Below are 106,810 nucleotides of genomic sequence, written 5' to 3'. Positions count from 1 at the left end.
GATTGAGCGAGATAGCAGGTCAGCCACCATGTTTTCCCGGCCTGGCGTGAACTGTAGACGGTAGTTGTACTGCTGCAGGCTGTCGGCCCAACGGTGGAGGCGGAGTGCCTTGTGGCCAGTGCCTGACATGGCCAGGAGGACAGTGAGGGCCTGGTGGTCCGTCCTCAGTGTGAATGAGCGGTCGTACAGATACATGTGCCAGCGCTCACATGCCCAGAGGCACGCTAGGGCCTCTCGCTCCCCAACCGAGTACCTCTGTTCCGTGGGGCTGAGAGCCCATGAAGCAAAGGCGATCGGCCTCTCAAAACCCCCTTGCAGCTGGGACATCACTGCACCAATGGCTGTGGCGGAGGCGTCGCATGTGACGAGGGTGGGGCTGGCCAGGTCGAAGAATGCCAGGACTGGCCGTGAGATGAGCTTGGACTTCAGGAGGCGTACAGCGTCTGAGCAGGCAGACGTCCAGAGCCAGGGCTCGCCGTGTTTCAGCAGCTTTCGCAGTGGCGCGGTTGTGGCCGAGTACTGTGGCAGGAAGCGGAGGAAATACGCTGTCATGCCCAGGAAGGAGGCCACTTGGGTGGCTGAGGTGGGCTCTGGGACATGCTGGATGGCTTCTGTGTTCGAGTGGAGCGGGTACATGCTGTCAGCCGAGAGGCGGAACCCTACAAACTCGATGCACGGGGTGGCGAAGACACACTTCTCGCCATTGAGTGTGAGGTGGTGCTTGGCCATCACACTGAACACTGTGGAGGCGCTCGTCGTGGCTCTTGATGGTGGCCCCGTGAACCACAATGTAATCAAGATAGATGACCGCACCGAGCTTAGGCCAAAAGCCATGCGTTTGTAGCGGAAGACCCCTTTGTGGGTGATAAATGCGGTGAGGTTGCGGCTCTCTGGGTGTAGTGGCACCTGGAGGTAGCCCTGGCGGAGGTCTAGTTTAGAGAAAACGGTCAACCCGTGGAACTGAGCAGTGAGCTCCTCTGTCGTTGGCAGGGGGTACTTGTCAGGGATGATGGCCTTGTTTACCGCTCTCAGGTCCACGCAGATTCGCAGCCCCCTGACTTCTTCTGCGCCACCACCAAGTTGGAAATCCAGAGCGATGCGTTCACCTGCTCAATGATGTCGCCATCAAGCATGTTCTGTAGCTCAGTGGAGATGTTATCGTGGAGAGCCAGGGGGGAACGGCGGAGGGGCTGACTGACAGGTGTCAGTTTTGGGTCGAGCAGGGGCTGGTGAGCAAAACCCTGGAGGCAGCCCACACCACTGAACAGCGCAGGCCACTGTTGCTGCCAGGGGATGGCAACGGTGTGAATCTCTGAGCCAGCGGTGTCCAACAGGGTGAAACCAAGGCCGTTGAAGAGGTCGAGGCCGAGGAGGTTGGCCCCATGGCGTGCGACATTGAACCAGAGGCCTGTACTACAAACGTAGTTCAACACATCCAGTTAAACTTCTCGCTAGCTCGCTCAAGTAAACGAGACAACCGCAATCACGGATAAACGGTACCACGAAGGTGGTTATCAACTTGTTAACTCGACCCAGCTGATCTAATCTAGCTATGAGCGCGTGCACATATAAAGAGGCGGTGTTTGCCGGTATGGCCAATCGCAAACATGGAGCGATCTAGAGCCGCCGACTTCACACAAGAGGAGCAGACGCTCATCATTCAGAAATATGAAGACTGCAAACATATTATTCTGGCCAAGAGTAACACGGTTGCTGCAACTAAAGCAAGGAAGGAAAGCTGGCAAAAAAATGCTGACTGTTTGAATGTGTAAGTTAATAGGCTTATCAATATTAAATGTAATTAATATAGATGTTTGGTCAATAGCCATATAACTTGCTACATGCCCCATGATGAACGCACTATGCTGGCCTAGATGTGAAGTTTGCATGCCTTAAAGGACAATGCTCGTTTTTGACAACCTGGACCTTATTTACGACATATTATAAGACGTTTGACTCACCGAGATCACTTTGGTGTAGTTCGGAGGCATGTAGAAGAAATTTAAAATCCAGCGCGAGCATATAGTATATCCATGTAATGTCGGTGGTCGGGGCACTTAGAATGCAGTTTCTAAAAATCTATTTTCTGCCGCGAAACGGTTGTTTTCATCAATCTGTCTTCATGAATCGCTAGTTGTGCTTACATAGAGCATAGGCCTGTGGTGGGTTTTCACATGCCTCTGTAATATGATCTTTAGAAACGTCTTTCGAAACGAAATAGCTTCCTCACTTGCTCCAGCACGCATGCGCACAGCGTGCTGGAGCAACGATTGCATGCTGTGCGAGGAAGCTATTTCGTTTCGAAAGACGTTTCTAAAGATCATATTATAGATATGATCATATTATAGATCATATTACAGATCATGCCTCTGTAATATGATCTTTAGAAACGTCTTTTGAAACGAAATAGCTTCCTCGCACAGCGCGCAATCGTTGCTCCAGCACGCTGTGCGCATGCGTGCGGCAGCAAGTGAGGAAGCTAGTTTCGAAAGACGTTTCTAAAGATCATATTACAGAGGCATGTGAAAACCCACCACAGGCCTTTGCTCTAGGTAAGCACAACAAGCGATTCATGAAGACAGATTGATGAAAACAACCGTTTCGCGGCAGAAAATAGATTTTTAGAAACTGCATTCTAAGTGCCCCGACCACCGACATTACATGGATATACTGGGTCGCGCTGGATTTTAAATTTCTTCTACATGCCTCCGAACTACACCAAAGTGATCTCGGTGAGTCAAACGTCTTATAATATGTCGTAAATAAGGTCCAGGTTGTCAAAAACGAGCATTGTCCTTTAACATGAATGAGTTGCATAGATGTAACGTTAGGACTATTCTTATATATACCTTCAGTGCAAACCCTGGCAATGGAAAACGTTCATGGGAGCAAGTGAAGAACAAACATAAAAACATAATCCAAACTGGTAAGTAGCCTCGGCATAGGCCTACTTGAATTTCTCCAATAAACAGCCTACATGGTTGTAATGTTTGATACAAAAATTACTGTTTTAGGATGATGTTCTGTAGTGTACAAAGGCGTATAGAACAATTACAATTCCTTTTAAATTGCTCGTAGCCAATAGGAAGAAAAATGAGTCCAGAAAGACTGGAGGAGGCCCTGCTCCAAAGGACTACACCCCTGCTGAGGAGCTGGCCCTCTCCAACAACGAGGGTCGCCCTGTGATGGACGGGGTGAAGGGGGGGGGGTCTCCTCCGACCCTGGTGCCCGTTGCAGCTCCCAACAGTATGTACAGGGTAGGTATTTCAATTACTCAATAATAAAATACAGGGTTGCTAATAAAACAAATCACAATTTCATTGCAAACTTTTATTAATAATAGTAACTGTGCGATTAAGTAGTAAAATGCATTAACTTTCTCTACAGTCCATGGGGATACTCTGGTGTTGCTGCCACCACCCACACACACAGCACAGTCCCATACAGAGGTAACAGTGGAGGCAACCTGTCAGAGCTTACACTGGCATGTAATCTGTGGTCACGTATGTTTTAAATACACCATTGACATATTTTCTTCCCATCAGTTGGAGTCAGTAGACGACGCTACAGTGTCTGTATGCTCAGAGAGGGCATTGGAGGCTCTGACACAGATGGTGAGTGTGGACATTTGTCTGGAACTGAGTTGCATTGGGATGGGACACAATTGGTTCTAGTGCTCCCTATCTATAGATGACTCAATTGCTTCCATCGCTATGATGTTCCTTCTCCAGGAAAAGGCCATTTACCCATTACCTGAGCCCATAGCCTCCACATCTAGGGCCTCCACTTCTAGGCCCTATTATCATAGGCCGCTGAGGCGATCACAAGGGGTAAAGTATGAAGCCTAATTCAAACAGGGTAGTCAAATGTTGCAGTTACATCTTAAGTGAGCCTGGCCAAGGGACTGCTCTTGTTAAACCAAGTGTATGTGTGTTTCAGGTTGGAGCAGACAATGTGAGGGCCCTGTACAAGAGGCAGTTGGAGGTAGACATACACCTGAAAGAGGCTGACATCCTCCTAAAAGAGAAGCAGTGGCTGAAAGTGAGCCTGGAGATTAAGAAACTGAGGCTGGAGGTGGAGAAACTGGAGTATGAAAAGAAGGTATATCAGTAAGAACGTAATTTATTTCCCGGCATGGATAACAATTCAACTAACATGTCTCTCTCTTTGTTCCTAGCAACGAGAGGACAACTGATTTACATTTCAATAAAGAGTTGTTACTTCACAAAAGGCCTCCTGTTCAATGTTCATGCAAAAAATTGCTGGGTGATGGCCTCTCTCACAGCCCTGCCAGTAGGGTAATCCAAAGTGATGGGGTCCACGACATCAGGGGGTTGCATGGTGACCGGTGGGGCTCTCTCCTTCCTAATGCCAGCTATGTTGTGGAGTATAACACATGCCGACACAATTTGGCAGGCTCTCTCTGGGGCCACCCTGAGCCCGCGCAGGCAGCTGAAGCGGGCTTTCAGAACCCCAAATGCCATCTCTATCCTGACCCTCGTCTTGGTAAGGGCCACATTGAATGTGTTTTGTGGCCCTGGCTCTGGGTTAGGATAGGGTGTCATCAAGAAGGGCATGGGTATGATGGTTTCTTTTTTGATATGATGTGATGATGTATAGTTGTTCTGTACTGCTCCTGTTGACACTAATTTGGTTGTACATGTGCTTTTCTCATAATGACATTGAATTGAATTTGGAAGGTGGGGGTGATATTTATTGATATTATTGTGAATATTTCCATATGTGCCATGAAGGAATTAACTTTCATCAGCTCCTGCAACAATCATATCAAGGAATGAGTAGGCCAAATACTGAAGTGTCTTTACTTGCACATTGATGCTGTGAAATGACTTGCGGTTCACATAATCCCCCTCATTCTCTCCAAGGGCGGCGGAGATTGGGATATGTGTGCAGTCTATAGCACTGATCACTCTGGGGAAACCTATGCAAAGAGTGGGCAGCATTGGCTACAACAGTAAACGTCATATTGGTTTAAAGTAGGCTATATCAAGTAGGTTCTTACCTGCCATTTCATAAAAGCCCTCTTTTATGGACTGCATGGGCAAGTGGCCTGGGAAGGTCACAAACGCGTCAAGCAGCTTGGTAAGGGCAACGACCACCTTGCGTATTGCGCGACAGACCGTGTTCTTACTCAGGTTTTCTGCATCGCCGACAGCATACATGTAGCTACCTGTAGCAAGAAACCGCAAAGCAATACAGTCTGTGGGACTGTTAGCGCATGACTTCGCCGTGTCACTGTAGCTACATGTGGCTCAAGCAGCTGACAGATATAAATGATCCCTTCTGCCAAAAATCAGTATCTTTCATATAAATAGTCATCCGAAAACTCTAATGGGTTTTGTCGGTCCTTAAATACTCTCGCCTTCCTTAGAGACCCTCTAACTATTCGCACACCGAGCTCCACGGGATCCTCTAAGAAAAGACAAGCCATTTTTCGCATGTATTGACTGGTTGACTACCGGTGTTTTTATAGCGTCGAGCCGTAATCTGGAACTTAACCTGCCACCGAGCAGGTTAGCTCGCCAGCATAAGTTACCATGGCGATATAACGCGGTGAAAAGAGATCCACCTTCGTGATACGGATAAACCAACCTGAACTTGAACCTGAAGTTATCGCGCTAATGCTGTAATCCAGCTTTGTAGTACAGGGCTCTGAAGACTGGCAGTGTCTTCTCTCCATACCTCACAGGCAGCTGGAGGGAGCCCACAATGTCAATCTCAGAGTTGCCATAGCCACGCAGGGTGGTGGTAGGCAGCCCCAGTGGCACGTGGGAGAAAAACTGTGAGTAAGTCGTCAAGTTCAGTAAGGACACTGTGGCTCCAGTGTCTAGGAGGGGCAGAGTGACATCACCAACCATCAGCGAACACGTTTTAAATGGCACTCGTCCTGAGTTTACATTGTGGATTATTGTGGTCGGTGTTACGACCCAGCTGTACCTCGTCTCAGTCTAGGGTTGAGGAGCTGTAACACGAAATGTAACACACCAAACAAATTGAAGAATGGGACACCACACAAGGACTGAAACGCAGAATAATATTTATTGCTACATGCAAAGTTGTTTTCGGGCATGGGCAAATACGATAAGAAAAGGTCACCAAGGGAATAAGAGAATTACGAGCGGTGCCAAATCAAAGAACTAATAAAGATAAATTGACCCCCTAACTAGTGATGCTAATAATATATACAACCTAAGCTAATAAATACAGTGGTGGCACGCGCCCCTAACCTGGTGTATTTAACATAGGTAAGCCTACGGGAGAGATGTAGACCCCGAGGTATCTTATAACAAAAGATATAACTGACAATTGACTAAACTAAACACTAACAAGAATAGAATACCCTAAACAATAGCAACTAAACTATGAGTCGACAAATCAAGCTAAACGATCAAACAAAATAATGGGTCGATTGACAATGGGGAGACAGGGGAAGGCTTAAATAAAGGCGGACTGTCTCCGGATTGGTCAGGAACAGAAGGATAGGCACGGGGATGATTGAATGATTGGCTCAGGGATGATTGACAGCAGACGGTGGGATGGAACCTGAGAGTAGAGTGACAGGGGGAGGGAGAACACAGAAGGAACACAAAACAGGAACACAGGGAGGAAGGCTTGTGGACGTAACAGTCGGTGGCTGGGAGACTCTGGCTGCGTTCCGAATCGCATACTTCTACTTCTTACTACCAGTACCTACTACAGCTGCCCTCAGAAAGTACGTACTTTGCAAGCAGTAGGCATCCAATTGGGACATACTACCTTGTCATAACATTGCGCCTTGAAATTTGCCCACATCCGTCGCTGTCCATAACGCGACATTCGTCTACAGCTGTCAACTCGCGCATGTGACGCACATTTCCGCTGCGCAAAGGATTGTGGGTCAGAATAGCCAGAAAAGCCTGCTGGCGTGCATACTGCAAAATACGACCGGATGTAGTAGGTCATCCTGGTATTTTTGCCATACTGCATGTGGCATACTATGTATTGGGACATACTACATTCTGTTTTGGCATACTATATAGTAGGGTAGTAGGCGATTCGGAACGCAGCCTCTAGCTGGGGCAGACCTACAGACTTTGTGGAAGTGATTTAGCTTTCCGCAGTTGGAGCAGGTTTTACCACGGGCAGGGCAGGTCTGAGCTCTTGAATTGTGTGTAGAAGAGCCACAATTCCCACACGGCTGCTGTGAGCAGTCACGTGACTGAGAGGCTAGTAATATGCTCTCCCCGCTGCTGTCTGCACTCAGGTGGAGGAGGGGCGCCTGTGAGCTGAGCATGCCCTGTAGCACCCGATAATGTAATAATCAACCGATAATGTAATAACGCCTGATAATGTAATAAAAGTTTGACTTAAGTCAATTGAAAATGTAATAAAACCTGATAATGTAATTACTTAACCAATAATGTAATAAAATGTCCTGACTGATAATGTAATACCATTTTTCTGATAATGTAATACCTTATTAAATTATTGGTCAAGTTATTACATTATCAGGTGGGTCTTTTTTTTTCAAAACTGGTAATGTAATACTTTACTGATAATGTAATAATTTAAAAAGTGAATGAATAATACTGTTAGGGTACTTTGTGGTATACTTTGGCGTACGCTGTGGTACTTGTGGTATACTTTGGTGTGTCTCATGATACTTTGCAGTATACTTTGGGGTTCTTTGAGGTACTTTGTGGTATACTTTGGGGTACTCTGTGGTATACTTTGCAGTACTTTGCAGTACTTTGTGGTATACTTTGGGGTACACAGCAATACTTTGCAGTACTCTGCAGTATACTTTGGGGTACTTTGAGGTACTCTGCGGAATACTTTGAGGTACTTTGTGGTGTGCTTTGGAGTACTTTGCGGTACTTAGTGGTATACTTTGGGGTACTTTGTAGTACTTTGCAGTACTTTGCAGTACTTTGTGGTATACTTTGGGGTACACAGCAATACTTTGCAGTACTCTGCAGTATACTTTGGGGTACTTTGAGGTACTTTGCGGTACTCTGCGGAATACTTTGAGGTACTTTGTGGTGTGCTTTGGAGTACTTTGCGGTACTTAGTGGTATACTTTGGGGTACTTTGTAGTACTTTGCAGTACTTTGTGGTATACTTTGGGGTACACAGCAATACTTTGCAGTACTCTGCAGTATACTTTGGGGTACTTTGAGGTACTTTGCAGTACTCTGCGGAATACTTTGAGGTACTTTGTGGTGTGCTTTGGAGTACTTTGCGGTACTTAGTGGTATACTTTGGGGTACTTTGTAGTACTTTGCAGTACTTTGTGGTATACTTTGGGGTACACAGCAATACTTTGCAGTACTCTGCAGTATACTTTGGGGTACTTTGAGATACTTTGCGGTACTCTGCGGAATACTTTGAGGTACTTTGTGGTGTGCTTTGGAGTACTTTGTGGTACTTGTGGTATACTTTGGGGTACTCTGTGGTATACTTTGCAGTACTTTGCAGTACTTTGTGGTATACTTTGTGGTACACAGCAAATATTTTGCAGTACTCTGCAGTATACTTTGGGGTACTTTGAGGTACTTTGATATTTTGCAGTAGTTTGCAGTAAATGTTGGGGTACTTTGCAGTACTTTGCGGTACTTTGCGGAATACTTTGAGGTACTTTGTGGTCTGCTTTGGAGTACTTTGCGGTACTCTGCAGTACTTTGCAGTAAGCTTTGGGTACTTTGCGTTATACTTTGGAGTACTTTGAAGTACTTTGTGGTATACATTGAGGTACTTACCCATACTTTGCAGTAATGGCTGGTAATTTGTGGTATACAGAGGTACTTTTCAGTATGCTTTGGGGTACTTTGTGGTACTTTGCTGTATACTTTGGGGTACTTTGCTGTATACTTTGGAGTACTTTGCGCTATACTTTGGAGTACTTTGTGGTATACTTTGGAGTACTTTGAGATACTTAGTGATTAGTAGGGCCCTTCAAAAAGGGGTTCAGTATTTTATCTTAGCCTATATAGTAGGAGACAGGAACTGATTTAATTCTATGAATTGAAAGCAAAGTGTATGAGGCAAATTATGTGAGGCTGCTGTCCATCGACTATATTTCAGATTGCAATACCATAACTCCCCATACTCATCTCCAAACGCAGGATGGAGATTGGAGATTAAACCCTTCCTGCACAGGTGGATCCTCAACTTCCTGACGGGCAGACCTCAGGGGGCGAGAGTGGGCATCATCTTCTCTCACCCTAAACACTGGAGAAAGTCACCCTCTCACCTTCAACACTGGGCTGTTTCATATCCTCTGTACAAACACGACTGCATAGTTACCTACAATTCAAGCTCAATTATCAATGACACAGCTGCGGTAGGCCTGATCTCCAACAATAATGAGAAGGCCTACTTGGAGGAGGTGGCATGCCAAACTAAATGTTGTCAGGACAACAACCTCCACCTGAACGTCAGTAAGATAATGGAGATGCTAGTGGACTACAGCAGGAAGCAGGAAGATGAAAGTGATTCTAGTGGACTAGCAGGAAGCAGGAGCGGCCAATTGCCTGAACAGCAGTAGAACCCCTGTGGAGACAGTGTATTTACAAGTACAGTATATTGATGTACAGATCACCAGACATGGACAACAAACATTCCTGTATATGCATGATTGAGAGGGTGTCTGACTGAGAACATCAACACTACCAACATGCTATGGAAGCAACACCATGCAGGGAAAGTCACTGTAGAGAGTGTTTGGTCAGCAGAACATATCTCCCACACCTCCAGGACATCACACGGCGCTGCAGGACCAAGGTCAGGAGAATGTTGAAACATCCCAGCCACCCGGACAACAGCCTCTTCTCTCTGCTCAGGTACTGCCTACTGAAGAAGATCAACTCGCAGAGGCTCAGAAGAAGCTTCTACCTTCAGACCATCCACACCCGGAATGAGTACACTCTGCTCATCTCTGTCCTTAACTCAGTACTATACTCTGCACAACAGCACTGTATATTTATACCTGCTAGATTATAAAAATCTACATTCTGTAAATAAACGTGAATATACATACATTTACTCTCTCTAGATCCATATGTATACTTCTCTATTTAGGTGAACTGTCCAATTTCATATGTCATCTCAGCTCATTTTATTTCATTCCATTAATAAATATTTTATATTTTGGACTTGGTTTACATATTTATATGTTTGGTGGGTATAGTACGTTTCTCCTTTTTACTTTGCCTAGTGTACATATTTAGCAGCTAGTGGAAACATCACTGCTCATTGTCTGGGTATGTTGCATGTTACCGATAAAACTTTGACTTGAATATGCTATGTTTACTCCTTCACCCTCTAAGTTCCCTAGATCATACAACATATTTTTATGCAATATTCGATGCATACTCTCTACTTTTCTTTGACTTTGTGGATGATAAGGGGAAATTTCATTGATCTTTACTTTAAGCTACTGCATGAGTTCCCTCAGCACCTTGGTCATTTTGGATTACTGTATGAGGACCATGTTTAATATAAATGTGGTTGTTTGTTTGGCTATTTCATTGCTACCTTTCCCTGTCAGCTGCTTAAGCCAGAAATATCTACTGAAGATGTCTGGCACCATTAGAATATATCTTTATGTGGCTTTGCCATACCATACTTTCCATCTATTCATATCTACAAGATCAATCTGGTGTCTGGTCTGGACATCCTTGATTAGCTTCAGGATGGGCTTGTCCACAAATCTGGCCTGAAGGTGCTGGTACTGTCTGGATTTATAGAGTAGGCCTACCTTAAATTCTGTCCTCACTAATTCTGTCCTCATTAATGTAATGCCTGTGTAGGCTAGTGCAATTATGATTTTTAAAACATCTATGGCTATCCGAAAAACTGGAATAACATGATAAAAAGTTTGTATAAACAAACGGGCAATGTGGCACTGAATGTCAGTTATTGTGTGCACCTCATTGGTTTTCCCCATAAACACATCTTCAGACCTCACTTCCATCCATTTGTCTCATGTGCTCTGGAGAGGTAGGTGACATGTGAGGATAAAGGGTAGTTCATGCTAATAAGAAGTTGGTATGGTATTGCAATCTGAAATATAGTCAATGGATAGCAGCTCTTAACTATAGTTGATGAACAGCAGCCTCACATAATTTGCCTCATACACTTTGCTTTCAATTCATATTATTAAATCTATGTCTTAAATTAAATCCTGTCTCCTACTATATAGGTTAAGATAAAATACTGAACCCCTTTTTGAAGGGCCCTACTAATCACCAAGTACCTCAAAGTACTCCAAAGTATACCACAAAGTACCTCAAAGTACTCCAAAGTATACCACAAAGTATCGCAAAGTACTCCAAAGTAAAGCGCAAAGTACTGCAAAATATTGCAAAATACCAAAGTACCCCGAAGTATACAGCAAAGTACCCCAAAGTATACAGCAAAGTAGTACCTCAATGTATACCACAAAGTACCCCAAAGTATACTGCAAAGTACCCAAAGTTTACTGCAAAGTACTGCAAAGTATTACAAAGTACCCCAAAGTATACCACTAAGTACCGCAAAGTACTCCAAAGCACACCACAAAGTACCTCAAAGTATTCCGCAGAGTACCGCAAAGTACCTCAAAGTACCCCAAAGTATACTGAAGAGTACTGCAAAGTATTGCTGTGTACCCCAAGTATACCACAAAGTACTGCAAAGTACTACAAAGTACCCCAAAGTATACCACTTAGTACCGCAAAGTACTCCAAAGCACACCACAAAGTACCTCAAAGTATTCCGCGGAGTACTGCAAAGTACCTCAAAGTACCCCAAAGTATACCACAAAGTACTGCAAAGTACTACAAAGTACCCCAAAGTATACCACTAAGTACCGCAAAGTACTCCAAAGCACACCACAAAGTACCTCAAAGTATTCCGCAGAGTACCTCAAAGTACCCCAAAGTATACTGCAGAGTACTGCAAAGTATTGCTGTGTACCCCAAAGTATACCACAAAGTACTGCAAAGTACTGAAAAGTATACCACAGAGTACCCCAAAGTATACCACAAAGTACCTCAAAGCACCCCAAAGTATACTGCAATGTATCATGAGACACCAAAGTATACCACAAGTACCACAAAGTACGCTAAAGTATACCACAAAGTACCCTAACAGTATTATTCATTCACTTTTTAAATTATTACATTATCAGTCAAGTATTACATTACCAGTTTTGAAAAAAAAAAGACCCACCTGATAATGTAATAACTTGACCAATAATGTAATAAGGTATTACATTATCAGAAAAATGGTATTACATTATCAGTCAGGACATTTTATTACATTATTGGTTAAGTTATTACATTATCAGGTTTTATTACATTTTCGATGGACTTAAGTCAAACTTTTATTACATTATCAGGCGTTATTACATTATCGGTTGATTATTACATTATCGGGTGCTACATGCCCGCTGCCTGTGCTTGTGCGTTGGGACTGGGAGAGGCAGACAAACTAGCTGCACATTCCAATGCAGATTCAACCTGGGCTGCTATGTTAAGAGCTCCTGCTAATGTCAGCCCATCGTTTTCCAGCAACAGTCTTTCCCTAATCTTGTCACAGTTAGTGTGCAATATGAGTTGGTCTCTTATCATTTCATCTTGTAACGCCCCAAATTTGCATGAGATAGCCAAGCCCCGTAGATCAGCGACATATTGCATCACTGACTCACCCCGACTGTTGGTGCCTCCGTCAGAATATGACCCGACGGAGAAGAGCACTTTGTGGAGTTGCGAACTGGTTTGTCAGTACTGAACTGGTTTGTCAGTACTGAACTGAACTACAGTAGGACCCCACTCATCCGAACTTCAGAGATCCGAACCTCCCGGTCTACCGGACAGGCTTAAAAAACTTCTTTCTTTTTTTTGCCTGCTATCTGGTTACTGGTGGGATTTTCATTACAGTACTGTACCCTACTGTGAATAAAAACAGAACTGTATGTAGACCAACATGTTGCCTGTAGGCTGTAGCCTACTGTCACGTTTCATTTCTTCTAATGTCGAGCATAACGAGTCTGCTGCGCGAGAGCTGCATTCTTTGGTAGCCAGAAAGCATCGAGTCATTTTTCGTTCCCAGTTAATGGACTTCAGGAACACAGACGTGTTGTGGGCATGTAGATTAGCATACTAGACCTACTGTATTTGTTAAATAATAGCCTACAGCCTAGGCCACGTTAGCCTACATCGGTTGTTTTAGAGACTTTCTTTTAGGCTACAATAGCCTAAGACACGACAACTTGTCTGTCATTTCATTTATTTATTTATTGATTATCATTTGCTCTAATTGTTCTAATGTTGGGTTGTTTTTAGGCTATAGGCTACCATGTTGTTCTGCGAATACAGTAGCCTATCGATGCAGCGTACGCCTCATTTGAGAATAAAGTACTGTATTTGATCAAAGCTGGCACTCAAGTGGAAATTCGGTTATTTTATTATAGGCTACTGTAGGTCTATTATAGGCTAGGCTATATGAGTTTAGTTGGCTATTTGATTGCAATTTTGATGCATTTTCACAAGTAATTAAGGGTATTTATTGGTCTATTATGAGTATATGAAACAAGTATACCACTTATTGAATTTGGTGCATTTTAACATAAGTTTAAGTCATCCGGACATTTCAGAGATACGAACGACCTTCGGTCCCGTTGGGTTCGGATAAGTGGGGTCCTACTGTACTACTATCCTGACACTGTCTTTATTGACAAAGTCACTCTTGAATAAGTCACCCGGTGCCTTTGGTCGCCCTAGCCTTCAGTCGCGTACCGGAGGGAGCTGTCGCCATCTAGGGCAGCAGTGTTTAAGGCCTGTTGCTGCTGATTGCTAATCGTCTGCCAGGAGAGTAGGCCACTCCCTCAGGGCACTCAACAGGGCAACTATGGCCCTTTCTGTATCCAGTCCCTCCCCACTCGCACTCAGTCACCGAGTGCACTCAGTTTTGTAGTCCCCTCACAGCTGAATGTAGTTCCCTGCTTTAGGGTGTAGGGTATAAAAACCTTAGAGACGCACTCCGCTCACTCCAGCGGAAACAGGAAACACAAACCACAATGGTTTCCATGGTTTCGCGTCAACAGCACTTTGCAGCGGTAAAGGCATCTTTCGTATCTTCCTTGTTACAGCTTATGAGGATTGTCCTAAGTGGAAATATCCAAATGACAATATGGCCAAGGCATTAAATTATATTTATACATATTTTTAAGAACTCTTACCTATTAATTTCACCTTTAACCTAATTCATTATTATTAGGCTATTAGGCCTATTGTCAAAAAAAGTAATTGTCATTTTTCCGCCGCAGCTGCTTCAGCACGATTATTTGTAATAGTGTATTCTTTGTTTGTATTTTTGTTTTTATTTGCATCAAAACAAAGCAGGCCTGATTTTGTTTGTCTTGATTTAAAACAAGCCCATTTTATGCTCATTTCATCTTCAGTGTTATGAAGCACTTTAGGCTGGAATTCTTGTGTTGAAAGTTGCTATAGCCTACAGTTTATTAAAACAAGCCCATAAAAACTGCACAAGCTGGCCGTATGAACCTGTGTTTTTCCTCTTGTCATTTTCTGCAAATAATGTCTGACATTCAAAATTTTCGAGAAGAGTAGTATATAGAAAGTGCACTTACTCAAAAACATCTATAAATAGTAAACCATACATAGTAAACCTCCGTGTGAACGCGGAGTGCATAGGGCGAGGGAAGAGAAACTGGATTCGGAAAGGGCCCTTGTGTTTCCACAAAACAAAAAACAGAACGCAAGCTCTCGAGTCATGTTTGAGCTTGCGTTCACAACGTAGCTTGAGTAGTTTACGTCGACTATGAATTAAGCCTAACTCTCACTAGTCAATAGAATTGACTAACAAAGCAGCTTCACAACGACACTGACGACTTAGCACTACCTATTAGAGTAAGAAAATTATACCTAGTAGATTCTAGTTCAGTCTGTAGATCCAAGTCCCTTCCAGAAGTTAAAAGCAATCATTTCGGAATAACATGTAACCATTATCAGGTGGTGTGGGTATATCTTCCCTTTCCTCTCTGCGTGGTATTTTAAAGTTGTTTGACAACGACGTTTGCTTATCATGTTTCGTGACGCAGGCAGCTCACGTTGACGGAGCCTACAGTAGCAGCACCGATCATATGAATGATTATTATTAACACTTAAAATCAAACAAAACGTGTAGTCTTGTTTCTTTTAATTTTATTACAGTTTATTGAATACATTTAAACTTATTTTCATGTTGTTTCTACTTCCCTCATTCAAATGTTTGGCTACAGCACTTTTGATTGGGTGGGCCAGCTGTCCAAACATAGCCCTTTTCCACCAAGAAGGAACCGGTTCGGTGCCGGTTTGCGAACCTAATTTTGAACGGTTCCGAGCATTTCGACCAAAAAGAAATGAGTTCGGGAACCCAAAAGTTGGTTCCGAACCGGCACCAAAAAATAGTAGGTTTTTCAGCGCGAACCATGACGATATCACGGGCGTTGTCTATAGATCGGCTGTAAACAACTGTGCTTTACTCCATGATAAGATTGGTAATCGACCGTTTCAGCTATGTGTAAATGTGTGCCAGGAAGGCTCCCAAGTGTGAATATCTCTATGCTAAGTGCCAACTATCTGAATTAGCCATCGAACTGGCTTTATACAAATTATAATTGACAATCCCTAAAACAATAGTGTGATGACGACCTACTATATTTGAAGTAGACTATGCAAGACACTTTTGTGACACACCACCTAAACAACTTTACACATGCCTATATCTCTAGGCTGCTGACGTATAACAGTTCTGCTCAAAACTGGTCGAAACGCGGGCCCGTTCCCTAGATAGAACCAAGGTTCCAAGAATTCTGAACCGAACCGGTTCACGAACCAGAGTTACTTTGGTGGAAAAGGGCTACCAGTGGCCTCGCCACTGCTTCCATCATATTCTAAGTCATCTTCTATATCCTCAAAATCTGATAAATATTCAGCCATATTGCACACAATATTCCAGGCACCAACAAGCCGATCGTAGTGTAGAGAATGTGAGCCGTGAGTGTAACCTACAGACGGAGAATAGCGAGTCTGCGCGCTGCTCTGCGCATGGGTGCTGGAGCAAGTGGGGAAGCTTTATTTAGTTTCTAAAGATCATATTAGAGAGGCATGTGAAAACCACAATAAGCCCTCGCTCTATGGAAGCACAACTAGCGATTCATAAAGATAGATTGATGAAAACAACCGTTTCGCGGCAGAAAATAAATTATTTTAGAAGCTGCATTTTCGGTGCCCCGTCCGCCACCATTATATGGATATACTTGGCTCGCACTGGATTTTAAATTTCTTCTACAGGCCTCCGAATTACACCAAAGTTATCTTGCTGAGTCAAACGTCTTATAATATGCCGTAAATAAGGTCCAGGTTGTCGAAAAAGAGCCTTCTCCTTTAACATTGTAGGCCAGGTAAAATGATTCTAGCTTACGGAAGTCAAGACCAAATCAAATCAAGACCTGGAGCGGTGGGCTAATACGTAGCCTAGTAGGCTAGTAGCCTAAACACTGATTAGTGAAGTAGGGGAGTAGGCTATTGAGTGCTGTGCCCTAAGGGGGTGTATTTTATTGTCCTTGGCCATTGTTGTCATATAATGGCTCTGTAGTTTATTTAGTGTGTCCCTAAAAGCTTGGTTGTTTCGGCCTAAATATTGCCCTCTTATTTGCTCGCTCTCAAATTATTGGCCTTTGTTGATGTGTTAAAAATAAACATCAGTAGCCCAGGCTACTATAGTTTTCCTGTATGTTTTAACATATAAATGCCAATGCTCAGCGCCTTTCTGGTGCTGTGAAACCCATCGGGGCATGCTCTGAAAGCTCACCCCCCAAAAAATTGTGTGCGCTGCGTGTGCGTGCTTCATTGGTCCTGGCTTACCCGGTTCTAGGACCCACGAGATGCCACTGACCCCTACGTGCATAGTTTCTCTCCCTATCTGCGTGTGTGTGTACGGGGTGTGCAGGGGGTTGGGGGGCATTGGGAGTAATAACCAGTGGCGGCTGGTGACTCAAAAAACTGAGGAGGACAGGAGGAAGAGAGGCGAACTGCCCATGGACGCCGGGGGGCACTTTCCCTCAGTCAGTTATTATTTGAAATATCAGCTTTAAAATGTGGATTTACAGTCAATTTTAGCATATGAAAAACTGAATAACACTTTCTTTAACTACATGCAGCATTTATTTATCATATTCATGATAAAATATTACAAAACAACAATAAAACATTGTAAGCAATAGTTGTAATGGATTGTACTCTTCTCTAAAGAGAGAAAAGAATTGATATTGGTGAGTTGCTGGCGAGGTTAGGTGATATATGAAAAATGTTTTTGATTAGGGGACACTGAGGTGTGCTGGCTCTCAAACAGTTTGTTGGCAAATTGATTTGACAACTGGACAATGGAATACGTTGCACAGCAAATGCAGTATCCAACAGTTCGCTCATGGCTAGCTAGCAATGATACAACTATGGGATTAGCTCATTTGGCTTGCTGTCAAAGCTGGCACTCTTATGTTGCTATAGCCTACAATTATCAGAACAGATCCGGTGTTGCGACCCAGTCTCTAGAAATGTTTTGTACGAGTTGCCGACAGTTTGCGCCTCCAGCCAATCTGTGCGCCTGCCTATGCGTAGCCTGACGTGCACCTCGTAGCTAACCGGCTATAGCCAGCCTATGGAGGACCAAACCTGTCAAAAAAATAAAATAAAAATGACTCGACAAATGACCAATAAATAAATGAATTAATAAATATGCACACAAATAAATAAATGAATGAATAAATGCATGCAGTAATGTGTAAATAAATACATTAAATTTGATATAAATGTATAAAATTATATATTTATTTATTGTTTGATTCATTATTTCTTGCATTTATTTCCATATTCATTTATTTATGTATTTATTTCCACATTCTTTTCCACATGTATTTATTCTTTGTTTACTCTCTTCTTATATGATAATTAGAGGGCTGTCCATCATGGTGATCCCTTACTCCCATTGGTTAATCAGTATCAGAGTGCATAGATCAACTGTGTATGCCTGCCGTGGATCGGTTGCATAGCAACTACAACGCAACTTGAAGCTGCCGACGAGTTTGCCAATCTTCCGAACTGATGGTAACATTAATGTGAGGTTATACATTATAACGCTATGAAATCAATTATTTAAAATAGCCTGCATTTTCATCAGAAAACAATTTAACAGGTGTCTGGCCGTTTTAGCTAGCACTACCTAGCTACGTTTGTTAAAGTTAGCTTACGCTAGCCAGCTAGTAGCGTTAGCTAGCTAGCTAATGTTAGCAAGCTAGCTAGATACGTTTTTAGGTAAGTTATATAACTAGCCTGCCATTTTGGCTTTAATGGTTAATATTAGACTACAGTAGCTTGCTAGTTAATGAGCATGGCCGAAATAGCTAGCCTGAACTACAGACATTCGGTAATGATACATTTGATCCCATTGTATCGCATTGCATCAGTGTCCTCTGTGTTTGTGCATGCGGGAGAATTACATTTGTGTATTGAGGTAAAACTCGTAACCATATCATCAACAACCCCAGTCCTGCTGACACTCTTATATTAACATGCACACACATGTACAATCTAAGGTGTCTCCTTGTACTGCAGCCTGGACAGTCTCTTCCTTAGAATGCTGTCTCATTGATGATAAACACACTAAATGTCTACAGGCTCCTGCCTCCTCTAGATCACACATAAGCAGACAGTACACATGCACAGAGGATGTCCAACATGCACCCTGACTCTCTCACTCTCTTCCTTTCCAGAATCCCCATAACAAGTGTGTGACAGACACCCAGATAGGCCGGGCCAAGTTCTGCAACAGGGAGTGCTATGCCTTCGTAGTGTACTCCTTGTATGTATAACAGTATAGCACTGTCACAGGTTATACAGTAATAGGTTTACCGTATGTGTGCTGTACTTGTATTGGATGTTTTTGACATGAATATAGGTCCTTCAGCATCCATTTTGAATGTGTAATACAAATATTATCCTACAGATGTGGGAAGTTAGAAATGTCACATGCTGCAGCATTTCACCTCGCGGTATTTGGCAGGGAAATCCCGTTGGAAATCTCGTGGGATTTCAGACGGGTGTTATTTCGTTTTAGTGATGCACCACCGCCAGGTGGCGTCTTTGAGTAGATTTAGCAGGCTGGGCTCAGTGTTTTTCTCCTATAGTCTACGAATGAAGCATCATTACGTTTCACATTCTTTAATTTAAATGCTCTGTTGTAAAGCACTTTGAGCTGAATTTATCTGTATGAAAGGTGCTATACAAATAACGTTTAATTGTTATTATTACCTTGTTCTCAAACACATGTTTTCTCCATCTGGATGTAATTTAATTATTACGAACACCTATATCTAGGCCTACAGTAGCCTATCTATCTCGGTAACTGACGTCGGGTCAAGACGTGGTGGCTGTTTGGTCAAATGCGCAAAATAACAGTATTGTAAATATATTTGTTAGTAAAGATGTGGTGAACGTGGGGGTTTTGCGTTTTGTTTCTGTAACGCATTCAACTGGTAGGCTACTCGTAAACCCCGGAAGTAAATTTGAAGACGGGGCACCAGCTAATGTAGCCAAGTCTGAGCGCAGTAAGCTATATGGCTTCAGCACGATACAAAGAAAAAATAAGCTTGATCGACTTGTGGATCCATACAAAATTGACATAGTCGCCATGAGTAAAGATCACTCATTGCCAATCATATCCGGACATTAACTATCTTGTGCATAGATAGCGGCAGGTTTGACAGTGAGTGCCTTCACATGCACAATATACACAATATTTTGTTATTTGAATGATCTTGAATATGTGACAGCGGCTGGTGATTTGGTCCGCAACTCGGCAAACCCCGAAATGCGCTAGAGGGCAAAATAAATCAAAAAAGGTTTTTTTTCGTTTTTTGTTTTTTTTTGTATTACCAAAGTTGAAGTTGTGAAGAACCCACTTACTATAACAGACAACAGTTTTAGGTTCACGAAATACGTATAATTAGTCTGCAAACTAAGCTCGTTTTTAGCTGATTTCGAGCCGGGCTTGGGGGCGGGCAGATCGATTAGCATGATTTGGTTTCATTGGCTATTGCTTCCGGGTTCTCCGCCCCCACCCTTCACCAACACGCCGGCTTTGTTTACATTCAGTTCCAAGTTAAACCATGGATGCTACAGCTTTTGCTAAAGAGAAGACGGGGATGGCATCCAGGACATGGAAAGTTTTAAGAGCAGCTAAAACTCCAGCAGAGCAGGACTCGTTCGTACACGGAGTTTTATTCTTGATGACCTGTGATACAGAGATGACTGTTTCAGCAAAGCAAGTTGCTACCAAGCGCAGAGTTGCGTCGAACGAGGTACCAGATTCACACCACCGCCAAGCATTCTACTTTGCTTTGGGGTAAGCTGATCTTTATACTATCTGTGCTGTTTACATTACATTAACGTTAGTCGTTTAGCAGAAGCTCCTTTCTAAACAAGTGACTGAGTCTAGCTAGCATAACAAAGGCTAGCTAGCTAACGTTAGCTAACATGCTAGTTAGCTGAGCTAGCCCTTTGTTCCTAAACTAGCCAGCTAGTCTATTTAATCAACACATTCTGGTACTATTTTATCTATATGGAGTGCCAGTACTGTGGGCAATAGTTTAATGTACTTTCTTCCTTCTATTCTATTGCAGTTTTGATGCTGAGAGACCTGGCATGGTTGTGGCCAGAGAACACCGTGATGCACCGGCAGTCGAGTTTCAGCTGCTGCGCAAGCCTGATGTCCTGCCCCCCAGAGAAGGTCTTCTTGTGCAAGCCCCACCCGGACTGGACATGGCCAGACAGACGTATCTCTTTGACAAGATCAGAGAGTTCTGTTCTGATGAGGGACGAGACGTCACATGTCCCCCGCCAAACTCCACAGCAGCTCAGAACAAGACTGTCCGCTTGTAGATTCACTGCAGATCATCAGGACGGACAGCACTGCTGGAGAAAGGCCACAGCCTTTCCTGTTTTCCTGTTTGTATACTGAAGCGTTGCTTGTTCTCTTGCACAGACTTGCCCACACTTGCACAGACTGCATTGTTAGAATATTGAATACTGAGCTGAGTACTGTTGTTATTACCTTGAGTATTGAGCTGGGGACTGTTATTACTTTGTTGTACACTTGATCACAATGAACACTATGCACCTTGTCTATAAAACAGACAACTGACTGTACACTTTAACACTTAGACTGTTGCCTTTTTTTGTACACTTTACTACTTATGCTTGTACTTTATATCATGTATGTGACAATAAAGAACGTTAAATTTGAACTTCATCTTATATTGTTCTTAACTGCATTCACAACACAAGATTAATACTGACTCAAAGAGTGTGGGGTCATCAGTGAGAGAGCACCCCACTTGGCAGCCACTCTCAGGTAGAGGTCTTCTCGGGTCTAAAATGTGGACCCGAAACCTAGATGGACCCGAGACATTTGTTCCGAGATCCGACTAAATCTGATCATTTTTTAAAATATGTATACCGGACCCGATTTTGTCCGAGAGCAGGAGTAGGACAGAGACCCGAGACCCGAGTCGGATCGGGTATTTTACAGATCCGACAGGCAGTAGTAGAAAGTAGCAGTACCATTAATCACTTAGGCTGTCACGGCTGTTGGCTTGCATGCTGTTGCATCACAGTTTGATGGAATTGCGATTTCCTCTCAATCTTGACAGGATCAATCGCTGTTTTGTCAGGCTGTGATGTGGCAGCATGGAAATGAAACGGCCGTAAATAAATAAGGCTACACAAAGCTGCCACTAGGTTTGACCTCTTTATATTCATTTTCTTTCAGCTTATTATTCACAAGGTAGGCTACTGGTGGTGGCTGCCGTATCTCCGCTCGCGTCGCGCCCGCGGTCTCACTGAATTCGCGTCATGCGTTTCTCTCGGGTATTACGCATAATGACACAGACCCGAGACCCGAGGTAATAGAATCGGATCCACCCGAACCCAATTGACCATAATAAAAGCGTGGAAATGTGGACCCGGACCCGTACGGGTCTCGGGTCCAGTTCGGGTCCTCTCGGATTTACCCGACCCGTGAAGACCTCTACTCTCAGGTAATACCCCAAGTTGACAGCCACTCTGACAGATAATGACAGATCGTCCAGTGGGGGAGTGGCTGGGGGAGGGGTTACCAGGCTATTGTTCACGCCCATTACCTGGCAGTCAGAGGTGTGAAAATGTTGGAGAACTTTGGAGGGAGATTTCTCAGCTAAAGTTGATTTGGCAGTACTAGCATTCAAATAAGCATATCTTCTTCAAATATGTTCAGATTTCAATGTATGAGACCTCATTTGAAAGCTTACAATCTGCACTTTCATAATCTGTAAAAAACTGAAAAATGAAAATGCCTAGTTGAGGACCAAATTACCAGCGGCGGTCACATATATATATATTCAAGATCATTCAAATAAGAAAATATCGTGTATGTTTTTATTTATTTATACCGGCCGCCAGCCGTTCCATGAACGGCTATAGGGAATGCGCAGTTTCGCGCTGGCTACAGCCTATTATATGCACAGTTTCGCGCTATGTAGGCTATTATAAATAAGTATTATTCATTGGGGGAGCTTGGACTCGCTGGGGACTGGTGGAGAGACGCAGAGCCTCCCCAGACGCGACATCTCCAGTTGGTCCACAGAAGAATACCCCCACCAAAATACCTGCATGGTGAAGACAAGCTGCAGCAAGAACAGAACTGTCTACCAATGCATGAAGTGCACCTAGCTGTCTGTGAGAGGCTATAGCAGAGGATATGTGCGAAGTGTATTTGAGCTGCCGCCTCAACCGTGCGTAAGAGCAGAGCGCATCAACTCGTGTATAGCTACAACTAGTAGCCCATAGCCATTAAAACGGCTTATTGTTTTATTCATATATCAACTAGATAATTCGATAATAATGAGTAGCCTAGTAGGCTATAAAAGGAATTCAATAGGGCCTTATAAGCCTTAAGTTGTAGCCTAGGCTACAGTACAATCACAAGACGCATAGGCCTAGCCTATCGTAAAAAGCGTTGCGTTCTCATAGGCCTATATTAACTTAGATAATTATTAATTATGCTCAGGTCATAATGTCCGTTGAAAATAATTCCCTCTAAGCAGAATTTGAATTGTATTTAAATAGGCTAAAATAAAATTTCCACATATTCTGATTCCTTCTAGGCCTATATAAAAAAACATTTTTTAATGTGTAGCCTAGGCTATAGGCTTCTGCGATGAACAAAACAACCACAATGTAGCCTGCTTAGCGAGCGAGAGCCTATACCAGAGAGCTATAGCCTAACAATAATGTAATATATCTAGACTACATGCATTGTGGTATTTCTTTATATAGCCCAGCCTGCAATTGTTTCTCAATAAACAGTTATGTCATCCTCTGAGTCCGAATGTAGGCTAATAGACCGGCAGCTCTAATGAGACATGGTTGTAAAAATGATGTTTTAGTGATGAAAAGGGTAAAACTGAAAAACATGGAGTCATTGCATTGATCGATGCAGTCCGTTCAAATAGGCATCAAAAGATAAAGTAGGCCCATTTAAAATGACCAATTACATCTTCAAATCCCTTCTAATCTTGGCCTTTGATAGGGTTTTTTTTCCCGCCCTACTGCCAATTATATCCGAACATTAACTATCTTGTGCATACAGAGCACAAACAATGAAACAATGAAACGAATAGATGTCTGTGGCATTCGCTACCAGCAAACACTGAAAATACAGGTCCTCAATTTATTTAGATTAGACTAGCCTATCCAACTGGACCACTCCAATGAATGTTGAACGTAGCCTACTTTTATTCTTTAGGTTTTACAGAATCGGCCTACAATGTCCACACATGCATTCGCCATCTGACTAGCTCGTCACTCGCCAGCGAACCTGGACTAGACTATTGTAACCCCCCCCCAAATTCTTTTATATTCAAATAAACTGGATGAACCGGTTTCCTAGCCCTGGATCGTGGGGAGGGGGGTAGCCTGCGTTAGCGGGTGCTTTGCCATGACCGGCCATTGAATTAGCTAGTTTGATTGATAGATGGATGGATGGATTTAACGTCCAAAGTAGATTGTGCAAGTATTGTATAGGCCCATGTGTAAGAGATGAATGGTTGTAACCATGAACTCAGCCAGAGGTAGGCCCAACTGTAGATTATCAGCATTATCACCAGTCTCAATTTATGTTTTCCTCTAGGCTACGTGTTGCCATTCATTTAAACCACCATCTCATCTAGACTACTTCTGTTGCTGCATTTTTACATTTATGCTTTCATGATTTTAGAGCGCAATAAACATTTTCCAGGATTCCAATAAGTCCATCCATTCATCCAACTTTGTGCTGAGCGCAGCGCAGGCTGGTAGCCTACTGTCAAGGCTCACGACTGATGCACTCCCTTAACACGTCTCGCAACTTCCCAGACCATTAAGAGAATTTCAATATGAAAGACCTTGGGATTCCAAGAGTCAAGGCCGTTTCAGACGGGGAGCGACATTCCGCCTGCGTTCTCGCTCGGATCAGCGGGGGACGCACGCGTCCTGCGCGCAGCGGGGAAAGCTGACTCTAATTCAGCTCGTCGCGGGCGGGCGTGTGCAGCCTAGTTCCATATGAGAACACTCCTCGGTCCAATTCCGTATAGTAGATCAGCCTGTGTACTTTCAACGAATGTATTATTAGACATAATATCATAATAATATATATAGCCTTCAACGACCTCCTGAGCTGCCTGCCTGATGGTCTCAGGGCTAAAGAGACCGCGCGTCGTTTTCCTCACCCTAACTATTGGCATGCTATCAATGAAAGAAAATACATTGTAAATAAACATGGTTTTAGGCTATTGTTTTTATGTAGGCCTATAGGTTAAGCTATTTGTGTTCATAAGGTAACGTCATTGTAAACGAAAGTAGCCTATAGCCTATAATCCAATTGACTGGAACCAGGGGGGTTGACAAAAGTTAAGAGGCAAAATAATTTGTCTCGACTGCATTCTGCAAACTAAAACAAGTGAACACAATTTGACAATCGAAAAATGCTTATGAGACCATTATTTTACTTATATGGGGCAAAAGTGGTTTCTCTTCCTGCTTCTGCCTAAGCCCTCCACAATACCACAACACAACGGTGTCATGTTTTACCGAAGGAGAAGTGAAGAAGACGGTAGCTAGCAGTAGCTAAAGCAGTTAGCTAATGTTAAGATTATTCCTCTAGCTGCTTTGCTGCTAATGCGAGTTCGTCTCCGTTCCTGCCCTAGAAACAGAAGTTGAACTAATAGCATCAAAATCAAAATAGCTACAGGAATCATCGTTGTTAAGTTATCTATCTGCTTTTTAGCCACCGACAGCTACCGTTAATATTATGGAAGCTGCTGTCGTGAGCTAACTTGCTATCACGGTCTTATCGTGCAGCTTCACAGCCTGCTATTAGCAGACAGCACTAAAGTTGACAAAATCACACTTGCACATCATTAGAATTCCAACCATTTATATGGGATTTATCATTCAACTAAACATGGAACCTGAATACTACCTGATATTTCAACCTGCTGCCATCAGTGATCGGCGCGTCTGCTTGTTTGAGTCATGAATATCTTACGCAGTTCCATTCCATGTAGTGTCCCAAAACTGTTAAATCATTCCCCATGTAGTTCACTATGAGTCGCACTCAATACATCCATGGTAATAGGGAATAGGGAGTGAGTGAACCATTTCAAACACATCTCTGGTCATCTCCGTTAGCCATCTTACTCGTCCTGATGCCATGTTCCATATGAGAACACTCAGTTAGCCTAATGTAATAAACTTCTACTTGTCCCGACAGTTAACAGATATAGACCCGGCGACAGTTACAGAGATATAAACTATAAATAGATAGGCTTTGTTCGTAATAATTAAATTACAACCAGACAGAGAACAAGGAGTTTGAGAACGGTAGGCTCATCTAATGTGCGAGATGAGCTACAGCAATGGGTCAATGAGTGGTATTACTGCGCCCCTATGGGCAGGCGAGCGGTGGTGCGGAATGCCGTAAAGCGCCTGTTAGAATACCGCGGGTCAAGTTACATTCTTATGTTCCCACATCTGTAAGTGTCTCCACGTTTTAATGCAACTTTGAGACAATAAACAATACATATTTATTGCTGATCACTGTCCTATCCTTTAATTGTATTTTTTTGCTATATTGGGGGATATTCATGGAATGTTCCCAAAACATGACCAACCTTCTACATGAAGGTAACCAAACATGTACTGCTAGACCAAAAAATAATTCCCTAAGATCTGGGGGTGATATTTTGGCTGCTCGTACCTCAAAACAACGTCTGCTACATAGGCAGTATTGGTTAGACTCCTTAGAGACCGAGTTTTACAGTCACAGAGATTTTGGTCATCCAGTAGCCTAATATCCAGTAGCCTAATATTCAGTTCTCTCCCTGCTTTACTGGTGTCATACACCTTACACAGACAGGTTATTGTGAATTTACCCTGGCCAGGGCCCCGTACTACAAAGCTCGTTCAACATATCCAGGATAACTTTTCGCTAGCTCGCTCGAGTAAACCTGGACAACCGCAATCACGGATAAACGGTACTACGACGGTGGCTATCAACTCGTTAAGTCGACCCAGCTGGTCCAATCTAGCTCCGAGCGCGTTCACGGTAAAGGGGGAGGTATTTGCTCGAAATGACCAATCGCATACCTTAGTATGGGTATTCGGACATGGCCATGGACAAGGCAAACAATACGCATAACCAAGTTCCGTCATTGGGCTATGCCTATTCTTATGTAAAGCAATTGTAGCCTATATCAATATATCTTACAGCTGCAACCCCTAGACTGGCAGTAGACGCTTAAATAAAGCAAATGTAGGCTATAGTTTTTAATAGTTTCAGGTTGGAGTAGACAATGTGAAGTCTCAAGAGGAACTAGAGATAAAACAGGCTATTAAAATGTAAAAAGTGAAGCTCGAGGTGGAGAAGTAGGCTCTAAGCCTACGGGGAAAAAGTAGCCTATTTCATCGTCATATCGTATAACGTCATTGATTGTCAGGCATTGGTACCAATGCACGTGCTATCACAATTCAATTAAAATGTATCCTACTTATCTTTGTTCCTAGGAACGGGAGGCTATGAGAGGCGCTCATATTTTCAAGTGTCAGATAAACATGAAACTTAACTTACCTAAGCAAAAGGGTCTACTTTTAACAAATGCTGGGTTTTGGCGCTACCATTAAATAACTGATTTAGACGCGTTCTGTCCGAGTGAAATTATTTTTCCGAGGTAGTCTTCTTCTGTGGTGGTGGCGGTGCTTTGAAGCTTCAAAGTGTATTAACACTTTGTATTCTGTGTATTAACGCACCGAAATGTGTGACCATCGGATTTTGTGACCTGTGGTCACACATTTCGGTGATCACAGATGTCGGTGTATTAACATGCAGAAATCAGTGACCACCGGATCTGGTCACTGATGGTCACAGAATTCCGCATAACACCTGGTTGAATCAGGGCGACGCGAAACCTCCGGTTGAAAATACGTCGGTTGCTCTGGGAAGAGGGGCCAGCAGCTGATGACACAGTGGAAGTTTGAAGTGCTAACAGTAACTATAGTAACAGTACTCCTATATGCTAAAATGGATATCGTAATAGCAACACTATAGCTTACAATTAGAATCAGAATCAGTTTGTATTATTAAAATCAGTTTTTATTTATTTTTATATTATAGGCAAGGATCTTAACTCTGGTCGGGTAAGACTGACTTAAAGGGCAATGCTCGTTTTTGACAACCTGGACCTTATTTACGACATATTATAAGAAGTTTGACTCACCGAGATCACTTTGGTGTAGTTCGGAGGCCTGTAGAAGAAATTTAAAATCCAGCGCAAGCCAGTATATCCATGTAATGACGGCGATCGGGGCACCGAGAATGCAGTTTCTCAAAATCTATTTTCGGCCGCTAAACGGTTGTTTTCATCAATCAGATTGAATGAATCGACAGTTGAGATTCCTCAACGCGAGCCATTGTTGTGGTTTTCAAATACGCGCAGACTGGCTATTCTCCGGCTCACATTCTCTGCGCTACGATCGGATTGTTGCTGACGAATGACGACGACAATATTCTCGGCACCAACAACGATCGTAGCGCAGAGAATGTGAGCCGGAGAATAGCCATTCTGCGCGCTGGCCTGTGCGCATGCGTGCTGGAGCAAGTGGGGAAAGGCGTGTAAAGATCATATTACAGAGGCTAAAGACCCCGTATTTGAAAACCACAACAATGGCTCGCGTTGAGGAATCTCAACTGTCGATTCATTCAATCTGATTGATGAAAACAACCGTTTAGCGGCCGAAAATGGATTTTGAGAAACTGCATTCTCGGTGCCCCGATCACCGTCATTACATGGATATACTGGCTCGCGCTGGATTTTAAATTTCTTCTACAGGCCTCCGAACTACACAAAAGTGATCTCGGTGAGTCAAACTTCTTATAATATGTCGTAAATAAGGTCCAGGTTGTCAAAAACGAGCATTGCCCTTTAATCTACCATGCCTGGGCTTGGCTAGGCTAATGCCTGGATATGAAAACCACGCCCCCCCTAATAAGCATATAAGGAGCGAGCAAACAAAGAATAAATGTCGAAATAAATGTGGAAAAGAATGGAAATAAATACATTCATAATAAATAATAAATTAATTAACAATAAATAAATGAATATTGAAATAAATACAAGAAATAATAAATCAAACAATAAATAAATATATACTTTTATACATTTATATCAAATGTAATGTATTTATTTGCACATTACTACATTCATTTTTTTTTTTTGTGCATATTTATTCATTCATTTATTTATTGGTCATTTGTTGAGTTATTTATTTATTTATTTTTAATTTTGACAGGTTTGGTCCTCCATACCAGCCAATGGAACTGTCGTGTTCAGACGGCTCTAGCTCAAAAAGTATTTATGTCAGCTTAGATATTTAGATGGCTAGAATCAAGACAAATAGACGAACACACAAAAAGTCTCCAATGGCACAGGGAAGAGAAACACAAACATCAACGCCGACTCAATCGGCCTTCACTGTGGTAAATCTGGAATGTGATTGGACTAACAAAATGTAATTCTCAATCCTGTTCAGACAGGACCGGAGGACTAGCCTCCCTTGCGCAAATTTTTCTGCGTTTTGGCCAATCACAAATTAGCATGAAAAAAATGCATTACATTGATTTAATGCCGCTTTCCAGATAGGATTTTGAGCCCGTAAGTTACGACTTCAAGTCACGACTCGCGACTTTATAGCGTTCCAGGCAAACTGTCTGAGTGCGTGGCATTCTGGATAAATGTAAACAAGCCAATATGGCAAAAGCTTGAGATTTGGCACACTGTCAGAGCTGGCAAGCTAAACATTATATGCCTAATTTCGCTATGCTAAGAAATCGTACGTTACATAATTTGATTTACTGACATCATCGACTTTTCGCCGTTTGCATGGTCAAGTTCAGGTTTACCTTAACGTTAGCTAGCTAGCACTTGCCATCTCTTGTCAACATATTTGGGCATCATTACATACACACAGCAGATTGTAGTGCATAATTGTTTGTATTATTTTGATTACAACGTACAAATTGATTTTACGTTGCCCTGTAGTTATCTTTGTCGCCGTACCCATGTGGGCTGCCATCTTGTTTAGAGGGCTGTGTGACGTCAGAGAGCGCAACTGGGAGTACATCGATCTGGTACGAGTTCACGGGTGGGAAGTTACGGGTTTGACTGCCATTCCAGTGCATTTTCACGTGTAGAAGGTTGGAAAAACACGGGTTACGGGTTGCCTGGAATGCGCCATAATATAAAAGAACCCCCATAGATATCTATGGAAGGTCCAGCTGCATGTTATAGATGTCCCTGTTGGAGCTTTAGAATTTCAATAATGGGTTTTTATCCATAGGGAAAACCTGATGTATGAACAAAATTTAGGTAATATTAAATATTAATTATTAATAAATAAATGCATATATTTATATTTTAATCCCTCTCTTCTCTCCAAAAACTGAGGAGGACTGTCCTCCCCTGCCTCAAGGGACAAGCCTCTGTAAATGAAAATCTTACTTGGTTTAGTTTAGATTTCAAAGAACACGCTGAGTGGTCGGTCAAGCTGGTTTTAAACAAAGGCAATAGTTTTATTCTGTTACGATACTGCAGAGTCGGACTCTACACAGGAAGTGAATCCAGGCAGAGTTAAGATACTGAGAAAGGGGGAACTCTATATAGGGGGTACAGGGGATGTGTGACGCTACAGACCAACTGGTCTGAATAAACAAGATTACTTCTGTGGGAATGGAGTTAACTTCTGGTTTTCACAAATGTTGTAAAACAATAAACTCAGAGAACTTCAGGAACATCAATCAAGTAGGAAAACAGAAAAACTATTTTTGGAGTGAACACATGGGTGATGACTTGAAAATACTTTAACAATTCCCCAGTCTTGTGGGTAAAACATCCACAACAATAATATAAATGAAAGAATCAACCATGTGGAATCAAATTATAAAATATAAAAACAGTTATTTTTGGAGTGAACACATGGGTGATGACTTGAAAATACTTTAACACCTCCTCTGGTAATAACAATTTCGGAGAAGACCCTGTGCAAGACCCCACGGTACGCTACTGGATTATAGACAGACAGTCCTCATTACAATAGGAGTAGGACACTTCAAATCCTATAGTAATTCATTTTTGTATGGGATGTGATGCACCACTCGCTCTATGCCTAAATGTGGTTTATTTTTGGTGATTAGACTGACTGTGACTGGCACAGCTTTAGGTGGTGATGTAGGAATGAGCTTAATGTATTGATGCTTTTTTTTGCGTGGCTGTAAGCCAGCGCACCTAGTATAGCGTTCGTCCGGTTATCACTCCCTTCCTCCGTTACTGGGGACAATGTTGGCCTGCATTTCTCTGTTGGCACCACAAGAGGCAGTAGTCCCAGCACACCAAAATCAAGAAGGACACCAAAATCAACCCGCTGATCTCCACTGCACAAGTAGAGTAGTGGTGGGAGCATTGGACTCCCACCCTGGAGACTGGGGTTGAAGACCCGGTGGGGATGACTTTATGGGACTATACCCCAAACCTCCACATGTTCATCCTTTCACTCCAACATTTACCCCTTGCCTTATAGATCAGATCCTGTCCCAACCCATATGTGACAGCCGCTGGTGATTTGGTCCGCAACTCGGCAAACCCTGAGCTAGGGGGCAATTTTTTTTTTTTTTTCTTTTTTGGGGGGGGTATTACGAAAGTTGAAGTTGTGAAGAACCCACTTACTATAACAGACAACAGTTTTAGGTTCACGAAATACGTATAATTAGTCTGCAAACTAAGCTTGTTTTTAGCTGATTTCCAGCCGGGCTTGGGGGTGGGCATATCGATTAGCATCGATTAGCATGTTTTGGTTTCATTGGCTATTGCTTCCGGGTTCTCCGCCACCCACCCTTCCCATAAGAACAACACGCCGGCTTTGTTTACATTCAGTCCCAAATTTACCATGGATGCTACAGCTTTTCCTAAAGCTCTGAACAAAGATCTGGTCAACACCGCTCGACGCATCGACAATGGAGAACTTATGGATTCGTACCTAAAGGACTACATGGATGTCGACGATGGTACAAACTCGGAATGTGGTAACGTTAGCGATAGTGAAGATGAGGACAATGTTTCTGATCTCGAGCGGGAACTCGACGAAGATGGAGAAGAGGGGGATGGCACCCAGGACATTGAAAGAGTTTTAAGAGCAGTCGATATTGTAACCGTGAACACCGACGGTGAAGCAGAAGAAATGGACAGGATCAAAAACTTTGATTGCAAGTGCCAAGTGAGACGAAAGGAGAATTCTGCTGTGGCTCCTACCTCTTGCCTTTGCAAAGTGAACCCTGAATTGGTTTACCGGTCAAGACTGAACATGGCAGCTAAAACTCCAGCAGAGCAGGAGTCGTTCGTACATAACGTAAAGCTTCTGTTTTCTGCCTTTCTTTTCGCCATTTTTAAGAAGGGGTAACAGTTGTAGTATGAGATTGCTATGACTACTGTCACAGAAGAGAGGGCGTTTCTGGGTCTTGATTGACGCGCCAAAACAACAGCAGAGCATTATGGGATTTGTAGTATTAGCGGTGAATGCGCTGTATAATAGTGGCGGGCCAGCTCTAGTAGTCATTTGGTATTGCCTCGCGGGCCAAATATAATTACACTGCGGGCCAAATTTGGCCCGCGGGCCAGAGTTTGACACCCCTGGTGTAAGCCATCTTTATACTATCTGTGCTGTTTACATTACATTAACGTTAGTCGTTTAGCAGTAGCTCCTTTCTAAACAAGTGACTGAGTCTAGCTAGCATAACAAAGGCTAGCTAGTACTAACTAACAAAGGCTAGCTAGCTAACGTTAGCTAACATGCTAGTTAGCTGAGCTGTCCCTTCGTTCCTCAACTAGCCAGCAAGCCAGCTACCTAGCACAGGGACATGGCTAGCTAGTGAGCTATCCCTTTATTCCTAAACTAGCCAGCGAGGCAGCTAATATCTAGCCAACTGCCTAGCACAGCCAGCTGCCTAGCACAGGGACATGGCTAGCTAGTGAGCTATCCCTTTGTTCCTAAACTAGCCAGCGAGGCAGCTAATATCTAGCCAGCTGCCTAGCACAGGGACATGGCTAGCTAGTGAGCTATCCCTTTGTTCCTAAACTAGCCACTGAGGCAGCTAATATCTAGCCAGCTGCCTAGCACAGGGACATGGCTAGCTAGTGAGCTAGCCCTTTGTTCCTAAACTAGCGAGGCAGCTAATATCTAGCCAGCTGCCTAGCACAGGGACATGGCTAGCTAGTGAGCTATCCCTTTGTTCCTAAACTAGACATCGAGGCAGCTAATATCTAGCCACTCTGACACTCTGTCTGCCATTGCTGGAGTCGTCAGGGACAGCTCTCCTGTGAAACAAGTCAACATCCCCCAGCTTGTTGGACTGGAAGACGGCACCGTGCTTGTTGAAAGCTACAACTGGCAAGAGCTTCTGAAACCCTACTTCCGGGCACTGCCACAGATTACGAGTTACCAGCACCTAAGGTAATTATCATGCATTCGCTAGTCTATTTAATCAACACATTGTGGTACTATTTTATCTATATGGCGTGCCAGTACTGTGGACAATAGTTTAATGTACTTTCTTCCTTCTATTCTATTGCAGTTTTGATGCTGAGAGACCTGGCATGGTTGTGGCCAGAGAACACTGTGATGCACCAGCAGTCGAGTTTCAGCTGCTGCGCGAGCCTGATGTCCTGCCCCCCAGAGAAGGTCTTCTTGTGCAAGCCCCACCCGGACTGGACATGGCCAGACAGACATATCTCTTTGAGAAGATCAGAGAGTTCTGTTCTGATGAGGGAAGAGACGTCACATGTCCCCCGCCAAACTCCACAGCAGCTCAGAACAAGACTGTCCACTTGTAGATTCACTGCAGATCATCAGGCGGACAGCACTGCAGGAGAAAGGCCACAGCCTTTTTCTGTTTGTATACTGAAGCATTGCTTGTTCTCTTGCACAGACTTGCCCACACTTGCACAGACTGCATTGTCAGAATATTGAATACTGAGCCGAGTACTGTTGTTATTACCTTGAGTATTGAGCTGGGGACTGTTATTACTTTGTTGTACACTTGATCAATGAACACTATGCACCTTGTCTATACAATAGACAACTGACTGTACACTTTAACACTTAGACTGTTGCCTTTTTTTGTACACTTTACTACTTATGCTTGTACTTTATATCATGTATGTGACAATAAAGAACGTAAAATTTTAACTTCAATTTATATTGTGTTGTAAATGCAGTTGAGAACAAGATTAATACTGACTCAAAGAGTGTGGGGTCATTAGTGAAAGAGCACCCCACTTGGCAGCCACTCTCAGTTAATACCCCAAGTTGACAGCCACTCTGACAGATAATGACAGATCGTCCAGTGGGGGAGTGGCTGGTGGTGGGGTTACAAGGCTATTGTTCACGCCCATTATCTGGCAGTCAGAGGTGTGAAAATGTTGGAGAACTTTGGAGGAGGATTTCTCAGCTAAGTTGATTTGGCAGTACTAGCATTCAAATAAGCATATCTTCTTCAACTATGTTCAGATTTCAATGTATGAGACCTCATTTGAAAGCTTACAATCTGCACTTTCATAATCAAAAAACTGAAAAATGACCTTTGCCTAGTTGAGGACCAAATTACCAGCGGCTGTCACATATTCTAACCCCAACCCACACTAGGGACTGGAAGAAGGATACCAAAACCCACCCACTGATCTCCACTGCACAAGTAGAGTTGTGGTGGACTCCCACCCAGGAGACCGGGTTCCCGGTGGGGATTACTTTATGTTATCATCAGTGTAACTGCTTTAGCCACTGACCGCTACCATTAATGTTATGGAAGCTGCTGCTAGTGGTTGTGAGCACATGAGCTAACTGGCTATTCCGCGCTTATTGTGCTGGATTAGCATTGGAAGCATTGGAACTGATGTGTCCAAGCAACAAGACCTATCTTAATTTATCAGACATTATTTCATGTCATTTCAATTCACAGCTATTTCAGTGGCATGACTAGCTTCCGTCCTCCCAGTCCTGAACAGAAACAAGTCAGCCTGGCACCTAAGCCAGGCTGGATCTGGCCTGGTTTCCCCAACTTCCTTCAACAAAATTTCAGTGCCTGAATACCATGGATGTATTAATAGAACTGGATACAGCAACTCCATTCACTGACCGCTATCACAAATGAAGCCCTATTGAACCGCGCCATCTTGGCAAATTTGTAGTCATTTGACTATTTCCGGTGACTTTTGTACTTGCGCAGTTGTGCTTTTCTGGCTTTTCAGTGACTTTTGTACTTGCGCAGTTGTGCTTTTCTGGCCTACGCGCGTGCACAAACAAGTTCACGAAATGCAGACGCATGTTCCCGGCTCTCCCTGCTTTGATTTAGCAATGAAAACCGGCTTGCATATTAACCTGTTTTTGTCAAATATATCCATTGGAGACATTGTTTTTTTATCCAGGCATCTTAGTTTTAACAGGTTAATTATAGCTGAACATGTTTTGTTTGCTAGTAGATGGTATTCATTCCGTTCGCGATAACGTTATTGCAGCCAGGATAAATTCCTCCAGGGAGCCAGTGACAGGCGAGTGGAAAAGCTTCACTCCCCGCTAGCAGGAGCCTTGGCCTCTGCTACCGCATCTCGGATAACCTGCTGAGTTCGTGGCTGCTATTTCACATTCGCCCTTGATCAATCCCAATACCGATCCATGGTAATAATGAATCAATCTTTCAGATCGGCAGTGCTGCATGCATTTTACAACATTATTGTTAGCTTTATTAACATAACCTACATTTATCTCTCTAACCTTAGGCTATCCATCTTACACCAGTCGGCCATTCGATATAGAAGCTAGAAACGGTCAACGCCAACGTTGACTGAAAACACCCAAACTTAACCATGTAGGCTAATTATTGTGGATTGTTGAATGGCAGTGTATCGTTTAATCTTTATGCCTACATATCAACTCCTTTCCATTGTATGTTAATAAATTCCTGTTATTCTAAAAAATATCCCGTTTCTGTCCATTTCTGGAAAAGGCTAATAATTGATGTCAAATGATCACACCAGTTTATCACCATATCCCACTACCATTTCAACTATGCACCGGAACCCAACCTATATCTGAACCATGGATTACCATGGATCGGTATTGGGATTGATCAAGGGCGAATGTGAAATAGCAGCCACAACCTCAGCGGGTTATCCGAGATGCGGTAGCAGCGGCCAAAGCTCCTGCTGGCGGGGATTGAAGCTTTTCAACTCGCCTGTCACTGGCTCCCTGGAGGAATTCAGCCTGGCTGCAATAAAGTTATCGCGAACAGAATGAATACTATCTACTAGCAAACACAACATGTTCAGCTATAATTAACCTGTTAAAACTAAGATGCCTGGATAAAAAATAATGTCTCCAATGGATATATTTGACAAAAACAGGTTAATATGCAAGCCGGTTTTCATTTCATTGCATTTCACATAAACGTGAACTTGTTTGTGGACGCGCGTAGGACAGAAAAGCACAACTGCGCAAGTTCAAAAGTCACCGGAAATAGCCAAATGACTACAAATTTAGCCAAGATGGCGCGGTTCATAGGGGTCAAGCCCCCAGGATTCGAAATCTAAAGTGAAGGCCTATTGAACCGCGCCATCTTGGCTAGATTTGTAGTCATTTGGCTATTTCCGGTGACTTTTGTACTTGCGCAGTTGAGCTTCTCTGGCCGACGCGCGTCCACGAAAAAGTTCACCTTTATGTGAAATGTAGACGCATGTTCTCGGCTCTCCCCGCTTTGATTTAGCAATGAAAACCGGCTTCCATATTAAACTGTTTTTGTCAAATATATCCATTGGAGAAATTATTTTTTCATCCAGGCATCTTAGTTTTAACAGGTTAAATATAACTGAACATGTTTTGTTTGCTAGTAGATGGTATTCATTCCGTTCGCGATAACGTTATTGCAGCCAGGCTAAATTCCTCCAGGGAGCCAGTGACCGGCGAGTTGAAGAGCTTCACTCCCGCCAGCAGGAGCTTTGGCCGCTGCTACCGCATCTCGGATAACCCGCTGAGTTCGTGGCTACTATTTCACACTCGCCCTTGATCAATCCCAATACCGATCCATGGTAATAATGAATCAATCGTTCAGATCGGCAGTGCTGCATGCATGTTACAACATCATTGTTAGCTTTATTAACATAACCATAGCCTACATTTATCTCTCTAACGTTAGGCTATCCATCTTACACCAGTCGGCCATTCGATAGCTAGAAGCGGTCAACGCCAACGTTGACTGAAAACACCCAAACTCAGTGTATCGTTTCATCTTTATGCCTACACATCAACTCCTTTCCATTGTATGTGAATAAATTCCTGTTATTCTAAAAATATCCCATTTCTGTCCATTCCTGGAAAAGGCTAATAATTGCTGTCAAATGATCACTCCAGTTTATCACCGTATCCCACTACCATTTCAACTATGCACAAGAGGTTGTCTTGTGGTAATTTTCATAAAAAAATGATTAGCCTGATCAGTTTGTTGTATGTATTAAGCCCTTTTTGAGCGGTGTGCTTTGACTACTCTCCTTTTTTGTGGTCATTTTCATTAACACATTTGATTAAACATCCGCACTGGCCTATGAACGGCTAAAGATTCCCCAGGCAGAACTGGTTGATGCTGCTAGGGAAAGGGATGTCTGGGGCTCCCTGCTGGAACTGCTGCCTCCGCGACCCGACCCCGGATAAGCGGATGACGATGGATGGTATTAAAAGACTTTAGCCGGGACCCCGTTGATGTTAGAATTAATAGGCTACCTTTATTTGTGGTACTTGAACTTGTGTCTGCGTTTCTGGCTTGCCATCATGGATGTATTGTTCATAGGCTATGTTTATCGGATGAGATGCAGTTGTCCGGGCAGGTCAGCTAATGTGATTTACGAATGGAAATACATGCTTGGGAATATTTAGACATTTCAAACTTCCTCTGTTAAGGTGGTGCTGGGGACAGCGCAGACGGCCTGCATGGCAGTAAATTATCAAAAATTAGGCAAAATCTATCTATGAAAATAACCTCAGATTGAAACATATTTTGTGGTGAATAAGGCGATGTAGGCTTAATGTGTATTTATACGGAGATAAGATTCGATTGATCAAGGGCGAATGTGAAATAGCAGCCACGAACTCAGCGGGTTATCCGAGATGCGGTAGCAGCGGCCAAAGCTCCTGCTGGCGGGGAGTGAAGCTCTTCAACTCGCCGGTCACTGGCTCCCTGGAGGAATTTAGCCTGGCTGCAATAACGTTAACGCGAACGGAATGAATACCATCTACTAGCAAACAAAACATGTTCAGTTATATTTAACCTGTTAAAACTAAGATGCCTGGATGAAAAAATAATTTCTCCAATGGATATATTTGACAAAAACAGGTTAATATGCAAGCCGGTTTTCATTGCTAAATCAAAGCGGGGAGAGCCGAGAGAGCCGGGAACGTGCGTCTACATTTCACATAAAGGTGAACTTTTTCGTGGACGCGCGTCGGACAGAAAAGCTCAACTGCGCAAGTACAAAAGTCACCGGAAGGCCAGAAAAGCACAACTGCGCAAGTACAAAAGTCACCGGAAATAGTCAAATGACTACAAATTTGCCAAGATGGCGCGGTTCGATAGGGCTTCATTGTTGATAGCGGTCAGTGAATGGAGTGGCTGTATCATGGATGTATTAATAGAACTGGATACAGCCACTCCATTCACTGGCCGCTATCAACAATGAAGCCCTATTGAACCGCGCCATCTTGGCAAATTTGTAGTCATTTGACTATTTCCGGTGACTTTTGACTTGTGCAGTTGTGCTTTTCTGGCCTTCCGGTGACTTTTGACTTGCGCAGTTGAGCTTCTCTGGCCGACGCGCGTCCACGAAAAAGTTCACATTTATCTGAAATGTAGACGCACGTTCTCGGCTCTCCCCGCTTTGATTTAGCAATGAAAACCGTCTTGCATATTAACCTGTTTTTGTCAAATATATCAATTGGAGAAATTATTTTGTCATCCAGGCATCTTAGTTTTAACAGGTTAAATATAACTGAACATGTTTCGTTTGCTAGTAGATGGTATTCATTCCGTTCGCGATAACGTTATTGCAGCCAGGCTAAATTCCTCCAGGGAGCCAGTGACCGGCGAGTTGAAGAGCTTCACTCCCCGCCAGCAGGAGCATTGGCCGCGGCTACCGCATCTCGGATAACCCGCTGAGTTCCTGGCTGCTATTTCACACTCGCCCTTGATCAATCCCAATACCGATCCATGGTAATAATGAATCAATCGTTCAGATCAGATCGGCAGTGCTGCATGCATGTTACAACATCATTGTTAGCTTTATTAACATAACCATAGCCTACATTTATCTCTCTAACGTTAGGCTATCCATCTTACACCAGTCGGCCATTCGATAGCTGGAAGCGGTCAACGCCAACGTTGACTGAAAACACCCAAACTCAGTGTATCGTTTCATCTTCATGCTACACATCAACTCCTTTACATTGTATGTGAATAAATTCCTGTTATTCTAAAAATATCCCATTTCTGTCCATTCCTGGAAAAGGCTAATAATTGCTCTCAAATGATCACTCCAGTTTATCACCGTATCCCACTACCATTTCAACTATGCACAGGAGATTGTCTTGTGGTCATTTTCATTAAAAATGATTAGCCTGATCAGTTTGTTGTATGTATTAAGCCCCTTTTGAGCGGTATGCTTGTATTAATAGCTTATATCTTGCCATACTCACCAACCTTGGGACCTCAGAAATAGGGAGCATTTCCAAACCAAATTGCGGGGGGGGGGGCATTAAAAGCATTACAAATTAGACATTAAAAGCATTAAAACGAAATGTGAAACATTATATATATATATATATATATATATGTGTGTGTATGGAGCAATTGTTTTTAATGTCCGACTTTTGTCTGTGCTGTTCAGTAAATGTGCATCTGTCCTAATTTATTGTAGCCTATCTACTACACAACCTAGTTCAAATTTATGAATCTCCCGCGGCGTGATCATTTCCAAACCAAATTGCGGGGGGGGGGGGGGGGGGGGCATTAAAAGCATTACAAATTAGACATTAAAAGCATTAAATCGAAATGTGAAACAGCATGACAACATACATATTCCTTGATTATTTGTATGCTGTGTTGTCCCGTCTGAGTTTGTCCTGTTCGTGATTGGTCTCGTGTTCCCACTCGATAGGCTTGCACCTTGACGTTGGTGAGTGGGCTTTAAACCAAGACGGGCTGTATGTGTATGTGTGTATGTATGTGGTTTGTGTGTCATATTCTATTATTGAAATGTAATAACAGAAACAGTGTGCCTCCTCTTATCCTCACAGCTCAAGCCATTTTTAGGAGACCAGTTCACACCTCAACCAGACCTGCTGCTGTTTAGGACCTGCTTTAAGCCCTTTTTTGTGGTGTCCGTTTTCTGTGTTCTGTGTCAAGTAAGCCAACCCACCTTCAATGCAGTGTAGCCTCCACATTTGAATGGTTACAGCAGTCTTGTCGTCTACAAGCAACAGTCTCTGGCTTTGCATGGCAATTTATGTAGTATCATCCGAGTTCTACAAATGCTGTACTTTTTTGTACTGTAAGTAACCCCTCAATTATTCAATTTTACTGGGGAGCAGTGACCATAGCCTACTTGCCAACCCTCCTGACTTCCGCGGGAGATTCATAAATTTGAACTAGGTTGTGTAGTAGATAGATAGGCTACAATAAATTAGGACAGATGCACATTTACTGAACAGCACAGACAAAAGTCGGACATTAAAAACAATTGCTCCATACACACATATATATATATATATAATGTTTCACATTTCGTTTTAATGCTTTTAATGTCTAATTTGTAATGCTTTTAATGCCCCCCCCCCCCCCCCCCCCCCCGCAATTTGGTTTGGAAATGCTCCCTATTTCTGAGGTCCCAAGGTTGGTGAGTATGGCAAGCTATAAGCTATTAATACAAGCATACCGCTCAAAAAGGGCTTAATACATACAACAAACTGATCAGGCTAATCATTTTTTAATGAAAATGACCACAAGACAACCTCCTGTGCATAGTTGAAATGGTAGTGGGATACGGTGATAAACTGGAGTGATCATTTGACAGCAATTATTAGCCTTTTCCAGGAATGGACAGAAATGGGATATTTTTAGAATAACAGGAATTTATTCACATACAATGTAAAGGAGTTGATGTGTAGCATGAAGATGAAACGATACACTGAGTTTGGGTGTTTTCAGTCAACGTTGGCGTTCACCGCTTCAATTTATCGAATGACCGACTGGTGTAAGATGGATAGCCTAACGTTAGAGAGATAAATGTAGGCTATGGTTATGTTAATAAAGGTAACAATGATGTTGTAACATGCATGCAGCACTTCCGATCTGATCTGAACGATTGATTCATTGTTACCATGGATCGGTATTGGGATTGATCAAGGGCGAGTGTGAAATAGCAGCCACGAACTCAGCGGGTTATCCGAGATGCGGTAGCCGCGGCCAAAGCTCCTGCTGGCGGGGAGTGAAGCTCTTCAACTCGCCTGTCACTGGCTCCCTGGAGGAATTTAGCCTGGCTGCAATAACGTTATCGCGAACGGAATGAATACCATCTACTAGCAAACAAAACATGTTCAATTATATTTAACCTGTTAAAACTAAGATGCCAGGATCAAAAAATAATTTCTCCAATTGATATATTTGATCAAAACAGGTTAATATGCAAGCCGGTTTCCATTGCTAAATCAAAGCGGGGAGAGCCGAGAGAGCCGGGAACGCGCGTCTACATTTCAGATAAATGTGAACTTTTTCGTGGACGCGCGTCGGCCAGAGAAGCTCAACTGCGCAAGTACAAAAGTCACCGGAAATAGCCAAGTGACTACAAATCTAGCCAAGATGGCGCGGTTCAATAGGCCTTCACTTTAGATTTCGAATCCTGGGGGCTTGGGCTGTATCCAGTTCTATTAATACATCCATGATAGGGGTTCACTTTAGATTTCGAATCCTGGGGGCTTGCTGAATACCAAACGTAGTAGACAATCCGGACCGGAAGTCGACTCGTGGCCCGCGAGACTAAATAGATCATAGCTGAATCCCAAATCGCGCACTTAGGCGAAAGTGCAGAGCACTCGCGGCCTTGTGGCCTTACATGCGCGTTCCCGCTAAGTCCACAAGGGCTCAGGGTAGTTCCAAAACGGAATTGCTAGGTCCACAAGTGCGCCACGCCGCCATTTTGCGCACTTTAACCGCACTTACCGAAAGTCCGCAATTTCACGGACTTAGGAGCAGAAAATACCCACAGCCCACCGCGTCTCATGTGACACAGTGCTTGAGTGCATCCGCGTCATGATCCGAGTGCATCACACATAAATGATGACATTTGCAGATAACACAACATTTATCTTGAAATCCACATGCTGCAAACATATCCCACCCAACCTAGTTTTTTTATTATTATTAAATTAAAACAGACGTCAATCGGTCAATTTGCAGAGCTGAAGGGAGCGTCAGAGCAGCCTCTGCGTCGGAGGAACGCGGCAGCCAATGCAAACAAAGTGGGAGGGGCATTGAGCGAAACTGGAAGTGCTGTCCCGTTTAATTCACGGCCCTGCACCCTCTGGCCCTTCCAGCTGACGTCAATTAAGTGCTCAGGCCTCAGGCCACAAGTGCGAGGGGCCGCAAGTGCGGTTTGCGCACTCAGATTGGGATTCAGCTAATATCTAATATAGCCTACAGCACCATCTTGTATTTTTCTGTACTCTGCCACTGAATTACTGCCACTGAATTACTGTATGTTGTTTGTAAACAGGGCACATCTGTAAAAGAGACATGTCTCGGTATGTTCTTCCCTGTCTAAATAAAGGCTTTTATCTGTCTACCCACGTCAATCCTTACCTTGGACCAGTCTCAGCACAACAGCACAGACAAGTCACAGAAAGAGACATGTCTCGGTATGTTCTTCCCTGTCTAAATAAAGGCTTTTATCTGTCTACCCACGTCAATCCTTACCTTGGACCAGTCTCAGCACAACAGCACAGACAAGTCACAGACAAAAGTCGATAGGAAGAAAGTACATGAGCAACCTGGCAACCCTGTACACGTGTATTCAAGATGGCAGCCGCTGCTATGGTATGTAGAAAATAATACAATTGTGGTCTTGAAACCTCTTACACACTTTCACTTTCTATCTGTTACTAGGTTTACGTTTTATGTTGATGCCAGTATATACGTATATTTCATCAAGTGAATCTAAGTTGCGCTGATTTAATCGCATGTCTTTGAGTTGGGGATGGCATAGGAGGGTTGTTGACGATGCTAGCTAGCTAGTGCTAATGTTAGCCAGGCAACTTGTCAACTGTCTGTTAGCATCACGACGCTAGCGTGCTAACGAGTCTTGGATATATTTTCTGATATCTGCCTGAGTTGCACTGCCCATTTATTTAGCTTGCTATACATTGTCACTCACCTTTCCCTAGGTTGTCATAAGACAAATGTGCTGTGTCAGCGTTTTCTGCTAGCTAGGTAGCTAGCTACGTTAGCTATAGCAAACCAGGAAGGAAGGAGTGGCTAATTACTAGCTAGGCGTGCTAGCTAACCGCTAACCCCAACGTTAGTAACCCCAGCTACGCTAACAAGCTAGCTAGCTCAGATAAAATTATTTCCGTGTTTGTGTACCTAGTCTACGTAATCAATGATCATGTTTCATAGCGTTAATAGAAGAGGGTCAGTTGATTGGTGTGTCTATAGAGCACAATCTTTTCTAACTAACGTTATACAACGTCAGCCAGCGTTACTGTATTAGCTAGCTTAATTAACGTTAAATTGCTAGACGTTAAATTAGCTCACTGAGACGCAGACTAAGTACCGTTAGCTAGCTAAGTTAGTGCAACAGCATTTTATATAAGCTGCATAGCAAGTTAGGCACAGTTGGAGGGACAGCCTACTCGTCAAACTGGTTCCTCATCATCATACTGCCACAGCATGGCGTAGGTGTAACAAGGATGTTCGCTGCAAACTACATTGGCTCTTGGTTTTGACTATGACTATGGAATGACTGTCATGTCATGTGTACAGACCACAACGCCCTGTACGTTAGTGGTCATGGCTAGCCTTAAGCCTATTTCCATAGAATCGCCCCAAAAGGGACAGTTGAAGTCCACTCAATCCTGCTCAAACTTTTTAGCATACACTTAAAGTACCTACCTACCTACCCTAACTTAGTATTGAGACCTGTGTGTCCGTCCAGTGAACATATCTAGATAATCAGATGAAGGTAGCTGTACTAGACCTAGCATATCCTACAATATATGTCAGTTTAGTTTCTGGTCATGTTTTTATGTTGATGGCAACTGCGAGTTTGTGTTTGAGTATCCCATCTGTGCATCACATTGCTGTGTGTGTGTTACAGGAGACGTGGGCCCTGCTGCTGATGTCCATATTTCCGGTGGCCCAGTCCTTCTATGTGCCTGGGGTTGCTCCCATGAACTTCAGAGAGAGCAGCCTTGTGGAGATCAAGGTACACTCCTCCTCCTCCGCTCTGCTGGTCTCGCTGTGTTGGATGTGAAAGTTCAATAGAGCACAGCAAGGTTATTTATGAGATACGAGGCTCATTCTCATATTAGCACTGACTTTTTGTTCTTCTCTCTGTCTCTGCCCTCTGTCTCTCTGTCCCTCCCTATCCGTGTCTGTCCTTCACCCTCTGTCCCTTTGTCTCTCTCTCTCTTTCCCTCTGTCTCTCTATCCGTGTCTCTGTCCCTCTGCCCCTGTCCCTTTGTGTCTCTCTCTCTCTCTTTCTCTCTCTCTCTGGTCCTCTGTCTCTCTCTCTGTCTCTCTCTCTCTGTCTCTCTCTCCCTCTGTCTCTCTCTGTCCCACTGTCTCTCTCTTTCCCCCTCTCTCTCTGTCCCCCTCTCTCTCTCCCCCCCTCTCTCTCTCTCTCTCTCCCCCGCTCTCTCTCTCTGTCTGTCCCTCTGGCACTGTCTTCCTCTGTTGTGTTTGTCAGGCGGTGAAGCTGACCAGCTCTCGGACCCAGCTGCCCTACGAGTACTACTCCCTGCCGTTCTGTCGGCCTGAGAAGGTCGTCTACAAGGCCGAGAACCTGGGTGAGCACAGCCGGCACCTGGGGGGAGCATGACGTCTGGAATGTTGCCCTGTTTGGAAGTTTAACTACTCAAAACTACTTAACTACTACTCATATTTTTGGTATGTCTGTCTCGCTTTGCGTGCGTGCGTGCGTGCGTGCGTGCGTGCGTGTGTGTGTGTGTGCGCGCGCGCGCGCGGCGTGTGTGCGTGGTGTGTGTGCGTGGCGTGTTTGTGCGTGTGTGTAGGAGAGGTGCTCCGTGGGGACCGTATCGTGAACACCCCCTACTCCGTGCTGATGAGTCAGGACAGGAGGTGTGAGCAGGTCTGTGCCAAGATGCAGCTCACCGTAGGGCAGAGCAAGCTGCTGGCCGAACGCATCCAGGAGGAGTACTACGTCCACCTGTGAGTAACCCCAACCCCACAACCCTAGCCCCAACATCACTACTACCCCACAACCCTAACCCCCACCATCACTACTACACCACCACCCTAACTCCCCAACCCCACAACTCTAACCCCACCACCCTAGCCCCACCACCCTAGCCCCACAACCCTAACCCCACAACCCTAACCCCCACCATCACTACTACCCCACCACCCTAACCCCCAGCCCCACAACCCTAACCCCCACCATCACTACTACCCCACAACCCTAACCCCCAACCCCACCACCCTAACCCCCAACATCACTACTACCCCACCATCCTCACCCTTCTCAGGAACTGTGAGTGCGCTGATGACGTAGCATCTGCTACCACAGTCCTTTCTACCAACATAGGAAATGTTGACTTTTAAATAGTCGCTAAGTTGGCGGCGCTTGGCGCTCATATTTAATAGTGTCAAAGAAACATTTCAAAGCCACTCACCAAAGCAGAAACACCTATTCTAACAAACGATGGGTTTTGAAAGCTCGCCGCTACCGTTAAGTGACCTTTTTAGCCGTTTTTTGTGGCATCGTCATTATTTTACAAGGTAGTCTTCTTCAACTGCCATACAACTCCGCATAGCGGACAGCGCCCCATCTGGTCGGAAATCCTCGAAACTACCTTGAGAAAAAAAAAAAAAAGGTCACTTAACCTTTTCGAAACCCATCGTTTGTTAGAATAGGTATTTCTGCTTTGGTGAGTGGCTTTGAAATGTTTCTTTGACACTTTTAAATATGAACGCCAAGCGCCGCCAACTTGGCAAATATTTTAAAGGCAAAATGTCCTATGTTGGTAGAAAGGACTGTGGTAGCAGATGCTACGTCATCAGCACACACACAGTTCCTGAGAAGGGCTACCCACCACCCTAACCCCCAACATCACTACTACCCCACCACCCTAACCGCCAACATCACTACTACCCCACAACGCTAACCCCCAACATCACTGCTACCCCACAACCCTAACCCCCAACATCACTACTACCCCACAACCCTAACCCCCAACATGCCTACTACCCCCAACATCACTACTACCCCACAACCCTAACCCCCAACATCACTACTACCCCACAACCCTAACCCTCAACATCACTACTACCCCCAACATCACTACTACCCCACAACCCTAACCCCCAACATCACTACTACCCCACAACCCTAACCACCAACATCACTACTACCCCACCACCCTAAACCCCAATAATAATAATAATCATAATACTTTTTATTTTTAAGGCGCCTTTCAGGTCACTCAAGGTCACCGTACAGGATAAAAAGACAATAAAATAGACAAAAGATACAAAACGGCAACAGTCACAGTGAATAGGCCTGTCTAAAAAGGTGGGTTTTCAGGTGGGATTTAAAAATGGACATGGAGCCGGTATTCCTGATGTCAGGGGGGAGGGAGTTCCAGAGGCGAGGAGCAGAGCGACTGAAGGATCTGGCCCCCATGGTGGACAGACGGGCTGGTGGAACGGTGAGGCTGATGGCGGAGGCAGACCTGAGAGTCCGGGTGGGATTGTTGATGTGGAGGAGGTCAGAAAGGTATGGAGGAGGGAGGTTATGGATGGCCTTGAATGTGTGGAGCAGAATTTTATATTCAATGCGGAATTTGATAGGGAGCCAGTGGAGTTGTTGGAGGACAGGTGTGATGTGACTGCTGGATGGTGATCTGGTGATGATACGGGCGGCAGGGTTCTGGACCAGTTGGAGCTTATGGATGAGTTTCTGGGGGAGACCAAAGAGAAGAGAATTGCAGTAATCCAGGCGGGATGTAACCAGAGTGTGGACCAGCAGGGCGGCACTGCTGGGAGAGAGGGATGGGCGGAGATGGTTGATATTGTGAAGGTGGAAGTAGGCGGACCGGATAATGTTATTGATGTGGGTTTGGAATGATGGAGTGCTCTCAAGGACGACACCCCAACCTGAGGGGAGGGGGAAACAGAGGAGTAGTCGATGGTGAGGGTGAAACTGGGATGTTTGGTGAGAATGGATTTAGAGCCGATGAGGATGACCTCGGCCTTATCACTGTTAAGTTTGAAGAAGTTAGAGGAGAACCAGGATTTGATTTCCTGCAAACAGGCACAGAGGGAGGGGGGCGGGAAAGTGGAGGTGGGTTTGGAGGAAAGGTAGAGCTGGGTGTCGTCCGCTTAACAGTGGAAGTGGATATTGTATTTACGGAATATATGAGCAAGTGGGAGGAACCAATGATGAACAGGATAGGACCAAGGATGAAGCCCTGGGGAACACCGAAGTAGAGGAGATGGTTGGGATGTGAATGTTTTCAGCTGGATGAACTGAGTACGGCCAGAGAGATACGATGTGAACCAGTCATGGGGTGTGCCTGATATACCAATTGATGCTAGTCTATCGAGGTGGATGGTGTGGGAGATGGTGTCGAAGGCCGCACTCAAATCGAGGAGGATGAGGATGGTTAATAGTCCAAAGTCAGCTGCCATCAGGAGGTCATTGGTTATCTTAAAGAGGGCTGTTTCTGTGCTGTGGCGTGGGCGGAAACCAGACTGAAACTATTCATATAGATTGTTGTTGGAGAGATGAGCCTGAACCTGTAATGTCACTGCTTTCTCCAGGATTTTGGAGAGAAATGGCAGGTTGGAGATGGGACGAATGTTATTGAAGTTGTTGGGATCTGAACCAGGTTTTTTTTAGTATTGGTGTTACAGCAGCAGATTTGAGGTATGACGGGACAGAACCAGAGGTGAGGGAGGAATGAATAATGGCCGTTATAAGGGGCAGCAGAGAGGGGAGGCAGGCTATGACCAGAGTAGATGGCAGGGGGTCAAGTTGGCAGGTAGATGTCTTGGACTTGCGGGCGACTTCAGATAAGTCAGAAGGCGGCAGAAGGAGAATGAAAGTGGTTCAGATAAGGGGGGCAACTAGAGGAGATGGACTGCCCAACAGCACTACTACCCCACAACCCTAACCCCCAACATCACTACTACCCCACAACCATAACCCCCAACCCCACCACCCTAACCCCCAACATCACTACTACCCCACAACCATAACCCCTAACCCCCAACATCACTACTACCCCATAACGCGAAAGTTGATTTGGTCTCGTTAACGTTACTAGACTAGCAGCTGCATACAAGCCCATTCTGAGACAAATCGTTTGTTGTTTTGTGTCTTGTCTCCTCAAACCAAGAATGTTAGCTAACGTTACTATGCTAGCGGTAAACTAGTAGGAGTAATATTCACACGTCAGGTCCGGAAGAATTGCATCCCTGGTTCCTACGGTACTGTGGAAAACGAGAACCCTCACATTTTACGAATTTTGGCATCGACCTGGTACCGAAGTATCGATTCTCGTGACATCCGTACTATTACCCCACAACCCTAACTCCCAACATTACTACTACCCCACCACCCTAACCCCCAACATCACTACTACCCCACCACCCTAACCCCCAACATCACTACTACCCCACCACCCTAACCCCCAACATCATTACGTGATGGTGGCTGAGTCCAGTCCAGTCTCCTAGACACCGTGAACACCCCATCCAGACTATTATATCCTATCGGACCCGCACCACCACAAGGAGACCACTGGGTGGTTCAAACCCCATCAATGTTATTTCTATTCCATTGATTATCCCCCCGAACAGGTCCCCTCAACCTGATGTCTTGTCAATGACAGTTCTGAATATTAGGTCACTATCTAGCAAAACATTTCATGTCAATGAGCTTATACTTGATAAGAAACTAGACTGTCTATTTTTAACTGAAACCTGGCTAAACACCAATGGGTCAGCAGCCCTAATAGAAGCCTCTGCTCCAGAGTATTGCTTCTTTCAATCGATTAGAGAAGGTACAACAGGAGGAGGAACAGCCACCATAGCCTCTAATACTCTAAACTGCAGGAGTATATCCTTTGATGCATTCAACTCTTTTGAATACCATGCTATAACTAGAAAGTACATTTCCTGAAGAAAATGTGAGGTGGGCTAGCTGTGGCAGCTGTATGTAACAGCTACTGCTAGAACTACTAGGGACCAGGCAATCTCCATGCACCCCCTGGCGAAGACTGTGCGTCTCTAGCCCACTCAGGGGCTTAGTTGTGGGGTCTGTGGCGTGGACAGTGGCATGGTGGTGAGACTCCGCCCCCTCAGGTCAGAGCTGGTCGAGGACAGTGTAGCCCTCTCCAGGCAACCTACCCGCCCGCACCGGTGAAGACCATGTGTCTCTAGCCCACTCAGGGGCTTAGTTGTGAGGCCCGTTGCGTGGATAGTGGCGTGGGGGTGAGACTCCGCCCCCTCAGGTCAGAGCCAGTCAGGAACAGTGTACCCCTCTCCGGACCACCTACCTGACTCAACCAGTGAAGACCGTGTGTCTCTAGCCCACTCAGGGGCTGAGTTGTGGGGCCTGTGGCGTGGATAGTGGCGTGCTGGTTAGGCCCCGCCCCCTTGGGTCACAGCTAGTCGGGGACAGTACAGTGACCTCTGGGCAATTTCCATGCATCCACCAATGAAGACTGTGTCTCTAGCCCACTCAGGGTTTGAATTGTGGGGTCCATGGCGCGGACAGTGGCGTGGTGGCGAGACTCCACACCCTCAGGTCAGAGCCAGTCGGGGACAGTGTACCCCTCTCCGGGCAGTCTCCTTGCACCCACTGGTGAAGACTGTGTCTCTAGCTCAATCAGGGGCTGAGTTGTGGGGTCTGTGGCGTGGTGGTGAGACTCCGCCCGCTTGGTTCAGAGCCAGGCGTGAACAGTGTAGGCCGCACCGGGCTATCCACCTGCCTTCACCAGTGAAGATCGTGTGTCTCCAGCCCACCAAGGGCGGGGTTGTGGTGTCTGTAGCATGTTCAGTGGCATGGTGGCGAGACTCCGCCCCCTTGGGTCAGAGCCGGTCCTGGACAATGTAGGCCATGCCGGGCTACCCACCTGCCTTCACCAGTGAAGACCGTGTGTCTCCAGCCACTTCAGAGGCTGTGTTGTGAGGTCCGTGGCGTGGATAGTGTCGTGATGGCGAGACTCCGCCCCCTCCGGTCAGAGCAGGTCGGGGGCAGTGCACTGACATCCGGGCAATCTCCATGCACCCAACAGTGAAGACCGTGTGTCTGTAGCTCACTCAGGGGCTGAGATGTGGGGACAGTGGCGTGGATAGTGGCGTGGTGACGAGACTCCGCCCCCTCGGGTCAGAGCCGGTCGAGGACAGTGTACTGCTCCCCGGGCCACCCACATGCACCCAACCGTGAAAACTGCGTCTTTAGCCAACTCAGGGTCTGAGATGTGGGGACGGTGGCGTGGATAGTGGCGTGGTGGTGAGACTCCGCCCCCTCAGGGTTGTGGGGGGCAGGTCAGTGATTGCCAGGCCATCCCCATGCACCCCTCATTGGAGACCATGGGTCTATAGCCCACCCCGGGCGAAGCAGTAGCTGTGGAGGTGTTGTATGGAAGTTGAGGTTAGAAGCAGTAGCAGTGAAAGAAAGAAAGAAAGAAAGAAAGAAAGAAGGAAGGAAAGAGAAAGAAGGAAGGAAGGATGGAAGGAAGGAAGGAAGGAATGAATGAATATGAATGCTACCACAGTAGTCATAAAAGGGTGCCTGTACAGAGAGCCTGCACGTGTCCCCAAATTCAAATCCCAACTGACACTGTAAGCATCCTCTCATTCACTTCAATGCAAAGGCATGTTGGCTTCGGACAGCTCTCTCTCAAAAAGTATAAAGGTCACAGCCTAGATAGACACAGTAGGAATCCTGAGAAAATGCTGAACATTTTTGGCTATGATATGTCTGTGTAGCTTAAAAACTGTAGGCATGGCGACGAGTTAGAAAGGGTAAAAATGCAAAATTAGCAGCTCAAAAGGTAGAGTGTGGGCCCATATGTTTCAATGGAGAGCGCAGTTGCCGAACAAATCGTCATACAGCGAAAACTATAAGTCACACGGCTTAGATACTTACATTGTACGAATCAGCACAGTTGTGTGAACATTTTGATGTATAATGTGTGTGAGCTTTCAAAATTGTAGGAGTGCCAGCAGTTTACAAAATGTGTGAATATTTTTCAAAGCAACTGCTGCCACCACTCTAAAAACAAAGTTTCTGAACATTCCAAAAGCAGTGGATAGTGGCGTGGGGGTGAGACTCCGCCCCCTCAGGTCAGAGCCAGTCAGGAACAGTGTACCCCTCTCCGGGCCACCTACCTGACTCAACCAGTGAAGACCGTGTGTCTCTAGCCCACTCAGGGGCTGAGTTGTGGGGCCCGTGGCGTGGATAGTGGCGTGCTGGTTAGGCCCCGCCCCCTTGGGTCACAGCTAGTCGGGGACAGTACAGTGACCTCTCGGCAATTTCAATGCATCCACCAATGAAGACTGTGTCTCTAGCCCACTCGGGTTGAGTTGTGGGGCCCGTGGCGTGGATAGTGGCGTGGTGGTGAGACTCCACCCCCTCAGGTCAGAGCCAGTCGGGGACAGTGTACCCCTCTCCGGGCCACCTACCTGACTCCACCATGAAGACCTCCGGGCAGTCTCCTTGCACCCACTGGTGAAGACTGTGTGTCTCTAGCTCAATCAGGGGCTGAGTTGTGGGGTCTGTGGCGTGGTGGCGAGACCACCACGCCACCACGAAGAGAAGGAAAGAAAGAGAAAGAAAGAAAGAAAGATGGATGGATGAAAGAAAGAAAGAGAGAAAAAGAGAAAGAAAGAAAGAAAGAAAGATGGATGGATGGATGAAAGAGAAAGAAAGAAGGAAGGAAGGAAGGAAGGAAGGATGGAAGGAAGGAAGGAATGAGGGAAGGAAGGAAAGAAAGGAAGGAAAGATGGAAGGATAGATGGAAGGAAGGAAAGGAAGGAAGGATGGATGGAAGGAAGGAAGGAAGGAAGGAAGGAAGGAAAGATGGATGGAAGGAAGGAAGGAAGGATGGATGGCGGGAAGGAAAGGAAGAAAGGAAAGAAGGAAGGAAAGAAGGAAGGATGGATGGATGGAAGGAAGGAAGGGAAGAAAGGAAGGATGGATGGAAGGAAGGAAAGAAGGAAGGAAGGAAGGGAAGGAAAGATGGATGGAAGGAAGGAATGAATGAATGAATGAATATGAATGCTACCACAATAGTCATAAAAGGGTGCCTGTACAGAGAGCCTGCACGTGTCCCCAAATTCAAATCCCAACTGACACTGTGAGCATCCTCTCATTCACTTCAATGGAAAGGCATGTCCGATTCAGACAGCTCTCTCTCAAAAAGTATAAAGGTCACAGCCTAGATATTGACACCGTAGGAATCCTGAGAAAATGCTGAACATTTTAGGCTATGATATGTCCGTGTAACTTAAAAACTGTAGGCATGGCGACGAGTTAGAAAAAGGGTAAAAATGCAAAATTAGCAGCTCAAAAGGTAGAGTGTGGGCCCATACGTTTCAATGGAGAGCGCAGTTGCCGAACAAATCGTCATACAGCGAAAACTATAAGTCACACGGCTTAGATACTTACATTGTACGAATCAGCACAGTTATGGGAACGTTTCAATATATAATGTGTATTAGCTGTTAAAACTGTAGGCATAGCGACAAGTTAGAAAAAGAGTAAAAATGCAAAATTAGCAGCTCAAAAGCTAGAGTGCGTTGCCATACGTTTCAATGAGGAGCGCAGTTGCCGAACAAATCATCATACAGTGAAAAGTAGTAAGTCACACAGCTTAGATACTTACATTGTACGAATCAGCACAGTTGTGAACATTTTGATGTATAATATGTGTGTGAGCTTTCAAAACTGTAGGAGTGTCAGCAGTTTACAAAATGTGTGAATATTTTCATCTAATATCACAAGTTGGGCTAGCTTCTGCAAGCTAGCCCACCTAAGAAAGAAAGAAAGAAAGAGAAATAGTGGGAATATCACAAGTTGGGCTAGCTTTTGCAAGCTAGCCAACCTAATAAAGAAAGCAGGAAAGAAAGAAAGAAATAGTGGGAATATCACAAGTTGGGCTAGCTTCTGCAAGCTAGCCCACCTAATAATAAAGAAAGAAATAGTGGGAATATCACAAGTTCGGCTAGCTTCTACAAGCTAGCCCACCTAATAAGAAAGAAAGAAAGAAATAGTGGGAATATCACAAGTTGGGCTTGCTTCTACAAGCTAGCCCACCTAATTATGAAATGTCACCCTCCAGTTCTGGCTATAACAGTGTATAGGCCACCCAAGCCACACCCTACCTTCCAAACAGATTTCTCTGAATTCTTGTCCATCATCCATACTAACTATGATAAAATTATCATTGTTGGTGATTTTAACTTGCATGTGGATAATGAAGCTAACTCTAGGGCTATGGACTTTGTCAACCTCCTGGAATCCATGGACTTTACTCAGCATGTCACCGAGGCCATCCATAGTCACACCCTCGAGCTAGTGATCACAAAGGGCCTTAAAACAACTATATCTTCTATCATTGACCTCACCCTCTCTGACCACCTATGTATCCTTTTCAGTAGAGACACCAAAGGTAAATATCAACACTGAACGCCTCGTAAACAAGCGATATCTCACCCCTGCAGTGGCAGAGAATTTTAAAACCATAATGAATAACGATAATATAACTCTCACCTCACAGGATGGAGATCTAGTAACTGCTTTTAACACCAAAGTAAGGATGGCTTTGGACTCTCGCACCCATGAGGCAGAAAAAGGTAAAAACTAAACAAAAGGCACCATGGAGAAATGAGACAATCAACAAACTCAAGAGAACTTGCAGAAAGGCGGAGCGTAGGTGGAGAAAAACCAAGCTACAAGTCCACCAAAATATCCTCAAAGAACATCTCTGCTATTAGCAAGGCAATGAGAGAGGCTAGGAAAAATCTTTTCTCAAAACTAATATCTACTAATCAAAGCGAACCTAGAGTTCTTTTCAAAACGATCGATAGCCTGATAAATCCCCCTCCTCAAACTCTCGACGACCTTTCCTCTGTCTCCAGATGTGAGACATTTGCAGCACACTTCAGCGATAAGATCTCAGATATTAGAATGAGCATTACTCAGGTAAAACATAGTATATTACCTACTGAACCTCCTCCACCGTGTAATCAGACTATAATTATGAGCCTGTTTACACTGGTTGATTTTGAAATATTGAACAAAGCAATGTTACAGCTAAATTCATCTACATGCGCTCTCGACCCTATTCCAACTAAGTTTTTTAAAGCAACTTTTAATGGACATCCTATCCATTATAAATCACTCCTTACTTACAGGCATTTTCCCATCGGCATTTAAAACTGCCCTGTTGAGACCCATCCTGAAGAAAAGTAATCTAGACCCCTCCATTCTCAGCAATTTTAGGCCTATCTCAAACCTCCCTTTCTTAAGCAAACTCCTGGAGAAAATTGTGTTCACATAGTTAAACGAATTTCTAGTGTCAAATTCCTGCCTAGACATCTTCCAGTCCGGTTTCTGTTCCCATCACAGCACAGAGACTGCACTGGTCAAGGTCATCAATGACCTTAACATCAGTACTGACTCCAAAAACCTCTCTGTCCTCACTCTCCTAGACCTGAGTGCCACTTTCGACACTGTCGACCATGACATCCTAATCGAGAGACTTAGAACCTGGGTCGGTCTCTCCGGTCCAGTCCTCAATTGGTTTAGGGCCTATCTAACTGGCCGGGAGTTTTTTGTAGCCCTTGGCGAGCATAGCTCAAAAAACATTGAGACGACCTGTGGAGTTCCTCAGGGATCCATCTTGGGACCTCTGCTCTTCAGCCTTTACATGCTGCCCCTTGGGTCTGTCATAAGGATGCATGGTGTCAATTACCATAGTTATGCTGACGACACCCAGCTCTATATTTCAGTAGCTCCCAATAGCTACAGGTCGGTTGACTGCCTTGTAAACTTTATCGCTGATATAAATGCATGGATGACACAACTTTCTCCAGCTCAATCAAGGTAAAACAGAGATAATGGTCATTGGTGATAAAACAGAAAGAGGGAGATTATCTACACATTTAAATTCACTGGCACTAAACACCAAACACCAGGTTAGAAATCTAGGTGTCATAGTCGACTCTGATCTCAACTTTGAATCTCATGTCAATAACATAACTATCAATCAATCAATCAATCAAAGCTTTATTTGTATAGTGCATTTCATACCCAGAGGCAACACAATGCGCTTTACAGAGAACAAGGGAGGTGGGCATACGACCCACCCCTACATATTCCAGAGGGAATGCATTTAATGCATTACATTGTAGCTCTATAGGTAAGTAAAAAGATACTATGCATATTATGAATTATTATATAATAATCTTATATATAATATTAAATATTTAAAACGCATATCTAAAACAACTACTGAATCAGCCATGTATATACACAAGTGTAGTATCACCAATCACCATTAAAGGTCAGTGGAGGGCCACTGGGTTTTGACGCTTGGCAGTGACGCTTTATCTAGCTTTCACATTTGTGAAAGTCAAAACCAGATCAAATGACCAAATGTCAAGAGGTGGATATCATTGGATTATCATTGGATTCGTCTCAGACAATATAATCTAGCTCACATTATTTTAAGGAGTTTGGAGTTGGAATAAGAGGACGACAATTTTCATTCAACAGCTGTGCATGACGACATGACAGCAGGTAGGCTAACGTTACTTCATTAGCTAGCCAGCTGGCGAGCTTTGGCTGTCTAGCTAGCAACAGCAGCACACGCTTTAACTAAGAGGTTTATTCATTCATTTTTGTAATATTAGCTAATGGCAAGAACACTGCTAAAGTCATACTAACTTCATTAGCTTGTCTGTATTCCAGTGCAAGATCTGGATGACGAGATTGTAGATGCTTTATTAAGTTTGATGTGTTGCCTTCTTTTGCTTATACGGCATTGCCGCATCGCCTGCACAACGGACGGCCATCATCTATAGTGTTTCCATGTTTATCTGGTTTAAAACCCAAATACTGTAGTTCCATATTAAACTTTTAGAGTTATGTTTCTTCAATAATGTTACATTTGATGGTGCGGACTCTCGAACGCTTCTGACATTACGATAGCCTACTGAGAACCAGACTGGCTTGTGCCCAGACATACACAGATAACGTCAATATATATTGTGACTGCGGAGATGCATGCGCGAGCCAACACATTGGGAGCTGCCACAAAGGTGTCGCGAGCCAGTGACTGCGGAGATGTGTGCGCGAGTCAACAAATTGGGAGCTGCACAACGGTGTCGCAAGCCAGTCTTCTCATTAGCAGAAACCAGTGAATTTGGGAACAGAGGTAACATTGTCCCCCTGCCATGTTCAACGGTAGTACTGTATTCTACGGTAGTACCGTTGTATTAACCTTATAGTATAGTTGGCACCGTCACGGTTTGGCACCGCGGTAGACCGTTGGTACCGGTATATTGTGCAACACTAGTCTGTGTGTGTGTGTTAACTAAATGCTACAAAATACACAGCAGACACGGGGGTATTTATCAGACTCGGGGAGGTCTGCTGGTGACAGTGGGGCATCCACTGGACCTGGTTAGAAGATAGGAGGGAGAGAGAGAGGCACTAGGGAGAGGGGAGGCCGAACAGGGTTAGTAGCACATAGAGCCATTAAAGCAACACGGATATTAAAACAGGCAACCTGGAGCAAGCTCCTGGAATATATTTGTCTAACCGCTAAGAACATTTATAGAGCAATAAATTACATTAAATTACATTTTCAGGGCAAGAAAGGCTAAGAGCATCAGCTCCAGGCCTAAGTCGGATGTGGACTGATGTGTCTGTGTGTACGTGTGTGTGTGTTAACTAAATACTACAACATCCACAGCTGACACGGGGGTATCAATCGAACTCAGGGTGGTTTGCGGGCAACAGTGGGGCATCCACTGGACCTGGTTAGAAGATACTAGTGTATCTTTCTATAATTTAAGAAACATAGCAAAAGTGCAATCCTTCCTTTCAAAGGCCGACACTGAAAGACTTATGCATGCATTTATAACCAGCAGACTGGACTATTGCAATGCCCTCTTTTGTGGCCTACCAAAGAAAACCATAAATCGTCTGCAAATTAGACAAAATGCCGCGGCACGAGTCCTTACAAAATCCAGACGGAGGGCTCACATCACACCCATCCTGAAGGCTCTGCATTGGCTACCCGTCAGTTTCAGAATAGACTTCAAGATTCTTCTACTGGTTTATAAATCACTCCACAACCGTGCTTCAAAATATGTGTCTGACATGCTTGTTAGATATACACCAGCAAGATCCCTGAGGTCCTCTGGTGCCGAACTTCTGACAGTCCCAGCAGCCAGGACGAAGAGGCATGGAGAGGCAGCCTTCTGCCACTTTGCCCCCAGACTGTGGAACACTCTGCCAGAGAGCCTCAGATTGACTGAGACCCTGGAGACGTTCAAGCGAGACCTCAAAACGTATCTATTTAATCTCACCTTTTAAGCACCTCGCTGTATTGTCTGTTGTTGTTTTGATCTGTCTGTTATTGTTTTATGTCGTGTTTCTGTAAAGCACATTGCGTTGCAATTTGCAGGAAATGTACTATATAAATAAAGTATTGATTGATTGATTACTACCCCACAACCCTAACCCCCAACATCACTACTACCCCACCACCCTAACCCCCCAACATCACTACTACCTCACCACCCTAACCCCCAACATTACTACTACCCCACCACCCTAAACCCCACCCACCATCACATTAGGTCTGCAAGATTAGGACAAAATTAATTATTTTGCCTGATATTGTAATCGCTATTATTTAGTGAGAATAGCTATGGTGCCACTTTTATATAAAAAAAAGAAAAAGATTTGAGGTGCTGCAACAATCGCTCTACACTGTTTGCGAAAAATTGGTGCTTCAAGGTCCACTGACTGACTGTGCTAAAACCAGCATTAAAATTAGTCTGTGGCCCTCATGGTACGCACTACTCAGTAACGTCGCGAGTAACCGATGCATTTTAGCTTCTAGTCCATCACTTAAGACGTCTGTTGTGTTTTTAGGGTTCATTCAGAGTATCTTCAGTTAACATGTCTATGCGTACAGCAGACGACTGACCATAATTGTAAGCTATAGGCTAGTGTTGCTGACAAGACTGGCCGCCCCCTATCCCGGGTGAATGGAACTCCAACACAATGCTTCTGTCAGTAGGCATTTGGGGGGTGTGCCGGCTACCTGCTGGAGATGACTGCTGCTAAGATAGAGCCTTAGAAGGTGACCATATCCTCATCGCCTAGCAAGAATTTCAGGCATGGTCACTTTACAGAGTTCACATTGATGATTTGAATAAATACATAACACATACACAAAACGGAATGTCTAGACTAAAATAAACACATTTGTAAGGGTCCCATGTCAGCTCATCTCACCAACATGTATTTGGTGTAAATGAATGACCGATCTAACCTGAGCACCTACAGTACTGTGTGATATCTCTCTCTCTCCCTCCCTCCCTCCCTCTCTCTCTCTCTCCCTCCCCCTCCCCCTCCAGTATTGCGGACAACCTGCCGGTGGCCACGCGTCTGGAGTTCTACCCCAGCAGAGAGGTGGGGGCCGGGGGGGAGGAGGAGCAGAAGAAGGATGCGGTGAAGGATGTCCAGTTTGAACATGGATACCGGCTGGGCTTCTCCGATAACGGCAAGGTAGCTAGCGCCGGACACACTGCAGCTTTCGCTTCATAACCATACAGATACTCATCAACCTAGCTAGGTAGGTAGCCAGCTAGGATGAACTGTCCTCTGAGATCTCTAATCTCCCCTCTTCTCCCCCGCCCCCAGTTCTACCTGCACAACCACCTGTCCTTCATCCTGTACTACCACAAGGAGAAGCTGGAGGAGGAGGAGGAGCATAACTACCGCGTGGTGCGTTTCGAGGTGGTGCCCCAGAGCGTCAGGGTGGACGGTAGGTGGCACGCTAAGCCCCTCCCCCAGGTTGTTTGTTTCTTCATTCATTCATTCATTAATTATCATCCTCCCTCCCTCTCTCCATCCCTCCCTCTCCCTCCATCCATCCCTCCATTCCTCCCTCTCCATCCCTCCATCTCTCCCTCCATCCCTCCCTCCCAATCCATCCATCCACTCCTCCCTCCATCCCTCCCTCCATCCCTCCCTCCCTCCCTCTCTCCCTCCATCCCTCCCTCTCTCCCTCCATCCCTCCCTCTCAATCCATCCGTCCACTCCTCCCTCCATCCCTCCCTCCCAATCCATCCCTCCACTCCTCCCTCCCTCCATCTCTCCCTCCCTCCATCCCTCCCTCCCTCCCCCTCTCCATCCCTCCCTCCCTCCCCCTCTCCATCCCTCCCTCTCTCTCTCCATCCCTCCCTCTCTCCCTGTGTATCTTGCCAGATCTGAAGGCGGATGATAAGGGGGCGTGTACTCTGCCTGAGGCCAGTGGCTCCGCCCCCCAGGAGATAGACCCCTCAAAGGAGAACGAGGTTCTCTTCACCTACTCTGTCCATTGGGAGGTAGGTGGTGTGTGTGTGCGTGTGTGCGTGTGTGCGTGCGTGCGTGCGTGCGTCTTTCTGTCTGTCTGAAGGTGCCTGCACACTTCCCCCAGCCGACGGCAACCAGCACCAGTGTTGGATTGGTGTGCCATGTTTCTTGGTGCCTGTTGGCATCAGTTGAGTGGATTTTCCAGCTGAATTTTAAACTTCCAACATTCTAAGAACAACTGCCAGCTTTAGAATGTTGGGTGCTGGTTGTTGTTGGTTGGGGCACACACCTTGACACCGTGTCCTAACTACACGCGACGCGAGCGAGGGTCAGCGACAAAATGCGTTCCATTGCTTTGTTTTCTATTGTTATGTCCTAACTGGACGCGAGCGACGCAGCGCGAAGCGGCGCGACATTTTAACTGCCCTTTTGACGCTCGCCCTGTTCCTATTTTCCTCCTGTCGCTCAAGTTGACAGGTGTTCATTCTTTAACCGTCTTCAGTTGGGAATATAGACAAATGATGTAACAGAACAGGAAATATAACGGTTTCAGTTAGGACAGCAAGCATGCGATTTCGCGTTCTGTTGCTCACGTCGCAAGCAGTTAGGACGGTGTGAGTTAAGCCCAATTTATGCTTCGTCGAGCGACACTTTTAAAACCATTGCTCGACACTTGTGACGTCATGGGCGACACTTTTTTGTGAAAAAAATGTCTCCGAGGGCTGTTGCGCACCAACTGATTTTTCTAATGTCGCTGACTCCGTCACAAATTGTTGCTCAAGTAAGTGATTGGATAGGTAGATAGAAGGCTCATGCGTTGCCATGGATATGCTTGTTCCACAGCCTTGTTTTAGTTTTGTCTGTCATGTGACGTTTGGCTGTCATGAAAGGAGTAGAGGAACGTCTCTCCCAGCTTGTGAGGAGATATCCCCACCTATACAATTCATCCCTGCCCCTTCACAGAGATGTACTGCGGAAAAGAATGAAAATAAAACACAATGAAAACCGCACTCTGAATAACCGCTTTACCGCAGATTAAACTCTTTCCCTCAGAAAGCCGCTTCTCAGAATGACAACAAACACGCAACAGAATGACAAGCGCGCGGCTGATTGTTTCCATAGAGACGACGCTAAGTGTCGCCCGAAGCATAAATGCAACATGTCGAGCGACACTTTTTTTTGTCGAGCGACATTTGTCGAGCGACACTTTTCAAGAAACATAAACTAGGCTTTAGTGTGGGAATGTTTGAGTTGGCGCGTGTGTTTAGCTTGTATGTGTGACCTGACCTCTGTCTTGTCGTTGTCCCCGTAGGAGAGCCAGGTGAAGTGGGCGTCGAGATGGGACACCTACCTGACAATGAGTGACGTCCAGATCCACTGGTTCTCCATCGTTAACTCTGTGGTGGTGGTCTTCTTCCTCTCAGGTACGGATGTTTCTGGCCTCAGCACAGGGCCGGCACAGGGCCAGAACAGGGCCGGCACAGGGCCAGCACAGGGCCAGAACAGGGCCAGAACAACACCGAGCCAGCACAGCACAGGGCCAGCACAACCCAGCTCTCTAACTAACCAGCAGCACAGCACACATCTCTCTCAGACTAACCAGCTGTTGCGATTTTGTGTGTGTGTGTTGTGTGTGTGTGTGTTGTGTGTGTGTTGTATGTGTGTGTGTTGTATGTGTGTGTGTGTGTTGTATGTGTGTGTTGTGTGTGTTGTATGTGTGTGTGTTGTGTGTGTATACTCAGGTATCCTCAGTATGATCATCATCAGGACCTTGAGGAAGGACATCGCCAACTACAACAGAGAGGATGACATAGTAAGACACCACTCTGTGTGTGTGCATGCGCGTGTGTGTGCGCGTGCGACTTCGCTCTAGTCTGGACTAGTGCATAATCAGTGTGCATTTATGTGTGCATGTTGTATGTGTTCTGTGTGTGTGTGTACAGCACCCTGACCTGTGTGTGTGTGTGTACAGCACCCTGACCTGTGTGTGTGTGTGTGTGTGTGTGTGCAGGAGGACACCATGGAGGAGTCGGGCTGGAAGAACGTCCACGGTGACGTGTTCAGGCCGCCACAGTATCCCATGGTGCTCAGCTCTCTGCTGGGGTCCGGCATCCAGCTCTTCTGCATGATCCTCATCGTCATCTGTGAGTGACACACACACACTGTGACGAGTCGGCACCCCATGTAGCCTCTGTCACTAGCCAGCCGCAAGCCCGCACGTTTTCTCTGTTCCTTTGGAAAGAAAACATTTTCGCACGTTCTCAACCCGTCCGGATCAGTTTCCTCTAATTGTCCAGTCAGTGCTTACCTGCCGATCTTGGTTCCGCCTACCTCCGGTAATCAATGACAGATATAGCCAGCGGGTTTACTCCAGGAGAGGCGCGCAGTTCAAGCCGAACACGGAAGCGAGGGGACTACTAGCCCGAGTCACGCTGTAGCCTAGAGCCGACTAAACCAGCGATTTGGTAAACGAAACGTTTCGCTTGTAGAATAAAACCCTGTGAAACGGTGGACGTCCCGTATGCTACTTGTTGTGGATTACAAATGGTCTCGCATCAGAACGAGCGCTATGAGGAATAGCAGTTTGCCGGTGGACCTCGAAGGAATGACTGACTGACCTGACTTGACTCAGTGAGTACGATCCGGTGGGCGTTGTCTGAACTGTATTGACTGTGTGAACCGAACTTTGGAACTGAGGGGGAACGATTCTGAACTGTTGTGTACGGAGCTGTTGAATTGAGGAACTGAACGGACAATGATTCTGAACTGTTGCTCGCGGTGCATGGATGAACCGATTTAATGAATATATTGTGTGCTGGAAAATGTTGTTTATGAAGGGGCGCTGATTACTTTTGAATATATGATTTATTATTGCAATTTCTAATTCTGTGTCCATCCTTATTCATTTACTGACAGTGACTAAGAGGGTATTGGGTTGTCTGAAGGGTTCATGAGAGGAACGACTTATGTTCGGATACATGCATCCTTTGTACTTTGACTTGACCAACATATAATTGTCAGGCCTGACCTGACTGGCACCCCAGGTTTTCCCGAGTCAAACTGTTACAACACACATACCCCGACACACAAACACCACGCCGCACGCGCGCACACACAATCCTCATCATCATCTGTGAGTAACTCGCACACAGACGCATGCACACACACACACAAACACACACACAGTGTTGCCCATGTGGGCTGGGCATCTCGTGTGCATGACACTGATAAAAATCAATCAATCAATCACATGAGTAACACACATACATGTGCATACACACTCCTCTCTCCGTCTCATACTGTGTGTTCCAGACACATTCAGTCTACCCCTGTGTGTTGCCAAGTTCTCCCCATGGCAGTGAGACTGTTCTGGCATGTCCATCACACTTCAGTTAGAATAACATGAATACATGAAGGCCTCTGTGTCCTGTAGTCGTGGCGATGCTGGGAATGCTGTCTCCCTCCAGCAGAGGAGCCCTCATGACCACTTCCTGTTTCCTCTTCATGTTCATGGGGTGAGTAGAGTCCAGTAGAATCCTCTCATGTTCATGGGGTGAGTAGAGTCCAGTAGAATCCTCTCATGTTCATGGGGTGAGTAGAGTCCAGTAGAATCCTCTCATGTTCATGGGGTGAGTAGAGTCCAGTAGAATCCTCTCATGTTCATGGGGTGAGTAGAATCCAGTAGAATCCTATCCACCGTTGGCACTAGTTTTTCCCCCATTGTTGTCTTTTATATACAGGTGCCTAAAAATTTGAATATTGTGGAAAGTTCATTATTTTCCGTAATTTAATTCAAAAACTGAAACTTTCATACATTATAGATTCATTACATGTGAAATATTTGTGCAAAAGGAGCCCCCACCAAGTATTCTGTATGCATGAACATACTGTACAATCATGGAGATCAAAACAAAAAAGGCTTGAAATATTTCACTTTGTGTAATGGATCTAGAATACATGAAAGTTTCACTGTTTGAATTAAATGATGGAAAATAATGGACTTTTTCCACAATATTCAAATTTTCTGAGATACACCTGTACATTGAGACAAACCACTAACCTGTAGTTGCTATAGAAACCCCAGTCCTAACTACGGTTGCAAAATTACGGGAATATTCAAAGTTGGAAACTTTCCATGGGAATTAACATTTTCTGCCCCTTTGCAACTCTAGTCCTAACTAGATGACTATGTTGTTGCTATAGAAACCTCGGTTCTAACTAGCCGAATGTGTTGCTATAGAAACCTCCGTCCTAACTAGGCGAGTGTGTGGTTGCTATAGAAACCTCAGTGTTGACCGTGTGTTCTCCAGGGTGTTTGGGGGGTACTTCGCCGGCAGACTGTACCGCACACTGAAGGGCCACCGCTGGAAGAAAGGAGCCTTCTGTGTGAGTAAAGACCCCAGTAGCATGTTAGATATGGTTAGATATGGTATATTTTGCTTTATACACAGCCTCATGCTTTATATACAGCCTCATGCTTTATATACAGACTCATGCTTTATATACAGCCTCATGCTTTATATACAGTAGGGATGTGCGCAGCGACTATTTTTACTGACGACTAGACGGTGGTTTTGTAACCGATTACATGACTAGTCTAAAAACAGGATTCCCAAGTTTCTACAACAAGTGCTAGTTAGAAAGGTTGAGGATGTTTCTCAAACTCTGCAAGCTAAGATGCATGACTATTCTTGATGTTTCCCAACCTCAGCGGCAACCAATTTACACGCGTTGCGCAGGGCTGTCACACACAGTTTGTCAGTCCAAAACAGTAGTTCAGCCTGTCCTTACAGCTTATTACTTAGCAAATATATCAATGTGATTTATTTTGTTTAATTGAAGAGGAGTAGGCTAGCATATAGCCTGTAATGTTTCAGTAGGCTAAAACTAGATTTCACATAAAGGCCGCGGATGTCAGAGAGGGCAATAACGTTCGAAGGCAAATTTATTCAAACATTGGTCCACAAAGAATGATGCAAATAATAAAGTGAAAGAAATAATAGCCTACCGTGCAAAAAATAGCCTAGACAAATTGTAGGCTACATTTATGAAAATGTTATATATAATGTTTTATATGGACCTGCGTCTCTGCAATAAAGTTCCTCTATCTTTCTAACCGACATTCAGCGGAAGCCAATTTTCACTCGTTGCACATCTCGCTCCAAGTCTGGTTTGGCTATTTAAAACACGGGGTACTTTCTGACAGTTGCTTGGATGTATACTAGTATGCATATTTTGCAAATGTAATGTTCTGCCTCCTTCAGAGTTCAACTCGGCAATTAGGCTGTGAATGCGAGCGCGCCTCTTGGAATCTAGTCATAGCCCATTGTTGCACAGAGATTTCCATCACGTCTTGACTTTCGCAAACCAAATGATTAGGCTACATTAATTAATATGAGCACACTTTAGTGGCAATGTACCGTGCACCCCTGATCATTGAATAGCAGAAGTTAAATTACTATAATATTAAAGACTGCGGATGTCAGATGATAAGCAACGTATTAGGCGTATAGGCGCCAAATCCGGAGCTCCCATACAAAAGGAACGCAGCATAAACAATAGGGATTCCGCAGATGAATGAATGAGGTGACTAATTATTTAAGTATTTTTATAAATATTTTTATTTTTATCTAATTCTATGATATTTAGTTGAATCGACTATTATTTATTAAACGACTAGCAAAAGCTGCGCCGTTTAGTCATTTAAACGACTAGTCACGCACATCCCTAATACACAGCCTCATGCTTTATATACAGCCTCATGCTTTATATACAGCCTCATGCTTTATATACAGCCTTATGCTTTATATACAGCCTCATGCTTTATATACAGCCTCATGCTTTATATACAGCCTCATGCTTTATATACAGCCTTATGCTTTATATACAGCCTCATGCTTTATATACAGCCTCATGCTTTATATACAGCCTCATGCTTTATATACAGCCTTATGCTTTATACACAGCCTCATGCTTTATATACAGCCTCATGCTTTATATACAGCCTCATTCATGCTTTATACACAGCCTTATGTTTTATATACAGCCTTATGCTTTATACACAGCCTCATGCTCTACAGACCCATGTTGTACCATGCTAGATGTTTATATAGAACGTTACCCTCTACAGACCCATGTTGTACCATGCTAGATGTTTATATCGAACGTTACCCTCTACAGACCCATGTTGTACCATGCTAGATGTTTATATAGAACTTTACCCTCTACAGACCCATGTTGTACCATGCTAGATGTTTATATAGAACGTTACCTTCTACAGACCCATGTTGTACCATGCTAGATGTTTATATAGAACGTTACCCTCTAGAGACCCATGTTGTACCATGTTAGATGTTTATATAGAACGTTACCCTCTACAGACCCATGTTGTACCATGCTAGATGTTTATATAGAACTTTACCCTATACAGACCCATGTTGTACCATGCTAGATGTTTATATAGAACGTTACCTTCTACAGACCCATGTTGTACCATGCTAGATGTTTATATAGAACGTTACCCTCTAGAGACCCATGTTGTACCATGTTAGATGTTTATATAGAACGTTACCCTCTACAGACCCATGTTGTACCATGCTAGATGTTTATATAGAACGTTACCCTCTACAGACCCATGTTGTACCATGCTAGATGTTTATATAGAACGTAACCCTCTACAGACCCATGCTGTACCATACTAGATGTTTATATAGAACGTTACCCTCTAGAGACCCATGTTGTACCATGCTAGATGTTTATATAGAACGTTACCCTCTAGAGACCCATGTTGTACCATGTTAGATGTTTATATAGAACGTTACCCTCTAGAGACCCATGTTGTACCATGCTAGATGTTTATATAGAACGTTACCCTCTAGAGACCCATGTTGTACCATGCTAGATGTTTATATAGAACGTTGCCCTCTACAGACCCATGTTGTACCATGCTAGATGTTTATATAGAACGTTACCCTCTAGAGATCCATGTTGTACCATGCTAGATGTTTATATAGAACGTTACCCTCTAGAGACCCATGTTGTACCATGCTAGATGTTTATATAGAACGTTACCCTCTAGAGACCCATGTTGTACCATGCTAGATGTTTATATAGAACGTTGCCCTCTACAGACCCATGTTGTACCATGCTAGATGTTTATATAGAACGTTACCCTCTAGAGACCCATGTTGTACCATGCTAGATGTTTATATAGAACGTTACCCTCTACAGACCCATGTTGTACCATACTAGATGTTTATATAGAACGTTACCCTCTAGAGACCCATGTTGTACCATGCTAGATGTTTATATAGAACGTTACCCTCTAGAGACCCATGTTGTACCATGCTAGATGTTTATATAGAACGTTACCCTCTAGAGACCCATGTTGTACCATGCTAGATGTTTATATAGAACGTTTCCCTCTACAGACCCATGTTGTACCATGCTAGATGTTTATATAGAACGTTACCCTCTAGAGACCCATGTTGTACCATGCTAGATGTTTATATAGAACGTTTCCCTCTACAGACCCATGTTGTACCATGCTAGATGTTTATATAGAACGTTACCCTCTAGAGACCCATGTTGTACCATGCTAGATGTTTATATAGAACGTTACCCTCTACAGACCCATGTTGTACCATACTAGATGTTTATATAGAACGTTACCCTCTAGAGACCCATGTTGTACCATGCTAGATGTTTATATAGAACGTTACCCTCTAGAGACCCATGTTGTACCATGCTAGATGTTTATAGAATGTTAATCCTACAAGTAAGATCTAAAGCATTTACATATCTATAAATCAAGAGGGTTTCAGTGAATGAGATCCTCTGTGAAAACTGCATCTTCGTAGACTGCTGTTTGGTTCTGCTACAGCAGTTCTCAAGTTTGGTTTCAGAAACTACACTAGAGCGTTAGAAAAAAGCTAGGAGCTCAGGGAGGCTCCTCCCATAGAGGCGTGGCCACAGCTGGTTCAAAGCATGCGTGTCTGGAGATTCCATGAGTTCTACAGCCAGCGACTGGGCGTATCCAAACCCACAAACCAGGACTGGAAAGCAGACTGACTATACTCTTTCTGGCAGATGGAATCTTTCTAGCTGCTAGCTCGTAGCTCGTAGCACAAAAATTACACACACAAATGACAACATGCTTTTCTGTCACTTGGACATGTTCAAGTCTTTGTCCCTGAATCAGCCTGATTGGTTGATTGCCTGATTGATTGGTTGATTTACTGACTGATTGGTTGATTTGATAGATTTATTGATTGGCTGATTGGTTGATTGGTTGAGTTGTGTGTTCCAGACGGCTACCCTGTATCCTGCTGTGGTCTTTGGAATCTGCTTCGTTCTCAACTGCTTCATCTGGGGGGAGCACTCCTCTGGGGCGGTGAGAGAGTCTGTATACACACGCACACACACGCACGCACACACACGCACACTCACACGTAAGGGGGGTGGAAAGTGCCACTTATTTGCTAACTGAGCAGACACACGTGACGAGCGTCCCCACGTGACCACGTGTGCTATTCACTAACGTAGCTAACCCAGCAAACGCTAGTCAGGGCCGGGGGTACTTGAGCACGTGTGCTATTCCCTTACGTAGCTAACGTTGCTACTGGAGCACGTGTGCTATTCGCTAACATAGCTAACGGGAGCACTTGTGCTATTCCCTAAAGTAGCTGAGTAAACACGTCGTCGCCGTCAGTCAACGTGGCTATTAGGACTCTGGTCACCATAGGTACCTGCTAGTTATCTTCTTGGCTACCATACAGCTGATGTTATCATTTTTGCTTTTAAAATGTTTTATTTTGAAAACAATGGCAGGTCATTTATTTATATGATAAATTATTCAATTTAGCCTAGTAAAATTAATAACCAGGCTATTCAAATCCAATTTGTCAGGCTCTATTAGTACGGTACTATATGTGGAGTAAATAGTGTCCGGAGACCTTAACGCATAAATGCTATGTTTTCCGGTTAGAAAGACAGAAGGGGAGAGTCTACCCACAATGGCCTGCTGTAGAAATCGATGGTTACGTATTGTAACCCTAGTTCTATGAGTGGAGCGGAGCCCCACAGGGCTAGCTCCTATTGGCTAGCGAAACCCAGCTAGCTACATTGACTGAAGAAAAAAACATACACGCACCAAGCACCAACCAAGTCCGGTGCACCACTGTATAAGCGGGCTACGCCCGCACATCTGCTCCTAACCGAAATTTTCAGCGAGCAGACTGCGGGGTCAGCAAGTCTGTTCCCTGTGGGGCTCCGCTCCACTCATAGAACTAGGGTTACAATACATAACCATCGTTCTATTTCGTGGAGCTCCGCCCCACAGGGCTAGCTCCTATTGGCATAAGCGGAGCTACACGACCGCACCATACACTCTTGCTGGCCCCAGTAAGGGAAAAACCAGTCAGGACACAGGCCAGGGCTCCAAGGCGAGACCATACTAACAGTTGATCCGACCCAAGCACTGGCCCCACCCCGCCACACTCAGTCTATCACAGCCGAGGGCAAGGAGAGGTACGTGGGGCGAGAGCTGGACCAAAGCGGTTACTCCGTAACTAGCCCGTCCCAGCCTCACTCATAAACAGGAGCAGAACGTCACTAGACGGGCCTGCTCCTACCTTAGCTGAACTGGTGAGACCTGCGTGAGTCACGTCTGCTTTCCTAGCAGGAAAAGACCCCGCGGCTCGAACCGGTTCTCCAGTAGCGGCGAGACCTGCCGTGGTCCATTCTGACTCTTTCACAGAAGACCCGGCGACTCGAGCCGAACACCTACATGAAACAACCTGTCTAACGCTGGCTCGCACCGGCGTCTGTGTTTAGCACAGATGACGCCACAGAGACAGAGGACATGGATAAAAGGTGATAACGGACAAAAGGAGACGGGGACGACCAAGTCGCCGCCGCACAGATGTCCTCCACTGACACACCATTGAACAGGGCAACTGACGTGGCCACACCCCTTGTGGAGTGTGCCCGAACAGCACCAGGCAGAGGACGACCCGCAGTCACGTAAGACTGGGCGATGCCCTCACAGATCCAATGGGAGAGACGCTGTTTCGACAACGGAGAACCCACCTTCCCTGGGCCGTGGCAAACCAACAACTGGGGGGTGGTGCGGACCGCAGCCGTGCGCTGGACGTAACACGTCAACGCACGCACAGGACACAACAAATGCAGGCGGGCCTCTTCCTCGCTCGCATGGGGTGGAGGATAGAAGGCTCCCAGCTCCAAATCCTGTGCTCTATAGGCGCCCCGGACCACCTTCGGAACGAAAGATGGATCCGTGCGCAACACAGCTTTGCTCCCATCACCCGTGATGAGAAAAACTGTCAACGCCCTCATATCACTGACCCGCTTGCCCGACGTCAGAGCAAGGAGCAGCGCGGTCTTAATCGATAGCCACTTGAGAGATATCCGCTCCATTGGTTCGAACGGCGCTTTACATAGCGCATCCAGAACCAAGAGCAAATCCCAAGGCTGCGCTGCAGCCTTACGCACAGGGCGAAGACGGCGCGTGCCGGCCAGGAAGCGTTTAACCAGGGGATGCCCGAAAACCGTAGTTTTGGCGAACCCCTCATGGCATGCGGAAATAGCACACGCATACACCTTGATAGTGGATGCTGCCAAACCGCCACCATGATCCATCAGGTGCTGAAGGAATTCCAAAATCGCCTCGACCGAGCATGACTCGGGAGCGAAGTCCCTTTCCTCACACCAACGCGCAAAAGCAGCCCATTTGCCAGAGTAAACCAAGGCAGTGGAAGCCGCGCGCGCGCTCTGAATTGTACAGATCACGGCCGGAGAGAGTCCCCTATCAGACAATCTCCGCCGTTCAAGAGCCAGGCCACTAGCGGCCGTCCCAAGACAGAGCGTTCGGCCAATGAGGGATGTGCCACGGTTCTACAGTAGTCATGGCCATCACTTCTGCATAACATCTCGCCCAGTGGCGGTCCGGCGCTATCAGTATTACCGATGCACCCTCTGACCGCACCCTGGCCAACAATGGTAAAATCAGCCCCATCGGCGGGAAAGCATACAGCAGCGCCACCGGCCAGGGGGCATGCGCGAACGCATCCACGCCCAGCGGAGGCTGGTCCTGCTGTTTCAGAGAGAACCAGAGGGGACACTTCGCGTTCTCTCTCGAAGCAAAGAGATCCACCCCTGCTCTGCCGAACCGGGTCCAGAGCTGAGCCACTATCTGAGGATGTAGGCTCCACTCGTCCGGGTGAGGCCCGCCCCGAGACATCAGGTCCGCCCCGACGTTCAGACGGCCAGCAATGTGCCGCGCTGTCAGTGACCGGAGATTGACATGAGCCCATCGCCACAGCGTCACCGCCAGACGGTGAAGCGCTGGCGAGCGGACTCCCCCTTGTCGGTTGATGTAAGCTACTGTGGTCTGGTTATCTGACCGCACCAGCACATCGCGCCCCTGTACCAGGTGTACAAAGTGGCGCAATGCCAGTAGCACCGTCTCCAACTCCAGGAGGTTGATGTGGCGCCGTTCTCCGATGGCCCACAAACCACCTACGGCCTGGGACAGACATGTACCACCCCAGCCGCTTAGAGACGCGTCTGTGAAGACAGCGACGTGAGCCGACACCCTGCCTATTGGAACACCGTGCGCTATTACGCGCCGGTCCCTCCAATAGTCGAGGTCTGCTGACAACGACCCCGGCATCCGCACAAGGCGCCGTCTGTGCCTCACAGGGTCCAGACGAAGCCGCGCGAACCATCTCTGCACGCACCTCATGTGAAGTAGACCCAGTGACACTACCACATGGGCGGCTGCCATGAGACCCAGAAGGCGCATGATCGACAGAACCGCGACCTTTCGAGAAGGACGGCAAACACTGAGACTCTTCTCCAGTGTTTCCCTCCTTGAATCGGATAGCCGTGCTCTCATGGCGCTCGTGTCCAGATTGATACCTAGGTAAACAATCTGACGGGCCGGCCACAGAGCACTCTTCTCCCAGTTGACTGCAAACCCCAGGTCGGGGAGATGCCTCACCACCGTGGCGGTATGCATCAGAGCCAACAAAGGCGACGGAGCCAGTACCAGCAGGTCGTCCAGGTACGCCAGGATCCTTACGCCCTGCCGGCGTAGTGGCCTCAACGCCGCCTCCACACAATTGGAGAAGGTTCTGGGGGCGAGCGCATATCCAAACGGGAGTCTGGTATATTCGTACGCCACACCCAGGTAGGCGAAACGCAAAAACTTCCGATGCCGATGAGCTATCGGTATGTGGAAGTAAGCGTCCTTGAGGTCTATGCTGGTGCAAAAATCGCCGGGAAGGAATGCCTCCAGCATTTGTCGCACCGTAAGCATATGGAACTTCAGATTCGCCACCGTTTTGTTGAAAAGGCAGAGGTCCAAAATTGGCCTCACGCCCCCCGTCTTCTTTGGCACGAGGAAGTAGCGGGAATAAAATCCCTCGTCCCTCTGGTCTGACGGGACCACAGTTACCGCTCCCTTCGCCATCAGTTCTGCAATCTCTGCTGACAGAGCGGCAGCCTGAGCGGGAGTCGGTATCACTGTCTCCACTACGCCCGTGAAGGGCGGTGGGGGGCAACAAAACTGAATGAGATACCCTTCCCGTAGAACACGCTGCAACCAGCTGTCCAGGAGACATCTCTCCTGCCAGACTGTGAAGCGGTTGGAAAGAGGTTGTGCCGGAGATCGCGGGAACAGATCGAGGAACCTGCCATAGTTCAATTTGGCCCTGACCGCCACCGGACAGCTTAGAAACTCTGCTGTCCTGGCCCAAGGCGGGCCACCCTCGAAAGGGAGATGAAAAATCCCCATTGGGAGTTCCATGTCCCTGAACAGCGCGAGGACGAATGGCATTCCTGTCAAGAAGCACTTCATTCACAAAAAGAGGAAGTGAGTCGACACCGTCCGCATTGCTAACAAGCCGCCGTTGCTCATCCCATTGAGAGAAAACGGCGGAGTGTTGCAATGCGGGAAGCCCCGCCTTCTCATTTGCATGATCTGTCAAGGTTCCGTCTTTCGCAGACCGACTAGACGGGACATGAGAGGCGGGCAGTGATTTCGCGCCAACATCACACAAAGCGGCTAGGCGAAAACCATGCGACTGGTGCACGTTGTGAGATGAAGTGTGGATATCAGACACCATAGGCCTGCTCCTTTTAGCTAAAGGCCGAGCGTTGGTATCACACACACTGACGGAGCGACGCCTCGGCTACTCATGAAAATAGCTAGCCGAGGCAGTAAACATGGAAGTATTCTCACTGACCGGTGAGCGTGAAAACTCTCTACCTGTCGAACACACAGGGAGAGGCTCGAACGCTCGGCCCGAAAGAACAAACGCCGTCTGGGGGTCTAGCGCATCTTTTTCGCCGCTAAACCCCGCCAGCGGTCGGTCGTGAGAAAACTCCGAACAGGGCAGTACAGCCATAGCACTTGGCCTGGGCGCACACATCCCCTCTGTTAAAAACCCAAACGGTCTGTTTAGAACAGGGGCGGCGAGACCTGCCGTGGTCAAATCTGACTTTCTCACAGAGGACCCGGTGGCTCTAGCCGAATATATTACATTCGCTGAACTGGCGAGAGCTGCGCACGTCACGTCTGCTCTTTTTGCAGTAAAAGACTCCGCGGCTCGAGTCGGTTTTTCAGATGCGGCGAGACCTGCCATGGTCAATTACGACTTTTTCACGGAAGACCCGGTGGCTCTAGCCGAATACATCACATCAGCTGAGCCGGCGAGCCCCGCGTGAGTCACGTCTGCTTTAGCAGGAAAAGACTCCGCGGCTCGAGCCGGTCTTCCAGCTGCGGCGAGACCTGCCGTGGTCAATTCTGACTCTTTCACAGAAGACCCAGCGGCTCTAGCCGAGAACATTACAGTAGCTGAAACAGGAGGAGATGCGGACTGCACATTACAACCAGCTTGATAACGTTGCATCGTGTTTGCTTTATTCCTGAACAGGGAAACTTGCTCACCGCCGCTCTTAACAGAGCGTGGTGTGGGCACAACACAGTCACACATCTCCACGCACCGTCAATAGGTGCGCCTCTTCCTACCCCAAGCCGGAGGCGGAGCAGTGGGCGTGCTTGAAGATGCCGGTCCGGTCCCGGCACCCTGGGCGGGGTAGGCAGGGGGAGGTCGCGGGGGAGGAGCCGCGTGCGCAGTCCAGGAGCCCGGGCGAGCCGGTCCATGGGCCGTAGCGGGGCGGGACCCCGTGGCAGGTTGTTTAGCCTTGTGTGTTCGCCGGCGCTTGCTTCCAGTCGCGGCAGCATCAGCCGGAGCATGCGGACGTGCCAGCAAACTGCGCTCCCCCGGAGCAGCGAGGTGGCGAGCGAGGAGGAGCCGGTCCTGCTCCTGGCTGCGACACTGCTCCAGGATGTTAGACACAGCCGCCCCAAACAACCCCTCCCTACTGACCGGTGAGTTGAGGAGGACACCCTTGTTTTCCTCGCGCAGACGAGTTAGGGAGAGCCATAGGTGGCGCTGCTGCACCACCGACGTGGCCATCACTCCACCCAGACAGGAGGCGGAGATTCTCACAAGCTGAGCAACGGCTCCGGCGGCTTCGGCCATCTCCGCTCTCCTGTCTTCATCCATAGAGGGGGGGGTTTGCTCCGTAGCTAGCTGGCCGATGTAAATGGCCAGCATAGCAATGGAGGAGGAGGCAGCCACGGCCTGCGCGGCCAGAGAAAAACTTTTGTCGGCCAAGGACAGGGTTGTCTTGTCCTTGACGTCCGGCATGAGAGGCTTCCTGGCGGAGGAACCAGGCACCAGGACCGCTGCAATGTCGGGTTCCAGAGGAGGAGAGCCGATAGCTGCTACGTCAGTCCAGCCGGTTACCCTCGTAGCTCTGCTGAACTGGCGAAGCGGACCTCTGATGGCCAACGGCCGCTCCCATTCAGCCTCGACGAACGCCTCCAGGTCAGGCATAGCCGGCAGGAGACGAGGAGCAGGCTGAGAGGGACGCCCGTAGCAGACGGAGCTCCACAGTGGGAGCCCCGTAGTCGCAGCAGCCTCCGGGACGGAGATACCGAGGTGATGCGCGGCTCTCTCCAGCAGCCGGGGCAGGTCGCGATCGAAGTAACCCTGCCCCGGGAAGGAGGCGCCACTAGCCGTAGTGGCTTCTGACGCAGAGAGACCCTCGTCTGCCTCGGAGAGCTCTTCCTCATCATCCGTAGGCGCGAGGGAGGTAATCGGGGCCGCCGGTTGTTGCGGGGGCGCGCCGATGTCCTCGCCGACCAGCTGGACCAGACCTTCAGTCTCCAGCGGCGGCGGAGCGAAGAAATGCACCCGGAGCATCCTCTCCATGGGGTCCAGGAGGGCGCAGATCTCGCAGGCGGGGGACGGAGCCAGACCCGCTCTGGCGTGCTGCGGCCCCAGACAGCGGAAGCAGAGGTGGTGTCCCACGTCGCTGTAGCGGGAGCCGCAGACACAGAAACGATCCGGCGGATCAATCGGCGCCGGCAGGGGGTCATCTAAGGACGCCGCCAGCTCCGCTTGGGTCTGCTGAGTAGACATTCTTATCTTCTTTCAGTATCAATGCGAGCTGAAAATTTCGAAGGAGCAGATGTGCGGGCGTAGCCCGCTTATACAGTGGTGCACCGGACTTGGTTGGACACAGGTGCGTGTATGTTTTTTTCTTCAGTCAATGTAGCTAGCTGGGTTTCGCTAGCCAATAGGAGCTAGCCCTGTGGGGCGGAGCTCCACGAAATAGAACATGGACCTACCAATGACTAATCATAACATGACTGCCATTCTTTGTTCAGAGTTGTTCTTGTAGGCTAGTGTCTACTCGGTTACCTCGCGGGTGGCGTCATTATCCACCACTATACCTCACGACTTCAAGCATAAGCATCATAAGCCTATTGTCAGGGCAGGCTAATTGACTTCGCATTCCAGTCGCCTATACAGTGATGAGCGACACTTTGTAACAAACCAATCCAGCGCAATTAGGCACAGTAGCGATCCAACACAATGGACTGATGCCTACATGCAGTGGCGCTGTGGCGGGGATCTGTATCCAACTTTGGGGGGGGGGGGGGGGGGGCATTTAGGCTACATTGAAGCAAGAGTACGTTTTTGAGGGGACATCATCTTAAGCGGCTGTATGGTCATTTGAATGCCACTACCCCAATCTAAATATTGGGGGGGGGGGGGAATTTTAATGATCTCAAATATTGCGGGGGACACAGTAGTACTAGTGAACGGGCAAGAACGGTGTTTCAACCAGTCTTTATCCGACATGAAAAGAAAAAAGACATTTGTCTCTGAAATAAAATCACCTTTTCCAAAAGACCCTTATATCAATGATAAAATAGAGGTTAAAATGCAAATACCCAAAGTTGGCTATTGTGTGTGGATAGGCTACTGCAGGGTGACGAGACGTCCCGGTTTGTCCGGAATTGTCGTGGTATCAAGGGTTTTCGGTCTCCCGACAAATTTAAAACACTTCAATGTCCCGGTTTTCAACATTACATACCTACTTGTCCCAGTTATTCTCACCTACTGAGAGCACGACTCCAGACCCTGAATCAGAAATTGAGTAAATCTAGTCATCTATTGAATCAAGAAAAGCTTACGCACCCAGCATATTCCAACATAACATTTAATATGATAAGAGTTAGGCTATAGAAATCAGACTGTCGGGCTGATTAACCCAACGAATAGCCTACACAAACAATGAGCCTCTGCATTCAACACTGATTTGTCTGTAGGCTATGTCACTCAATTTGCTTGTCAAGGTTGTTGCAGCTTGTGGCTCATCTGTCTGGCAACATCTACAGAATGCAATAATTTCAACTTTTATGTTAGCCTGCTGCCTGTGTAACATAAACGCTCAAGTCATTTATTCACAATTCTATTAATAGGCTATTTCATTATAGGCCTAAACGGCTTAGCGCATATGTGTACATGTGTGCGTGCGAGTGTCTGTGTACCCACCTGTGCTGCTGTGTTACGGAACCTTATGTACAGATGTATGTGTAGACTGTCTGATTCAAATTCAAATCGTATTATTGTAGCCCTAACTAACCCTGCACTGAGTGCGGTCAGGTTCGCATCCAGACTGTGGAACCATTGGCGTTTTAGCACCGGCCCCGATAATATCAAACATGTTTGATATTTAAGATTATTACGTGGGGTGATGTGTAAAATACTGATTATGTCAAATATATCGTTTAGAACATTTATTTATTTATCCAGGCATCTTAGTTTACCCGTTTCATTATAGCGGAGCAGGTTATATTTGCTCGTATGTGGTATTTATTCTGTTCACAAGTTCGCGATCGTACAGCCAGGCTACAGAGTTCCAGAATCCCCTATGCCAAGCCGAGCTGCATCACATTGTGGCCGGCCCAGAGAGCTCCTGTTGCGGGTACAAGCACAGGGCTAATAGCTCAGTTTGTGGTGCTATTTTCCATTCGCTGAGTACGGTTATGATAATAATAATAATATAAAGAATAAGAAGAATGAATATGTTATAGATATGGGTTTGTGTTAGGATTCATCAAGGGCGAATGGAAAATAGCACCACAAACTCCCCTACTAGCCACGTTCCTGTACCGCAACAGGAACATTCTGTTCCGGCCGCTCCTCTGCTATGGCTACGGTTTCTGGAGCTCTGTAGCCTGGCTGTATGATCGCGAAGTTGTGAACAGAATAAATACCACATACTAGCAAATATAACCTGCTCCGCTGTAATGAAACTGGTAAAACTAAGATGCCTGGATAAAGAAATAGTGAAGTATATAGCGACGTTGACGTTAGCTACGTTCGCAATACCACTCGTGGACAAGTAGCGACGTTAGCTACGTTCGCAATACCACGCGTGGGCAAGTAGCGACGTTCGTCAGGTTCGTCTTCTCAGTTAGCAAATCCACACGGGCCATAATTACGTGAGCTAATGTGAGCCACGCGAATGCCGCGACCAATGCACACATTGCTGACTTACTTCAGGCCGCCGCTAGGACAAAACGTTGTGAGTCACGTCAGTCCTCCTATCAAATACAATGGGAGTCGAATGGATTTCACTCACGTACGTGGCATACGTTTGTCAGCTCCTTATGCAGCTCAGTTCGCTCCGTGCGGTAAGAAATGGCACATTTCTATGGGGGGTGGAAAGTGCCACTTATTTGCTAACTGAGCAGACACACGTGACGAACGTCCCCACGTGACCACGTGTGCTATTCACTAACGTAGCTAACCCAGCAAACGCTCGTCAGGGCCGGGGGTACTTGAGCACATGTGCTATTCGCGTACGTAGCTAACGTCGCTACTTGAGCACGTGTGCTATTCGCGTACGTAGCTAACGTCGCTACGTGAGCACTTGTGCTACAGTAGGACCCCACTCATCCGAACCCAACGGGACCGCAGGTCGTTCGTATCTCTGAAATGTCCGGATGACTGGAACATATGTTAAAATGCACCAAATTCAATAAGTGGTATACTTGTTTCATATGACTCATAATAGACCAATAAATACCCTTAATTACTTGTGAAAATGCATCAAAATTGCAATCAAATAGCCAACTAAACTCATATAGCCTAGCCTATAATAGACCTACAGTAGCCTATAATAAAATAACCGAATTTCCACTTGAGTGCGTGCTTTGATCAAATACAGTACTTTATTCTCAAATGAGGCTTACGCTGCATCGATAGGCTACTGTATTCGCAGAACAACATGGTATAGCCTAAAAACAACCCAACATTAGAACAATTAGAGCAAATGATAATCAATAAATAAATAAATAAAATGACAGACAAGTTGTCGTGTCTTAGGCTATTGTAGCCTAAAAGAAAGTCTCTAAAACAACAGATGTAGGCTAACGTGGCCTAGGCTGTAGGCTATTATTTAACAAATACAGTAGGTCTAGGCTAATCTACATGCTCACAACACGTCTGTGTTCCTGAAGTCCATTAACTGGGAACGAAAAATGACTCGATGCTCCTCTGCTTCAGGTTGCTGACGCGCTTTCTGGCTACCAAAGAATGCAGCTCTCGCGCAGCAGACTCGTTTGCGTTTTGCGTTTGGTGGTGTAGCCTACTTCATTGTAGGAATAATAAGTATGGCTACAACTACACACAGGCCACAAAATACAATAACAAAATACAGACAACAGCGGCCACTAATGATTTTCTTTTCATTTTGGTAGGCTATCAGGGCCTTTTCCAGGACTGTCAAATACGCCTATAGACAAAGGCTATCCGATTAATAAATGCACGGCACTAAACGTCTGGTATATACAGTATGTATAACGTGTTAGGCCTAGCCTAAGCTTACTTTAGTGCACAGAAAACATTGCCTTTGCCTTTTAGGTCCCTTTATATCTGTAACCTAATTGTTATTGTTGTTGTTATTATTTTACTATGTCGAATGATTTGCCTGTTTGTGTGCTGCGCGCACCATTGCATTCCTGCACCATCATTTATTTAATGTATTTCTTTACATAAAAACGAATAATATAGGCCACAACTAGGCTACACACATAGGATATAGATAAAATGTAGTGTAAAACGAAATAATAATAAAAACAGCGTAAAACGCAGACCGCGGTTGAAATCTATCAATTTGGACGTCAGGATAATTCCTGACCTGACAGCCCTATGGTTGACAAGTAGTCATACTGAACAATACACTTTTTGGCCTTTGGTTTTGTGGCGGCATTTTTGATATTTTTACTTATTGTTTATTTTGTATAGGTTACTCTTTAGTTAAAAAAAATCTGATTCTTAACTTGAATCAAAGACTTTTCTACCATATTATTCCCTATGAGCCAGGTTATGACATAAGAGGCTGACAGAAAGCCTACTGGGCTATCAGGATCAAAAAACATTTATTTTGCCAAGGAGCCTACTTCACAATATACTACGAATTTTCTTTCGGCCCATGGTGCATAACACAGATGGAGACATATTAGACAGGATGCAGGGACAATGTAAATAAATATAACACCAGTGAGTTAGCTACAACCACAGCACTTGGCGTGGCTGGAGAACATAAGCTAAGCCAAATGACGGTGGCAATAATAATATAACATAATTTATCTTGTGAGCAACACACAGTAAGCACAATAGTAGGAATAATAACATATATTAACCAGGTTATCTGATAGTAGCCTGCTATTATTTAGGCTCAATAATCTAACGTTAAAGTCCCAGTTAACCAAAATCTGAGATTTGCTTGAAAACACATTCTATGTGTTAGTGATGCATTGCTGATAACATGTAAAAATGGGATGAACCATCTGTAGTACTGAATTGTGAAGTTAGACCAGTTTTGTGTTTTTGACCAGTTTTGATTTCTGGATTTTCTGGGCGGGCTTAAAACGGTACCGGATGACGTAGAGCGGTGTTCTTAGCATAACCCCGCCCTAACACTATATAAAGCTAGAACGGATTTGAATCTTCGGTTCTCCTGCTCAATCTTGAGTCTAGAATTAGCTAGTTTTAACCAACAGTCTAGAATTAGCTAGTTTTTCTTAGTTAGCAATGCCTATGCATAAAACTAAACGAAAATGCATCCTTCCTGGATGCCAGCAGGAATGGGATGATAAGGTCTCCTTCTTTCACTCCCGAGTAAAGCTGAAATGAGAAGCAAATGGTTAGCATTTTTGAAGAGCCATGGTGTTACAGAGTCTGTCACCGCTAGCGCCCGCCTCTGCAGCAAACATTTCACTCCCGAAAGCTTCTGCAATTATAATATGAGGCTTTTGGGTTTCACGGACTCACGACTGGTCCTGGTGAATTCGGCGGAGCCAACCATCTCTCTCCCCGGCCTCCATTCTCCTCCTGTCGCATCAACCTTTGGTGCCGACACCGCTGCCTTGTGTGCTTATAGCTAATTAACGTTATAACGTTAGCTAGGTAACGTAGGCAATAGGAAAATACACTGCTACGTTAATCTACAAAATGTGTCTTGACATTTATGTGGTAATGTCAACTATGATGAATTATATGTAATCTTAGGAGGAATTATAGCTAACATTAGCTATGTAGCTTGTTGCAGATGGGAGTGTGTATATAGTCTAACATAGCTAGCAGCACCGACCAGGCGACCACCCACCAAATAACGTTACGGATGATATATTATGACTATAAGCGTTAACTATACAGAAACTGCCTGCCATATTTGTGGCACCTGATGTGCGTATGGGTTCACCGGTAATGGTTACAGTATATTTCTCCAGCGGGGGACCGGGAGGCGGGAGCGAGGGGGATGGTTAGGTAGACCAGGTAGACCAGCTGCAGCTGGAGAAAGACGCACCCTCTCCCAGTGAAGCGGTGCTCGGCGGCTACTGGCTGAACATTCCAGTTCTATTGGATATGTTGCGGGAAAGTTGAAGCCGAGTGCTCGTTATTCTCACACATAACATTGCCAACGAGAGTGGATGAGTCTGTCCCGATTATCAACTCCGGTAGTGTACGCTTCTTCGCGCTATCAGCGCTGTTCAAGCCAGTGACTAAAAGGTACATTTTAAACAACTTTTTCCATTGATCCCAAGGGACGACAGGATCGCCTGGGAGGGATAGGAATGGGTCCGGAGGTGGCAGTGAGAAAATAGGGACAGACTCATACATTCCTCGTTGCCTGTTTTTGTATTTTGCATCTAAGGGCAGTAACACTGGCGCGTTGGTATAGAGTAGCTACAGTTTTACCTGTGTTGTTTGTCAGGAGGTAGGTTAGGAGGAAGCATCTGTGCGTTTGACTCATTAGACAAGTGTAATTTCAACTCCTCTCTGTTTTCACAAAGCTGTGCCTTCCTACCACAAAAGAGACGGCGTGCCAGTGTGACAATATGCAGACCAGAGAACGGTACTATTTGACAGGTTCTTCCCTCCACACCCCCTCCCCACGCAATTGGGTGTGGCTTCGGTGCCTTCAGCAGACACGCCCCCACAGTCTCAGACCAGAGAATGCTGCTGATTTTTAACCGATTTTGAAGCCTTATTTTATATACTTAGCGACATTTTTAATCACTCAGATTTGGCTGGGCGGTTAATGACATGTTTTCCTGTGGTGTGTGAAGCTCATAACAAAAAATTGAACTGGGTTAACCTGGACTTTAAGTTGTCATATCACTGATCTCACTGGACAGAGGCTGGCTAGCCATATCAGAGCTAACAAGAGAACTAGCAGCTTAAGTAACCTAATGATGGTGACGGCGACGTTCCTCAATACCACTCGCGGACAAGTAGCGACATTAGCTACGTTTGCAATATCACTCGCGGACAAGTAGCGACGTTAGCTACGTTCGCAATACCACGCGTGGGCAAGTAGCGACGTTCGTCAGGTTTGTCTTCTCAGTTAGCAAATCCACACGGGCTATAATTACGTGAGCTAACGTGAGCCACGCGAATGCCGCGACCAATGCACACATTGCTGACTTACTTCAGGCCGCCGCCGTCGCTAGGACAAAATGTCGTGAGTCACGTCAGTCCTCCTATCAAATACAATGGGAGTCGAATGGATTTCACTCACGTAAACACGTACGTTTGTCAGATCCGTATGCAGCTCAGTTCGCTCCGTGCGGTAAGAAATGGCACATTTCACCCCCCATACATTTCACCCCATAGACGCGCGCACACACGCACACACACTCACACGCACACACACATGCGCACACACGCGCACACACACAGGCATGCAGTCTCACACATCTTGTCACAGGTCTTAACACAGATCCAGGCTTGCAGTAGTGAAGTCAAGTGTGTGTGTGTGTGTGTGTGTGTGTGTGTGTGTGTGTGTGTGTGTGTGTGTGTGTGTGTGTGTGTGTGTGTGTGTGTGTGTGTGTGCGCGTGTGCGCGTGCGTGCCCAGGTGCCGTTCACCACTATGCTGGCCCTGCTGTGTATGTGGTTTGGTATCTCCATGCCGCTGGTTTACCTGGGCTACTACTTTGGCTTCCGGAAGCAGCCCTACGACAACCCTGTACGCACCAATCAAATACCTCGCCAGGTGCCCGAGCAGCGCTGGTACATGAACAAGTTCGTAGGGTGAGTCTCGGTCATCGGCCAATCAAGCTTGTGTACTGAGTGATGGCTACTACTCGAGTGCCCTGATGATCCCTCGCACCTGACAGCATAGTGTCACAGCATAGAGCAGTCATGCGCTTTCCTGAGGGCACAAATGTAAAAGCAAGTCTCCTTCAAACTTGTATTTGGCGGCTGATATTCATCATCATAGATCAAAGGGAAACAGCCAAAGGGAGCCGTGGCTCCACGCCAGGGTCTGTTCAACTCACCCACCCAGGGTCTGTTCAACTCACCCACCAAGGGTCTGTTCAACTCACCCACCAAGGGTCTGTTCAACTCACCCACCAAGGGTCTGTTCAACTCACCCACCAAGGGCACATTTGATCCACACGTTCATATCCAACCCTGATCAGAAGGTCTCTCAGAATCTTGATGGAGATGATTGTTTTAAAGGAAAGAAGGCTCTGGTCTCACCAGCTGTGTGTGTGGGGCTCTTCTCTTTCACAGGATCTTGATGGCGGGGATCTTACCATTTGGTGCCATGTTCATCGAGCTCTTCTTCATTTTCAGTGTGAGTAGACGGCCCTGCTCCTCCTCCCTCCTGCTCCTCCTCCCTCCTGCTCCTCCTTCCTCCTGCTCCTCCTGCTCCTCCTCCTCCCTCCTGCTCCTCCCTCCTGCTCCTCCCTCCTGCTCCTCCTCCCTCCTGCTCCTCCCTCCTGCTCCTCCTCCCTCCTGCTCCTCCCTCCTGCTCCTCCTCCTCCCTCCTGCTCCTCCTCCCTCCTGCTCCTTTTCCTCCCTCCTCCTCCTCCTTCCTCCCGCTCCTCCTCCACCCTCCTGCTCCTCCTCCCTCCTGCTCCTCCCTCCTGCTCCTCCTCCTCCCTCCTGCTCCTCCTCCCTCCTGCTCCTCCTCCTCCCTCCTGCTCCTCCTCCCTCCTGCTCATCCTCCTGAATGATTGTTGATGGTTATTTATTTGATGGATATTTATGACTTTTGATAGTTGTTTAAATTATTTGATGACTATTGTTTTGGTGGTTATTTGAATGATTGTTGATGGATATTTGATGTTATTTGAATGATCGTTGATGGTTATTTGAATGATCGTTGATGGTTATTTGAATGATTGTTGATGTTTTTTTTAATGTTATTTGAATGATTGTTGATGGTTATTTTATAGTTGTATGTTAGTTGATGGTCAGTTCAGTGTCTATAGCTGACCTGAGAGTGACCCTGAAGGCCTTCTGGGAGAAGCAGTTCTACTACGCCGCTCGTGTCTGTGTGTGTGCGTGCGTGTCTGTCTGTGTGTGTGTGCGTGCGTGCGTGCGTGTGTGTGCGTGTCTGTGTGTGTGTGTGTGTGTGTGTGTGTGTGTGTGTGTTTGTGCGTGCGTGTCTGTGTGTGCGTGCGTGCGTGCGTGCGTGGGTGTGTGTGTGGGTGTGTGTGTGCATGCATGCGTGTCTGTGTGCGTTCGTGCGTGGCAGAATAAAGAACAAAGAGGATAGGGTTAGTGACCTATGTGCTGTCGCCCCCTGCAGGCCATCTGGGAGAACCAGTTCTACTACCTGTTTGGCTTCCTCTTCCTCGTCTTCATCATCCTGGTCGTCTCCTGCTCGCAGATCAGCATCGTCATGGTCTACTTCCAGCTCTGTGCAGAGGTACAACACACACACACACACACACACACACACACACACACACACACACAATAAATGCATGTACTCACTCGCTCCCACACACACTCATACTAAGCTCGTGTGGATGTGTGTGTGTGTGTTTGTGTGTGTCCAGGATTACAGGTGGTGGTGGAGAACGTTCCTGGTGTCGGGAGGCTCCGCCTTCTATGTTCTTGTTTATGCCGTTTTCTACTTCGTCAACAAGGTAAACAGCATCCCAATCTGAACACTCTGCTGGATGACGGGACGTCTCTCTTTAGGCTGCGCTGCATCTCAGGGTGTCCAGTCATGACCGACCCATTGACTGACCCACCCACCGACCCATTGACCGACCCATTGACCGTATCTCTGTCTCCCCTCTCTCTCTCCCCTCCCTCTCTCTCTGCCCCCCCACTCTCCTCTCCTCTCTCTCTCTCTCTCTCTTCCCCTCTCTCTCTCTCTCTCCCTCTCTCCCTCTCTCTCTCTCTCTCCCCCTCTCTCTGTCTCTCTCTCCCTCCCTCCCTCTCTCTCTCTCTCCCCCCCCAGCTGGACATAGTGGAGTTCATCCCGTCTCTGCTGTATTTTGGCTACACGGCTCTGATGGTGCTGTCCTTCTGGCTGCTGACCGGCTCCATCGGCTTCTATGCCGCCTACGTGTTCATCAGGAAGATCTACGCCGCCGTCAAGATCGACTGAGCCCCGCCCCCTCCCCCGGCTGCGCTACAAAGCTCGCCACACCTCCTTTTGGGTATTTTTTTTATTTTTTATCCTTTATGTCCAGCAAGCACTGACTTTTGTGTGTATGGATGGAAGACTGAGGTGGGGCCTGGAGCGACGGCTCCACCTACTGGCCAGGGGACAGAACTGCAGGACGACAGCATCGTACTCTTGTTGGCGCCCCCCTCCCTCCCTCCATCCCTCCATCTATCCCTCCCTCCATCCTTCCCTCCCTCCATCCATCCCTTCCTCCATCCCTCCATCTATCCCTCCCTCCATCTATCCCTTCCTCCCTCCCTCCATCTATCCCTCCCTCCCTCCATCCTTCCCTTCCTCCATCTATCCCTCCCTCCCTCCATCCATCCATCCCTCCCTCCCTTCTGCTCTCCCCCCCTCATCTGTTGTGCAGTCAGAGGTCCATTTGCTTTCTCTCTCTCTCTCTCTCTCTCTCTCTCTCTCTCTCTCTCTCTCTCTCTCTCTCTCTCTCTCTCTCTCAGCACGCACACCCAAGCCTGTCCACCAATTCAGACTCTGTTCATCTCTGGACCCAGAACTCCCTCCTTCCAAAGTGACTTGTATATTTTCCCACAGGGGTGGTAGGAAGGGGGGGTCTGGACCTGGGGAAGGGGGGGTCTGGACCTGGGGAAGGGGGGGTCTGGACCTGGAGAAGGGGGGGTCTGGACCTGGAGAAGGGGGGTCTGGACCTGGGGAAGGGGATCTGGACCTGGAGAAGGGGGGGTCTGGACCTGGGGAAGGGGGGGTCTGGACCTGGGCGTGGGACTCATGGAAATCATGCTGGGAAATTGTAACATGAAAGCGTATTAAAATGTTTTTCTTTTTTCTTTTTTTTTTACTGCGGTTTCCATGTCCTGTTGTGGCTCCTCCTCTGATAGCGGCCGGTCACCCTGTCTTTATTACTGACCTTCTGAGGCACACACACCACACCCCGAGGACCTGGAGCCAATTATGACATGTTATACTGTTTCATCTCCAGCTGGATAGGAGTGTGTGTGCGCGTGTGTGTGCGTGTGTGCGTGCGTGTGCGCGCGTTAGTTACAGTTCCTTCCTCTGCTCCTGCTCAACTATGCATCTGTAGAAACGGATAAGAGGTTTTGCCTGGGGGGGAGTAGAAGGGTGGCAGAATGGGTTACTGTATTTTTTATTGTATATAAAATGAAGTAATATAGGCTACATTTCAGTTATATATAGATATTATATATGTCAGGTTTTGTTGACATATGGGCCTGTCTGGAACCACAGTGGAACATTCCGGGCCCGGCCGCGGGCTCCTCCTCTCCACTACAACGCCAGCATGTCCTTCAGATAGATAGGAGATAGGATTTGGCATAATATTCTACCTAGGCCTCCCTCCCACGTCTGTTCTACCTGGGCCCTCAGCGTAGATGTAGGACTGTGATGGTTGATCAGAAAGAGCACGTGCTGCAGTGGTCCAGTTTTTAAATGAGTGTTGATGGAGGGGCGTGTGGTCCATGTGTTCCCCTGAACCGCTGCCCGTGACCAGGCGGACTGATGATGGACAGATGGAGGGGGGAGGGCCTTGAGTGGTGACGGGACAGGAGTGGTTAGAGCTGGTTGGTGCAGGAAGAGGATTGGTGCTGCCGGGGGAGAGGCCACGCCCCTTGGGCAGAGCTGCCATTTTGAACCACTCAGAATCAAAACGTATTTCCACTGTCTCCTCCTCTACCCTTTCGCTGTCATTCAGTTCCTGCTGCGTTCTCTCTCTCTTTCTTTCTCTCTCTCTCTGCCTTTCCCCTCCATCCCTCCTCCGCCGGCATCTTGTCTGTCTGCTTCCTCTCCATCCTGACGGGACCCCTGGGCTCCCCTCCCGAGCATCCCCCCCCACCCCACTCCCGGCCAGGGCAGACTGCCCCCCCCCCCCCCCCCCCCCCCGGCCAGGGCAGACTGGGTACACATGGACTCTGGCTGCGGCCCTTGCCCTGGATGCTGTGTGAGTGTGTGTACGTACGTGCGCGTGTGTATGAATGAGGGTTTACTACGATGTATGTAAATACAAATGCTTTGTACTGTTGGGTTTGTGCTGTCGTGGTTTCTGCTCCTGTTCAAACAGACCCAGTCGTTGTTTTAGCCAAAAGCATGATGATGATGATGATGATCTTGAAAGAAACCTGTTTCTTTGTATTTTCTTTTACAGAATGTCCAATTCATGAAATGTATGATAAAATTAAAGTGCTGATACGTTGGAGTTTTCAGATCTCTCTCTTTGTTTTCATTTGCTGTGTCAAGGTGTTTGCTTGCTTCTTTACAAGTTTAGTGTCAGGTATCGTACTCTAAAACTAAAGGGTTCTCTATAGAAATCTTCCTAACAGTACAAGAACCCAGCTACCTTTTTGTTGGTGGCTTTAAGCCAGTGCACCATGATAGCATTTGTCTGGTTGTCACTCCCTCCCTCCCTCCGTCCTGTTGTTGACCTGCAGTTCTATATTGCCACCACAAGAGGCAGTAGTTGAACCAATTGCAGCAAAATGGCTAACGTTAGAGCAATCATCAGTGTAACTGCTTTAGCCACTGATCGCTAAGATTAATGTTATGGAAGCTGCTGCTAGTTGTGAGCTCATAAGCTAACTGGCTATCCCGCTCTTATTGTGCAGGATTATCATTGGAAGCATTGGAACTGATGTGTCCAGGCGACAAGACATCTTAATTTATCAGACATTATTTCACGTCATTTCAATTCACAGCTATTTCAGTCGCATGACTAGCTTCTGTCCTACCAGTCCTGAACAGAAACAAGTCAGCCTCGCGCTTAAGCCAGGCTTGACCTGGCCTGGTTTCTAAGAGGGTTGCTATTGTTACCGAGAGTGCCAATTTCCAATTAAGGTATTTGAATCCCTCCAAACCGTTTACTAACTCTGGAAATAAACCATCATCTATTCTGAGTCACAGCCCAGGTGTGTGAGTGAGTGAGTGAGTGAGTGAGTGAGTGAGTGAGTGAGTGAGTGAGTTTTAAATCCAGGCCTAGCTTCTTGTGATATGTAGACCTGTATCATGTCCTGGTCTGCTCCTCCTGTATAGACGTAAACCTACTACATGATGTGTGTGTGTTTGAGTGTGTTTTTGTGTTGACCTGTGTGTTTCAGTGTGTGTTTTTGTGTTGACCCGTGTGTTTTGTGTTGACCTGTGTGTTTGAGTGTGTGTTTTTGTGTTGACCTGTGTGTTTGAGTGTGTGTTTTTGTGTTGACCTGTGTGTTTGAGTGTGTTTTGTGTTGACCTGTGTGTTTGAGTGTGTTTTTGTGTTGACCTGTGTTTGAGTGTTTTTCTGTTGACCTGTGTGTTTGAGTGTGTGTTTTGTGTTGACCTGTGTGTTTGAGTGTGTTTTTGTGTTGACCTGTGTGTTTGAGTGTGTGTTTTTGTGTTGACCTGTGTGTTTGAGTGTGTTTAGTGTTGACCTGTGTGTTTGAGTGTGTTTTTGTGTTGACCTGTGTGTTTGAGTATGTTTTTGTGTTGACCCGTGTGTTTGAGTGTGTTTTTGTGTTGACCTGTGTGTTTGAGTCTGTTTTTGTGTTGACCTGTGTGTTTGAGTGTTTTTGTGTTGACCTGTGTGTTTGAGTGTGTTTTTGTGTTGACCTGTGTGTTTGAGTGTGTGTTTTTGTGTTGACCTGTGTGTTTGAGTGTTTTTGTGTTGACCTGTGTGTTTGTGTGTTTTTGTGTTGACCTGTGTATTTGAGTGTGTGTTGACCTGTGTGTTTGTGTGTTTTTGTGTTGACCTGTGTGTTTGTGTGTTTTTGTGTTGACCTGTGTATTTCAGTGTTTGTGTGTTGACCTGTGTGTTTGTGTGTTTTTGTGTTGACCTGTGTGTTTGAGTGTGTTTTTGTGTTGACCTGTGTGTTTGAGTGTGTTTTTGTGTTGACCTGTGTGTTTGAGTGTGTATTTTTGTGTTGACCTGTGTGTTTGAGTGTGTGTTTTTGTGTTGACCTGTGTTTTTGAGTGTGTTTTTGTGTTGACCCGTGTGTTTGAGTGTGTGTTTTTGTGTTGACCTGTGTTTGAGTGTGTGTTTTTGTGTTGACCTGTGTGTTTGAGTGTGTTTTTGTGTTGACCTGTGTGTTTGAGTGTGTGTTTTTGTGTTGACCTGTGTGTTTGAGTGTGTGTTTTTGTGTTGACCTGTGTGTTTGAGTCTGTTTTTGTGTTGACCTGTGTGTTTGAGTGTCTGATTTTGTGTTGACCTGTGTGTTTGAGTGTGTGTTTTTGTGTTGACCTGTGTGTTTGAGTCAGTTTTTGTGTTGACCTGTGTGTTTTTGTGTTGACCTGTGTGTTTGAGTGTGTTTTTGTGTTGACCTGTGTGTTTGAGTGTGTTTTTGTGTTGACCAGTGTGTTTGAGTGTGTTTTTTTGTTGACCTGTGTGTTTGAGTGTGTGTTTTTGTGTTGACCTGTGTGTTTGAGTGTGTGTTTTTGTGTTGACCTGTGTGTTTGAGTGTGTGTTTGTGTGTTGACCTGTGTGTTTGAGTGTTTTTGTGTTGACCTGTGTGTTTGAGTGTTTTTGTGTTGACCCGTGTGTTTGAGTGTTTTTGTGTTGACCTGTGTGTTTGAGTGTTTTTGTGTTGACCTGTGTGTTTGAGTGTTTTTGTGTTGACCTGTATGTTTGTGTGTTTTTGTGTTGACCTGTGTGTTTGAGTGTTTTTGTGTTAGCCTGTGTGTTTGAGTGTGTTTTTGTGTTGACCTGTGTGTTTGAGTGTTTTTGTGTTGACCTGTGTGTTTGAGTGTGTTTTTGTGTTGACCTGTGTGTTTGAGTGTGTTTTTGTGTTGACCTGTGTGTTTGAGTGTTTTTGTGTTGACCTGTGTGTTTGAGTGTTTTTGTGTTGACTTGTGTGTTTGAGTGTGTTTTTGTGTTGACCTGTGTGTTTGAGTGTGTGTTTTTGTGTTGACCTGTGTGTTTGAGTGTGTTTTTGTGTTGACCTGTGTGTTTGAGTGTGTTTTTGTGTTGACCTGTGTATTTGAGTGTTTGTGTGTTGACCTGTGTGTTTGTGTGTTTTTGTGTTGACCTGTGTGTTTGAGTGTGTTTTTGTGTTGACCTGTGTGTTTGTGTTTTTGTGTTGACCTGTGTGTTTTAGTGTGTATTTTTGTGTTGACCTGTGTGTTTGAGTGTGTGTTTTTGTGTTGACCTGTGTGTTTGAGTGTGTTTTTGTGTTGACCTGTGTGTTTGAGTGTGTTTTTGTGTTGACCTGTGTTTGAGTGTGTTTTTGTGTTGACCTGTGTGTTTGAGTGTGTTTTTGTGTTGACCTGTGTGTTTGAGTGTTTTTGTGTTGACCTGTGTGTTTGAGTGTGTGTTTTTGTGTTGACCTGTGTGTTTGAGTGTGTGTTTTTGTGTTGACCTGTGTGTTTGAGTGTGTGTTTGTGTGTTGACCTGTGTGTTTGAGTGTTTTTGTGTTGACCTGTGTGTTTGAGTGTTTTTGTGTTGACCCGTGTGTTTGAGTGTTTTTGTGTTGACCTGTGTGTTTGAGTGTTTTTGTGTTGACCTGTGTGTTTGAGTGTTTTTGTGTTGACCTGTATGTTTGTGTGTTTTTGTGTTGACCTGTGTGTTTGAGTGTTTTTGTGTTAGCCTGTGTGTTTGAGTGTGTTTTTGTGTTGACCTGTGTGTTTGAGTGTTTTTGTGTTGACCTGTGTGTTTGAGTGTGTTTTTGTGTTGACCTGTGTGTTTGAGTGTGTTTTTGTGTTGACCTGTGTGTTTGAGTGTTTTTGTGTTGACCTGTGTGTTTGAGTGTTTTTGTGTTGACTTGTGTGTTTGAGTGTGTTTTTGTGTTGACCTGTGTGTTTGAGTGTGTGTTTTTGTGTTGACCTGTGTGTTTGAGTGTGTTTTTGTGTTGACCTGTGTGTTTGAGTGTGTTTTTGTGTTGACCTGTGTATTTGAGTGTTTGTGTGTTGACCTGTGTGTTTGTGTGTTTTTGTGTTGACCTGTGTGTTTGAGTGTGTTTTTGTGTTGACCTGTGTGTTTGTGTTTTTGTGTTGACCTGTGTGTTTTAGTGTGTATTTTTGTGTTGACCTGTGTGTTTGAGTGTGTGTTTTTGTGTTGACCTGTGTGTTTGAGTGTGTTTTTGTGTTGACCTGTGTGTTTGAGTGTGTTTTTGTGTTGACCTGTGTTTGAGTGTGTTTTTGTGTTGACCTGTGTGTTTGAGTGTGTTTTTGTGTTGACCTGTGTGTTTGAGTGTTTTTGTGTTGACCTGTGTGTTTGAGTGTGTTTTTGTGTTGACCTGTGTGTTTGTGTTTTTGTGTTGACCTGTGTGTTTGAGTGTGTATTTTTGTGTTGACCTGTGTGTTTGAGTGTGTGTTTTTGTGTTGACCTGTGTGTTTGAGTGTGTTTTTGTGTTGACCTGTGTGTTTGAGTGTTTTTGTGTTGACCTGTGTTTGAGTGTTTTTGTGTTGACCTGTGTGTTTGAGTGTGTTTTTGTGTTGACCTGTGTGTTTGAGTGTGTTTTTGTGTTGACCTGTGTGATTGAGTGTGTTTTTGTGTTGACCTGTGTGTTTGAGTCTGTTTTTGTGTTGACCTGTGTGTTTGAGTGTCTGAGTTTGTGTTGACCTGTGTGTTTGAGTCTGTTTTTGTGTTGACCTGTGTGTTTGTGTGTTTTTGTGTTGACCTGTGTGTTTGAGTGTGTGTTTTTGTGTTGACCTGTGTGTTTGAGTGTTTTTGTGTTTGAGTGTGTTTTTGTGTTGACCTGTGTGTTTGAGTGTGTGTTTTTGTGTTGACCTGTGTGTTTGAGTGTGTGTTTTTGTGTTGACCTGTGTGTTTGAGTGTGTTTTTGTGTTGACCTCTGTGTTTGAGTGTGTTTTTGTGTTGACCTGTGTGTTTGAGTGTTTTTGTGTTGACCTGTGTGTTTGAGTGTGTGTTTTTGTGTTGACCTCTGTGTTTGAGTGTGTTTTTGTGTTGACCTGTGTGTTTGAGTGTGTCATCTCACACACAGTCTGTAAATCCCTGGAGGGCAGGATGGCTGTTCATCACTTGTTGTGAGCTGATAAAGAATCTCCATGAACGTATGAAACCGTGGTTTGTCTTTTATTCATCTCAACACATGACAAGTCAAGGATACAATATCCTGTCCAGGAAGTACATAGGGTTGTTGTTCTGTCATCTCTTTGGATCAACCAATATACAAATCTGTCACTTTATATTTGCAGCAACTGATTGCATGTGAGATATGTAACAAAAAAGCAACGTTGTGTCTTTCTCTGAAGCATATCTTTATACAATTCTCCCTGTAGTCCATAAACTCCATGCTATAGCAAATAGTATAAGGATGAATGCAAATATTCCTTTTTCGTGTCACCTTTTTTTTCAGAGGTGTCTGTAATAGCAAGTACTAAAATAAATGGGCTATGTCCACTAAACAAGATACACAAAGAGCTTGGAATGCAAGACTTACATTAAGCTAGAAATATATAAAACTACACATGGGTAACGTCTGTATCAGACTGCACCCAGTTTCTCACTAAAAAGCAAAATAAGCATTATTGAAATCCAATGATTCTTTTTATCTGATTCAAATTGATCATTAAATTCCCTTAAAGTGTGTGTGTGTGTTCTGCGCCTGCTAGAATGGAGGACAGGATAAGTGCATCCTTAGCAGGTACGGAGGTACCAGACATGCAGCCAGGACCTGTATCAGCACAGACACACCACTCACCAGTCAGTCTGTCAGCTACACACTCAACACATTCAACTACACTCAACACATTCAACTACACACTCACCAGTCAGTCTGTCAGCTAAACACTCAACACATTCAACTACACACTCAACACATTCAACTACACACTCACCAGTCAGTCTGTCAGCTACACACTCAACACATTCAACTACACACACATTCTGAGAGATCGCTTCACTAAAAGTGGGTGGAAACAATTTGAGAGACTGAAAAAAAAAAAGCTTTGCAAAACCAATCCAGGGTCTTTAGGGCGGTCCTTCCTATCGGGGCGGTGAATGTTTAGTTTTGTTTTGACTGTTTGGAGGACGTCATTTCTGGTAAGGTGGGTCATTCACTCTACTGCTGATGTAGGCAGTGGCTCTGATTGGTAGCATCGGTTTTCGGCGCTGTTCTAGCAACGATTTTCGATGGAGATGTCTCCAGACTTTCGGAGGCACATATCTCCAAAGTTGACTACAGACACTCTGACCGACCTGGATCAGCACAGACACACTGACCACAGACACACTGACTACAGACACACTGACCACAGACACACTGACTACAGACACACTGACCGACCTGTATCAGCACAGACACACTGCAGCATCCAATCCACCGCCAACACAGAGAGCTGTATGAAGGAGCTGGAACATCTGTCCATTCTCACGCTAGAGAGTAGATCAGCGCGTCACTACTGGTCAATCAGGAACTACCATGAACAATGGAAGTTGAATGTTTTGGGGACGCCTCTCTCCAAACGAGTCTCTCAATCCAAATTTTAGATACCAGATTTTAGAAACAGCCTCACATACCATAACCCTGAACCTAATCTCAGAAATACTCAGGCTGGTCTCAGCCCCAACTAAACAAGATTCCAGAGAATTCCAGAGAAGAAGGGTTGAATGAGGAAGTTCCCCTGATCATGTTGACAACCAGCATTAACAACTTACTAGCTCTGCTACAATCTCTTAAAAATGGCACAGTGTAGAACCATTTGTGCCTGAGGAAGAACCTCTCTTAAAAGGCTCTAGGTAAGAGGAGCCATTTCGGGTCTCAAACTGCCACAGGGACAAATGGTTCTCATGGCTCGTTTTATTCTAGTGTTCTGTATGTAGCTCAGTTTCATACTCCTGTTGGACGTTCTGTGTACAGAGCTGACCAGCTCTCTGCGACTGGAGTGTCAGTGTGCCTTTACAAGTCCTTGGCTGCAGAAATATTTGATTAGATACAATTTAGATAAAGAGGGCTAAGCGGGTTACCTGGAGGGCAGAGCAGGGGGCGGGGCCATGGGCCTGGGGGGCGGGGCCATGTGGAACGGGGCATGTGTGAGAGGATATTAGTGAAACTATCAAAAATACTGTTACTCTTTTGGAGGAGAAAAATACACATAAGTTGATAAAATCTACACATCAAACTAATGGCACATACATGTACAGGATCAAAATACACAATTAAAAACATATGAACATATAAGCTGAAATTTAAAAGAAAAAAAAAACTCTTTTTAAAGGTTGAAAGTGCTAGATACGATTACTGTAGCTCACAGAAACCCAGGGAGGACGACAGCTTCTCCTGTTCACTCTTAGCTTTTAGATATATTTCATTAATTTATTTTATTCATTTATTTTCAGGGAAAAAATAATTGCTCAATTTGATTGCTACAAATTTGCCTGGTGCCATGAAGTTTAAAATCTTCTAATTAATATATTTAGAATCTTGCCTTTTCAGTATATCAAAATTCTTATCTAATTGTATGATGTAGCAGAGGCTCAATGCTTTTGAAAGGTGCAAACACACATTTAACAAGATCAATCACCACTTTGATCTGAAAAGTAGATCATCTACATCCTTCAGAAGAGAATGAATTTTTTTCCAGGGGGCTGACTAATAGTCATAATAAACTTTTGGTATCCATACGTTCATGGTTTACCTTGCAGCACAACCAGCCTGGCTAGCACTGCTCAGATCTGTCACAACCACACATGGTCATGGCTGCTTTCTGTCACTACCTGTACCTGGTGTGGATTAAGTGTCAGACCTGCCAAGCCAAAGCCTCTACTGCTAGGCCAAGGTCAAGGGTCAGAGTGTGGTTCTGAACCAACTCTTCAACACTCACATATACACATTCCTTGGTAAAGGGGCCATAATCAATTAATTTGATAACTTTTAACTGAAAATCAATAACAGACCAATAATAGTATTTTCAGTCGAACACGCCATAACAGAAAAGGTTGTTTCTTCTCCCCAGGTTTTGGTAAGAAAAATAAAAAATAAACAAAATGAGGTGATGTGTTGTGTTGTTTTTCGAGGTCATGTTTTAACAAACAGAAAATAATATATCATATGACAACAAACAAAAAGACAAAGCAATGACGTATCATCCCAGCCTGACGCCCTTGCTTTGAATGTCAAAGACCAGGAGACAGACCAGCAGATCTCTACACCTGGTCTCTCAGACCAGGAGACAGACCAGCAGATCTCTACACCTGGTCTCTCAGACCAGGAGACAGACCAGCAGATCTCTACACCTGGTCTCTCAGACCCTTTTCCTTTGAATCTAACAAGCAGCAGAGAGAGGGGAGAGAAGAGGATAGGAGAGGAGAAGAGAGGGGAGGGAAGGGAAGAGGACAGGAGAGGAGAAGAGAGGGGAGGGGAGGAGAAGAGAGGAGGGGGGATGAGAGGAGAAGGGAGGAGAGGAGGAGAGAAAGACAGGAGAGGGGAACAGTTCACCGGTCCTATATTGTGCATGTCTTCATCTTACTGTACATCTTGCAATGTTTGAAATGTTCTAGTGGTCTACAGTTGTTGTTGGCAACCGTAGCTAAAAGCAGCAATATGTTTGATACTCTCCATGTTTTTGTAATGTGGTATTTTTATGACTTTTTTTTTCTTTTCTTTTTTTTCTTCTTTTGCGCATCAAAAAAAGAAATCAGTGAAACTACTGTCCATGTTTCTGCCGGATGGATGTCCAGAGGCACGGCTGGAGCGCTCATGCACACGGCGTGCACAGGCCTGCTGGACCACAGTCCAGGTGGAGGACACCCCAGCACCTGCTGCTGTGCTGTGTCATCATCACTGTATGTGGTCAAGGTAAACACAGTCTGATAACGCCAGCCGTGCCCAAGACAGGACACTGAAACTGTCCGGCAAACTAACGTCATGTCTATGACACACACAATAAGAGCACCTAGTTCAGTTTACTCCCTTTGGGCTTGGGTTTTGATAGGCTGGTGAGTCTTGAGTCTGACCTATAGCATAAGAGCTTACTGAGGGGATGGGAAATAGCATCAGAGCTTACAGGGGGAGGGGGGAACTCAGGATTGAGAGAGAGTGGAGGTCTCTGTTGAAACTGGATAGGCTATCACTGTCAGTTCTTCTTCTCAGCACTCCTACGAGACGATCAAAGATATATATTTCAAACCCTAAGAGATTGTTATGCTTCTAACAGCCTACTACACATGTAGTCAGTCCACAGTCCCAGTTCCTGCTCTACGAACTCAAGAACATGAAACAGGTTAAGAGCGAACGGAACAGAGAAAGCTAAAGGGAAAGCTAATACTTCATAAAAAAAAATAAAGATCAATACAAAGCAAGATACACACAAATGTAAACCTGCCAGACAATAAAAACATCCTCACTTTGTTTTAATAGGTCTACCTAAATACAACTTACTGAGATAAAAGCAACAATAATATTCATTTCTGATGAGATATTTCGTACACTGCAATAACATTCTTTAAACGTTTTCCTTAACTGTCATTGCTATTTTTCTGTTCTGCCATTCACATGTGTCAGGATTGTGATTACCTTACATGTCTAAAGATCTGCCTAAAATATATAATATATATGTGTTTCTTCTAAAAAATATATTTCAGATATATGTGGTAGACGACACAAGGGTGTGACATGTTGTTGTTGCCGTGGAGCCTATGAGAGATGCATGCTGGGACAAGGTGGGGGAAGGAAAGCACAGTGAGCAGGCCTGCTGGGAGGAAGAGCTAGAAAAGAGAGGAATGTCCCTTTAGCCTAGCCCGGATTTGGGAGACCACACTAGGCCCTGTCAGACCAGACTAGATCAACCCCAGACCAGACTAGGCCAGATCAGACCAGAACAGAGTAGACCAGACTGGACCAGATCAGATCAGACCATTCCGGACCGGACCGGACCGGACCAGACTAGACCAGACCAGACCAGACCAGACCAGACTAGACTAGACTAGACTAGACTAGACTAGACTAGACTAGACTAGACCAGACCAGACCAGACTGGTCCAGACTGGACCAGATCAGATCAGTCCATTCCAGACCAGACCAGACCACACCAGACCGGACCGGATCAGACCAGACCAGACCAGACCAGACCAGACCAGACCAGATCAGATCAGACCAGACCAGGGTGGTTTTTATGGACCAGAGAGTCCTAAGAGGTGAAGTGCCTTCTGCTAAAAAGTGCATCTCTTGAGGAACAACATGATCCAGCACCACTATAGTATACCATACTAGTATACAGAACATCAAGTGTACTGCAGCAACTACATCTCACCCACTCCCCACACCCCTTCTTTCACATCTTGTTGTCTGTCTGGGGGTGTGGCTGGCAAAACACACCGACCTGACTGTGGACTGGCTGCTTGTGAATGGGGGTACATGTTCACACTGCCCTCAGACTGAGCTATCTGACCCGGTCACTCTGTCAGCTGGCCTGTCTCTGAGAGTCACACAGGAGCCAGCTGGGAGAGCAGACTGTCTGAATCTAGCCTACGGGAGTCGGGGTCGGGATTGGTTGGCTCATAGTTAAATTGTTTCGCTTGTTCACTAATCTTTTCCTATTTTTTTGTGATGGCAGCATTATTTTTATATGTTTTAGAAACAGTGGTTCAGAGCTCGAGACGAGACTCGAGAGATACCTAGCATGTTCCGTCACATTTGGAAAAAGCTAATAAAACAAACATATTTTATAATCCACTTCAAACTAACTGGGGCACAACAGACAGATAATCTGGAACAGATTCATCTTTGATTTTTTGTGTGTGATTATTCCTTAGTGAAAGTGTGCAGTAGCACACCTCCTAGTGGGCCGGCGCTGCCCTCGGACTGCTGGAGAGGGCCAGAGGGGCAGGGAAAGGGAGCTATGAATACATCATTATAACTAGGAGGATAAACAGAAAGCCCAAATAAAAGCTGCTTTTCTCGTCTCACCTTTTCCTTTTACTCCGTTAAAGGATTTTATTTCATCTGAGGCTCAATCAAAAGCTTTTGTGCGCTTTCATTAAGGCTTCTAAGTGTTCAAGTGTCTGTGTGAGTGTGTGTGTGTTTTTTCTTTAGGATGAACTCCTGGAAAACCCTGGATGTCCAGGTGAGGCTGGGCGTCACTGGAAGGCCTGGTGGAAGCGAGGCAGCGTGGTGGTGCTGAGGCTGGAGCTGAAGGCCGGGGGGAGGGGCTGCAGCGGGCCCAGGCCCAGCCCCCCCGCCGTGCCGGCCGGCTCCTGAGGTTGCGGTTGCAAAGAGGTAAGATGCGCGGCACCGGGGACGACATGGGCCTCCGCGGCCTGCAGGGATGAGGAGGAGGAGGAGGAGGAGGAGGAGGAGGAGGCCGCCGACGAGGTGTAGCCCATGACTACCCCTCCCGTGCTCATGGGGGCACTATAGGGGGGAAGGTTGAAGGGCAGGAAGCTGAGCAGGTGGGAGAAGTCCATGTTAGCAGCACACAGAGACTCGGGCAGCACCACAGGGCTCTTGGACAGTAGGGGGTCCCCGCACAGCTCATCGGCCAGGCCCGGGGGGGGCTCCAGGCCGTCCTTGGGGGGGGAGGCAGCAGCGTGGGACTCGGCAGACGGCAGGCCGCTCTGCAGGTCCATGAGGAAGCTCTCCATCTCCACCTTCAGCGGCTTGTCCAGCAGATATGAGGTAGATCCCAGCTGATACTTGGGCTGCGGCTGGGGCTGGTGCTGCTGGTGGCCGGGGGGAGGGGGAGGCAGGGGGGGGGAGTGGTGGTGGTGGTGGTGGTGGTGGTGGTGGTGGTGGTGGTGCGGGTGGTGGTGCGGGTGGATGGACGCGGGGGGGTCCATGTGGCAGCCCATGCCCATGGCGGCGGACAGGGAGCCGGGCATCAGCGACGGGTGGTGGGCTCCCCCGGGGCCGGACATGGCCTGCAGGTGGTGGGGGTTGTACATGCCCATGGGGAAGGGGGTCCCACTGGGGAACGGCTTGGCCATCAGGGGGTCCTTGGAGGGACCCATGCTGCACATCATGGGGCTGAGCTCCTCCTTGACGGCGCAGGGTGGCGAGCCGGACCCCAGCAGCCCCAGCATGTCCGACGGCTCCGCCTTGATCTTCAGCAGCTCCTGCGAGTGGCTCTTCTTCACGTGCCGCGTCAGGTGGTCCTTCCTGCCGAATCGCTGGGCACAGTACTGGCACAGGAAGTCCTTACGGCCGGTGTGCACCACCATGTGGCGCCTCACGTCCTTGCGCGTGTAGAAGCGGCGGTCACAGTGGTCGCACGGGTGCTTCTTCTCCTTGGCGCCGCCCGACGACTTTCCGGAGTGGCTCTTCAGGTGCTCCAGCAGCGCCGGCGTGCTCTCGTAGCTCTGCAGACACACCTTGCAGGTCAGGTCCCCCGCCGTGGCAGAGTGCATGGCCACGTGTCGCTTGTAGCCCAGCTTGGTGTTGTAGTGCTTGCCACACTCCTCGCACTTGAAGGCCTCCTTGTTGGGGTCGTGGGTCTGCAGGTGGTTCTTCAGGTGGTCCTTGCGGTGGAACATCTTCTCACAGAACGAACACTGGTGGGTCTTCTGAGGAGAGTGTGTGGCCATATGCCTGTAGAGAGAGTGTAGGGGATGGGGGTTATAGTATAACATAGTAATTAATGCATAGTATAGTATAGTATGGTATAGTATAGTATAGTATAGTATAGTATAGTATAGTATAGTATAGTATAGTACAGTATAGTATAGTATAGTATAGTATAGTATAGTATAGTGTAGTGTAGTATAGAGTAATATTGTATAGTATAGTATAGTATAGTATAGTATAGTATAGTATAGTATAGTACAGTATAGTACGGTATAGTATAGTATAGTATAGTATAGTATAGTATAGTATGGTATAGTATAGTGTAGTAAAGTATAGTATAGTGTAGTAGTGGAGTATAGTATAGAGTAATATTGTATAGTATAGTATAATGTAGTGTAGTATTGAGTAATATTGTATAGTATAGTATAGTATAGTATAGTATAGTATAGTACAGTATAGTACGGTATGGTATGGTATAGTATAGTATAGTATAGTATAGTATAGTAGTATAGTATAGTGTAGTATGGTATAATATAGTATAGTGTAGTATAGTATAGTATAGTATAGTATAGTATAGTATAGTATAGTATAGTATAGTATGGTATAGTATGGTATGGTATAGTATAGTATAGTATAGTATAGTATAGTATAGTATAGTATAGTATAGTATAGTATAGTATAGTATAGTATAGTATGGTATGGTATGGTATAGTATAGTATAGTATAGTATAGTATAGTATAATGTAGTATAGTATAGTATAGTATAGTATAGTATAGTATAGTATAGTATAGTAAAGTATAGTATAGTATAGTATAGTATAGTATAGTAGTACCTGAACAGTTTGTATTTGGAGCTGAAGGCCTTGGGGCAGTGTGGCTGGGAGCAGTGGAAGGGTTTCTCCCCTGTGTGACAGAAGACGTGGAGGCGGAGCTTCTCCTGAGAGCCAAACAGAGCCCCGCACACCAGACACTCTTTCCCACTGGCTCCTCCTCCTCCTCCTCTCTCTTTCCTCTCTCTTTCACTCTCCCTCTCTCTCTCCCTCTCTCGCTCTCGCTCTCTCTCCGTCAGTGGCAGGGCAGTTCCCCCGTACAGCTTGGCGGTGGCGTTGGGGGCGTGGCTTGCTGCGGCTCTGCGTTCCTCTTCCTCCGGTGTGGTCAGTGCGGTAAAACAACGTGGGGCATCGGCGGCAGCAGCTGCCATGGCAGCCCTAGGGTGCCGTTGCCATGGAAATGAGGCCGTGGCTCCCCTGCCTACCAGGCCCTACGAGGGAAGGAAGTAGGCGGGGCCAGGTGGGGCTCAGAGAGCTGCTATTGGTGGAGGGGTGAAGAAGGTCTGAGGCACCAATGATAAAGTCTGCTGGAAGATAAAATAAATCAAAATAAAAGACATGCAGAGGAACATCAAGCTGTGGGTTGGAGTTGTGTTAACTCTGACCATGCTGTTAAAACTCACCTCTCTTCCACAAAACCTTCCTCCAGACTCCTCAGTTAACTCTCTCTCTCTCTCTCTCTCTCTCTCTCTCCCTCTCTCTCCCCCCTCTCTCTCTCTGTTGCGCTCCTCCTCACCCAGTCCCAACAGCGAAGGTTGGGGGTGAGTGGGAAATCTTCTTCTGCATATTCATCGCCCTGCAGAGCAAACACACAGACAGAGTGGCGTTAGAGGACTCTGCTGGTGACTGAAGCCTAACTTAGACAGACGGATACTGTAGATAGATATATAAAAACATATATTGATGGGAATCATTAGCAGAAATATTTCTGGAAAATATTATAGATTATTCTTTTACTGAGACACCAAGCATAGCTTTTTATGTACACAGCAAAATGTACTTGGCAGCAATGCGACAAATGAATAGTGGCGAGAGCCCCTCCGGTGGTGGGCTCTGGTACGGTGTGACGGACGCATGAACGAATGAACGCACGCACACACTAACATACAGGGGGCTCTGATAGCCCTCCACCCATTTCACCTGGCCTGGGACAACACACCTGCTGGAGCTTGAAGTCATCAGTCATGATGCAGAAGTCTAAAAGCCTATTTACACCACTAGGCGTCACTAAAGCACCAAATCTGACATTAATACAGTCTGTTTTCTCTAAGACTGATGTTAAACATCAATACAGCAATCAACAAACTTATCTAAAAAAGTAAAGGTCACAATATACAGTAGTATACAACAAAAAACTCTGTGTGGGGGGGGGGGGGGGGGGGTGCGTGTGTGTGCGTGCATGCGCATGTGTCTCTTCATAAAACACTTTGTGTGCCTGTGTGTACATGCATGTACATGTTATGAAACTGGATAAGGATCGTGTAATCCTAAAGAAAACAAGGAAACAAAAAACACACAAATGCACGCACGCACACACAACCCCCAGAGTATGGGCTCGGAGGAGGAGTGGAGGGGGGGGGGCTACCTGTTAACCAGAACCATCAACATATCTGGAGAACAGCTGAAACCTTGGCCGTTTAACCGTTTAAAGAAGCAAGGCGCCCCCCTCTCTACGTGTGGATGGGAGAGTCATGTTTACCGGTCAGACTCCGGGGCTGTTGACAGGCTGTTGCACCATCTCCTGCCCCCCCCCTCTCAGATCACCTCTGCCCTCTGTGGCCCCTCCCCCCTCTCCCAAGGTGACCAGTCACAAAGCAGCTGGCACGAGCCAGAGTCCAAGCTGACCTATTGCTGGCCAGCACACTGGGATATGCGCTGGGCCCTTGTCACTGGTCACGAGACTTGGGAGTGTACATGTCATGAACCCACTCTAAACAAACACACATACACGCACACACACACACAAACACACACACACACAGACCTACAACTCCAGTTGCCCTGGAATTCTATAAATTCCAAGTAGGTAAATCAGTTATCAGTAAAGTGCAGGCCTGTTAATACTTGAAATATAAGTGTGTGTGTCTGTGTGTGTTGTGTGTGTGTGTGTGTGTGTCTGTGTGTGTGTGTGTGTGTGTGTGTGTGTGTGTGTGTGTGTGTGTGTGTGTGTGGGTGCGCGCGCACTGTGGTGTCAGTGTATTTCAGTTTGTGAACATGTGCACATGAATATGTGCATTCATGCACACGCTGGCGTGTGTGTGTGTGTGTGTGTGTGTGTGTTTTTGAGCCGTTGAAAGAGCCTTAATGAGTCTGACTAAGAATGTCTATTGAATATGAATGTATTCACTGAAGCTACAGACTTTGGTGAGACAGTTGCTGGAAGTTTTAAGTGTTCATTAATGACTCTGGAATAAGGAGAACCACTGTAGCTACTAGTTAAGAAAGTACATCATGGACACAGACACAGTCATCCATGCTCGGATGGGATGAGTAGATGAGGATGATACTGATAGACTGACATAGATGACGGATAGTATAGTAAATTTACCATTTTGGGAAACTTTAAATGTCTAGCTGAGTACCTAGGACTGGAATGAGGAACTGATTAGTGCTGGTAAGATACTGTAAGGACAAGCAATTACAAGAATTCAATAGAGAAAGAGAGAGGGTAGGGGTAGAGAGGGTAGGGGTTGAGAGGGGTAGGGGTAGGGGTAGAGAGGGTAGGGGTAGAGAGGGTAGGGTAGGGGTAGAGAGGGTAGGGGTAGAGAGGGTAGGGGTAGGGTGGGGGTAGGGGTAGGGTAGGGGTAGAGAGGGTAGGGGTAGGGAGGGTAGAGGTAGAGAGGGTAGGGGTAGGGGTAGAGATGGAGGGGTAGAGAGGGTAGGGGTAGGGGTAGGGGGTAGAGGTAGGGGTAGGGGGTAAGGGTAGAGAGAGTAGGGGTAGGGGTAGAGAGGGTAGGGGTAGGGGTAGAGAGGGTAGGGGTAGAGAGGGTAGGGGTAGGGGTAGGGTAGGGGTAGGGGTAGAGAGGGTAGGGGTAGAGAGGGTAGGGGTAGAGGTAGAGATGGTAGGGTAGAGATGGAGGGGTAGAGAGGGTAGGGGTAGGGGTAAGGGTAGAGAGGGTAGGGGTAGAGAGGGTAGGGGTAGGGGTAGGAGTAGAGAGGGTAGTGGTAGGGGTAGGGGTAGGGATAGAGAGGGTAGGGGTAGAGAGGGTAGGGGTAGAGAGGGTAGTGGTAGGGGTAGGGGTAGAGAGGGCAGGGGTAGAGAGGGTAGTGGTAGGGGTAGGGGTAGAGAGGGTAGGGGTAGGGGTAGAGAGGGTAGTGGTAGGGGTAGGGAGGGTAGGGGTAGAGAGGGTAGGGGTAGGGGTAGGGAGGGTAGGGGTAGAGAGGGTAGAGGTAGGGGTAGGGGTAGAGGTAGGGGTAGAGAGGGTAGGGGTAGAGAGGGTCGGGGTAGAGGTAGGGGTAGGGGTAGAGAGGGTAGGGGTAGGGGTAGAGGTAGGGGTAGAGAGGGTAGGGGTAGGGGTAGAGAGGATAGAGGTAGGGGTAGGGGTAGAGGTAGGGGTAGGGGTAGAGAGGGTAGGGGTAGGGGTAGGGGTAGAGAGGGTAGGGGTAGGGGTAAGGGTAGAGAGGGTAGGGGTAGGGGTAGGGGTAGAGAGAGTAGGGGTAGGGGTAGGGGTAGGGTTACCCATTCTACCAGAGACTTTCATTTTAAATTTATAAAACCCAGTTTGCAGCCTTGTGGGCGACTCAGTCATCAGTTCCCCACAACAAAGCCTGAAGACGCCCTGTGATGTCGAGCACATGAATGTGTCTTCCCATGCGTGTGTGTGCATACATTCATCAATGTGTGTGTGTGTGTGCATGCATATGAACGTATGTTCGTGTAAGTGCATGTGTGTGTGTGTGTGTGTGTGTGTGTGTGTGTATGTATATGTATATGTATATGAATGTGTATGTATGTGTGTGTGTGTGTGTGTGTGTGTGTGTGTCTAAGCGGATGTGACAGCTGTGGTGTGGCATGCTGGTCTATTGACCCCCCCAGGAGGTCTGCATCTATTGTCCAGCCCAAACATATAGAGCACATTCCTGGGACGGCCCACGCAGGGACCCCCCCCCCCCCCCCAAACCCCACGCAGGGACAACCCGCTCCTCAACCCCCCTCTGCACCTCACCACACCTCAACCCAACATCATCCACCATAAACACACACCCCTCAACACGCCTCAACCCAACATCACACACCATAACCCCCCCAACATCTACACTGCCTAACCCCCCCACAGCACCCATCCTCCCTCACCTCAACCCCCCCCCCCCCTGCAAGACTCTGCTATCCTGCTGGACCTCCACCTCCTCCTCTCTCTCCTCCCCACTTCCTCTCCCCTCCTCTGTCTCCTCCCCACCTCCTCTCCCCTTCTCCCATCCTCTCTCTCCTCCCCACCTCCTCTCCCCTCCTCTCTCTCCTCCTCCCCTCATCTCTCCTCCTCCCCTCATCTCTCTCCTCCTCCCCTCATCTCTCCTCCTCCCCTCATCTCTCTCCTCCTCTCTCCTCCTCCCCCACCTCCTCCTCTCTCTCCTCCTCCCTTCATCTCTCCTCCTCCACCTCTTCTCTCCTCCTCCCCTCCTCTCTCTCCTCCTCCACCTCCTCTCTCCTCCTCCTCTCTCCTCCTGCACCTCCTCTCCTCCTCTCTCTCCTCCTCCACCTCCTCTCTCTCTCCTCCTCCCCTCCTCTCTCTCTTCCTCCACCTCCTCTCTCTCCTCCTCCCCTCCTCTCTCTCAGGCTCTATGTACAGTATGATGATCACCTTGTACAATTGTGACTGCAATGTCCTTCTTGATGTGTTCCATCCATCTGAGTTATCCTTTATTCTGACATCCCTCCATCCCTTCTTTCTGTCCTTTATGACTCAGCACATCCCTCCACCCCTCCTTCCTATCCTTTATGACTCAGCACATCCCTCCATCCTTTCTTCCTATCCTTTATGACTCAGCACATCCCTCCATCCCTTCTTTCTATCCTTTATGACTCAGCACATCCGTCCATCCCTTCTTTCTATCCTTTATGACTCAGCACATCCCTCCATCCCTTCTTTCTATCCTTTATGACTCAGCACATCCCTCCATCCCTTCTTTCTATCCTTTATGACTCAGCACATCCTTCCATCCCTTCTGAAGACCACATGTTTCCACAGTCCTGGTCTCAACGTCAGACCCATGAGAAATCTTTCGCTGATACGGTACGTAAGCTATGCTAGCTGCGTTACTGCATGCTGTAGATCTCTCTATGGGTCTGGGACACTTCATGTAAAAATCGGGTGTTCAAATCCTGGCAATTCATCGGTAGCATCGGAATCCCGGCGACACCAATCAGTAACGACTTTCGAGATCAGGCGTTCCACCTATAGATATGCCCCGCCCATCTAACCTGGGCTAACGTCTCTCATTCGCTGCTATGACCTGTCACAATGAATTTTGACCCGTCTTGCCTTGCCTTGACAGACAAACTCCTTCAGCCAATCAGCATAACAAACCACAGGTCAAACTTTTGCCAAATCCAGTTGGAAGATCGGCAACAACGTATTTTCCGCTGAGAAACTCCGCTAGTGCGCACTCTTGTTCTTCTTTATTTGTTGTTATTGATCTATTTCTGCAAAAACTACGCTTATGACTGTGTTTATTCTTTTAACGTTAACGTTACCGCTCGTTGCTTCATTCTACTAGTGGACTCATGTTGTACTTCTCGTCATCTACGGGAATCATTCAGGGTCTGGGGAAGGAACAGCAGTTCAAATGCTGCCTCCTGATTGGTGCCCCATTTTCTGGTCAAACTCAAATCATTCTGGGCGGCTGGAAGTCCAGACTCTATTACGAAAAGTTGTTGTTGTTTCTTTTCACGATGAGTCGAGCTTCCAGGCTAATCCAATTGCGTCCAGAAGCATTTTGCTCGTTGATAACGGCTCTTGGAAATCGAAAATGAACGAGGATTTCTATTTGGGAATTAGACACTAGGTTAGGACTGTTTATTTAACTGTAACACAGGATAATGAATCATGGTTATTACATAGTAATAATATAGTAACTATATAGTAATACCATAATGACTACACAGTAAAACAATAGTAACTACAGTAGGACTCCACTTATCCGAACCCAACGGGACCGAAGGTCGTTCGTATCTCTGAAATGTCCGGATGACTGAAACTTATGTTAAAATGCACCAAATTCAATAAGTGGTATACTTGTTCCATATAGACTCATAATAGACCGATAAATAACCTTAATTACTTGTGAAAATGCATCAAAATTGCAATCAAATAGCCAACTAAACTCATATAGCCTAGCCTATAATAGACCTACAGTAGCCTATAATAAAATAACCGAATTTCCAATTGAGTGCGTGCTTTGATCAAATACAGTAGCCTACTTTATTCTCAAATGAGGCGTACGCTGCATCGATAGGCTACTGTATTCGTAGAACAAAATGGTATAGCCTAAAAACAACCCAACATTAGAACAATTAGAGCAAATTATAATCAAGAAATAAATAAATGAAATGAAAGACAAGTTGTCGTGTCTTAGGCTATTGTAGCCTAAAAGAAAGTCT

At 45.9% G+C, this 106,810-nt stretch overlaps 2 protein-coding genes across 2 annotated transcripts; one reads left to right on the top strand and one right to left on the bottom strand.

The window, feature by feature from the left end:
* The first annotated feature begins 42,838 nt into the window (after positions 1–42,838).
* Positions 42,839–85,522, top strand: tm9sf4 (transmembrane 9 superfamily protein member 4). The gene is made up of 18 exons (XM_084462003.1): positions 42,839–42,846; positions 44,126–44,233; positions 44,717–44,816; positions 45,042–45,198; positions 58,660–58,810; positions 58,946–59,069; positions 59,513–59,631; positions 60,912–61,023; positions 61,342–61,412; positions 61,611–61,743; positions 63,033–63,114; positions 63,910–63,985; positions 67,908–67,991; positions 82,413–82,588; positions 83,075–83,138; positions 84,099–84,218; positions 84,352–84,441; positions 84,762–85,522. Exons 1-18 carry the CDS (start codon positions 42,844–42,846, stop codon positions 84,909–84,911), a joined length of 1,920 nt encoding a protein of 639 aa, XP_084318129.1. The 5' UTR covers positions 42,839–42,843; the 3' UTR covers positions 84,912–85,522.
* A 12,437-nt stretch (positions 85,523–97,959) lies between these two features.
* On the bottom strand, positions 97,960–100,598 carry plagl2 (pleiomorphic adenoma gene-like 2; the record flags this gene model as incomplete). The annotated part of the gene is made up of 2 exons (XM_084462055.1): positions 100,216–100,598; positions 97,960–99,406 (listed from the first exon to the last, which is right to left on the bottom strand). The coding sequence occupies exons 1-2, from the start codon at positions 100,581–100,583 to the stop codon at positions 97,960–97,962; spliced, it is 1,815 nt and encodes a 604-aa protein (XP_084318181.1). The 5' UTR covers positions 100,584–100,598.
* Between the last annotated feature and the right edge of the window lie 6,212 nt (positions 100,599–106,810).

This window comes from Borostomias antarcticus (genome assembly GCF_949987555.1).
Source record: "Borostomias antarcticus genome assembly, chromosome: 3".
NCBI lineage: Eukaryota > Metazoa > Chordata > Actinopteri > Stomiiformes > Stomiidae > Borostomias > Borostomias antarcticus.
The sequence above is the reverse complement of the archived record's forward strand: the minus strand, read 5'-3'. Positions and strand labels throughout refer to the sequence as shown.

Bases quoted from the DNA above. Each gene is read 5' to 3' on its own strand.
- tm9sf4 (XM_084462003.1), top strand. The intron at 83,139-84,098 runs GTGAGTAGACGG...CGCCCCCTGCAG, and splicing joins AGCTCTTCTTCATTTTCAGT to GCCATCTGGGAGAACCAGTT. The intron at 84,219-84,351 runs GTACAACACACA...GTGTGTGTCCAG, and splicing joins ACTTCCAGCTCTGTGCAGAG to GATTACAGGTGGTGGTGGAG.